The 144,179-nt window shown below is 39.2% G+C and overlaps 1 protein-coding gene across 2 annotated transcripts; it reads right to left on the bottom strand.

Moving 5' to 3' along the window:
- Nucleotides 1–51,208: 51,208 nt before the first annotated feature.
- LOC108931007 (protocadherin-19-like) lies at nucleotides 51,209–106,246 on the bottom strand. Of its 2 annotated transcripts, none has more exons than XM_029257760.1 (5): nucleotides 102,916–106,246; nucleotides 98,390–98,735; nucleotides 73,394–73,452; nucleotides 71,722–71,894; nucleotides 51,209–52,235 (listed from the first exon to the last, which is right to left on the bottom strand). In XM_029257760.1, exons 1-5 carry the CDS (start codon nucleotides 105,066–105,068, stop codon nucleotides 51,685–51,687), a joined length of 3,282 nt encoding a protein of 1,093 aa, XP_029113593.1. In that variant the 5' UTR covers nucleotides 105,069–106,246; the 3' UTR covers nucleotides 51,209–51,684. The 2 variants fall into 2 exon arrangements, with proteins under 2 accessions (XP_029113593.1, XP_029113594.1); XM_029257761.1 differs by having other exon boundaries at nucleotides 98,390–98,717.
- Nucleotides 106,247–144,179: the final 37,933 nt, after the last annotated feature.

The raw sequence follows: 144,179 nt of genomic DNA, 5'->3' as shown, positions 1-144,179 counted from the left end.
AAGAAACAGACAATATAGTAACATTTTCCTAACACAAAAATAATCTCTTATTGGCACCTCTGAAGTCTTAAACATTGAGTGCACATGCAGAAGAAATACAGGATTGTTTCTTAGTGTGCATTACATGAGTAGTAGAGAGTGAGAATAAACAGGAGGATGTCTGAGCCTTGTCGGGGGGGTGGCGCTGTGAGGACTCGGCTGGTCAGTACCATTGTCCTGCATGCCGAGCGCTCTTCCTGCAACTGTCATCTCTACCTTCCATCTGTGAGAACCTTGGCTGGAGGATCCAAGAGCTGGTCCACGTCTCAGATTCTTGTTTTCAGCAGAAGCATTCAGCACGGTGTGATATGTGCCACATTGCTGCATCTTTATTCTAATTTTTTTTTAATACCTGTACACCACAAAATAACTTAGATAATCTCCAGCTGAGAACAATCTCCTGCAAGCACTATTTTCAGTGTTTATTTATTTTTTTAATCATTTTAAATTTACCTTGCTAAGCAGCCATGGAAGGTCTACCAAATTAAATCATTATTTAGCCTTTTCTGCTTATGTATAAACCACTTAAATGGGTCAGATCACGGTTGAAATTACCCCAAACTCAGTTAACAAAGAGGTCGGGTATGTGCTATGAAAAAAACACAGGTTGTTAATTGGACAAAGGATGACTGCAGGATGCCAAACGGATGGTGCAATGGATGGAGGCTGTCAGCTCTCCAAACCCCTTTGCTTTCTCATTCAGACTGAGGAGTGATGAGGTGTGTAGGCAAACAGGATCTGCGCACGTCACGCTGATTAATTGTGCATATAATAAATCTGACACAATGTGCCCGATAAGCAGCCAGGACTAATTAAACAAAGATGTAGCATGAAAAGAATCCGATGTCCTACAGAAAGGCTTTTCTCTGCGAAGTCCACGAGATTCTTGGAGGTACGTGCCCGCTGAACTAACAATAAATAAATGATGCTTTATTCAGGGTGTAAAACAGTTTTTGACCCAATAATGACGGATGTGGGATTGTTTACCTCTAAATGATCATTGCCTTGGAAACATGTGTGCATGCACAGTACATATATGACCTATTTTATCTGTGGGAAAGGCTTTGTACAGGATTTTGTTTTGATTCATTTTTTGCTTAACATCTGCAAATATTTAATTTTTCATGCTGGCCGATTTTAGATTGTTGCTTGTTACTGTTTTGCTGAAAGCATTTTTGCAGTTCTACACTTCAGAGAAGGGCAAGTTTCGTTTCAAGGAAACACTGTGAAAAATGAAGACTGATGAGAGTGGTGGATGACAGCTGAAAATGCACAACAAATGCGCTAATAAATATTTTACCTTTTTCTGTGGAGGAAAACAAGAAAAACTTCCCCTTGGTTAAACACTGACAGAACTGTTTCACTCTGTTTTACTTTGACTGTTTATGAGTAATTGAGGCTCAAATAACTTTTTTAATTAATTTCCCATAGGGGAAGGCCAACAGCTCATTTGGTTTTCAGAAGAAACTGAGATGCAACCCAACCCAACCTCCAGTACAGAAAACACATTAGAAACTGAGGCCTTTTCTTCACCCGTCATAGTTTTCGAATGCTATTTCATATGGTGCAGACTTTTTGCTGTGTTTCCAGGATGCAATTTCAGTAGGAAGCCGTGAGCAGCAAAAACTTCACAGCTGCATCACCGAAATACCCAGGAGAGCTCTTAGCATCCAGAAGATAAAGGCCTTTAGCCGAGGACCCAGTATTGACCCTACCTTTCATTGTTTCTACTACTCATACCACTCCAGTGTCAAAAGTTTGGAATAAGTACCAGAGAGATAAAATTTTGCTATTCCACGTCACTTTTTGTTTCATGTAACTTTGGGTCAACATTTTAGACTGAGCAAAAACACAGATATGTACATACTTACATACATACATTCATGCACACGTTCAGGATGCTTTTAGCTGAGAAAGAGCTAAATTATGCTCTGGATATTTAATACTAAACATTAGAAAAAACACTAAAAACGAAGGTCTATGTAACAATATAAGAGAGTTGTGGCATGATATACATAAGTTATGTTGTTTCTGAAAATGCTGTTTTTGAGATTTTGGGGAGGCACAGTAGGTTGGCCAGGGTCCTGCTCTCCGCTGGGTCTGGGGTTCAAGTCCCGCTTGGGGTGCCTTGCAATGGACTGGCGTCCCGTCCTGGGTGCATCTCCTCCCCCTCCAGCCTTACGCCCTGTGCTACCAGGTTAGGCTCTGGCTCCCCGTGACCCCGTATGGAACAAGCAATTCAGATGATGTGTGTGTTTGAGATTTTTTTTTTTGTGTTTGTGAGTTGTGATTACTTCTGGAATTATACACCTTGAAAGGCTCAGTATACCTCTGCAATATACACAGGAAATATGTTTGTGCCTGCATGGCTTAAGGTGAGAAGATCCATGTGAGGAAATAAGTGTATGATTGTATGACAAGCTGGTACCATGTCCAGGGTGTACTCTGTTTCACACCCTATGCTTCTGGGTTAGGCTCTGGACAAGCATGACCAAACACTGTGCAAGCAGCTGATGGAAACTGAAAAAAGACTGAGTGCTGCACTTGGATAGGGCTTATTAAAAGATACCACATGTGGACATTTGAAACTTGTGGATAACTCTTTTGAAAGAGATGCCAAGAGTGAGATATGAGAAGGTTTGTTGACTGCCATCCTTCTTAAAGCAGGGTTGCATTTTTGTGGAATGGCTGACTGTACTGAACTTTTCAGTCCTTTCTGTTTTTTTGCAGTCAAGATTTAACTCAGATACTTTAAGCATCTAAGCTGACAGGCTGTTTTCTTTTAGTAATCTTAATTTATGATTTAGTTGTTTTGTTGAGCCATAAGTCAGTTAAACAGCATAAGTTAGCCCCTTGGAACTTCAAACCTGTTATACTCTGGTTAGGAGAGACGTTTCTAGGTTAGGCTCTGGACAAGCATGACCAAACACTGTACATTATATTGGTTACTGCCTAGACTGGACAGACCAACAGACCTTTCTCTCCAGCTGCTTCAAGTTTCTCTTTACACATGTGATTGTGCTCCAATTTCCTTTAAACTTCACCAGCATCTGGGGCTAGCAGTTGCTAAGCAACCTAAACAATTACAAATCACATCTCACTATAAGGTTACATCTGTTCTGCTTAATTTTGTGAAATTTTCATTTTGCCTCAAAACCAAGCAAAACAAACATTGGTGTCATGTTTTTACATTATTTATATATGAATTTCACAACTGTTTTAGTTCTGTTTATATTGCTGACCTAGTTTGTTTTTGGTCTGTACAAATACCACATTTTCTTTGACATTTCAGATTTTTTGGCACATTCGATACTGTTCTAGTTAAGACAGATGTCAAGAGATACCTGGGGATCTCGAATGAACTATGATTATGGTACTCTGATGCCTCAAACCCAGATCTCTCCCAAACACTTAGTCAAAAGGGCTCTCGAAATGGTTGTTTAAAGCGGTGTTCAATACCTCATATGTATTTGCAGATGAAACAATGGTAAGTTTTATTTCAGGAAATTACAAACTTCTTTTAAAACATACAAATATCTAATTTTATTGCAGCCCTAAAAAAGGACAACAGACCACAGACAGAATTAACTAAAGCTGGAAAACAGCCCATTGCTCTGCACAATTCCAGGGGTCTGATCTCCACATTATTTGCCATTTTATCAAGCATTGAAACTGGTTCTTCCGATGCACTGTGGGAGACATGGGAACAAGACCCTGACCTGTGTTTTGATGATGATGAATGGTCATCTATATGTATCTACAAGTCTTTTCTGCCTGCACCTTCCTTAGCATCCAGGAACAAAACTTCAAGCTCACCCAGAGGATCTACCTTGCTCCAGTGCATCTTCATAAGACCTTCCCAGGGACATCTCAGCCGTGCTTTAAGTGGAAAGCCTTTACACACACTTTAATACAGTTATTCTGGAAATGTGATGGGATACAAGTTTACTGGAATGGGGTTCATGCAACTTCTAAAAAAACAAAAACCTTGAAACGTTTCATTGCTCCTCTCAATTTCTATGTTAACCACCCAACCCAAATAATTTTTTCATAACATTATGGAACATAGCCCAGTCACTCTTACATACTTTGAAAAGAACGGTATTTTCACGTTATGGTCTATACCTGACATTCACTCCAAATAGGTGGATGATAAAAGTGTTTCATAACAATTCAAAGGGATTTTGAGATATCTGGAAATTGTTCTTAAACTTATTGCATAGTACTATGTAACCACATCTGTGAAATATCAAAAACGTTTGACGTTCTACCCTTATTTTATATACACAAATTTGCATTTTCTTGGTGTACAATCTCTATATTTGTGTTGCTTTTACACAGTGGTTCATAAAAGTAATTTTAAAAATACAGATTTATTATATGTCAAATTGGCTTAGCTATCATACCATGTGAATGCATTTCATTGCATATCCTACTGATGGTCTGATGAAAAAAAAATGCAACTACATGCATTTCAGTGAAGTAATTTTTCATCTCCAAGAGACAAGACAATTGGTCCAATAGTATATTTCAGCAGCTAACCTAATATTAATTGCTGTCCAAACTGTAGTCTATCACCATAATGTAAAAGCATTTCACAGCAGAAAAGAACCAGCACTTTTTTTGTTAAGCATTTACCGCTGCTTTATCTAATTTGAAGACAACACATGTTCTGTGAAACAGATCCAGCACTCCAATAATTGGTCTCATCCATCTGAACCATCACTTCAGTGGACACAGCTATGCTTTTTGCTGCTTATCGCAACATCGTCTGAGGGTAATTTAATATATTCAGCAGTACTTTGTGATCTCTGGCATGTTTTTGGTTTGTCATGTACACTTCGTAAAATTGTTGTGAATGCTGTCAAAATGTCTCTGCTGCGGGATAAAACCACATTGCAAAGTCACACCTGGAAATGCAGTGCTTTTGTATACTTGTCTCTGTGAATGGAATACGTTGTACAGTGCCAACAGGTAGAGATTCCCTTTTAACATGTCTCATAGCTCCCTCCAGATCGTTGTCATTCATCAGAATGCACAGCAATGGACTGTTGTGGTATTTTTACATTAGTTTCCTTACTATTAAGAAAAAGATTTGTAAAGAGCTTCATTATTATTGCACAGAACAGACCGAAGACGCAGGTGTGTACCCAAATGCAAGATCGATGTGAAGAAAGATATTCAGGACAAGGCAATACTCTCAGTCAGGGACAAGTGTGGTTCAATCCAAGACTGGCAAGGGACCAAAGAGCATGGAACTCAGCAGAGGCCAGGTAAGGCACTGCAGAAGACCAATGAATTCTGGAGGAACACTTGTCTGAAAAAGATTCTACAATTGTGAAAGAGCTGTGGATGGTTTTTATAACTGACTGCTCCGATTGCCTTCAGGTGCTTAATTGGAGTCAGGTGCTGCTGGTTGTATTGCGGGCGTGGTCGTGATAATTATATTAAATGAAACTGATTCTGCTTATAGGAACAATGTAAATAATTACCAATTTGTCAAATAACTACATGAATACATGCATTTCATTTAATACAATGGTGCATATTGCATAATGGTGGTGATGCGGAGTACCAAAACAGCTATTGTCTGCAGACATTTGTTGTTACCATTATAATTATGTTGACAGCACAACAATCCATAGTAATCTATCTTTCACATCTATCCCTTGACCAATGCTGCACTTATTTGATTCCGCTCTCTATTCTTCTCCTTAGAGGGCCATCTATCAGCACCTGCTCTATTCCTTGTTCTCATTTAATAGGCACTTAGTGCAATTAATTATGCCTACATTTTCAGACCGTCCGCTGAGGTTCACTTGTCCCTGCAACGGAAAACATTTGGTAATCCTTCAATACCATCCCTCCTCATTGAGAGCACATTTCGAGATTCCATAGTGACATACTTTATTCATTATTATAATAACTATTTTGTTTTCCAGGCTTTGAACTTAGCCCCAGAAGCAAATTCTTACAAACCATCCCAACAATAGAGATGGGTAGAGACTGCGAAAAGGAAATTGTATTGAATAAGAAATAAAAGGATCGATCTGCCTCCTCAGTGGAATTAATTTAACCCTGGATAGTGGCCACCTAAAGATTTTTCAACAAATTAACAGCATAACAAAATAAAAACAAAATAAAAAAAAATATTTAAATAAAAAGAAATCTGTAGCTGTGACAATTCAGGGGTAATGCCATATTATTCTGGCTAAACAAGATGTGACAAGTCTCTGGAGTGCTGTCACCAAATCGAAAATAATTAGCTGGAAAACAACAATTTAAATTTATTCTATTGTTAACCAAGCTGTGGCAGTTAATATGATTACGGCTCAAGGGTATATTGTTGAAAATCAAGGGCTTTATATAATCACTTAAATCAGCTTGACTGGATTTGAATACACCTTTGGAGAAATGCTTAGGAAAAAAAAAAAAAACATTTGGCTGTAGTTGACCATGTATTTTTTATCTGTGACTAATGCTTCCTTTTGCTTTTTTTGAGGCATAATCCATGGAGTTGAGAGAGTGTGAGTGTTAGTTAGAAATACACAGGAATAAATACAGTAGAAATTCCAGAGTACATGTTGTTTCTATAACCCTGTCTGCATGTACTTTTCCTAACAACTTGTAGACGAAATTGAATTTGTACTTATTTAATACAATTACATGTTGTACTTATGTATTTTTGAGTTTGTTCACCATCTCATATTGTAATATACAGTGTATGAGTTGTACAATAATGTAGGAGTCAGAAATAATATAACAGTTGCATCTGCCAATATAACGCCCAGATAAGTCACATTTCCTTAAACAGGACGATGTCTTAATTTTTAAAACGTCTAACAGTTACATACATTTTTTTCACGTTTAAAAATAATTAAAAAAGGACTCCAAGTCTAGTTATTTCAGTTAAGATGCATTCTTGTAATATCCTTCACTGTCACTTCATGTGGAAAGACAGTACATCTCTGTGGCCAAACAGAATCTAATATAGCCGGCTTGTCTCCTGCCTTTTGTGACCACTGCCGCAATGGCAGCATGGCACTGGAAAGTTTAATTTCATCCTCCTTTCTAGGTTCCCAGAGTTCCCGGATCAGGCTGTCTCTTCCCCCTATTCCAATTAAAGGGGTTCAAATGTTGCCAGCTCTGGAAATAGAGATTTGAAAGACATGCACTGCCAAGCGGGAGGAAGAGAGGGCGTACAAGGAGAGATGAAGGAGTCTGGAGTCCCTGAAAGGCTGCTCTGAATTACGAATATTCAGTTCTGAGATTGGTTTGCTGGCCTGCATGTCTTTTGAAAGCGGTTTGAAATTCAATTCGGGTGGCCACCATGGCACTTATTAGAAGGCAGAACTGGAGGCTGGTAGCCTTAGGAACTCGTATTTCAATTTTGCAAAAATTATTAGATAAGCAAGTTAGATAAATCTGGAATTTAACTTTGTATCAAGGAACATGATTATATAGTAGGTGTCTGTGTTCTTTGTGTGTGTATATTCACTCTCAGGGCTGCAGACCAGGACATCATTTGAAGGCCAAATGTGAATTTACATGATGTCTAGCTGATTCAGGTGCAAACTCTGCCCAGGTAGCATTTTTGTAAGACACATTTTCTCCATGTAAAATATACATCATAAATGCACCGAAACACCATTTGCATGCGAATTTATAAAGACACAACAAATGATCAGTCACTTTCAGTCATAAATGTAAAGTCACAAAAATGGTGAAATGTAGTGATTGTTTTCAGGTTTTGCACACATAAGCCAAAAGTTTTTCCATTTCAGGCAGGCAATAGATTATCACATGCTTGTGTCCTACACATTCCAAACTTAACAAAAGATTTTTCATTATATTTGGCCCCTTGAAATTACTTTTGCTTTCCAGTATCTGCGGGTGCAGAAATGTTAGGATGAAGTTCTGGCTATGGTCCAGCTGATGAAAGGCGCAAGATGAAATTGCATTTTTCTCCCCCAGTATACTTTTTCCTCCTAGTTTGTCATCTGTGTTGTCTACCTAAATAGGAATTTTGATTAATCCACTGAAGGAAGTGACCCCAAAAGACGTCTCATAGTAGTCACGGTCTGCACACTCCTCATTTTGTCTTCACCAAGTTTACCAGTTTCTTTACACACTGTAGCTGTCATGCACATTATCAAAGAACCCAAACCACTTTCACGTAGTAACTGGTGTCTTATAGGTGTCTGTTATGGCAGCTGGTGATGTGCAGGAAGGTGTGGATGTCCTTCCCAATTCTGAATTATCTATCTATCTATCTATCTATCTATCTATCTATCTATCTATCTATCTTTTTTTTGTTTACTGCCTTGTTCATGAACTCATTTGAAAGACACCCATCCATGTTGTCTATTATGCATTGATGGAAAGACACCTACCTGTCTATCATCTTTATACATAAATTAAATGACTATTTAGCATATATCACACAAAACCAAAGCAGTAAGAATTTCTGTGTGTTTTCTGTTACTTTTGATTCTGCTGGATAATTTGCTGGAACACTGTTTCAAATATACAAATAAATGGCTGCAACTGATTGTGCAAAAAAAAAAAAAAACAACCTTTTATGCCACTGGTTGTTTAAAGTGCTTGGGCTGAGTACACGTCTGTCTCTATGCATGCTTTTGCGTGTTCTCCTCATGCTGGCATTGGCCTTCTCCAAGTGCTCCAATTTTCACACCACTGTACAAAGACATGTGTCTCAGGTGAAACTGAAGCTTTAAACTGCACATAGTGTCTCTATGGTGTGTATTCGTCAGTAAAGGATTGACGCGTCTTGTCTAGGGCTGTCCTACTTTGCATCTTATATTTTCAGGATAGGTACCGAAACATTGTGAGGCTGCATTGTCCAAAAAAATTAATAATGGATAAAAGGGCATTACTTTAACTACTATTACTTTTTTTCCTGTCAAAAAATTAAAATTGATCTCATATACACATTTGTCTGTGTATTTTATTTGTGTACATCTGAACTAAGAACTCCCCAGTATATTCTTTATTTCTTTTCCCCTGTCATATATATAATTTATGAGAATACATGACCTATTAGACTTGCAGATTTTGCTCTTTGACACCAATACATGTCAAATGTATAATTGTTAATGTCTGAACAGCAATCAAATATTAAATATTAATTGAAAAATGGTGCAGTGCTGCAGTACATATTCCACGTGTTGACTAGATTCCATGGGGAAAGAAAACTAATCTTCCAAAAAAGTATACAATCCAGAACTGACCTGAAGAAAACTGCTCTGTTTTAGATGCATGCAATACAAACATAATCCATCTGAGCCTTCCTTATCATCTAACAGCACAGGAGCCAAAATAATTATGCAGAGAACCAGTAAACAGCTCCTTCTTTTATCATGCCACAGTAATATCCTTCAGACAAAAAAAAAACGAAGCCAGGAACACAGTTTGGGTTAGTCAAAAATTTAGCAAATTCTTACATGGGGCTGAAGCTAGAGATAGTTGTGCTGAACCACTAGTGCGTCAGATCTTGAGCTGTTGCCCCAAACTGGTTTTTGTTAATGTTTGTATTTTCCTCTGATTTTCAGTTCATTCCTATGTATTTTTCCATCTGAATTAGCCAGATAAATAATTTATTGTGAAGCATGGGATAGCACAGCTTTGATTTGTGTGTTGGTATTACTCTATTGCATTTTTTGGGTACTTCTTAGTCCTATCTCAGGCTCGCATCGCAATACATTAAACACAGTGCGAGGATGGCTTTATTTGATTTATCTATGAAGGCACAAAAAGTCTCAAATAACTAGTTTTTCTCACTAACATTTACATTTGTATTTCATTCACTTATTATAGCGCAGAATCTTATCCACCATGACCAAAGTAGCAAAAATACAACAAATGCGATTATGATTTCACTTTATACTTATCTTTCCAATGGTTGGCAGGCTGGCTGAATGCTCTGTTGCAGGGCCATTGCTCAAAATGAAGCACATTAAATTATATATAAATGGTAATTTAGCAAGGTACCGTATTCACAGGGTCTAACAATATTCATCAGGCCAGATGCTTTTTTCCTCAACAGGTGTAAAGCATGAGAGCTATTTTTTGTGTAAAAGACTCTGTTGCTGGGCAATTGTTGATGAATCACATTTGTTCAGTTTGAAAACCTAATTAAAGGTTGCATATGGGAGAAAGGGGCTAGAGAAATAAATAAAGAATATCACAACAGAGCGACAATATTGTCAGGCACTGGTAGCATGTGGCTAAGGCCAGGTCTGCATTAGGAAATTGAACAATGGCACAGGAGGAAGAGGGCACAGTGGGATCCTTATAAAGCACTTGGTACATTTATGAAGGACGCTGGGAAGAGAATGCTAATGACAGAGCTGATGGCGCACAGGCCAGAATCAAGTATGAGTCCCAATACACAACCTTTGTATTCCATAAGCTATTAGTTTCTCTATTTGAAAGCGATAATGGAAAAGAGGCCCTTGACCAGGTGATGACAGTGTTCTGCTTCGGCTGCTGAGCTCCATATATGTAAATGAGGTATCATAAGCCTTCTAAATGCACACGTGTTAATCTCAGTCAGTGCCTTTCTAAAGAGATCACATTCTATAGTTACTTTACGGCTCAAGTAACGCTTTCACAGAATACACTATATGTCAGTTGTGTTAAGCCATATATGACTTTTTATCAGATCATAGGCTTAAATATAAGCATGATCTTTAAAAACATAGTAATCTTTTATAATGAAGATTACATGGGGAAATATGTACCTGATCATAACATGTCACATTGCCCTCTGATGGCTGGCACCCTGTGCAGGGAGTACCGTTTTTACACACTGTGCTTCCAGGACAGGCTGTGGACACTGCAATGTGGCATTAAAAAAGCAGGTATCATACACTTCCCAGGGTATTAACATGGGTTAATCAGACTATTGAGTCTTTATTTGGGGGAGAAGAAAGATTTTCAGCTTTTCAGTCTGTTCAGGTTGCAGAGTAAGCAGTAATCTACTATTTTGTTTATTCTTAATAATATGTTATTGTATTTACTGCTTTTAGTGTTCATTTATACACAGATCAAAGTAATATTTGTCATATTTTATATTTCATTAGTTTTATTGTTATTGTTTTTTTTTTTTTTTTTTTTTAATTCTTCCTTCTGTGTAGTGCAGTACAGCATCTGTAAGAGAACTGGAAGGCAAAGATGTTTTTCATGTTAGGTTTTTTTGTTGCACAAGTCCCACATTTGTGCCCAGAGTTAATTTTCTGCTTTCATTGTTATCATTTGAGAGCACATCCCAGGGCTAAGCTTGCTTTGGTAAACTGATCCACTGCTGTGAAAACACAAGCGACTTTCCACATGACTGGAAGACCCACTTGGCCCAGTGTTTGTGTTGGCATTTGAGCAGTGCATTTCTCAGTGACACACAACATCCATTTCTCCTCAGGTTCAGCCATTTCTCCTTTGTCTTTACCTGTGTTGAAACTCTGTTAGCACAAAACGATTCTGGGTGCAAACATGTTTAATCCCAACAGTAGTTACTCAATATAAAATGAGCCATTCTAAAGCAAAAGAAGTTTTCCATTAATTAATTTATTTTAGAAAAAGTATTTAGAAAATTTTAATGCTCAGTGTAAAGAGGGTGCAGTGGTGCAGTGGGTTGGACCACAGTCCTGCTCTCCAGTGAGTCTGGGGTTCGAGTCCTGCTTGGGGTGCCTTGCGAGGGACTGGCATCCTGTCCGGTGTGTGTCCCCTCCCCCTCCGGCCTTACGCCCTGTGTTGCCGGGTAGGCTCTGGTTCTCCGTGACCCCGTATAGGACAAGTGGTTCTGAAAGTGTGTGTGTGTGTAATGCTCAGAGTACTAAATCTGGAACCTTCTTGGAGAAATGGGTTTAACCTGCCTTATATTTTCCTTTCTTGTCCCTCTCCATTGGCTTCCTGATTCTCCCCTCATCAAGGCCAGATGTCTAGTTATGCTCTACAAAACTACCAGTGGATCTACTTCTTGATACCTGCTGGAACAGATCACTTGTTACTTTTCAACCAGACTGCTATGCCTCGCCACTTCTGGACACGTGGTGCCCCTTAAACAGGAGGTTTTAAATGAAGAACCCAGATCTGGGTTCAACATGGTGGAATGAGCTCCCTCTCTCACTCACAGCAGCTGAATCCCTGATAACATTGAAAAAACATCTTAAAACACTTTTCTTTCTTACATATTTCTCTCCTGGTCTTTTATTTTGATTATATTTTGTGTTGTTTGTAAGTAAGTAAAAAAAAAATACTTAGCAGCAGTTGGTAGTGTAATGGTTAGAGCTACTGCCTTTATACCCAAAGGTTACAAGTTTGAGTCACTTCCAGTTGTAGTACCCTTGAGCAAGGTACTTACCCTAAATTGCTCCAGTAAAATTGTCTTGCTGTATAAATGGGTAAATGATTGTAAATAGCTTAACATCAGCTAAAAGAATAAATATAAATACAAACTTCCAATGAATTCTATAAAGAGTCCTTACATTATAGATGCTGCCAACAATGGTGGTATTACATTAATTAACTGTACTTTGACTTGCATGTCTGCATCTGTATTCCTCCATTGGTTGGTGAAATGTAATTGTGTTAACTCTAACTTGTACATCACTTGGGAGAAATAAATCAAAACAAATGTATGGCAAAACTGTGGGTCCTTCTTGAGTAACTGTACTCATGGAAGAAACCAAGACTGAAACATCTTCATGTTATACAATCTCCTTGTCTTTCTATTCCACAAAAACATGTTTATTGTTGTTTTTTTTTTTTTTCCCTGATGCTTCACAGTATGTCTCATGTTAATACATTATGCATTGGCAGACGGTAGATGTACGGAATCTTCCAGTAGATATTTTCTGAAGTAAAGAGTAGGAATTTATTTTTGAAAGAATTATATTTCTGTTTTTAGTTAGGAAGGATACAACAGAGATTTGCTTTAATGGCAGGACAAGGCTCATATAGGCTATTCATAAACAAACAAACAAACAAACAAATGAATGCCATACCAAAGCAATTTACAGCTATCCCAACCTAGTTTATACATGAAAATGAATAAATTATCCCTAGTACACAGTTCTCCTGCGCTACAGTCTGTGAGAATGTTTGAACCTTACTCTTTGATCACTAATGTGATCAAGTCATTACATGACTTTTCATACAACAGATCTGTATGCATTATTCATTGTGCTCTAAAACTCATCCCTTTATGCTGGTTAAAAAAAGCATGTATTGTTGTCAGATAACTAAATGTTTTGTCTTAAAATATCAGTATGTCTGAATGCATCCAGTCTGGATTTGTTTATTACAATACGCAAGTACATACATACATACATACATACATACATACATACATGCTTACATAATACATGCAGTATATGTTGCAGGTATTTCACTAAATGAAAAACACATAAAAGCAAGTCATTCTTTCATTTAATAAATTTGATTAATGTTTATTATCATTATATCAGTTTGCACATTTAATTTTGTCAGATTTGTTCATTCATTGCTTTCTCTTCTCCTCCTGTTGGACTGTGACAAAAGTTCACTGTGTTCAGTTTGTTTATTTATTTCCAGTCCAAAGAGGCACCCTGCTTTTATATCTTTCGAAAAATGGTAAATCAATATTTTTTTCACTAAAAACTTTTATTACACAAAACTGTAAATATTTTAAGAAGTGTTACTGTCATTGGAAAGAAATATAAGTTTTTATCAACAATAATTCAAGCAATTACTACTCAAAAAAATATTATTATTGATGATGATGATGATGATGATGATAGATAGATAGATAGATAGACATGCACCTGTCTCTGCTTATATAAGTCACAGTCACTCCCATAGAATGTTTCAATTTTTTTTTTTTTGGTTAATAAAAAGTGCAGCAGTGTCAAATGTCTCGGAAACAAAAAAAGGGGGGTGAGTCAGGTGACAAAAGTCAGTAGACTAAGGAGCTGGGGATGGCTGACACATTTCTGTTTCTTTTTGTTTCAAGAGATGCACCCCTGCCAGGCAACACATTGGATTCACACCGCTCAGTGTTCGCTGTTTATGTCACCTTATGCAAGCCTCAGTCCCCTTAATGGCCTCACAGGGTTCTTGAGTGAAGATTAGCAGGGCCCTCGTGGCATGTGTCAAAAGCACAAACTGCTGGTAAAAATGATTTCTGAAACAGGCCTGTGGAAACAGCTCTTATTTCTGTGCATTAAGAGATTATGGGTAAAGTTGAAAGCACATTGCCTGCTTCAATGGGGGTTAGGCAGAGAACATTTATTTGTTTAGCTGATGTTTTTTTTTTTTCTTTTCTTCCAAAGTGACTTAAAATGTTATGATACCTATAATTATTTACCTGTTCATAGAGCTTATTTTAACTGGAGCAATTCAGAATACAGTAGGTACTGTACCTTGCTCAATCGAACTACACCAGGAGGTGGGATCTGAGCTGGGAATCTCCAAGTCCAAAGGCAGAAACTCCAATCCCTGTGCTGCCTGCTGCCCCCAACAGTACAACCCAGTTATTTGATAAAGAGACACAAATAAAGACCTGCAATATATCCCCTCCATCTAACCTTCCGTGCATCCATCAAACTGATTGGCCTGTTGTTAATAACCACACGCTCAGTGCAGGGCTATGGTGATCCGAAGGCTATCCAAGAACCATGGCGTGGAAGGCACGGTACTCCATGGACAAGACAAAGACCATTGCAGGGTAATCATACACACATATATTCTAAGGGAAATTTCAAATTTATATTTGCACGTCTTTGGGCTGTGGCAGGCAACCCATGTGAATAGAAGGAGAACATACAATTTCCACACAGTCCTGGACACATTCAAACACAAGACCAAAGCCAACCTGTTATGCACCGGCACAATTCTTTTTGCCACCATGGCCCACATTTCAACATATTGCATTAAAAAAGGGATGCCTTAAATCCTATCAAAAGCTGCAGAGATAAATAAATAAAAAGCCAAAAGGCAAGCAAAAAAATGAAGCACTCATAACTGATTCATTTGGTGGTCTATGCGAAACCACCTGGCCCACTCCTGGTAACTTCATTAGAATATGCTAACTTCAATAGATAAAGGTTTTCTCCAACTGGTCTGCTCTGTTGTATTAAATCTTTCAAACGGACTTTAACCATAGATGTTAGCACCCTGTCCCTACTGTGTGGAAAACTAAGAGTTACAGAGGTGCTTTCTTTCTAGAACTTTCTAAAATATGCATTAATAGACACAACACACACACACACATTTGCAGAACCGCTTGTCCCATACGGGGTCATGGGGAACCAGAGCCTACCCAGCAACACAGGGCGTAAGGCCGGAGGGGACACACCCAGGACGGGACACCAGTCCGTCGCAAGACACCCCAAGCGGGACTCGAACCCCAGACCCACCGGAGAGCAGGACTGTGGTCCAACCCACTGTGCCACCACACCCCCCACAAAAATAGTACATTCCATGACAAACTTTACTCATTTTATGTTAACAATATAATTTCTATGCACAGCCATAAACTGTACTTAGCTTTGTCATTGCATCACAGTTTTGCAGTCTCTAATCCGCATCAGTTGAACCAGCATTTCCTTATTATATCATATCTTCTGTATTGTAGTGTATGTGCTCATGTGTAGACCAAGCTGTTTCGCCACATTGCAGAACATTTTAATTTAAGAGATAAGGTTTACAACAGATTATTGTATCATTGTAACTGCTTGGTAACATGATCCATGACTCCTGTTCAGAATGTAGAACATTACACCAGATGTTATGTTGTCACCATTGCAAAATGGGACACCAACAGTGAAACACTGAGAATGGAAATGGCAGTGTTCCACTGACTGCTAAATGTTAACAGTTGCAAAAGGACAATTTAACACTATTATTTATATATTGTAATTTTTCTCCATTAAAGCATCATTTTCCCTGTTCCTTTGTCATTGCTGATTTTCATTTGTCATTTGTCAATTTTCATCTGTCAGAGTTCCAGTACCAGTATGATTATGTAATTAAATTCCAACAAAGTGACAGTAGCAGCATAATGTAACTGTGGTAGAAAATATAATTTCATCAAAATATGGTAAAGATCATGATTTTACTTTTACTTTAGTCATTGTGACACTCCACCTATACAAGCCTGAAAAATGAATAATTTCTTCTTACCTTCTTTGTTGTTTAAAGCCAAATCAAAACTATGTTTCAGAACCACTAACTGTGAGAAGTATGCGGCTAACCACTGAAAAGTAAAATTGACAGTTAGATAATCACCATTTTACGGATTCGAAGAATAGGTCACTAACAGGGTTAAAAGTCTCTATACTCATTTACAGTAGAGTATTTGTAGTGATAATTCTTACTTTACAGTTTTATGTATGTAAAGTTCAGCAGTACTTTATAGAGACAATCTAAACAAGCCTACTTAATCAGCAAAATACATTTCTAAAACACATTCCAATGTGTTTTGTCATCACCACCTAAAATGTGAGGTTGGTTTTTAGTAAAATGTAGAGATTATGTAAATTGCATGTAATTGTTTTGTTTTATCTTTAAACTAAATTTAAGGCCATTATACAGTATTATAGTCAAGTGAGCACAAAGGTGCCTCTGGGAAACAGAGAAAACGATGGTAGAAATTAAAGGGGTGTTGCTCTGTCACCAGAAATTAGAATAAAATTACTTTTTACTTTTACACTGCTGGGTGACCAGAGGGCAGAATACAAATTGCATTAAAACAATGAAATTCTCTTCTTTCCAATAAAAAAGAAGGCATTCACTGTATTTCTAAAATTTAATTATCAAACACAAATATATTATAGGACAATAGTTGCTTCCATCTGTGCAAGTGAATCTTATGATTTTACATATAACTGTCAGATTAATGTACACCAGCCAACTATCAACATTTAAAAAGTTGGAAAGGGCTGTGCAGTAAGTCCGTGGAAACTCAATGGAAGCCCAAGATATGATCCTCTGAGAGATCTTTCCAAAGGTACCTCTAAACTACGGCCAAATTAACGTTAGTACAAAGTATTTATAACTATTCATAAGCACCTCACACTTGGATTTAGGATCATTTTCAGAAATGGGAATCAAGCTTTGAGAACTACAATATGCCCTTTCAAGGCCTTGTTCACACTTAGGCTTCTTGGAGAGTCTGGTGGAATAAGTGAAGTTGGACTGACTTCTCTTTCATATACACCTCAACGAAACACTAAAAGAATTTAATGAAACTCTGTAAGAATGAGGCTAAATTTGGCTGAAGCAAAGCTCCTGGCTGAAATTAAAGAAATATTGCTTTATCAGTGTTGGGAAATGGCAATGTTCTGCTATCTTTCTCTCCAGCAGTAACTCACAGTCCATCAGTGCTCTTAGCCACCTGTCCTCACAAAACCAGGTTGAGCAAAAATGTGAGATTTTCCTTCTGGCTTGTTGAAGCTTGTTCTTTTCTGTGATTAGAGCACAGCTGATGGTGGTCAGCCTCAGAAATCTATATGCTCTTTGCTCCTCTGCACCTTCAGGCCACGACGAGAACATTTGTGTAGATAAAACACCCTTCCCCCATTCACTAATTATGGCTTTGGGCATCACTTCTGCAATGTAATTACTTTGTCCTGTCTTTTAGCTTCCAGTCATTGTTTGCACCTTGAATCATCCCAGGTCTGTGCTGTCAGTCTTTAACAGTAAAATTACAATCAATTATTTATTATTTAGCTTTTTTCAGACCCTTACATCAGAAGGGGTTCAAAATAAAAAAAGGTGCAATTTTTAGCTTTGTTGGGGAGGAGTGAGTGACTTTTCCCCCTCAGAACTGCTGTATCCCTTCAAGTAAAATCATCTCTTTTGGATCCATATCCATCAATGGAAAATACACCTTCACTTCCTTCTGCCCTTCTTTCGTTTACCATGGGTTGTACATCGTTTTATAGAGATAGATGTAAACGTAAGGTGATTTGCATACTGTGTGAAATGCTTTTTAACAGCTTTGCATTTTACAGATGCAGACCACGGTATGGATATCTCTCAAATTCAAATTTTATTTGTCACATACACAATCATACACAGTACGACGTGCAGTGAAATGCTTTATACATCTGTCTGACATAACAATCTAGAAAGACAAATAACAAGTACTAAAATCTAAAGAAAAAAATGTATACAATCTATTTATGCATATGTAAGACCAAAATATATAAATATCTAATTACAAAAATTTGTGCGGCATAAGATTTCTCTGAATATTGCTATTGATATTTTAAATTGAAGCTATTTCTTGTTAAGAGACCTATCCCTTAATGACTACAGTACCTTTGGCTTACATCAGTGTTTCAAAGTAGGTCATTACAGATATTATTTGACAAGAATGGAACCATAAACTAGTACAAGCTGAAAAAGAACTGACATTGTAGCATAATACTGGCCAAGGATTCCAAAAGTAGACTATGTTTTTTTTTTTTTTTTTTGGGAATAAGCATATGTAAATATAAGATGTGAGAATTGTGTGCATTCTGTTCAGTCATAAAACATATGAAAGGTGTCTGATAAAACTGTTTCTAATTTCAAACCATTTGTGGCCAGTGTATGAAGAGCAGGCGAGGGTTTTTGACAGCAGTTAATATATTTCTGTTTCTGAAACGGATATCTGCAAGAATATTTCAGGCATATATCACAGAGGAAAACCACTGACCCCAGAACATTTCTGTAACATATAAATACCCGCATCACTTTCAGCATATAAAATGCACACTGACATATACTATGAATAATTTTACTTTAACTGTGAATGAAAAATGCATGAGTTTCTCACAAACAAAATGATTTTTACATTGTAAATATATATGTGAGGAAATGTACACAAAGAGGGATCTGTTTGTGATTAATTATGGTTGAAATATATATATATATATAATATAGAACTTTCTGTAATTTATCTGCATATTGCATTTACAGAGCCTGAGATATGTACTGTTTGGCAAACTTCTTGGCATCATATTATATCAGGAATATGTCTGTGGGGTCACACCACTTCATGATGTGTAATCTGGATTTGAGGTTGTCATTGCGGATATTGCTTGAGTTGAAGACATTATTTATATTTCAGGTAAGAGAGGCTCCAAAAGAATAAAACTGTATGAGTAAGTACTGTACGGGTGTTGTGCACTCTGAGCTTCACATTGCAGTTTGTTCAGAAACAGCAGGGGATATATCTCAAATGCCAGTTTTCTTCTACAAGAATTTTTAATGCATTTATAATATAAAAAAAAAAAAAAAAAAAAAGTAATTCATTCTTAATTCACAGATAGGAAGTGATTAAGACACAGTGGAAATTCCACACAATTCAAGAATCTCTTCCTCATAAACTAAAGGTTCATTACTCTGTTGGATGTATCAAAAAAAAAAGGCAAATATAAAAATATTAAGAACTTCAGCTTTTTCCACTGAAAAATCTCCAGCTGCTACACAACAAAAATGCTGATTGTATTGGAAATTTGGCTTATTTCTTAGACAGCTTTTTCTTTTAATTTTCTTTCTAGAGAAAAACACACACATAAACTACAGAGTTCTTGCATCCTACCATTTTGCCACTGATCCAACACATTACCACTGGGTTGGATATAAGGAATACATTTTTATAAATATTACACACAGTATTTCTTCTGTTGATGTAATGCACTCTTTGTACTGTTCTCCGAGATGTACGTTGCGTAGGAGAAAAGTGTCAGCTAAATGAATAAATGTAAATATTATCTATTCTGCATTACTTGATATTTTAACACATAAAAGAATACACACAAGCAACATTAAACAGGTTTCCAAAACTGGCTTAGTCACTTTATGGCAGAAATGCATCTAGGCAATGGCCTTCAATAAATGAAGTTAATGGTGATTTATAAGCATCACTGACCAGTGTGCACATTTGATGATTAAGATTAGTGTACTGTAACTGTAGTTTTTCAAAAACATTTCCAAGCATGGATCATACAACAGACTGTTGAGAAGATTTACTGCTCTCTATGAGAAAGTGTGCCATTTCGACAATTCGTCATGAGTCAAGCAAACTGAGCGTTTTATCAAAGTAATCACAACAGACAGGTGCTTAAAAACTGCAAAATTATGATGTATGTGTGTGCATTTCTGAAGAGCAAAAACAAAATTTACAGCATGCCACTGTAAATATGTGGCAGTGCATTGCATCTGTCTAGCAAACATGTTCCATTTTCAATAAGTTTTTTTTTTTTTTTTTTTGCTCCTTTTTGTTTGTGGCCTATTCTCACTCTGGTGTAGGGAACTCTGCAAAACCTCAGGGGCCCCTCCACCATCACTCAAGGTTATAGTTCTCTATGACCTCATTCATCCAGTACACCCAGGCCCCAATTGGTTGGCTCTGGGACCTCCTCTGAGCCCCAGCTTGCCTGGTCAGGTTATGTTGGGGATAAGTAGATCTGTTGGCCTAAACTTCCCTCTGACGTTACTGAGTAGAAAACAAGGGGAGTGACAAGACATGGAGAGAGGAATTCTCCTACCCTCAAAAAGAAACCTTCTAACATAATTGCCTAGACCTTGATGAGTCATGAGATCTGGGCACTCTGATCAGGCCCTGGCCAGTAAGATGCATGGGACCCACACCCATCATGCCTCACGTTCTGGGGTTCACATTGGGATCCCTCCCTCAGAGTCTGTAGATATCTCTACCATTCAGGCAATCCTTACAAGACCACTGGCAGGATCATTTCCTAACATTGGATTGAGCTGTCTCCAAAACAAACTACCTGATAAGCCTGCTTCTTCAGTAGTTTCTGTCCCAGGAAGGGCACAGCAGAAGGTAGCAACCTGCCTATACTGCTGACAGAACATGCAGGGTAGTAACCCCAGCTGAGCAAACCTCTCTTGTCCTTGCAAAAAGCAGTCAACTAGCCAGGTGGCACCCCAGTCCTCCAGAATCTCATAGGGTGGGAGGGCAGGACCTAAGACAGTTTTGCACAGTCCAGAAGACAACTTCACGCCAGCTTATTTCTTCCAGGGTAGGCAACTGGCATTCCAGACCTTTCCAATCCAACCCAGAGGTAAATGGCCTCTTCTACAGTCTTCTGTAACCTCACCCATACCATCTGTTTTCCATTTATTCTAATTTTTATTCCTCTTCTGAAAAAACAAAATTCCTCAACTTACAACACTCAAAAGGACCCACTGAAACAGAAAAATGCTGACCGTCCTCCAGGGCACCTAGCAGACCCATATTCTTCACCACATGTGTCCAAAACAAAATAGAACAGAACAGGCCAAAATTCAACCCTAAAATAACCCTTTCAAGCCAAAAAAAAAAAAAAAAAAAAACACTTAGTTTATGATGTCTGTGATGGGCCCCTAAGTGGTCACAGCTGGCCATCACTATTCAATTAAGGCAGGGGTGTGTCCCTGAGAGCTGTCCTTCCAACAATTACCACCTTCTGCCCTAGGCCATACTGCCTAGCAGGTCACAGCTGAAGATCAAGAAATGGACTACCACTGGGGACACCACAATCCAAGCAGCCTACACTTTGGGCCCTGTCTGCTATGGTAGTTCCTGGCCTCTATGCTCTATGGATCTTGTAGATATCCATAACACTATGTGTGCCTTGGGAATTGGAGCCCTTGGGTCTGTGACCCCGACACACACACACACACACACACACACACACACACCACCCCATGTAGGGGTGGGAGGGAGATAAATTTTTGCATATATGTGTATATTTATATATATCTCTCTCTCACCCCCATTTTGGATGGCTGTGGGTTCTGTGCAGTATTTTAGCTATTACTAGGACTGGACTCTTCTGGACATAGACTTCAGATGTTGTTCCTGGAATCTGTTGGAGCCACTCTTCCATTTTGGGGGTTACAGCACGAGTGCTTCTATTACCACTGGGACCTCTCCAAACCTCATCTTCCACATCTGTTCCAATTCTTCCTTCAGCCCTTGGTACTTCTTGATCTTCTCATGCTCCATCTTTCTGACATTTGTCACTTGGGATTGCTACATCTCTCACAATTGCCCTTTTCTCCTCCTTGTCGACCACCACTATGTCTGGTTGGTCGGCCAGCAACTTCTTTTCAGTCTGGAACTTGAAGTCCGAAAGGAGCTTAGCTCGCTGTTTTCAGCCACCTTTGGTGGTGTTCCCATTTGGACTTGGGGACTTTAAATCCATATTGTTCTCAGATGTTCCTGTACACTATCCTAACCACTTGTTTATGCCCCTCAGTGTACGTTATCTCAGCTTGCATCTTACACCCTGCTACTATGTGCTGGACTGTTTCAGGGGCATCTTTGCACAGTCTGCACTTTGGGTCCTGTCTGCTATGGTAGACCCAAGCCTCTATGGATCTGGTACATACCCATAAAGCTATGTGTAAAGTTTTCCTTCACAATGTTTTTCATTATTGCATCATTCCATCTCATTTGTAAATCCCCAGTCAATAATGTTTTGTAGCAGCATCAGATGTGCTTGTAGTCCTAGCAGATTAAATTCCAGTGACTGCAACAGAAATCCATCTAATTTAAAACTCTTCTTTTTCTATATACTGCATGCATATAATGTATAAATGAGTGTGCAAAAATACTCACACAATTCAACTCAGGTATGTGATCCATGATCCACACACACGGTTTTGAAAGTTATGTATCTAGAAAACTTGCACTTTTATCAGTATCCACATGTTCTTGACAGCTTCAGTCCACTGATACTGGAAATAACAAATGCAAACATGCACCATGTTTCATCAGCTATTAAGTCATATGGAAAATAGTCCAATGTCATGTGAAAGCTGATCTTGGCTATACCTTAGAAAAAAAGAAAAAAGTCCACAGCAGTTCTCATTCTCAGCATCAATGAGATACGGAGTCGATAACCACTCTAAGATCGTGTTAACTGGCATTGTCCAGTTTCGAACTTCTTCTAAAAACTGATAGATTTTGGAAATTTCACACCGTGCTTCCTTGGATCTTAGTTACATAAAATTGGTTGAGATGCAGCTTGCATATCTCACATGCTTTAATCTGGAATCGAAGAAGAGATAATGCTGTGCTCATAGGTTGTGAACAATAGTTAATTCCAGAACACTGTTAGACACATGTGACACATTTCTTCTGACTTTATTGTCAAGCACCGTAAAAATATTGCAGTTATTTCTACCATCATGCCATACACATAATATCAAAAATAGTAATGACCATAATTTGACAAAATTGATATAACAAATGTAATTTTGAATTTCTCAAACTGCAGCCCATCATGTGTTGTGTGTTACTCATGGCTCCTACAATACTGTATCTATTTTTAAGTGATAAATATGTTTTATGAAAAGAATGCATTAATTATCTGATAAGTATAACTACCAAATAACATACTTAAATTTTTAAGCTGGTGATCAGTACTGAAGGTGGGTGGAAAAATTATATATAATTTATACCAACATGGTGGGTGAAAAAAGGATTAAAAATGAAAGATAAAAATACTTGTATTTGGAAGAAAAAAAGAAACATTTTTAATCTGGTGGCAGGGTAATAAATCTGAAGCTCTGCCAAGTGAATACATAGATCTATTTAACAATGAAGTCTAACTTAACTAATATTTCACATGAAATGTTGACAATATGGTTGCATCTGCTATGCTGAGATTTTTTTATTAAAGATTTTTTTTCCTCTCAAGTACAGTTTCTACCTATAAACAACAACAAATCAAGAAATCTAACTTCAAAATTTCTGTATATAAGAAAGTAGTACCCAGACTGGTAGTAGTGCTAATAGTAGTAGTAACAACAGCAACAACAATAATAATAATGGATTTTATTTAATGAATAAAACAAGTGGTTCTTGTGGCCTACCAAGTCTCTTTACTCTGCTGTACATACAGCCAGTCTCACAAAATTATTGCAGTTGGCTGACAGAGTTCAGTGTTAAAGCATACTTTATTGAGGACTTCAGAGCAGATACCTGCAGGTTAGGGCACCCCAGCAGAGCTTGGAAATAGAGTGGACTGGTTTAACACTGAACTCTGTCAATTGGCAATTGAGAGTCTTGTTGGGATGAAGAGAAAGTGGAGTAGGAGAGTGTGGGAGCTTGCACAAAAAGCTCAAAACTGCAATTCACATCTGTCCCCACTCCACTACACAAACATCAAGCAAGATTTGTATATGTGTTCCCCGAATCCAAGGATAGAGGTGATACAGGAACTCAAACCGTTGCTGTGCCATCAAAATGTTTGTTAGACCAGTGAGGGGCTGTGGGGGATGACAGATGAGCATCAAAACACACTCAATCACATTTTCTTCTATCAGTTTTTAGAAGAGAGATTGGACCCCTTTGCATGATTGGGAAACATTTGATTTGGCACTTGTCTTGGGAAATGTGGCTGTCATAGTAGCTACCGGAAGGTGGCAAAGAAACTAGTGACAATATGGAGATTTCATTTTTTTCAGAACCACTTGTCCCATATGGGGTCGCAGGGAACCAGAGCCTACCCGGTAACACAGGGCGTAAGGCCAGAGGGGGAGGGGACACACCCAGGGCGGGACGACAATGTGGAGATTTTTAATTAAAAGAAAAAAAATATGTAAAATAACTAGCAAATAAAAATACTGTGATATGTACATTTAAATAAACAAGCTTGTTGAATGTGATTTCAGATGTGCAATTTATTCAATTAACAGGTCAGTAAATATGACCTAATTACAGCTCAGCTAGAACCACATTCAGTCTGCACAAGGGACAGTTTAAACCAGAACTAAGGCTATGGAGGTAGACATTGTGATGACAATCCCAGACATCGATGAGTCAGGTGCGTATATGCATACCCATGTATATACCTGTACATGTGTATGATAATGGACTAGGCATTTTTTTGTGTGTATACAGACTATGCCGCACTGTGTCTTTAATCACCATAATAAACAGAAGAAAACTTGATTTTAAAAGCTATTTATGGACAAGTATGCATGTAAATGTAATAATTATGTGTATTAATTTAGGACATAAGATGTTATAAATGCAACTGATGTAAAGACTGCAGTAACTCTAGAGCACACTACTGATCTCTCAAACCAGAGGCGGTACTCCTAACTGCATTGCCAATAGGTGAAGTCCTTTTGGTGAGGACTGCTACAGCACCATAAAGACATTCCATATTTTTGAATATGAAACTGTGGGATTAGTGTGAAAAAAAGGATTAGATTTCTAGACCTACTGTGGCCAACAAAACACAGTTTTGGCAATAAAAAGACCTGGTGGGAAATAATGTGGTTAGTTCTCATTAAAGCATTATTAGGCTGCATTTCAGAACGTACCTTTGCTTGAAAAGAATTAACAAGAGATTATTTACTTTCTGTAAAGCTGAATTAAATAATCTGGGGGAAAGGGCAGAACAATAGTTTTAACCAGAAAAAAAAAAAAAAAAAAAAAAAAGAGCCTGACAACATCATCGATTGGGAGATATCTAATGCAAAGAAAAACTGAAGCAGTATGGGTTACAGAGACAACACAAAGGGATGGAAAAACAGAAATACTGAAAACCAAATCACAGCATGACCAATAATGCTTTACAAATCACAAGTCTGGAATCAATGGGACTTTGCATAAAAAATGCACATCTGCAAACAAGTTACATATTTCACCAATACTGGATGTATTTTTTTTTTTTTTACATCCGCTGGTGTACACTCCAGAAATATATAAAAAACTATATTTTAAAAAAAAATAAAAAATTGAAAGGTAATAATACAGGCTATCAGTAGCTGCAGAAAGAAACTTCAATTTAAAATAGCTTAGGGCCTTGCAGCTTATCTTTTATAATTAGAGAACATAGTGCACACAGTCAATATAAAAGCAAGAAGACAATCATAGTGGGAACCATACATCACATGGAGACAGATACAGTAAATAGCTGTTTTATTTACTCAGTGCCTATGAACGTGGATGCGTCTAATGTTACCCCTGGAGAAAATAACATTGCAGATTGTGCAAGGATAAGAAACTTCCATCAATATTGACTTTACAGCAACAATTTAGCAAGAGCAGTACGACCCAAAGAGACAAAGCTTTTTAATGATCGAAATCAAGAATGCTCAAACTGTGCACTGCGTGGGCCACATCACTCATCTCCGCTCCTACACTGGACCCGGGTGCATCAATCACACAAACTAATCTGTACATTTTTACATGCACTTCACAAAAACGTTCAGCTCCTTGAGGCCTTTTAACAACATGTTGGTGGGCCAGATCTGGCTTTAGTTTGGGGAGTCTTGATTTCAATTTATGAACATCAGGAATGACTTTACTAACAATTCCAATACGAATCATTTTCAAGGTGAATGTATTTCCCTTGAAATCTTTACCAGTGGAAATTTTGTTCATTTCTGCACTAGTTTGTCTTACAGTTTAATTTTTTTTATTTATTTATTTTTTTTCTCTTTTTCATAAAGCACAGTGAGGGTATTGTCTAATTTTTCTGGCTTTGTTGCAAATTGAGACCAATAACATGGTAAACTGACAAATTAAAAATTTAGTTTTCGCCTTTCTTACAGTAACTGCAAGAGCCCTGTTTTCATATTTGTTCCATTTTTTAATAGTCTCATGATAACGGTTACTCTATACAGCGTATATATGTGCAGTATGTATATGTGTGTGTGTTATTTATATTATTTATGTAATTACATATTTTTAAATAATTACTTTTTTAAAGGTAGCTGATAAATTGTAATTGGTCTGTGGTCTATAACTGTTCCAGTTTAAGGAGCTTCCAGAGGTTGCAAGGTTGCAAGTTTAACCACATGCTGCTTTTGTTGTTTCCTTTAATCCTGAAGTTTGTTGCAACATATTACCATAAGATCACTCTGAAAATTACTTTTTGCTGTAGTTTTACCGTAGTTTTGATACAGCTAAATCAAACATGTGGACAGATTTTCACTCATGAGTTAAAGTCTAGCTAACATTCGGTAAAGGAGTTCAAAATTTAAGTTTTAAAAAAATACACACATTGTATATTATTCATTCTTTCATCATCATTACGTACCCAAATGCAAGGTTGTGTTGGTTTTGGGCCTTTTCAGGAAGTATAGGGTGTGAAACAAGATTCACCCTGGATAGAGTGCCACCCAATTACTACGTTGCAGAGTATCCGCACACAGTTACAGCCATTGGACTTAATATACTTGCAATTACACACACACACACACACACACACACACACACACACTGTCTGAACCGCTTGTCCCATTTGGGGTCGAGGGGAGCCGGAGCCTAACCCGGCAACTCAGGGCACAACAAGGCTGGAGGGGCAGGGGACACAGGGGACACACCCAGGACGGGACGCCAGTCCGCCGCAAGGGATCCCAAGAAGGACTCAAACTCCAGACCTGCCACATAGCGAGTCCTGGCCAACCCCCTCCCCCCACTCTTCATTCAGTTACAGTCAATTAATTCAATCAATTAATGCAACCTTTAAACTATTACATAATTTGTCTTAAATTAAAATTGACAGAAGAACAAGTGTCTTGAAAATTAATTTGCACTTAATAATTAACATGGGAGGGTCATGTCAGACTTTTAATGACACTATCTCTGCATTGGCTGCCCTTCTCATCTGTGAGGCTGTATTTAAAACTCTGTTTCATTATTTGTAGCTCTCCCATGTGTAACATTAGCGGGTTGCCACTTTTTTCAGGGCACTATTTTCCAGGACATTATTAGCTGTGGCACATACAACAATACAGTCCCCAGGGGTTTAAGTCTGAAAGCCTGGTACAGCTTTGGACCACAAAGGAAATCTATGTTGCTGTACACTTTTTTGCATATACACAGTTAAATTCACAGTTACAGTGTAGTGCTATAGTTCAATTTATGTGTGCTGGAAGGGTCCTTAAGTTGGGAAATTCAAGATAAAGCATTATATTTAGGCTTAACCACCAGAAAAAAGCAATAGAAAAAATATATAGACATATGTATGTACACACATGATCTGTACAAACTATGATGTGGAGACCTGATGTAGTAGGTATGATTTTAGAACTGGAATTGACTGTACACCACAGTGTCTCAATAATATTATGCTAAATATTTACCTGTTCAGGTGTAAAGTGTTTACAGATTGATTCAGAGTAACAGAGTGAGGTCCAAGAGCACCAGCAGGTTGAAGAATTGCACAATAATAATTTTTGAAGTGTCGGTGTTAAAATACCCTTCTATTACACTTCATATCACATTCTTCACACATTGCAGCGGTCACACATACACATGATGAAACAACCCAAACTAATTTCACCTATTAACTGGTGTCCTATACGTGCCTGTTATGCCAGTTGGTGATGCGCAAGGTGTTGAGATGTCCTTTCTGGATCTACCTATGTATCAATCCATATATGTATCTAGACATTTATTCCCATTTTGTTCAATTAGCTGACTCTTTTCTTTGGAGCAATTTACAATTTTAAGCTGCTTATAATAATTCACCCATTTGTGCAGCTGGGTAATTTTTTATTGAAGTAATTAAGGGTAAGTACCTTGCTCAATGGAACTAGAGCTGGAGGTGGAATTTGAACCTGTGACATTTGGCTTCAAAAACAACACCCACTGTTGACCGCTACACTATCATCCGTCCCAGCTTTCTATTTGATAGCCTTGTAGCATTTCATGCGGCATTGTAGAGTTTCACAATGACATCAAGGCCAAATCATGACACCTGCCTTTTTAATCTGAAGGTGTACACATGGGGGAACACTGTAATAGTAATATTTATTATGCAGACAGCCGCTTTTACAATTGCCCACATGCACGTGACAGAGATCTAAGCATGTGGACATGTGTGGAAATATTAGTGTTGGTGTGATATTAGCCAGAACATGCAGTGTGATGCTTTACATTGCAATTCCCATCATGAAGCCAATACATATTTGAAAATAACAAAATACTCTTCATTTGCAAGCTAGAGCACCCAGACATCCATAAACTGTTTATTGCACTCTTCCATTCCGCAAACCATAAGATATTAATCACCAACAGGCCTTTAAAAGAAAAAGAAAGAACAAGAACATGAAATCATGAGAAGAACATAAGAACAAGTCTAGCAACTGAGACATATGTGTTCCGTATTTAGAGCTATGCACAAATTTAGTGTCAGATGTGTCAGTTCAATATGTTAATAAAATTAGTTCTAATGTTTTAAATTTTACAAATCAAATCCTTTCTGCAGTATCAAAAATTCCACAATGAAATATTTAATTAATTTTTTTTTTATACTGCTAAATGTTCTGCAGCTGCATCCTCATTTATTTGACCTGAGTAAGTCCTTTTTGACCTACCATGTGCAACATACAGCATTTTTACATGACTATAAAAATCTCATAGATTTTTTTTTTCAGAGAAATTACTTTTTCATATATGTATATTTCCATATGTCTGGAAAATGTTAATATTTGCATAAATCAAAAACATGCCTTTGAAGATTTCTGGAAAGAGATAAACACAGAGGCAAATATTTATTTTCCATATTCTTAAGCTTGATATAAAGAATTGCCATAAGCCCTACTTTACATTTATATATGACTGCCATTTAACGTAATGTCTCACCATAGTCTCATCCATGAGTAGGCATCCTATACATGTGCATTAAATATTTAAAAACGGAAGTAAACCTGTATAACTGGAATGATTTTTTTTGTATACATGATCTGTACTATGGTTGATAACATATACTGTATGAAGGAATGTTAAATTAGTAAATGTACATTTTAAAAAAGAATAAACACAAAAATGCTAATAAGGATATTAAAAGTAGTAAAATTCTAATACCAAGGACTGCAAGCACTCTACAGGATGAATAAATGAATAACTAATAGCATGCTGTACGTTTACAAAATAAATACTGTGTATTTATATTTGCATGTATTCATTGAGCAAACACTTTTCTCCAAAGTGACGTACATCACAGAGAAAAATACAAAGAGTGCATTAAATCAACCGAAGGAGAGAACTGGAGACAGGCACGTGATTCTAGAGTACAGACAATTACAATTACAATCACCATATGAACCAGTATGAGTAGTTGCATATGGGTTTACCCATTATTCAACAATTTCTTTAAAACATTACAAAACATACAAACAGTTACACGTTTATGATGCATACATATTTGATAATCTGTTATTTGTGTAGTCTACAGTTCTGTGCTCTTTGTGTACATTTTGTTTCATGTATGAGTCATGGGAACCCAAAAGTCCTTGGAGAGCACTGGTGAACTTGTTCATCTTTGGCTGAGTAGGAGCTAAGAGCAGGTCGTATGCAGAATTCCCTCAAATTGCTGCCATATAACATGAGGTGGTAATGATCACCTCTAACCCAGAAGCAGCAAACCCATCCATTTAACATGCCCCATTATAATTCAGCACCTCTCAGACACATGATGGACAAGCCCAGGATTTCAGTTCAGCCTGACCTTCATGTCCAAAGGGCACGGGCACTAAAAAGGTTGGTGGTCAAAGGCGACTGCACTTCCAGAGCTAATCAGTTTCATAGTCCAGGGGAAAATGAACTGGATATTCAGAAGACTACATGATCTGCAGTGGGGTCTCTAAAATTTTTATCCTTGCACTGACAGTCACAGTAAGATGAAAAAAATGGAACAAGATAAGGAATTATCTTGAGACTTCTTTTCAGGTTCAATTTAAATACAAAAGTAGTAACAAAAATTACTAATTTCAGCATCTCGGGTGACCTTGCTGAATAAAGTCTGTGCTGCATCCCCACATCACACATCAACAGTATTAATGGTTAGTTCTGATTTGCACCAAAGCTTCTGAATATAGTAGAGCAAAGGGAATAAGTGACATTGATATTTGGATTGTTAGATGTACATTAAACCTACTCTTGAAAAAAATGACACTGTCACTTGTCACTTCTATTAAAAATCAAATTCTTATTAATACTTGATATACTGACAGTTACTAAGTAGACCAGCTATTTTTTTGTATTTAAATCCATTAACCCTTTATCAATAGCTACTTGTCCAGTGTAGGGTCACAGTGGTCCAGAGTTTCTACAAGAAGTATAGGGTACACCCTGGACAGGACAGCAGTACATCTAAGCACAATCACACACATTTACTTACACACACATACTAAGGGCAGTGTAGAGTTAACAGTTCACCTGAAACACATGTCTTTCGGCTGTAAGTAACTGCAGACTCCACACAGAATGAGTTGGATTCAAACTCACGTCTGAACACAGAGCTCAGGACCTTTGATTTCACCAGCTCTACCAGCTCTGCTGCTGTGCCACCTTGTTGTAGATTTGCTTTAATAAATGTAAAAAGTATTCATGATTAAAAAATTAATTCACAGTATGTTAAAACTATCACAATAGCCATTCTACATTTGCATTTATTTATTTAGCAGGCGCTTTTTTCCAAAGCGACTTCCAGTGAACACTATATAGCGTTATGAGCCCACACACCTTATTCACCAAGGTGACTTACACTGCTAGATACACTACTTACACTGGGTCACTCATCCATACTCTCTCTCTTTCACTCACACACTATGTGGGAGGAAACCCACACAGACACAGGGAGACACAGGGAGAACATGCAAACTCCACACAGACTGAGCGGGGATAGCACCCACGTCCTCTCGCACCACCCAAGTGTTCTGGAACAGCAGTAGATTTTGTTGAGTTTGCTTTAGATTTTTTTTTTTTTTTTATTAAAGCGAACAAACTGCCACGGTTTCGGTTAGAGCAGACACTCTCAAAAGCAGTCAGATACAAGAGGGGAATGTGTAATCCTGTTGTCACCTCCAAGTCAGAACTGGATTCAAGAAGGAATGAGGCTTGCAGGTGCATTATGAGTGACATAATTTGGCATGTCAAACGATTCTGTGTGCTGCAGTTTCATCCGGGGGTCGTAAAACAATGAAGGAATTTAGTTTTAAGTGAAATCTCTGAGATTCCGGCAAGCCATCCATCAGCTCAATAGCTCGAGACAGAAATTAAACAGCTGCACTGCTCGCACTCGGTGACACTTGAAAGTTTGATTTATAAATGTGACAAAGCAGGTATTGTACAGCACTGCCACGCCAAAGGACCTGCAAACTTACTCTGTTCTAATTAGGCACAGCTGGATACATAATGAGGGTTGATGACTATAAGAGCCAGCTGCTAAAGCCTGCTTGCATGTGTGGAGGTACCAAGGGAAGTGTGTTAAGGGGCTCAGGTTTACAATTACATCTCCCATCTCGCCAGACTTTCTTGGCAATGTGATTGATGTTTCTTGGTGCCAGTAATGGAAAAAGATGGTTGTCTGAATCTTGAGTTTGTTTGTAAACAGTACACAAAAGCACAGTTGCAGATGTTCCCAAATGGGCAGTGGGCTGAGGTTTGGCAGTGAGGCCAGTGTTGACGGGAGAGTACGTGTTTTCCAGATGTTCAGAGGTCTTGAAAAGCAACTTGGACCCTAAGTTAGCCACCCCTCTTCTCTATTTCAGAGTTGGATATGGCACCATGGGAAGAAATATGTACAAGGCTGTAGTGACTAGACAAAGGATGGTATAAGTAAAAAATGGATGCAAAGCAGAGGCCTTTCTCCCAGTTAAAATACTAGTTATTTATTACAATAATGCATAACCATTGCCGATGACTGAGATGGTCAATGGGGACATTGTCCTAGGCCTCCCTCTGCACTCATGAACTCTAGATCCTACAGGCTACTCTGTCAGGGTGAGAAGAGCTGTGTTAGAATGAGACTCCAAAAGTCAACCAGTGGAGGCAGCCAGCTAAATGCCACACTGTGCAGAGTTGGATCTGCTTGGTGCCATGTGGCATCTACATAAATGCGTGCAGTTTTTATTCCAATGTAGATCCCCAATATAACAAACAGCATGTGGGAGATTTGGGACCATGGGCCATGAAGGGACTTCCCACGATTCCAGAATGTCTCTCTAGTTTTTAAACTTTTGTTCATCTGGCAAGTGCTGTAGGAGAATAAATAGGGTATGGGGTACAAAGTGTCATGTTGCCATATATATATATATATATATATATATATATATATATATATATTATCCTGTAAAACTTTTGGACCTTTCAGTTTTTTTTACTTTGTAAAATTTTAGACTCATCAGAAAGTATTTTCAACTGAAGGTGAGAAGAGAAGGTGACGATGGAGTGTTTTGGGAAAGTTAGCACTTCAGATCTTATTTTCAAAAAGCAGAGGAAAAAGGGAAAAAGGAAAAGAAACCCTTTTGCAGACTTCTCTGCAAGGTGGTCATAGTGGGTCACCTGAAATACAGCTTCTTCATCTCTCAGAGTTTCCTGCCATCTAACCAATTTCCTTGTTTCAGTGTGTTTTATTCCACTTTTTTTATTTATTTATTTTTTTTAACGGGGGGCGTGGTGGCGCAGTGGGTTGGACCAGGGTCCTACTCTCCAGTGGGTCTGGGGTTCGAGTCCCACTTGGGGTGCCTTGCAATGGACTGGCGTCCTGTCCTGGGTGTGTCCCCTCCCCCTCTGGCCTTACGCCCTGTGTTGCCGGGTAGGCTCCGGTTCCCCATGACCCCGTATGGGACAAGCGGTTCAGAAAGTGTGTGTGTGTGTGTGTGTGTATTTTTTTAACATTGAGCATATATATATATATGTATATACATATATATAGTTTCAAAGGGTGACACGTCTCACGAAACCTATGTAAAAACCTAACACTATTAGTTTATATCTTCTGTGTTTTTGTAGGTACACAAGCAATTCAAAGCAAATAGTAATTAAATCAAAATAGAACACAAGACAAATTGTGAAACACATCTGACAAAATAATAAAAAAAAAATGCTGCAATCATGATAAATTATCTAGACAGAGACTGATAGAGTTGATAACATACATAGTGAACTTCACAGTGAACTTTGAGAAATTAATTCCCCTGATGCTGTTATGTTTTTCAAAGTGAGGCATAAATGCAATATGTTTTGCTCAGCTGTAAGTATTTTAATTAAAACACCAAAAATAAGTAAAAAAATAAATAACCAGCAGCACAAAGATCTATGAGTAAGCACCCCAGCTGCTGTGGATTGAAATGTAATTGGCTTAGGTTACTGAGGCAAGTTTTGAGGACTCCTCACTAACTGGTCAAGTTCACACAAAATGATCAGCTGTAGAAGACGTATAGTGTCCTCGCATCTTTTTCTGGATTAGACAGTGGTGACAGAGTGGCTCCCTCCACACAAGTTCCCATAACACTTTTTTTTTTTCTTGGACTATAGATCTGACTCAGGGGGGATGCAGTGGTGCAGCGAGTTTGGCCAGGTACTGCTCTCCGGTGGGTCTGGGGTTTAAGTCCTGCTTGAGGTGCCTTGCGACAGACTGGCGTCCTGTCCTAGGTGTTTCCCCTCCCCCTCCAGCCTTGCACCCCGTATTGCCGGATTAGGCTCCGGTTCACCGTGACCCCGCTTCGGACAAGTGGTTCAGACAATGTGCGTGTGAGATCTGACTCATCTACTGCAATGTTATTATGCCGCTGCACCCATGTCATCAGTGTTTTTTTTTTTTTTTTAACTGTCCTCTTAGCCCACAGTTAAAGCATAGCTGTATATTTTGCAAAACAATACTTCACATGATGACGTGAATTGCTTACTGGCAATACAATGCAATTTACAAGAAACTGTTATTTTCAACCCTGCACCTGAAGTACACGTAGATAAGTATCAGAAGTTAATATGTTGGAAGCACGGAAAAATGTTAAAAAGTAATTGCTTTGCTTCAAGTGAATGCATCTGATTTGATAGTTTATGATCTCATCACGATCCATTTAATTGGAATAATATTAATTATGAATAAATTATATCCTTCAAATACAGTATACCATTCACAAATTGGGAAAAAATTAGTTTATTGCTGATCGATTTGTTAGACAAAAAAGTACACGTGACGCACACTGAATGCAGACATTACTATGGGAAAATAGTTCAATTGCAGTAGAAACCCTTATAGTTATGTCTCTTTCTAATATCATGGTCCGGAGATAAATGTCCATAATTCATGCATGCTTTTTACCGTATTCATCTTCCACCTAAGTGCATTGCCTGTATTCCCTTTAAAGAGATGAAAGCCTTCTACACATAAAAGGTAACATTAAAAAGCGAGTTAATTAGCTACTGTACTCTAATACGAACGTGTTGGTTTGAGACATGCCATTAAATGAGAAAGCAGCACACTGAGGTTCATTTCTAAGGAGATTTATTTGCAGTTGAATGACCCTTTCCAGCATTAGTGGGTTTCATTATCAAAACACTGGCTGGCTTATCTGTACAACTATTGCTCATCATAACAGACATTAATTTTTGCTTGTTAAATACTAACCTAAGCTTAGAATTTCTGCTTTCAAAGTGCATCACAGTTCAATGTAGTAGCAAAATTTTAACTAATTAAGCTTGAATTCCTTGAAAACCATACATTTCACAGACCAAGCCAAATGTCATGAAAAAGTTTAAGAAATTTTTTTGTGTTAATAATAAAAATTTTTGATGTAAACTGAAGTGGTATTTGGTATACACCACTGTCCAAGTTGTCCATCATCCTCAAGTCACTCCTTACTTCAATTCCTCTCAAATAATTTTCTTTCTTAGAAGAGTTCCTTGTCTCCTGCTAACACACTCAGGCCTGAGCAGACTCAAACCAATATCAATTCCCTTCCTTAATTATTTTAGTTTGCACAGTAAAGATTGATTCCAGATTGTTGATCTTGCAAGGGGAAAAAGTGGTTGAATTGTTCCAAGCGATCTGGGATTAACAGCGTCTTCCCCTTAAAGGCTTTTTTCAAGTAATGGGAATTTGGTGTGAATTTGGTGCAGAGAAGCTCTGAGCAACATATTTTATTTAACACATGAAGCCCTTTTTAACCATATAAGCACCTCATCTCTGTATTTATGCCTCTAGTATCAGGAGGAATGTCATGAATAAGGATTTTTAATGTGCAATTGATGTCAATTTTAAAGTTTAATATCTTGACCCCTCAATCCATTTCCGGTATTCTTACCCAATTAGAGTTGCTTTTATCTCAGATAAATCCTTTAAAACACTCGTAAGATGGACTCACTAGGCCAGTACCACCCACACACATTCATACAATAGCAGCTGAAAAGTGAAGCTCTCATTCAGACAAAGCTGCTGCCAAATCGAACCTGAACTGACACCACTAACCACAAAGCATTTATATTGCAAGCCATTTACCTTTCAAGTAATTAATAAAACACCCATTTTGGTAATTAATTTAAAGATGTGGGAAGATATGTCAAGATGAGGAAAAGGCTGTTTTATAATTGAGCAATTGCAAAATTATACATTTTAGCAAGAGCCCAGGAGCATCCATCAAGATGGTTTCATTAGAGCTGATATATTTCTAAAAATATGCAGTGAAGGACAACACTATTAAAGCCATCCATTGCTGCTGACATCGTTGCCTGATTTCACCAGTAAATGAGTAATACTTAAGCCCATGCTATTCTAAGTATGCATTTGATAAGTAAAAGGCAGCATTCATTGACAAGACAAATTCATAATATTTTAAGGGGCCTGTAACTCACTGGTGTCAAAGCCTGGGAAAAGTGACCTGAGAAGATGTTTTGTAGTCCAGTCATCTCCGGTGGTGCTCAAATATTTGGTTTTCTTCTGTTATCTTGGCAATCATTTTGATCATACAACTTAATTCCAGTCACAGCCTACCTATAATATCTTACTTCTTCCCATTAAACATAGAGGAAGCAAGCCACGGCACAAGTCATTTTCGAGACTTATGGCAAAGACTGGACTCTTTCGTTCAGCTCAATGTGGCATTTTCTGTCTGTCACATTTTAAAACAAATGACTTCAAAACTTTTTTTTCTTTCCCTTGCCCCCTTAGTATTTTTTTTCAAGTATTTTTACCTACAATTTTAAAATTAATTTGATCTATTTATTCACTTTCTTATCATTTATTTATTTAATCTCCCTCATCTGTAATCATTAAGTAGTATTTCCACTGGAATACAAATGTGTCGATTTTCAGAGCTTCCAGTGCCATGACCCAGTTGCCCTGGCATTTCTATGTGAGATTTTCCCCAAGTTGCAACACAATAAAGGGCTGCCTCAAGAAAGACAAAGGTCCATTGCTTTCTTGTTAACACCCTTGTTTCCAATACCCTCAGTGGACCACCAGCTTTGATTTATGTGAGGGGGGGAGGTGTCAATCTGATGAAGCATTTTTATTTATGACATGCAGCGTTTAGGGGCCGGACATAAAAATCTGGCTGAAACTGAAAAGGGATCATTGAGAAGGGTGTTCTGAGGGAGAAAAAAACATCGCAAAGTTTTAATTTATTTTTTAGGATCTAAATTACACTGTGGATCAAATCCAAGCAGTCTATGCTCAGGATATCACAGTGAATTTACTCTCCCTTAAAAGTTCTCTTCAAAGTCAACGGTATACCGAAAATTACAAGTCCAAAAAAAAAAGAAAAACAGAGTAGTTTTGAATTGATGAAAACTTTGTAGTGTACAGTATACCTGTTTTCATTATTTTAAAATATTAGAACTGTGCCTGGGTTATTACAGCAGTTTTTTTTTTTTTGTGAGGAATTGGTGGGTTGCATTTGCTTCCAGCTTCTTGGCATTAAATGTCGGGCATCTTGATTGCCAGTGTATAAATACCTTTTAAATGGCAGCTGTCCAGCCAGTACACCATACGTCTGCACCCACTCCTGCTTGAGTGTTTGTGTCTCTTAGTGCATGAAGCGTACAAAAATGTAATAACATGATTTGCCTAGAGGATTTTTATAGATGTTCCTGGGTTAAAGATAATATTAGGGTTATTTAACAGCAAAATGTAAAATCGAATCAAGGCCTTTTTTTGGTTGTAGTGAGTAGATGCTGGGAGGTTTATACATGTGTATAAGTGCTCTGCAAACACACTGAAAATATTTAAGTAAAATTTGGAAAACATCCAAATTAACTGCATTATGTGTCTGCCTATGTAAGTTGAAAGAAATCGGTAATAATTTTAAAAAGTCTTCCTGCTCAAACATTAATATCAGTTAATAATAAAAAATACATACATACAGTACATTTGTATATAAGTATGAATGTGTGTGTGTATAAAGGCAAACTAAGTCGACCTGACCAAGACACTCAGAAATACAAGAGAAATATGGAGGTTAAATTTTATTTCATAGAGTTGCAGTTAAATAATTAAGTATTAAAAGGGGCCTCAACTAAACCCAACCATCTAAATGTTAGGCCTTGTAATCACATTAGTATTTTTCTCCTTTTAATTTGTCTTTTAAATTTAAGAAAACGTGTGTAGTAATTAGAGGGGGCGTGGTGGCGCAGTGGGTAGGACTGGGTTGGACTAGGTCCTGCTCTCAGGTGGGTCTAGGGTTCAAGTCCCGCTTGGGGTGCCTTGCGGTGGACTGGCGTCCTGTCCTGGGTGTGTCCCCTCCCCCTTATGCCCTGTGTTACCGGGTAGGCTCTGGTTCCCCGTATGGGACATGCAGTTCAGAAAGTGTGTGTTTAGTAATTAATCCTAAGATTTTTGAAATTATCCAATCTTTTTCTGTAACACGTGCTATCTGAATGAAATGTTTTCTAATGTACTTTTTTATACACATATTCAGTGAATAGGCATAATGTGTTTTAACATCATTGCCATCTTGTTGTTTTGCAGCAGCAAGGTCTAAACAGCACTAAGCAAACCTGAATATCTGGTGAATTATTCTAGTGAAGGGTGTGTGCCTGAGTTCCTCTGTGTGTGTGTGTGTGTGTGTGTGTGTGTGTGTGTGTGTGTGTGAGAGAGAGAGAGAGAAAGATTCAGGATTTAATTAGTTTGCATTGTTATACCTTTTAATTTTTATTTTTATGTACTTATTTGTTTATTTATTATTATTTTTTAAATTTTCTAATGGAATAAAATCCACTATAATATGGTATTTTGTGATATATTTTGTATTTCACTTTGCCATGCAGGTTAGAATGAAGTGCAGGGAAAATCACTTATAGAAGCAAGGGTCCATGTTTCGGAATATGAAAACAATCTAATGCCATATTATCTTGTTGTCCTGGTACATATACATTTGTCTGAAGGTCTAGAAACTCACAATAGATCATAAGATTGTTGACCAGACATCCTCAAAGGAAAGCACTGTACCTACACTTCAGAGAAAGTCTTCAACCAAGCTGTCAGCTCACACATTGCATGAATGCTTTATTTATAGATTTACTTCACAGGTCCTAGAAGTATTGGAGGTTTAGTTGCTGATTTACAGTTCTCAAATAAGGCAGACCAAGAGCATAGCATTTCTTATATGTCTGGAGGTCTGTAATTTTTTTGAAAATCATGCAGGTATTTCTCATTGCCTAGCAATATTTTTGATTATTCTAATTTAACATTTGTGTTTTATTCCTCAGTACTTTTCTCCTTTATTGTATGTTTCACATTTCTGCTGTTTTCTGCTCGTGTATTCACCTAAATTGTTTTTTTTCTTTTTTTTTTAACTGCGGTTTGCTTTTTGTTGAAGATCCAGTCTGAGGATGGCGGCCCAGTTCTTAGTAATGAAATCTGATTCACCGTCTACAATCAAGGACAAGTAGATATTCACCATTTTATACAGTAATAAAGGAACTCTGTCCTCTATTACAGTGGCACTCTGACTGAAATAATGTAATACCAAGGGCTGGAAATGACACCACAACCCACTTTTGACCCGTATATCCCAAGGAACTCATAATCAAACTAATAAAAAGTAAATTAAATTTTTGTTCAATGTACAAGCTTCACTCATTTCACTGAGTCCTAAAAGTTAAACTATCTTCTATTTCTTTTATATAGTAGCTTCTTGAATGACTGTTCAAAGTCTTTAGCCAGCATCTCTGAAGTCCCCATTTTCTGCAGAATAACAGAAATTCTGTTTTCTTAGGACAGAGTGATATTTTACTTTTCCCTTTGCGCTCTAGAGGAAATTTTTATCTCCTTATGATAAGGATTTACTTTTTTTTTTTTAAGCTTTTTAAGAACAACGGTAATCGCAAAAGAAATCCATGTTATTGCTCCTTATTTATGATCTGATAATGACGGACAGTATGAACTCTTACGTCTCGGTGTACAAATCTATGTACTGCTTTTTGAGGTGACTGACAACAAACTAACATGAAGTGATAAAATGTTGTCTGGGGAAAATGTTATTGAAACATTTAAGAAGGAAAGCATATTAAAGCTATTTTTATGACCGGTGACACTTCACCATGAAAGAAAAGACATAAGCATGCTTTTTGAATACTTGTAAACAAAGTGATAACTAGCAGCTGATTCTATTATCAGAGTAGTACATTTACCTCTGAAAATCAGGCTGATCAGTGCCCCTGAAATTTGAAGTATCTAATGTCCAGAATTACTGAGATAATAACGGTGTCATTACCTGTGTGAGCCATGCTGGAGATGATCATTATAGTGATGATGATGGTGGTGATGATGACAGATTATGACAATTAGCAGACAATGAGATGTTCAGGGTTGAATGCCCGGAATGAAATGATAATATCCTTTTCAAAAAAATGGCAATTTTTACAGCAAGTAGGTCTTACATTGTCTTCTACTTCCTTTATACAATAAATGCTTTGCTTTATACACAAGAAAGTGAATGTAAATATCATGTCAGAGGCTGCACTGGTGATAACCGGGTAAAAACACATTGATATTAGGGTGAAAATATATAATAATGTCCAAACATCCACAGTAAGGTTTCTGTTTTCGCTGATCTCATTGTATTCTATCTTCCACCCTATAATCCCACTGTTGTCACATAACCTATTGGTTCTCCGTTTGATATTTATATTGCTTGCAGACCCTGTGGCAAGTCATACACCCTGCAGCAACATGTCAAGAAGCTGAAACACCTTTCTGCTGAAGAACGAAAGGCCACAACAAAGATAAGACAGAAGAGAAGGAGAAAACAACCGAAATTGAAACATCAGTCAGATTTCTGCTGTCAGTGGTTATGACAGAAGAAATGTAGTAAAGAGCAAGTGCCTGGCTCTCATAAAGTTTGGGAAGAAGAAATGGAGGCAATCCAGTTAGAGGTTCTGCTCAGTTCTGGGTACTCGAAGGTACAACCAAAAATAAGGATATTCAGCCTTTGGTCTGATGTCTAGGTATCTTCTGTGTTCTTGTGTTTGTGTATATAATGTTCATACAAACACAAGGATACTGGCTTTAAACAGTGAAAATTGATTATCTTTCTTTATTTCAAATAAACTAAATTCTGCTGTTGATGCCATAAAAGAAATGTTGCCCTTGGACTCTAACCACCTTGTGAGATCTGCCCTTTTTGTTTTCCAATTTAATCAACATCAGAATAAGGACAGACGAGTAAATCGAGCAAGTGGCTGGAGAATGTCTGAGTTGTCACAAAGTGCCTGCAGCAGGGGTAATAGACAACTGACCCGAAAAAAGTGGGCCCATTTGCAAAAGCCATCCATATCATTTCAGAGTGACACATACAAAAAAGGAATGAATGTTACACTACCAAGGGAAAAAGAAGGTAATGATTTTTTTTTTTTTTTTAAGTTTCTTGACATGTCTTATAAAAAGAGATAAGAATATATGGAAATAGTACGTGTACCAAAAAAAAAAAAAACCACGTAATTTTATTATATCATGACATTGTGTGAATCTGATTTTCACCTTCAGTTTTTTTCTTAAGTGCTGCAGATCTGCTGCATGTTGCTTCATGTCATTATTCTGAAGAACTATGTAAGATATCACATAAAATCATTGATTTTGCAGTTGATACCGAGAGCAACAATGCTCGTAAATTGCACTTAAACACCTTCCTCAAAATTACAATAGCAGGGTACCTCTTGGGGTTTGAACCACCAGCCTTTGGTTACCAAGCTGCTTTCATAGGCACTGTACTGTATTCTGTTCTGAAGAATAACTTGCTTTCACTTGGCTGTCAGCTGATTCTCTTACCTTTTTATTTAACTGCCTCTTGTCTTTATCTGAAAGAGCCAGCTGGTATCTAAGACAAGGATAGGATGAAATATTCCCATGAACCCAGCTGGAATATTTCTCACAAATTCTTTTTATTATTGATTTATGCGAACATAAGATGCCAAGCAATATAAGGAATGATCAAATTTTATCCAGAATAATGATCTCTTACATTAGCTATCAATATTGTGACCTTCTTCAAAGTGGTCAAGGTGGTTTCTATTTGGAGGGTGTTTGGCATTCCAGCTAACATAAAAATAAACAAAGAATCTTGTACAGGTTTTCACATCTTTCTTCATGACTATTAATGAGAGCATGAGTTCATGATGACTTTGATTTTATGAATGCAACAGGGTATGTCTGGGTACAATTTCTATTTGACATATAAAAATGCAGTGTTTTCAAAAATATTTCTTCAGAACTCATGTTGACCTGTTGGAGTAATAAGTACAATACTGGGTTAACCTGCAAAGACTTTCATTGGAAATCAGCACATGAAAATACGTTTCTGGGCATTTATGCATTTATTTATTAATCGGAAAATTTAAGAACTTTCTGTTCAAATGCTGCACTGGCATCCTTGCTAAAGTTCTGTTCCATCAAAGAAAATGGGAAACCTTCATCTAGCTAATTTTAATCCTTGTTTTAATAAAATTTATTTATTTTTTAGAGAAACAGAAAGTGGTGGACACAGTTGAGTAACGGATGGTTCCACTGTAACAGAGGTTGTGAAAACAAAATCAACTAGGTAAAACCAAAAAAATCTTGATCATATAAATTTCTTTAAGTATATCAATGATATACCTCATACATGTTTCATATATAATGTATAACAGGTATAAAAATATGTAATATGTGAAGCATTAAATTTTATACATATACATTACATATTAGATATATTATTATATAATAATACATAGAACATTTCATATATAAACTCTCATTCAGATTTTTTATTTTTTATCAGCTGTTTCTCATCTGTTTAATTAATCACCACTCAAGTTCTAATTGGTTTCACTGGCATATTTAAGGTATCTATTATTTAATTCTAATAAAATGTGTGTGTTTTTTAGTTATTTCTTTCTTTCTATCTTTCTTTATTTATTTATTTCTTTATTGTGAATTTGGCACCCCCTGGGACAGCCTATAGTGAAAATCAAATCCTAATCTTCCACACTCTGTTGTATAAGCAAACAGATTTCCAATAGGACAAGGCCCCTTAAACTTCCAGGATTGATACCCTTTCTTCAATACCTACAGTAGACCATTGTATTGGTTACGTGCTGAGCAGTGCACACCAAACAGGTGTATGTCTGATGCCAATGTAACGTCCCAGGGTAACTGTCATGGTTTTCGTCCCAGAAGGAAGGGGCAGACTCAAGTGCAGAGTGCACAGGGGTTTATTCAGACACTAGACAGGAATTGTAGTCAGGTACAAGCAAGGGTCTTCGGACTGCAAACGAGGTACACCAGGAAATCCAGTATCGGAGTCGGGAAAACAGGCAGTGGGTCAGAACACTAGTGAGCAGATCATGTTTCAGGATGGGAGTGGTCTTAGGAAACGGGCAAAGGGAAGAGGAGCTAGGAGCGAGGAGCAGGGAGCAGGGTACAAAGGCGGCAGGTAGGCTGACTCAGAGCGAGTGAGTAATCGGCGAACAAGGTTCCGCGACACTCATCGTTCGCTTCTGCCTTTTAACCTGTCGAGCCCCAGGTGTATCCGATTATGCCGATGTCGTGGGCGCGGCAGTAACTATCTAAAGCAAAATCAAACCTTTCACTGTTGTGCCACAAGGAACATCAGCCATAAAGGCAACAGTTCGATAGCTGGTCATGACACTTCTAGGGCCTGTAATACAGTGTTTTTACCATGTGATAGAGCAATTGATCTACATGTAAACTAACAGCAAAAATGCCAGTTGTAAATATGTAATATGTTTATTGAAATTGTTTTTGATGTTGAATTACAGGAGGAAGAAAAGGACTTCATGGTCTTCATGATGGCAAAAACGGTAATATCTGGGGTAGTCCTTGATATTCAGGAAGAATTTATTTGGAAAATAGACTCATTCATTTCATAGTTCTTGTGTGAATTAAAGGAGTGGAAAATAGAAAATTCAACACCTCTTTACAATATTAACATTATTAACTTTGTTATTCTGTTTTGCTTAATAAAAGATGAACACTTTTAGTTATTAATTTTCTTTCCAACTATTTAGGAATAGTTGAGGGCAAACTCTTATACATACAGACTACTCAACATTTTCAGGAGGCTCAAATGGAGAAGTACAGGCAAGAGGGAAAATACTCTTATTTCAACTGCTGTTGATTACATGTGAATGTTTATTATGTCAAAACTATATAATGTGTGTGTGTGTGCGTGTGTAGCGTGCACTGGAAGTTTGTCATTTATTAATAATTCCTTATGTTTTAACCTCTTTTTCATCAACGGCAGGTGAATAAAGAGAGGGTTGCTCTTGGATGAGGCTCAGGGGAAATGAGAGAAATCTTTTCGTTGTGCAAATGTAGTAGAAGTTTAAAGAAAGAAGTGTAATTTATATAGTCTCTCCTAATACTGTTCACTAACCCATCCATCATCAGCAACCGTTTGCCCCAAGTGGGGTCGCAGTAAGCCAGAGCTCCACCCGGAAACACAGGGCACAAGGAGGAAGGGGGAGGGAAACACACCCTGGATGGGACACCAGTCCATTGCTGGGCACCCCAAGCAGGGCTCAAACCCCAGACCTGCTACATACCAGACACCATCCAAACCTTCCATGCTACCATATCACCATACCCCACTTCACTGATCTAGTGTCTAATAATATAGACTACTTCATGCTCACAGCAGGCATGATAGCGTGGTAGTGCAGTGGGTTTGGTTGGGGCTTGCTCTCTAGTGGGTCAGGGGTGTGAGTTCTACCTGGGCTGCCTTGTGGCGGACTGGTGTCCTAGCCTGGGTGTGTTCCCCTCCCCCTTTGGCCTTGCATCCTGTGTTGCTAGGTTAGGCTCCAGCTTGTCGCAACCCTCCTTGGGACAAGCTGTTCCAGACAGTGTATGTGTTGATTTAAGTATTGCTTACCTTTACTGTTTTCCCCAACTTTTGTGCAAATTGCAGTGACTTGATATATATTCAGTGTTTAAAAAGGCACACTTTTTTTATTAGCAGTTAATTATTAAAAAGAGACGTTTCCTAAAATTGCAATTGTGTTTCATATTTTACAGCAGCCATATGTGTAACTTTAATAAGGCAGTGGCCTTGCTTAAATTACACATCAAGGTGATGATTTAAAAAAAAAAAAAATGCACTCCCCAGTGGAGATGCATTCCTGTGAAATTAATACTATGGAATGTTTCATGATTAAGGTTGTTTCCTTGTAATCTGAAGCTCTTGGGTTCAAGTCTCTTCTCCCACTGTAATAACTTTGAGAAGGACTCTTACTTTGAATTGTACCGGTATGAACACTCTGTTGTTTAAATAAACAATTGCTGTTGCATATAAATAATGTGCTGTTAGTTTCCATGTCCAAACCAACTTGTAACTTCACATTGCTGAAATGTCCGCATGAAAAAATATTAATGCTATTTTACATGCAAGGTATCCCTTTTGGACAGGGGGGTGTGGTGGCGCAGTGGGTTGGACCAGGTCCTGCTCTCCGGTGGGTCTGGGGTTCGAGTCCCGCTTGGGGTGCCTTGCGATGGACTGGCATCCCGTCCTGGGTGTGTCCCTTCCCCCTCCGGCCTTACGCCCTGTGTTGCCGGGTAGGCTCCGGTTCCCCGTGACCCCGTAAGGGACAAGCGGTTCTGAAAATGTGTGTGTGTGTGTGTGTGTGTGTGTGTTGCATATAAATAATGTGCTGTTAGTTTCCATGTCCAAACCAACTTGTAACTTCACATTGCTGAAATGTCCGCATGAAAAAATATTAATGCTATTTTACATGCAAGGTATCCCTTTTGGACAGGGGGGTGTGGTTGCGCAGTGGGTTGGACCAGGTCCTGCTCTACGGTGGGTCTGGGGTTCGAGTCCCGTTTGGGGTGCCTTGCGACGGACTGGCGTCCCGTCCTGGGTGTGTCCCCTCCCCCTCTGTCCTTACGCCTTGTGTTGCTGGGTAGGCTCCGGTTCCCCATGACCCCGTATGGGGCAAGCGGTTCTAAAAGTGTGTGTGTGTGTGTTAAAATACTTGTTCAATCACATTCTTTCAGGTTTCCTGAGCTAAAGAGAGTCATGGCATAAGTATATACAAGGGTGTTAATTGATTTTTATCAAATAAAACAAAACTTTCTACGTCTGAGGTTCATTCCCATTTGTGACTTCGCACACCACAACCTTAGACTGTCCCAGCTGCTTCAGATAAAACAAAATAAGTAGAAAATATGAAGTCATTAGTCATACTCGACACACAAAGAATCAAAATTAAATTTTGCAAAATGCCATATTTTTCCTGTTCAGTAACAATGTGCATATTACATTTGATCTATATGTCGCTATATCTACATATGAAGTTTGTACATTTTTCATAGCATAACAGGCTAGCGGCTGTCCGTTTGAATTATCAGTATGTCATGACAAGAGCTAAGGGTAATTTTACAAGATTTTGCTCGTACATTTTGGTAAGAGGAGTTGGGGGGGACTCTCACTGCAGGTACAAAAGAATAAAGTGTGTCTTTCTTCCATAGTCAGATCACAAAGGTCAGAGATCTCACTTCAGCTTGGGATTGTTCGGCAGGGAGTTTAGGTCAGCTAATCAGCCTTTCAATAATTCATGTCCACCGGCTGAATGAAGAGAGGTGCATTGCCTGATGTTGGCAGATAATAATGGAGACACAGCGAAAGGTCACAGTCTGTAATTGTGTGCCATCCCATCAGATCCTTTATTCTGCAGAGAGGAGGTCAACAACGGTTGCTTTTGAGAGTGGGAAAAAAAAATCCAAAATTTGGTGCAATTAGGGGCTTGGAATGTAGAAGTCAGGCCACTATCGTTACGTATGACAGCACATTGTAGACTTACCGAAGACTGAATCTCCTCAAATAAAAGAGCCTCTGGGCAGTACTTTCAAGTTTTCAATACAAATACATTTACATTTTAAAAGAATTCTACTGTCAAAGATCTCCACCGATTACCTTTCTAGACACTAATGCCATAATTCAGGCTAATAGCCATGTGTTTTGCCACTCAATTTTCTTTGATGGAACCACTTTGCTCTCTGTATTTATTGCCTGGTTGTTAATAGTCACTGCAGCGTAGCTTTTATCCACACTTACTAACAGCACTTTTGCTTTCTCCAATTGTAGTGTCCACTTTAATTCGACAGTTAATGGGACTAAAATTTTAGTGCAATCCATCTGTGTCTCTTCATACATGTCTGGAATGTGTGAATGACCTGGAAGTGGAAAAGAGGGGACAGAAAAACACAGCTTGTGGACTTCAGGGTCATGGAGTTACGTGGTCATGTCATCGCTTACGGGTTCACTGCAGCAATAAGGTTGGCTGATGCAACACATAGTGAGAAACAGTATACCTTTTATGTGAAAGGAGCATGCTGCATGTGAAATAGTGTGGCTTTTTATTTATTTGTTTGTTTTCTTTCCTTCTTTTACAGTCTTATCTTTTTGAATCGAGACATCATTTATAAGCATTATCAGCATACAGCAATGAGTGCAATCAAATCAAAACGTACGACTGGGCAGAAGTTAAAGGATTTACTATATTAACTCCATTAGGTAGTCAGTGACACCCACTGCATATTCATAAAATATTTGCTTCTAAATTTAAATGTGATTGTATTTTCCTACCGATGTATTTTCCCCCAACACACAGTCCACATAAGCAGTCTCTTTGAAGTGTGCTTTCCCCGCTTGTGCACAGTCACTTCACTTAATTTCTAATTCTGTTGTGGCTTGACACAAATATTAGTATCCCAATAATATAAATTTAATGAATACTATTCAATTAAATTTTACTGACAAAAATATTTTGCTGTCTGGCCTTCTTTCTTCTGAGTCAGTGGAGTTACGGCAATTAAGAAAGAGAAGTCCATGCAATGGCACTCTAAGGGTGTCAAAAGGAGGACAATTTAGCAAAAAGTAATCCTTCCAAGAATAAAAAGTTTTTCAAGAATGCAGTTTTTAAAATATAAAAACAAACTTGAGTATACTATGTTTAAGGTATGCAGTACTTTTTTCAAAAGGGTTGGATAGTTAAGAAAGGACATTTGGAGCTATGATGACCTCCAAAAAATCAATATTCCCCAATTCATATTGCACTTTCACATGCTCCATACCATTTTCAGTTCTACCAAAGACTAATGCAAGCTTGTTTTGCACCCTATAATTAGAGGTCAGCAAAACACAAAATATTCAGAGACGTGGAGGATTCATCACGCCAAGCAAAGAAAGTACAGCCAGCGAATTATCAATGAAAACCGAAGAAAAAGCAGAGTTTGTTTTATGCTTGTGTGTTTTTGGTAATTATGATGGGAGTGAAAATCTAGTTAAAGTTCATCTTTTGACCGTAAAGGAGCTGGACTCCAGGGTTGAGAGTGCCTTATATAACAAGTTTTATAGGGTACAAACATCATTATAACAAAACAGCAGCCTCCTCCCTGGAGTTAGAATATTATGCATGGCTACTATACTGTAAATGTTTTATGATCCTGACTGGAGGAAACAAGAGTCTTTCAGCAGATTGGTGACTAGGAGCAAATATTCGGACAAACTTTAATGGTTCATTTTCAACCAGAGGGTACATGCAAAGTAAAATTAATTTAAAGAAAAAGGGAAGAAAAAGATAACTTTTTTATCACACAAGGCAGCTGGGTGGCAGCTGCTTATCTGCTCTGCTCCTTCTGTCAAGCAAGGTTTCCAGAAGGAATAAGGTAGACTGAGGGTAGAGTCATCTTCTAATGTATCAGAGCACTTGGGCTTCCATGCTTTATACCACACATTGTCTAATTTACATCACTCCTACAATGTGCTCAACATGTTTCAATGTTAAATAATAATAATAATAATAATAATAATAAGAAGAAGAAGAAGAAGAAGAAGAAGAAGAAGAAGAAGAAGAAGAAGAAGAAGAAGAAGAACATACTGCTTGTTAAATACAATCCTAATTTTTCTTATTACCTTGCACTAAGGTCTTGTGCCAGAACATTAAGATATTTTCTGGACGGTTGAAATGCACTTCTTTTTTGATATCTAAAACAAATGAAGGAAAAAGAATAATTCTGTGTGTATGACTATTATTTAGAGTTTGGTTTTGGTTCTATTTTAATGGGTGCTAATGCAGAATTTAATTTTAAGCATTTTTCATACTGATTACTGAATTTTGAAATTTTATAATTTCAGTAATAAAGTATGTCAATAAGGTGTGTCCTGAATTATGTCAAAACTTTCACTTTGCAACAATTCACTCATGAACTACAGTGAATATTGCCAAAATGCCATAGAACTACAGGATTTTTTTAAATATATGTTTCAACATGTAGTCATTTTATAGTAGTTTTGTTAAACATTCTTTGTATGATTGGTCTTCTCAAAGCCACAGCATGCAACTGGAAAATTGTTGACTTCTTTTTAAGAAAACACAGAAAAAGACAAGTAAGCAAAATGGAGAACATTTATAGTTTAATAATAAGCTGCTGTATACATTCAGTGATTACTCTGTTTTTCATGTTACCAGAAGCCATTGGTGAGACCTGCAAACATTCAGCTGAGTTTTGTTGCATCATCTTTTTTTCCCCGTCAACATTATGAACTGCAAAGGAACCAAAATCTCACGGAAAAATACTGAGAAATGTAACTCCTTAGACCATCTTAGTGATTCAAGCTAATCAGTTTCGATGTGAAACAGAATGTGTCTCAGTGCGATGATCTCCCAGTGAGGACTGGACAGCAAAACTTTCACAGGGATGTTGGATGTCCAAGCCATCGCTGTCATTTCCCCTTAAGTGCTGCTTTGCCGCGCTGCTGTGGCTCTTGCTATTGTAAAGTTAGGCTCTTCCATAATGGCTCTGTTGAGCAAGGGTTAAACATGCCAGCTGAAGAAATAGAGTCATCGCACCATCTTACCAAGACAGCTTTCACCCCTCCTTGAACAGTAAATGTTATGTCAAGAACCACTTCTATTCAATTTACTTTCTGTTTTATCATTGATTTCTTCTCACTCAAAGCTCATTTAACTGACACTACTATAGGTGCAGATTTTTTTTTTCTTTTTTTTGTGTATATATTTTTTTTTTCTATTTGCCCACATAGCTCACAGAAACTTGATGGCACGAGAACTGACCAATAAACAACAAGATAGACTGCAAGTCAACAGTTGCCAAGGGTAACATAGTAAACAAAAGTCCAAGTCTGATTTCAAAACAAAAATAAGGATCATTTAAAAAATATATTAAACAAACAAATACTGTTAATTTCATGTATAACTTACTGACAAGTTAACTAAACAGCATTACAGTCCTCAACTATACATTTTCAAATTATGTATAAAATAGATTTTGGCTTATATGTTTTTTTTTTTTCCTTTTCTTCTGTGTTTGTGTAACAAACGCTACTTAACTTGAGTTGAACACAAATATGATCTAGGTTTAATTTTCTCTTGAAAGGAAACATTAAAGGGATTGTCACAATAATTCATGAAAAATGGTCATTATGAACCCTATAGAGAGTTTCACACTGATGTATTGTATGCATGACCATTCCTTCTAATTTCTAGCCCTGCAATCAGAAACATAAAAGCGTACAAGACCAGAGAACAAAGCTAATAGTGAACTGTGCCTCATTGCCTACATTCAAGGATGGGCACATGAGGTTTGAAAGAAATAAGCCTTGTTTAAAATTGTAATTTATTTTTAAGAATCTGGCTTTCCCCACATACCGTTTCATGTGGATTAAAGCTTGATGTTTGTGTAGCTTCTGTGGTGGAGAATAAATCCTCTAAACACCTCACAATTACATGACGATTGAATGTTTTCAGGAAAGAAAAATGCAAAAATCTGTTATGAAACAAATGAATACAGGAAATCATGACACAAATGACATTTTAAATACTTGTTTTTCAGTTTTTTCCCCTTTTTGTCCTTGTACAGTGAGTCATAATTAAGAAAGTTCAGTATGTATAGTGCTGTCCGTTATGTATTTGTGGTCAAATCAGTTCACTTTAAAGAAACTGAAACAACAAACCACAAACCAAAAAGGCTGTATTAACTGAAGTACAAAAATAAAATGGAATGACTGAACTGAGGTCCATTCTTACAGGTGTTCAAAGTTCTAACCAGCTTCTTGGAAGAAAAACTAAAATAAAAAGAAAAAAAATGCTGAGGGGATTTGGCGTGTTACACAGTAACCAGTAATCCCCTTGTCTTGTCGCATCCGGAGGAGGAAAACACTGTGTGTAAAAGCCTCTGGGTCTATTTTTCTTTCGCAAACAGCCAGATCAGACTCCATCTATGTAAAACTCCATCCACGTGTAGGTGTGTAAGTAAAGTAGCTGTCTCTCTGTCTCTTTCATAATGTCACATACACAAGCACAAATCAGGTGGTTGGCGTGTGTTGAAGCACTGGGGTCCGTGATCTTCGTAGCTCATCGCCCAACGGATTGCCCTAGAGCACAATGTCTTTGAGACGCCTGGTCCCAGGGGAGTCCTTCTCCCGGTGGTCATGCATGCCTTGGCCGATCTCCTGGATGGCAGGCTCACAGTCCTTCCCCTCCGGCTGCCGCAGCAGGCCATGGTGGGCGATGCGCTCGGCATCGCGTCGCTTCAGGGTGCCATAGACAGAGGGTGCCTTGGCCAGGGGGCTCTTCAGGTGCACAGGAGAGGAGAGAGGGCTGGATACTTCACGCCCGTTACCTGCTTCCCGCACTGCCCCATTAGCCTTGGGGCTGCATGCCGGTGCCTCCACTGTCCGCCGTGCCCTTGCCTCGGCCCTCTCCAGCTCTTCTGGGCCATCCTTGCCAAAGGTGGCGAAAGTCCTTTTGGTACCGCAGTCCTCGTAGTGGGGCGCCTCTGGGGCCGGTGGTTCGATGGGTAGGGCAATGACGTTGCTGCTATGCTCTGGTGATTTGACGTGGGCAGGCAGGCGAGGCATCCAGCACCGGTCTGAATGGCCTAGGATACGGCACTCATCCTGGCAGTGAAAGCTCTCTGTTGGCTCTGTAGAGAAACAAAGGAAGAACATCAGGGGAGATTTAAATCTGATTTAAAAGTCCAGCTCTTCAGATTCACAAGCCATCTCTAGTATGTCTCAACAAGGTTTTGTTCTGGCTCATTGTTGTAACATCCCCAGACAACAGACATTTTACAAAGTACTTTTTAAGGAAATCGGAAGAGGTCTTTTTTATTATTTTGCTGAAATTTGCATTATTTTTTCTGTGTGTAGCTTTTTATGTCAGCATAAATTCTTATGATGCCTGCTGTGCCTACATACTCATGATGGAGGGTGTGTAGGGAAGAAAGAAAATCTTGGGCTTGAACCACTGCTAATAAACCAATTAAAGTGAGTACAGTAAAATCACAAAGCAATTTTGAGCTTGAAGAAACAAAAAAAAAAAAAGATAAGAAAAAAATGAAAGACAGTTTTTAAGCAGCACAATTAAATATTTCAGAGTGAAGTTTGTTTCCTGGTATATCATGTACAGTTATTAATAAGTAATGATATTTTAGTGCTGTTGTGTAAACAAGTGTTGTATCTCCGTGGCTGCGGCTGCTATCTTGTTTTGTTGTCTCTCAGAAAAGGACTTGAAAAGCCTGTTCAGTTTGATTACGGAAAAAAAGCCTTCTCAATATTTTGAACGGTCGCCGTCCTCCTTCTCTTCCCCCGCAAATTTATAGAGAAGCCACACTTGATACTTCAGACAGTTTCCAGAGCAACTTTTTTTCAAAGACCATTCTGATTCTATAAATATTTCATTACTGACCATCTGGACAGATAACCTCCACAGAACAAGGACATCTGATCCGTTTGTGTGCTCCTATGCCTGTGTTTGTTTAGTGCCTCTCTGGCAAAGTCATAGACAATTAGGAAGTAAGCAAGCAGAGTTTCAGATTTGAACAGTGACACATGGCCAAGACCATGCAAACACATGGTTGAGTCCTGTCACCAAAATTAAAATGCCATTGTTCAAAGTAGATTAATTAACAAACTTTCAAATCAGACGGTAGCCATGGCATTCTGGATGTGCCTTGAATAACAGCGGAGGGAAGTGTGAAGTTGGGTTTCTGTTCCCTTCCCCACCCCGTACAATAAGATGATGACATTCAGCTGTTTGCAGTGGCATTCTGCACCCTGTTGGATGTATAAAAGTGAGATTACAGATCCAAGGAGCTCAAGGTGACAGGAATCGGTTGTAGGAAGAGTTTAATTGGATGATCCGTCAAGCCTGCACCACCAGACTCAAATATGCTGGGATCTATGAAAAGTCGCCAATTTCCCATTTCCTACCCTCGCTTGACTCTAAGGGGCATGTCGGCACTTGGTTACAAATCGATATTTAAAGATCGAGGGCAGGCGTGCCAACAACCCCCCTTCCCACTTTTAGACTAGGATTCAACATGACTGACTGATAAGGCAGCAGAATTTTTCAGCTCTCCTAAAACTATCATTTTGGATCACTATCACTGAAAGTTCAAAGCAGCTGGCCAGGAAGATCTGAAGCGGAGGATGTTCTGTTTTTGGTATTTTGACTAAGACATGCTGAAGTCCCATCATCATTTTGTGAAAGTTTGCAAAATTAATTTTTCATTCACCTTCAGACAGGCAAGGGTGACAGCAGGAGAACATTTACTGTAATGGCAGAGATTTAACATCTAGGAGGCAAGATCAAAATGTGCAAGCGTGCATACTCCCTCAGTCACACAAACTCAAATGTATGATTGCAGAAATTTTGCAGTGTTTTATATTCCCTCCTTTTAAAAGAAGACACACTAAATAATGTGAGCAAGCAAGTAGATAGATAGATAGATAGATAGATAGATAGATAGATAGATAGATAGATAGATAGATATTTTGCAAATGAAATCTTCCATGTCTTCCAAGACTACTGGACCAAGTTCCCTGTCTTTTCACCTCCCAAGTCTGTCCACTTCTCTGTGTCGTTATTATTTCATGCCCCTAAGACCCTAGAGAACTTTGGCCCCACTGCTCCCAGCTTCCACAGCTTAGCAATCACTGTGTGCACTGATCACAAAATAACTCTGCACTTGAGATCATCTTAATACCATTCTTTCTGTGATCCTGAGAGCCACCTGTGCCAACAGTTGTAGTCATCCTACAATTATTTCCAAAACTAAAACAAAATTATTCTTTTCAGCTCACTGAAGTACATCCAGAAGTAACATATTACACACACACTTTCAGAACCGCTTGTCCCATACGGGGTCACGGGGAACCAGAGCCTACCCGGCAACACAGGGCGTAAGGCTGGAGAGAGAGAGGGGACACACCCAGGACAGGACGCCAGTCCGTCACAAGGCACCCCAAACGGGACTTGAACCCCAGACCCACCGGAGAGCAGGACTGTGGGCCAACCCACTGCGCCACCGCACCCCTCAATCAAGTAACATATTAACTTTAGTTAAATAACTACTACACATATACATTGAAACAGGAACTTGCTGCCACCAGTTCAACTAAAGTTACAGTGGAATTCAAGAAGATGGTTTGTCAGCATCAAGTCCCTTCCTGACTTAAGTCTTTTCTATCAAAATTAAATCTCACTTGGTCTAAAGAAAAAAAAAAAAAAACAGATATACAGAAGTCTGAACATTCAAATACTTCTCTGAACTAGAAATAACATGCACACAGCAGGACACACGAAGGCTGAATTAAGAACTGCTGGAGTTCCCCTGCAGAGTCACCGAGTTGCAAATGGCATCACTTTGAAAGTAAATCATAATTAATGTAACACTCCCTGCATTTTCCCTCCGCTTGCAGGTCACGTTGCACAGCTGTTCCAAATCAATGACCCCCTGCTATCAGATAAGGATAACCAAGAAAAGTTAAATTAAATAAAGCACACACATACGCACACACACACACACAGGCACATAGCTACCATCAACACATATTACGTATGCATCAGCACATGAGCGGATACCCGATTAGTGCATCTTCGCAATTTAAAAGCAAATAAACATTTTGTTTATGTCTGTTCTTCAACTAAACATAAACAACTACAGTTACTCAACAGATAAAAATACTGGAACTGAACCATTAATTTCCTTAAACTTTGACTATTACGCCTTTATTGTCTTGTTTGTAATAGCTTGAACTCACTGACATCAAAAAGAGTAATTAAAAACAAAGCATTGGTGATGCGTCAATGGCCTCTGTGAGTACAGGGTGAGGAAGAGGTGGCACCCGCTGTGATTGCCTATTTAAACTCATCAGGAAATAGACAGCCAATCAGATCCAGCAACGTGCCTGCAATACAACAGAGGTCTGAGTTAGGGACATTCAGTTAGACATTTTATCTCTGGGACTTCATGTGCAGTTAACATTAATATTCCTTGAACGGAGGATAAAAATCCAGTGTTATTTCTTAATTTGTATTATTATTATTATTAGTAGTAGTAGTAGTAGTAGTAGAAGTAGTAGTAGTAATAGTAGCAGTAGTAGCAGCATTCTGCAACTCTAATATTTCACATTTTTAAACAGTACTTCTCTCTAGAAAAATATCAAAGCATTAATAACCCTAGTCTTAAGCAGAGATTTTCAGAACAAAGGCTACAACATAAAGGTGTCGTATTTAATGCTCTAGTGAATGTTTTCAGGAATACAGGGAAGCTGATAGTGTTGTTGCTTTTATACACATATATATATATATATATATTTTTTTTTTCCATGGTTTTGAAAGAGAAGAACAATGTCTAGGGGTGGATAAGCAGGCAGCTCTGACATTTTGTTTAGCCTCTAGTTTGAGAAGTGGCAGGCCCTGGGTAGGAACCGGTTTGTAATAAACACTTCTTTAATCTCTAAACCTCTTCACAGGAGGCAGCAGTAAAGTTCTGCCATGCCACAGTAAAGACGATTATATTCTTTTTTTTATTTTGTTTTTTTTATTATTTTAATACGGTCGCGTACATTGCTTTGTTGTTTCCCGGGAATGTCACTGCAGCATGTCTCCTGTTATTGTGCGTGACTGCTGGATTGTTTAACAGTTGTTTGTTTATGTGATTTTCCGAGTTAAAACATTAGGGGACTATTAAAGTTACCTTAAAGACACCCCCGTCATGAGGCGTCGGCTTCAAAAAAGCTGTTTTCCACACTTGCAGCTAGAAAAGCTTCCCTGAATGTAAATGGCAGAATTTAAGCTCTGGGGACCATGGAAGACGTGAGAGGACATTCAGTCCCTAGACAAAACTCAGAGTTTGTGCTCTGCCTCTCCAGCTGGGCACAGTCTCTCCAGCTTCACCCCACTCCCCTCCCCCAACTCCCACCAGTCCACCTGGGAGAGAACCCTATGCAGATGCTGTCAGAACACCTCCAGCAACCCCCACCCACTCAACCACTGACCCATATATCAGAGCCTTGAGTCCTGCAGGACTGCAAGGGGAAGGTGATGCTCTTTTATTTACAAACAGAGGAAGTGCTCCGTTGAAAAGCCTGAGAGATCAATACTATCGAAAATGTCAGACTACTTCCTGTCAGCACCCCCCAGCCACCTCCTAATTCACTGTGTTCCATTTATGTATGATTATGTACACAAAGAAACATACAGATCATAATTGCTGCCTGAATTGGTCTTTTAAGAGCAATTCTACTTTTTTTTTTTTTTTAAAAAAAAAAACAAACGTTCACTTGCAATTTAATTTGGAGATTATGCCATCATAAATGGCAATGACTGGTTGAATTAACAAAACTGAAGAACAACCTAAGAAGGAAACAATTGCTAAGGATGAAGCGTAAATTCTGTGAGCATCACAATACATACAATTTTGCATTAACAAAAAAGAAAAAACTTACAATATGAATATAATACAAATATCATATACTGTACTATATGAAACTATGACATGATATGATACTATAGCATAGAATACTGTGAATACACTGAAATCTTACTGGGTTTATCAGATGACTAGATGTGAACCTGCCAGAGATCACACATACCATATTAAGCATTGCTGTAAGTTCTGAACTGTTTGCATGCCCTGTTATATAGCAAATTATAATTTGGTTGAGATTTTAAATCTTTAATAATTTACCAATTCTACTCATTTAGTTGATCCTTCCCTCAATACTACATACAATTAGTGGTAAGTTTATATAAATTGATTTATAATTATTTCACCCATTTAAACAAGATATACAAGTGAGGATGCAAACCTTCAAGAGCAAGGTGGCAGTTGTAACTACTATGCCTCTGCTAGAGCAATCCTCATGTGCTAACCAGCACTCAGAAAACTGCATTTTGGGAAATGGATAAACAAACTGGTGCAAAAGACAGTTGTTCATAACTGGATCACAAAAAAAAAAAAAAAAATATGCAACACACTTTATATGCTGAAGTCATGCTGCTTTCCTGGAGCACTGCTTGGTTCTACGGAAGTTTCAAGCCAAGCAGATCATATGATACAATAATCACAGCATGCAGGCTTGGCTGTGAAGGTGAGTTGCTGAATTAATTAGAAATCATTACAGTTACAATCACATATTTGTTTATGGATTTAATGTCACATAGATTTCACTTCATTCAGGATTGTACATTTACACATTTCTCCAAAGCAACTTACAATACACTACCCATTTAGACAGCTGGATTTTGTTTTTTTTTTTTTTTTTTACAGGAACAATTTTTAGCAAGTACCTTGCTCAAGGGTACTACAGCTGAAGGTGGGATTCAAACCTGTGACCTGCATGTCCTATGGCAGCAGTTCCAACCACTACACAACCAGCCACCCTCCTTGTTTTGCTCACTAGTAATTTTTTTTGGCAGCAGAACATAAACAAACAAAAAGATAGATAGATAGATAGATAGATAGATAGATAGATAGAATGTGCACAAGGGACTGGGAAGGTTCATGTTATGGTAAAATGAGTTGCTGTTTACAAAAGACAGAATAACAAGCTTGTAAGAAAAGAAACCTTGTCATGACTCAACACTAGTGCTCTGTTTAATGCTGTTCCAGCAGGTGTCATGATCAAATAAGCAGGTAATTAGTATTCTGTAACAAGAGGGCACATCCAGTTGCAGTTTCTCACTGGGGCATGAGGACTTTGATGCCTCCCTGTCACGCCAGGGAAGCCAAGCTGAGCAGAGAGGAAAGATTTCCTAGAAAGGTCATTGACAGAGGCAGCAGACGGCCACCATACTGAATGTGATGCTTTGATTACGACGTGCCTTGCTTGGCACTGTTTCCAGCCTGGGTCAAGCCAAGCTTGCTTATGCCCCAAGACTCACGATTTATTCCTCTCTTTCTGGGTCTCCAAAATCCCAGATGCTCTCATTAAACATGGAAGAATATGGAGGAGGATAAGAGAGAGGTACTGGCCTTCCTGCCCCCACCCTTGGCCCACCCCCTGCACGCAAAGAACATCCCCAAAAAAAAAAAAAAAATCTGGCTATATTCCCATTTCCTTTCACTTTTGTGTTTCAGTATATCTGAAACAGCTGGAGGAGTCTCTCTCACACACACAGACTCACAGAAAGCATGCTTCATCAGGTGCAACTCAGTCTTGGGTAAATCTTTAAACATACAAACTCCTCTGTCAAGCAGTGATGTGAACAAATGGATCTTTTTCAGTGCCAGCTCCCATATATACTAAGCAACCTCTGAGAAAGCATCATTCTCTTGGGCCAGTAGTGACCCAGGCTACAAATAATATTTACAATCATGAAGTCTATAAAACTGGTGTTATCACTGTAATGAATAAAATATATTTCCTTTTGATTTTTAAATTTATTTTAGGTGACACTTTTTTTTTTTTTTAAGGATCAGATTATTTTTTGTTTTTATATATTAATTTTGTATATGTCAGATGTCAAACCTAGGACAGACAGACTGTAAAATAACGATTTCACAGAAAGAATTAAGCTCAATAATGACATTATAGTGACATATTGTTAAATAAAATAAAATAAATTGCCCTGGTGTGACTTGTGAACAAAGAGGTGCAGTGTGTGCTGAAAACTCTGAACGAGTCAGAAATAGTTCTATAGAAGTTTAACTGAATGGCTCAGTGTTGAAAAAGCTGATATACAAACAAATTGCTCGGCTGAAACTCTGAAAGAATCAGTAAAGGAGCTAAAGATCTGAACAAACCCCTCTTTACACCAACTCCAAGTGACTTCATGCAAATTGGAGCCTCAAAAAGGATAACTGCTTTCAGCCTATTGTATAATTACTTCCAAGCATGGCTTTTATCTCATTTTGTTGCAAATTGTAATGCAGGAATAACCAAGGACAAGGTTATATTTTCTCAATGTACAAACAACACATCTTATTACACACACACTAGCTGAAGCTGCTTGTCCCGACGGGTCGTGGCGAGGCGGAGCCCAGCCCGGCAGCACAGGGCACAAGGGACGCATCCAGGACAGGACACCAGTCTGCCGCAAGGCACCCCAAGCAGGATTTGAACCCCAGACCCGCCACAGAGGGGTACCCAGCCAAGCTCGCAGCACCACCATGCCCCTCTCATATCTTATTAGTATAATAATATTTAAAATGTTATAGTACGCTAGCATTTAGTTGTTCTTTATTTCCTGTGGATTATGGGGGGCATGAGGGAGGTCAAATGAACAAATCATTGAGTCAAAGATCTAAATCTAGATGCTGAACCGAAGCAAACAATTCAAATCAGTTCTATGAACTGGAATGCCCATCAAAACTGTCAAGGTCACTTATGTACGGAATGAGGAAAAAGGCACAAGCAGACAGTAAACGATGTATTTGAGGGTTGGTCTGGCAAATGTTTAAGGGAAACTTTTAAGCTACAGAGATAGATTCTGGGTGGCTTACAATGGAGATAATTGTTAACACCATCAACTGCAAAGTACATTCTAGGAAGACTCTTTAATAAGTAATGTTGTTATTCTTCACGTAACTAACACCTTTTTCCAAGTCACCTTACAATGTAAGGTATTGTATATACATACCCATAATTTATACAGTTGTATAATTTGTACTGTATTATTTCAAGGTTAGAATTTTGATGAAGGTTACCACAGCAGGAGTTGGGAGCCAAAGCCAAAACCTTTCAATTCTAGGGTCACAGATATAACCAGTATACTACCTGTTCGTATTTGCCAATTATTATATATACCAGGATCAAACTTAACACATCACTATTTTATCGTTATCCTCCACGTTTGTAAGTCATATTTTTTTTTTACAGCACAGCCAGGATAAATTTTAGTGGGTTGAGTACTGAAAAGGCTCTTTGTTTGTAGTGAATAACCAACAGAATATTATCTAATCAAATGCTGACCACATGAAGATAGGAAAGATGACCACCTGACCGCTCCCAAAACTGCTTACATTTCTTTGTTTGCATAGCAGTTGTGTAATGACAGTTAACCTGGGAGGTGTGGACAGTCAGTTGGGTAAAGATATCTATCTATCTATCTATCTATCTATCTATCTATCTATCTATCTATCTATCCATCTATCTATCTATCTCTGGTTGTTTCTTTTTTGTCTCCTGTACCATGACTTATGTCTCTTTTTCTCACTTTTTAAATTTTGCACTATAAGTGCTCAGGGGGAACTTATTGGGAACTATAGAAAACACATTTAACTAAACTGAACTTTTATTGCCTACTAAATGAGAGACACACAAAGTTTGTAGGACCTGAAGTGTTAATTTAGACCAAATTAAAGCAAGGAATGTGTTTTCCCCCCTCATTAAGCTGCTAAATGATGTCTCTTCATTATTTATAAACTCAGCACTTATATACATCTGTCAGTATGGGCAAGTTTTGAAGCTTGTTAATATATTATTCTTTCTATTGCAATTTTTAGAGTGTATTATTATTATTCCATATTTGTGACTTACCCTTGCAATAGCTGTAGAAAAGAGAGAGACCCCTCTAGAGATGTTGAGCAAGAGCTCAAAAACTCAGTGAGTCGTCCTTTGACAGCTCCTCTCCACGAACAAAAATGGATAGCTCCTCAAAACCACCAAGACCTCCTCTGTGATAAAGGCTGGCATTAGTCAGCACAATAAAGCAAGACATTCGCTATATTTTCATAGAAGGATGCAGGTAACCAAATGATAAACATTTGCAACACAATATGTGTTTTAAATTACAGACAGAGCTGAATACAATTTTTATGGATGTGTGAATATATGTTAATTTTATCAAAAGACACATACTATTATTTTTGCTTTGAATGTACAGTTTCCAATGAAACACTGGTGCTAGAAACACGAAAAGCTAGTTTAGGTAATGTATAAATTCTCTCTGGGAATTACGTAAAATTAAAAACTACAACATTCTACAGAATTAAATGTTTACATTTTATTATTTTGTAAGTCTTATTTAGTTTACATTTCAAAAGCTAAGTTCTTATGTACGAATTTACTGTTTTGTTGGATTCCCTTTTGAAAATTGTTCAACATTGGGTAGATTACCCAAAAATAATTCTAAAAATGCAATAATGTATTTTGACACGAATTAAAAATTAATTAAAACAATTGGCAACAGATCGATTTATTACTCTAATATTTACCATTTTGAGTCTCGCATTAAAAATTAAATTACCATGGAAAGAATATAAAAATCCACCACACTATATCATGAAGCTTATTAATTTGTGTTTTTCGGTAAATAAAAACAAAAATGTTTTTGTGAATCTGTAAGTGCTTGACATATTACAGAAGTCAGTGATGTAATTCAGACAATGGAAAAGAGCATCTTTCACAAAATCTCATTAAACAGATAATCTTATGATAGTGCAGGTTTTTAGGAGACTTCTTCTGCAGGGGGCCTTGTATCTCCAGGAGACAGCTCCCAATCTGTACCGTCACACCTCGTCTTTCAGACACACATATTCTGCTCCAGCTTGAATTCCTGTGTTTTATATTTCATTAGCCTTACATCGCTGCTACTGCTGGCATATTCTCTGGCCCCGTTTCTTCCTGTTCTTTCCTCCTTTTCTCCACCCAACCCCCCCGCTTCCTCCTGGGTCTTTTACCATCTATCTGCGTAACTGGGACAGAGTGTGCAATGAATGGCGGGAAGTGTGCCAGCGTGCAAGCCGAGGTGCCTCAACAGTTTTGCCCTCAGGAAGCGTGGCCCAGCATCGCACGGCTCGCCCCAGTACTGGCATTGGGCTGCACTGGGCTGCCTTGCTGGGCACTGACACCACGGGACAGCTGACTTTTTCTACCAAAATACAGAGGAAATAAATTTAATTTAATCACTGACATTATGCCTCTGAACACACATGCGTGCACAAGCATACCTTCACACGTGCCAAAGTGCAACGTCTGGACGTGACACGAACATGGACATATTTTACTGTAACGTCTGGACACGGATATAAAGAGTGAGAATTCAAACACAGAGTGTAAATAAAAGTGCACATGTGAGAGGACGAACATGGAACAAAGAGACCCAGGGAATGGTCTTATGAGGACAGTAAGCGTAACAGACGTACAAGACCAGAGCGGGTGCACAGAGGCGTGACGGAGACAGGGCTGAAACATGGGCTGAAGACAGGGGTATGGAGGACTGTTACAGACGGGACAGCGACAGAAATGCACGGAGAATGACACTTTGAGAAAACAGATTATAAAACAAGGACTGTTTGCTGAACACAGGCAAGGCAATGAAATGCTGATTAACAGTTGACAACCTGATAATAACCCTTCACCACTTTCATAGGGATGCTCAGTAATTTGGGATGAGGTGCACCAATGGGGCTGGGTGGAACCGGAGTGGCATCCCTCATGATCATTCGAATCATTCTTCTGGGCCGTTGCACTAAAGTTTTCCTCTTCTTACGCTATTTAAATTTGGCTTTTCACAAGAAATAGAAGAAATTACAAACAACTTAATTTAACTGAAGATGAAATACACCTGACTAATTAATTCAGTCAGACTTCCAGCTACTGTTGCCACACATTTTAGAGCCATTTTGCCTCAAAGTAAGCACAGAGTGTTAAAAGATGGACCTCGAAAACTGTTACAAAAAGAAAAGAAGACCTGATTAGGGAAGACTGGGCTCTGGTACAGACTTCTCCTTTGGTAATGTGGAGGAGGAAGACATTAAAATATGTTATTTACCAATGCAGTGCAACCCTCCCACAGCCACTGTCTGTGTCAGCTAGCTAAGACCCCCTACGTAGGCCACAGCACGGGGCCACCGCAGGCTTTGGGGGCCATGTGTCAGGAACATGCATCTGAACAATACATCAGCTCCAAGCAGGAAGCAGGAAACAGGCATTCCGACTTCAGTTTGGTATCAAAGAAAGGTCTTACCTTTGAGAATAATAAGAATAAAAAAAAATGCATTACAGCAGGCTAGTGAAATTAGCTGAGAACGTTGGATACATGTTGTTTCTGCCTTGGAGATAAAGAAGTGGAGCAATGCTTTATGCAGTCACCATAAGTTGTTGTAGGGACAAGAACATCACCATAATATATTATCTCGGTCATGATTATGGGAGCAATAATGGTTATTATAGTTATGCCCTATTTTTTTCCCTTTTTTTTCTTTTGTACAGGAAGAGGGGTAGAGGAGATTAATAACCCTCATATGGAAGCTCCCAAAAAATAGCTACTCCTGTCCATTTTCTTCAGCTTCTATCATGACTGGAAGAGTCATCGCAAACACAACAGATACCTGGCTTACGAGTGTGAGACAGTGCATTCTAGTTATTTTCGCCATGTGAAAAGCAGAATAAATAAATAGACGTCTGATGAAACAAGAAGCTCCAAGAGAAAGAACAACACCTTTGCGGTTGCCGTGGTACCACTTTGACAAAATTTGCGTGGGAGCAAAGCAAAATGCCGGCATTGACCGACGGAGGAAAGAAAAACTTTGATTAAAGATCACTTATCGATGGGAGAAACGTGCAACTTCATTAATCCCATATGGCAACATCATTTGATCTTTCTAGGTTGACAAAAGGTTTGTCAAGACGAAGCCCATCCAAATCAGGTCAGTGGAATTGAGTGGAGGGCCAAGCAGAGCAAGGTATAATTCAAGAAGAGCACTGAGGAACAGATGCGGCCTGTGTAACCTGTCCCTGTTTTATCTTCCTGGAAATCTTTTCAGAGAAATGAATAGCAACATGTGACTGTGTTCCTTTCCCTTTTTTCCATTGTAACAAAAGGTTTTTGCTTAGTATGAATCAGTGATATAGAAGACATCGAGACAGAATATGTATGAATTTAACAGGATATGGAAATGCCAATTGCCCAAGGTTGTAACCTTTTTATTAGCATGTTAATCACTGCACAAAGACAGCAGTTAATATTAAAGGACAGATTTTAATATGCCCCATGTTAATTGGTAGCAATGTCCTTATTATAAAACATAAAACTAAGAAAAAAAAAACTGCAAGAGAACATGCAAGACTCTGTCATGCTGAAGACAAAACCCTTGTGTTCGGAGAAGTGGGCGATGTGTGCGACTTCAAATCCTGTTTGTAGATTAAGTGAAAAAGTCGAGCGTGCACTTCGCAGCAACAGAAGAGTGGCTCTCGCTACACGTCTATGACTACAATGCAATTGTTGGAAGACCGATGATTTTTTTTTCCTTAAAATGTTCAGAAATACATGCACAAGTCCCCCCAACCCCTTTTCGGAGGAAGCGTAATTGAATATTGTCAAGAAGCATCACATTTAGGGGCACTAAGCTCTTGCCAAAGTAATGTATGCCTTCGACATTTTCAGGAATGTGTGCATCTCATCTCTACCAAAAAAAAAATAGAGTCCTAAATCAGGAGATTATAAAATAAATCTTGATTATTAAAAAGGATTAGGCTGGCCTAAGTGGTGTCATTTTTTTGCTAGTAAGTGCAGATCCAGCACTGGGAGGCTGAGATTGAGGGAGTTGATGCACTCTACGTGGGGAGACTTAATGGCGTTTCGCTGTAGCCTGCTTCAGGAAAACTGCCACGTTTGCCGTGGTCCAGAGGGATCTCCATCGTGTCAGTCATCCAGGGAGCAAATTGAGGAGGGCCAAGGCCTGGCATGAATAGGCTAATCTCAGCCGTCCTACTCCAAGGAGCGAGGGGGAGGGCATACTGGCTCTTCATAAAATAGGTTCAGATAGCTAGTGGTCAAGCTCCCAGTGCCACAAAAACAGCAAAACGAGAACCACTGATAAGTCTACAGCTGAAACCTTGTGTTCAAATTAAAGTGGGCAACAGTGTGTTGTCAGAAGGGGAAGGAGTCACAAAGCTCTGAGATCATGTCACAAATCAGATTGTTCTGGATGAGAACCAAGGTGTTTTCAGCAGGTGGAGGGGGGCAAAAATCACCAACATAATTAAAGTACAGACATGGTTTTTGGTGTCGTTATGAAGTTCAGGTGGCCTGCATCAGCGGAGGTTGTTTTCTGCCTGCGGGGCTGGTGATCAGTGCTCAGATCAGTGCGGACGGTGCCCGGGGGTCCTTTAGATATCACCGACAGATGGGGCTCGGACAGTGGGCTGGCATGATGAGGCAGCACGCGTGTATGGAAGCCGGCACCGCTGGCACACCATCTCCAGCTCTGGTCAATCCACAGAGCAAATTGAGCCCCTCTGTGGCCTGACGAGCTGGAGACAACACAAAGCATCAGAGATTATAGCCTAAATCTCAAGTCCTTCATCTCTCCCCAAATCCTCCGAGAAACACATGCAACCACACCTTATTATAGACCAATCCAAACAGCTGAAGGTGATTTCTTGTGTTCTGGCTTCTCTCTGGCATCACCAGCATTTCTTGATGTCTACTTCCTTATGAAGATCCGGTGTTGTCATATCTACTTGTTTTGACATCCATTCATCAGACCATAACTTCTCCAAAATTAATTTTCTGTAACTATTGTTCATCTGTACAGGGGTGAGGTGGCGCAGTGGGTTGGCCCACAGTCCTGCTCTCCAGTGGGTCTGGGGTTCGAGTCCCGCTTGGGGTGCCTTGCGACGGACTGGTGCCCCGTCCCGGGTGTGTCCCCTCCCCCTCCGGCCTTACGCCCTGTGTTACCGGGAAGGCTCTGGGACAAAGGGTTCTGAAAGTGTGTGTGTGTGTGTGTGTGTGTGTGTGTGTGTGTGTGTGTGTGTGTGTGTGTGTGTATATATTGTTCATATGTAAGAAGAGGGCATCATTCTGAATAAGTGCTGCATTTCTGTACTATATTTTGGTCCCTGAAAATGGTCTTGAAACTTTGCTTTTCCGAAAGATGGAAGTAAATGCAATAAAACAGTGAAACAAAAAGGGTGACTACACTGGAAGATTAACACACTCTTCCCTTCTCATCTAGTGAACAACCACTGCAATGAGCTCTCAATAAGTTTGCAAAATTCTTGTGTGCTAGTCAAAATGGTAGGGGTTACTGGCAGGTAGAGGGCAAGAAAGCTCTTCTGTAATGAGCAGAATAATATTTGGTAAAAGTCTATTTTATGTACAGTCTATTTCCAATAAACTGTTTCCAAGTACAGATATAAACAATAATGGCAGAAAGGCATACATCTACATGTTTTAAATGCTAAAATGAAGGCACAAAATAATAAAAGCTTAGGTCAAGAAATAACATCAAACTGCCATTGCCTGTACAAAACTGAAAGAACACAACTGAAACCCCTGATGACGGCTGAAGTCAGTTCAATTTTCTTTAATAAATTTCTTGTGACTGTGATTCTTACTTTCTTACAGATCATGGGAAATAAACTCAATGTTTGAGTAAGACAGGAAACACAGAATCAGCATTAATGGGATTAAATCATAAGCAACATGCCCCAGTTCTAGTCTCCAATAATTTTGTTAAAGTATGAACACTAGGCTTTAAGTTATTAAATGTTAAAAATAATGTAAAATGTAATATAGTACTTTTAGAGCAGTACTGTAATTAATTTCCTCTTGGTAGTCATGTGTTTAATCCCCCCATGCAGCACTGCGTATGTACGGCAAAGTCCTATGTAGTTATTTCTTATTGTGAAGACACACACACACAAAAAAAATCTTTTTACACCTGGCAAACCAAATATGCAGACAATATTTAAAAATAAAATAAAATAAAATAAAATAAAATAAAATAAAATAAAAGAAAACTGGAAAGGAGGTTTATTAAGTCATGGACATAACTATTGAGACTGATGTTGAAGAAGTTTTCTTATTTACTGCAGCATCCGCTACCTTCTGTCAAAAAGTCTTTGGATAGCTTGTAAAGCAGAAGAGACGACTCCTGTCTGACAGAAAGATAATCATTTCCTTTTCGGTTTATTTAATTTTTTTCCTTTGTGTTTTTTTTTTTTTTTTTTTTCCTTCTACCCCTTCAGACTGTTTAGAAGACTTCATCCCTGTTGTCTCACAGATTGTCAGGACAACCACCCTCCCTTCAACGATCCTGCTTTTGACACCTGTCAGCATTTTCATAAGCAGATCAAAAGGTAGCAAACGGAAAACGAATATCGCGCAAGTTTTTACAGCACAAACAGGCAATTTGAACGCTTCCTTGATTCAACAACAGAAGAGGGGGAATGTGGACAGTGTGTGAGTAGGCGTTTATAGTTTAGATGTTCCAATAAGCAGGGGGGAAAAAAAAAATGTTCTTGAAATCAATTAGGGAAAGTGTGGCCCTGGTGATTTCTAACAGTAATGAGGTGTGGTGAGCAAGCTCAGGGCAGTAGAGAGGAGGCAGGCCACTGGGAGCCCTTCGCAAAAAGGAGTTTGGGGCTGATAATTAAAAAGCTTGGGTGGGGTGGGGGGGCTTATGAGGAGAGAGAAAGCAGATGCTGCTAATTGGGCCGCTCTGAGATCGCAGGGTCTGCTGACGTTAAAAGGCATTTGCATTCTCAGAGCTCTGAACCTCAACCTAAACTTACAAACTGTTGCCATTAAAGTTGTAATAGTGGCATTCAGGTACATGCTCAACAAAACTGATGATACCAACTTACCCATTCACACTGGTAATGGTCAAGAGGTCTTACATCTTTTTAACCGCTCTTACAAGGTAATGACTTCACTGTTCTTCACAGAATTTATTGTAAATCAAGCAGTGGTGGCTTGATTCACAAAGCACTAATTTGCTAAAACACACAGTTCAACATTCTTGACCCTATAGTCTCTTGTAGTACTAATGGACTTCAAAATGCCGTAATTATTACCTTGTACACGTAAATCTCATTGACACTTAGCTGACCAGCTTTCAGCGGTGAGTGTCCCTTATAATAATGATAGGGACACCGTGAGAAGGTAATTATTAATTGGGACAAAACAAACATCAAGATCATACAGAGAGGTGCTGCTCACTGCATAAATAAAAAATGCAACTGCATATCAGCATAGTTTTCAGAGAACCGCAGGGCCGTAATTTATTAGTCTGGCCAAGACAGAAGAACTAATAAAGAGGTAAGGAAGGAGAAGGCCCTACATTATGAGAAACACAAACACAAGGGAAAAATTGAAATGATGACCAGGGTGACATTTTGAAACTTCAGTCAATGTAGGTAGCTATCAAGGAGAAACACCAAGGTTCTCAAAGCTACATCTATCCAAAAGGCATTGTGCGACTGATCGTTGACCGACATTGTTCTCATCTGTTTTTTTTTTTTCTTTTTTCTATTTGAACAGGCTGAAAACACTGAAACCCACACAACAGTGCCAAACCTGCATCCTCCCTTTGGTGAGGCTTTCTGATTTGTATTTTTTCCACTGAGATTTATTAATATTCTTGTTATAACACTCTCTCGCTAATAGCAGATGAAAATGCTTAATTAATTAGTTTTAATTAGTTTAATTAACTTGATTTCTGTGGCATTTTTCTTTTCCTGCAGATGATTTGAATGGCAATATATATGGAGTATAGATCTCTATGGTTTCCTGATACAAGCCCAAGTTTTCAGTATCATGGAGTTGTTTTGTCAAATGGCTCCTGACAAACCTCCAAACTACAGTCTCCTGTCCAAATGGGCACCTGATCTCTTACAAGAAAATAAAGATTCAATGCCAGTCAAAAGTTTGAGCAGAGCTGTGTATACCCAGACTTTCTTATTAAAAAAAAAAAAAAAAACACTGAAACTGGACATCTGAGGAGCAGAAGATAGTTTTACAGACCATCAAAAGAATACTTGAATTTGGTTCAGCTGCTGGCAATACGTAAGACACGGGGAGGCTGAGTGCAAGAGTTATGCCAGTGTGTATTCCACGGTCCAACAAGGTGGTTGCTGGTCACACAGTTTGTGATCTTTACCTGGTGATTTCAACCAGCATGACTGTCAGATTTCACTGGTATGCCACTCGATCAGGGTAATGGCTAGTACAGTACTTCATTCTTCAGCAAGATAACCTCAAACATACCTCGAATGACCTGGATGTACTTGTACTCAGCTTCTGACTGGTACTGTGCGTGAACAAAACATGGTTTCAAAAGTATATCTTAAATGAGCACGACTGCAGAAATGAAAGCACATTAGATAACCAGGCAAGTAAAGCAGGTAATGTAAATAGATTACATTGCCTCTAGTTCCTGCCCTCTACCCTGAGATGGCTTTTTTTTTTAAATCTACCAGCTGATTGTCAGCAGGCGACTGGAATGCTTAACAAATCAGATTCACATGAAAGGTTTGTGTTTAGCATTATGCAACCCCTACCAGTGTGGACACAGGATTAAAGACATATTTTTGCATCGAGCGTGTGATATGTGCTTTGATGTTTTGCATTTGGTGCTGAAGTAAAATGCAAATATTAGCAATGTCTTGTTTGATTTCCAGAAGCATGGTAAAAATAGGCTGTTACACATGTAAAATGTCCATCTGGGGAGGTGAAGATGAGAACCCACAGCTGGAGAAAGAGTTTCCACTGTGTCAAAACCATCTAGGTTTAAAAGTCTATCACATGCTTGACTTTATAATTACACCATTCAGTCTATAATGGAAAGACAATTACATCTGCAATGACATTACATTTCTGCATGCATAAGTACCTTTGATGAATACCTGTAATAATGATAAATAGCTCTTAGCAGACTCAGTTTAAACAGATTTCCTTCAGATAGAATATTAGGAATGACAGCATGTACCATTTTTTACTTATGAAACATGACAAGAAATTAATTGGAAAAATTCCACTTGCTGTACATTTAAGTATAAATGAATACATAATAAATGCATGAATGTTACGCATAACTCTGTTTTTCAAGGTTAAGAAACAAGCATTTTCAAAAGCATTTTATAGATTGTCTTGAGTACAATTAAACACTGTAGCTGCATATCCAGGCCAGATATAGTAATAGCATGCAAATAGCATACTTTTGCAAAACCTGCCACCCCCTGCTTTCACAATGTACATTGCAGTGATTTGCAACAGGGGTCATGATATGCAAATGTAATTATATTAAATGAGATATTGAACCAAAGGATATTAACAATGAATTTAACCTCGTCCTCTTCTAAAGGCACAGTTGGGAAATAGGAACTAGTTAATTAGAATACTAGAGCTACTGTTTGTTTCCTTGGTGTTCATACATACATAAAATCAATACAGCTAATATTACGCTTTCCAAAGCTATATTAAAAAAAGGAAACAGTAAAAAAAATAGTTGTGATCTGTACAGAAAATCATCCTTTTTTGACACAACTATAAGAACCTGTGGAATGCAAATGTGGCTAACAGCTTTGTTTATGTAGTACTCATGCTCCACAAAATGAGCTTTGAAGCTTAGGATTAGCGATATAGACGGATGGATAGCAGGAAATGGCAACAAATTGCTGCTAACAAAACTCAAAGTTCCTCTGGGCACATTTTATTGAGAACAACACAATATATATGTTTCTTCTTTTCTTCTGTAATATGTATTTTGTTACTCCTTATTATTGAGGCATATACCCTATGTGCCTTTCAAGAAAATACATCTACAACAGCAATCTGTAACTGGAAGAATGCTTTTTATTCATGGTTTTTTGATCAACTACAAATCTAATCTCTGTCTAGATCTTAGGTGAGGTTCAGGGATCTGGGATCCTCTGTTATCAACTGGTGCCTCTGTTCTTTTTCTTGCCCCCCTGAGCAATAGCACATTGTACCACTGTGAAACTGGCTGGCAGTGAAGAATACCAACATGACCCCTGATGGGCTGCTGCCAATATATCAGGTGTGTTTTAAAAGGAAAGTCACAAAAAACATTAATTTCCTGCTAAATGATCCCACTGAATAATGCATGAGGGCCCATACCAGATGCAGATTTCCACCTTCAACCTTCATCAGCCTAATTGCTGCCATTCATGTGCACCCAACTTAAACAACTGCCGAAACGCCTGCTGAACTCAATAATCTTAACTGAGCTGCATAATAGAATCTCCAGATTACATGGCAACCACGACATTTTGCAGCAGTCTGGGGGCTGTGATCTCCCACCTCCACAGTTTAGAGGTATTATTGGAATTTGGAATGAAAAGTAATGATAACCCAAAAGGCATGGCCTGCACTGGAGCAAGATGCAAGCTTTCACATTCCACATGTTTGAACGCTGAGGGTCACCTTACCTTGCTCTAGCCGCTGGCAGCCCCCAGGCGGCGCGCCCACGTTCAGGGCATCGTTGACCGCAGTGTCAGGGTACAGGGCCCTCTGGACATCATGCTCACTGTCGGTCTGGTCGCTCTCTTCATGCCCACTGTCCTTGAGACTGTTCCCTTCCATGTCCTTGAATGTTGAGGTGCTACAGTAAGAAGAAGGATGAGGAGGAGTCGAAAGGGATGCTGATTTACCATCACATTATGCATTATCAGATAGAGCCCCTCCAATCCTGCCTCCTCTTGCAAGTTCCAACCTCCCTAGAGTCATGTTATGTCTCTCGTCTTGCACCAGCAGTCTGCAACTTCTAGCGCTTACAACGTCTAGCTGGCCTCTCCTGTGCCGTGTCATTATAGACACTGTTCAGCACTGTTGCAGGAGACAAGTGATGGTATTCATTCATCAAACTAAGAATAATGGCTCTTCACTTTGAAACTGAGTATGAGTCAAAAGTTTGAGTAAAAGCTTTAGTGCTGGAAACTAGGTTAATGATCAGAAAAGTGGCTGACATATCTTTCTAGGTCTTCTGCAGCAGTTCCCAGAGATTCAGGACACTTGTGGGTTCCATTGCTTTCACTCTTATGTCCAGTCTCTGTATAGTAGTAGTAATAGTAGTAGTAGTAGTAGTTTGAATGGGACAACTGGATCTGAAGCACGTGTTCCCGTTCAATACCTCTACAAAGGAGAGTGGGAAACAGTGATGTGCCTGATAAGAGCTGAACCCATTTCATGAGTTCTGGATTAGACCCATGGTTGGGCTTCAGAATTAACTGCAGATGTCTCACAGCAAAGACACCAGGCTTTCTCAAGTGAATTTCTGCTCAACAAGCTATTCTGTGCTTCTTTCAAAGTTTTCTAATCATGTAATATATTACATATAGATTATTTCACATACTGGGGTGGCTGGTTGCATAGTGGTCAGTGGTATTGCCTTTGGACCCAAAGGTCACTGGTTTGAATCTCTCCTCTGGCTGTAGTACCCTTGAGCATGGTATTTAAAGTAGACTTGCTCCAGTAAAATTACCCTGCTGTACAAACGGGTAAGTAGTTCTATGTTGCTTTGGGAAAAAAGGGGTGAGGTAAGTGAACAAATATTATTAGACACAGGCAAGTTTTGAAGGGAAAATATGGACATCCACCCTCTCCACTACTGACAAATCAAAGCTGTAATGTGTGTTTCAGGTAATGCAAAATTGTCATCCTGAAACTGATTTAGTGAAGCAACACAATGATTACCTCAACTGGTGTTTCTGCATTATAGAAAATTATTCCATTATATGATATTCATCTCTTAGAATCCTTCTGATAATAATTTCACCGCCTATTCAGAATAAATGGATGTTTGCAAGTATCAAGAATAAAGAAAACAATAGTTATTCAGCAACAGACTGATATTTTGTCATGCATTCTGCAAAGTGAATATTTTAAGGGAAATATTCAGAAATAGTGTATTTGGTTTTCAGTCTTCTATTGTGTTCAAAATATTTCTGAAATTAACATTTTTTTTAATTCATTTTAGGATGAATAAAAGTCATTTCATTAAAAAGTATTTACTCAACTATTTGCAGACAGCTACACTTAAAGGGAACTATAGTGTCACAGTTTTCAAAAAGAAATTATCCAGTTTCTTTATTCAATACATACCTTTTAATGAGGTGCGCTCTGCTGTTTACATAGCTGGAGTCGATGGAATAATTTTCTGTCTGAAAAAAGAAAGAACAAAAATTGTGTTAATTGTCTTTGCAATAGAAGTCTTTTTTTTTTTTTTCTAGGCCTCTCAGAGAAGTTACATTTTAGTTCTTACCCTAAGTTAAAAATAATAAATAAATAACAATTATAGCTAGACATTCTGCTTTATGAATGTTTTGTAAAAAGGCTAAAATGTATTTCATTTAGTCTGTAACGGACCTCTTAGCCTACATTTAATCTCCACACCCATCGGAGGAGGACAGTACATAAGAGCAATACTGCACATCATACAAAGAAAACAAAAATTTACATACAGTTGTGCGACTAATGCCGTGTATACAATGTCACTATAACAAAGCACTAAGACACAGCTCACACACATCAAATGTGAGTAGAAAAACAGGTTCACAAACAGTCTTTGGAAAAGAGCAGCATGAGTATTGTATGAGCTGTGCAAAACAGCTTCAGATTTATTGGAAACCCACAAGAAGAGGGAAAAAGGTACATTGGTCATATGTCACATCTTGGAAAATTTACCATGTTCATTTCCAGATTTTTTATTTTTTTTTCTCTGACCTACTAAATCCCTTAAAAAATGCCTTTAAAACAATCAGTATTGCTTCATTCGCATATAGCACTACAGCAATTTCCTCCAGGTTTTAAAGATGTTAATTCTAAAGTATTTGACATTTTTCCTGACCTATTTTTCAAAGCCTTTAAGTCTACGTTCAAACAATGAAGCAGTAATGATTTTTTTTTTTCATTCTTTCCACATATTCTGCTCAGACTATCTAACTGGATAAAACCTTTTCAATTAGCAGCAAATGGGGCCTTGTTAATTATTTCAGCCCCACAATTATGGAATATTGCCACAGCAATATCAAATTTTGATTACCGATGACAGCAGGATAGGCCACAGACACTGATTTGAAAGATGACAACAGAGTCCGCATGTGCTCAGATAGTTCTACACTATCAACAAAATAAACAGCCTTTTGCCTGCAACAATATCAAGTAACATTATTTCATATGTTGGGCAGATGCTTGACCCAGATTGACATCACAGAATAAACTACAAAATATAATGTTGCTCCATATGAAAAGCTAATAAAGTTAATAAAGATATACTTCTGTTCCTGAATACTCTAATGTCTTCTAGTTTATAGTGGAAATATTGATCTGATATTGATGCTTTCAAAAATATCCCATTGATATTAAGACTCCCAGAAATACTACATGGATGATGACTAGGTTGCAGAAGATGTATTATTATTATTATTGTTACTGTTGTTGTTATTTTTATTATTATTACACACTTTTTTAAAAGAAATGCAATATGAATATACTTACCTGTGCTTATAGTTATTCATGCATTTATATAGCTGAGTAATTTGTCCTTATCAAGGTAGGTGCCTTAAACTAAGGTACTACAACAAAAGTGGGGAGTTGAACCTGGTTCGTCTGAATGTAAGGCATTAACTGTAACCACTGCTGCCTCCCCATGATTTTTTTTTTTTTTTTACATACACTTCTAACTGCACTTGGCCTGGTGACTTGAGAGTCATTCAATGTCATGTTGGGTCAAAATGAAATTATACCAGATTGAGTGGGTCTCAACAGGATTATCCACTTTACATAATCAAAATCTTTAAAACTTCCAGGAGCTTCTTTTTTCCTGAGTATAGCTAATGAAGACAGGTCACTTTATGCCTGCCACTTCTCAGCACTGTCTATTTCCGATTCTTTCATACTAAGCTTGCACTTTTATCCAGCCACATTTTTCCCCATTTACATCGATTCAAGTTAAGTACTTTCCTCAGCGTAGGGGCCACGTTTGAGAAGAACTTATAGCTATCAATGTCCTAGAACTTGTCTTAAACCAGTACCATTTGCTCTCTTTTCACAATTTTACGTAGGACATCCAATTCACATTTAAATTAATTAAACTGTACTGCACTTCATTTTCTGTCCTGCTGTAAATGGAAAAAGTTTCTTTTTCTGTGGATTAATTAAAATGATCTTTCTGTTTCATATTGACCTTTGGCAATTTCTTTAAAAATATTTTTTCTGTTATTTATTTAGTTTTTATTTTACATGTAGCCGAGAGACTCTCATTACATTTACATTCTGTCCCCTCCTGCCAATCCTTAATAAAGTATGAGACAGCGCTCCTCCATACACACACCGATGCTGCCAGAAAACCATTTTTGCTTCAGTTCTGGAACACTGTTCACACAATTGTTTATGACTCAATTCCATATTTGTCCCTGGCTTGAATTAATAAATATCAAAGTAATTAGCACAAGCAATCATTTCTGCAATCTTGACATGCAAGAATAAACATACAGTTTTTTGGCACACAATAAGGTTCTTTACCACATTCTTGTGAATAATGGTACATTTAATTAAAGAAACATGTAATTTGCTGATCATGGTTTTGATTTGGTTACATTTTTTGTATTATGTAATTTGTTTGGCACAGACAGAACAGTACTTGACTGAATCCCATTTATTCATACACCAAGTATTTTTTCTGTATTTGCTCTATATACTGATATTGCTAGTGGAAGAAATGGGATTATAACTGATACATCCGTAACCACAGAGAACTACAAACTGTAAATAGGTATTATTCTGTGGTATGACAAATAGCATATAGTTTGTGCTTAAAAACACATTATGCATCTATCTATCTATCTATCTATCTATCTATCTATCTATCTATCTATCTATCTATCTATCTATCTATCTATTCTAAACATTTAATGGAGGGTGCAGCTTGTTTCACTATTTGGTGTTTGACCACACCAGAGGTCTATTTTCAAGAAGGTAGAAGGCAATCCGAAAAGCCAAAAAGCCAACAAAGCTGCTTGTTCATCACGGCCTGGCTAGCCTGTCACTGCGATCTGAGAGGCCCCCAGCTTGGCTGCCGATGTCCGTCAATCTTGGTGATTACCATCCTGTTGCATCTTGGGTTGGAAAAAGGAGCTGAAGGAGTTGAACGACTACATTCTATCTCCAAATTGGAAAGGGGAGGGGTGGGTAATCTGGCAGGCTGATGGTGATGGGGGGGTGGATTGAAGGGGGATGTGCCGCAATCATGTGCCACCCCTCACTCCTCCATGGCACACAGCCACTCAGAGCAAGCGGAAAGCAATCACCTCAGACAGCCGCCATGTGATTCAATTTGCCCACCCCCCCACCCCCGCAGCATGATGGCTTCCTTCACAGCCCTTGTGTGAGTGTATTCTTCATGTAAGTAGCACAACAATCACAGGCACAGTAAATGTGGCTTGAACGACAGCATCCTAGAAAGGCCCAGCATACCCCAAGCACACATCTGCTAAAAAAGAACATCTCAATTTTGCTGACACCAGCTCGTCAGCCAGTACTTTTAAAAGAGTGTTTCTCCAAGTCAGAGTTTTAAGCAGCAGACTACCACAGCAAGTGATTTCTTTTCTTATCTTATTTTCTGTACATTAGACCAAGGGCATTCCAATCTGTAAAGCTTTTTTCCCTCCAAATAGTCTTAAACTTAAATGGGGGAAAATTTAAAAAAAAAAAAAAAAGAAAAAAGAAAAACTCGATGACTATAAAGTGGTCAAGAAAAATGCTTGTGTTAATGCCTTAGTACCATTTTGCTCTTCTGAGCATTTATGCAGTCCATTGCTGAAGCCACTGACTTGTTGCTATGGTTTAATGGTTTTGAATAGGTTAAAATGCTAAAAACTAATTCAGTAACTATTCACATTAATTTCTATAACAGTAGATAGTACATGTGAAATGAAGATTTTGTAGTTACTCATCCATCCATCCATCCATTTCTACTAGCCACTTATATAATCCACTTGTAGTATTAATTTAAAAGCAAGTAAGAGGCAAGCACTTCTTTCAACACAAAAAAAGAACAAGGACTTCTGCATAGTAAGTAGGAGAAACCATAATAACTAATCAACAATTTTCTATATTTTTTTATGTGTGACATGCTCACAAATCCAGTTGGTTTGGTCATGAAAGGATCCGTTTGCTGATTAATGTAATACTCTTTTCTAATTTCCTCTGGCCATTATGGTTTAACCAGGTAAACATAGAAAGTGCCAAAACTGCTGTTTTGATAGGTCAAATCTGGTAAAGTTTGATAGAAGTGGTCATCGCTGTGTTCTCCATCTTCTTTCTCTGTTCTTTTCAAAAGCCAACATATCTGACTGAACAAATATTGACAACATTAGGTTGTATTTATCTACTGTTAGGGTTTGGTGACGACTAGATGACACTAGTCATGTCCTTCTATGTAAACCACAGTACTGCACCGAAAGAAGGTGACCTTCTTTTTCACATTACTGAATGTTGTACCGGGAGGCACGGGGGCACGGTAGCACAGCAGGCTTGGTCAGGTCCTGCTCTCAGTTGGGTCTGGGGTTCCAGTCCCGCTTGGGGTCCCCTGTGTCGGACTGGCATCCTGTCCTGGGTGTGTCCCCTCCAGCCCTACACCCTGTGTTGTTGGGTTAGGTTCCGGTTTGCCACGACCCTACTTGGGACAAGCGGCTTCAGCAATTGTGTGTGTGAATGTTATACATCCCCTTCGTATTATTGTCAGTCTAAACAGTTTGATATAAATTGAATTAAAGAAATGTTTCATTTCAATTGTATTATTTATTTATTTTGCGCAGGCAAATCATCCAATACAAGAAAGCAAAATAGGTTTTTCTTATTGCTTTGAGCAATAAAAGGGAAGGGAAAAACACATTTTTTTCTCCAAACTGCACAAAACACTACTGTGGTCATGCCCTTCTGTGTATTAATATTCATCTTTATGACTATTCACAAACCATAGGCTAGCAGGTTCTTGACTCTGTGATCACAGCACACACAAAAACACAGCTGCCAGGCCTTTTTTGGTTCACAGCAGTGATCCAGTTGAAACTGAGAAAATATCAAACGTATATCTGCCTTGCTTTGTATCATATAATGTATGTTCGCAGAGGACACAGTTCAACACTTAGCCCTTCAAAATCAAATTACAGGTTCGAAGTTTTAAACTCAACACAGGTGTCCAAACTGAGTAATGTGCATGTTGCTTTTTTCTATATTATTCAGTAACAATATAGTAAGACTGCAAGTAGCCATGAGCATGTTCAGATCTACCTCCTCTGCCAGAAAAATAATTAAAAAGCACCTGTGCTGCCTGCAGTTGGGTTTTGTGGCACATGGAAATCACAGAGAGACAATGTATTCATCCGGTGTCGGTAGAACGTCATCTGCATACATCCTGCTTTACATCTTCCCAGCTCAGCCATCAGGCAAATGGAAGAGAGATTCTGTGGCCATATTTGACGCTCTGGTCACAAATAATATGCACCTTGTGGGTTCTGAAAGCTTACTGTATGTGTTCCCTTGTTTCAGTAAAATCCTGAATAATGCAATGAGATTTGGATTTTGCATATTAAAACAGGGAGGTGGAAAGTGGCGGTTAAAAAAAAAAGAAAAACTGTTTCTGCTAAGGATAAATCAGCTTGCTTTTCTATAAGCCCCCTGGATATCTGAACCAAAGAGAAGTTACTTCCCCAGAGGCAAGGCTCAGGACTCTGCTTAATTTGGATGTTGGGGAAGTAACTTTGACTACCTCATCCCAAATCCCACGACATCCGCTTAGCATCACCTGGAGCAGATAGTGAACAATTCCCCCCAAACAGACCGTGACGTCCCGAGCGAACACGTTAAATTTCATCTATGCCAGCAGATTACCCAGCTGCTGATTCCTCCAGAAATGATTAGGAGGTGCCAGTGCTTTAGCCTTTGGAGTGAATTAAAGAAAGAGAAGATAATAGTTGTTTTCAAACACTTTTCTGGAAAAAAAAAAAGTGAAAATAAAACTTTTATCGATTTTTGCTGCGAGGAGATTCAGGTTTTATTTGTTTTTGTTTTTTTTTTCTTATTCAACCGAAACATACAGTAACCAGGTGCAGATTTTCGATGAATTCTCATAGAAAACAGTTTTCTACATTCAAAACATGTAATCGCCTGCCGCACTGTAAATCATTCTACCTAAAAAGAGGAAACATGGTCTCACATTTTAAATGCACAAAGTTATATTACCAAGGCACTACACAATAAGACTTATTTTTGTGCAGAAGTTCCACCTTTAAAATTGGTAAGCACATACAGTAGGTGTAAATCAGATCAGACACCACATCCCTTGTGAGAGTGAATCAGAAAATGAATCTTTACTTGGGATTCCATAAAGTGATGCATATATTGTACATCAGCATTCGTTTGCCATACCAAATGGCAGAGCCAGCACAATCACACTGAAAGCAATTCCTATTGTCAAGACACGTTAGTGTTTTCAAGAAATTGTCCTGACCTCCCAGGAAGACGTAATATCTTTTTTGGGGTCTTTTTCTATGGAGATTTCCAACACCTCATTACCCCCTTTAAGAAGGAGGTACCACCTCAGTGAAGGTGGACGGATCGTCTCACTCGGAGATGGATTGAGCTGGTCTCGTTATTGACACCTCTGACTCTGTCTTAGGGAAGTACATGAGTCAGCGCCACCGACTGTCTCCCTGGCGTTCAAAGGAAGCAGGGTGGCAAGTAGACGATGCAGGCCGAACTTCATTGTCTCTCATTAATCCTGACATGGCATCGATTCCCTCGAACAAATTATGTTTGTACTGTGCTTTGGTGGGCGAAGACAGTGAGCAAAATCACGGATGCTTGCAGCCCCCACCTCCCAAATACCCCATCCCCCTCATGTAACTGAGAATCAAGAGGAAGCTGCAGTCCATCACTTCTTTGCCAATCTGATGCAGCTCTACCAAAAGTTCCGGGAGCAAAGATGGGCATTCAATCTTCGGGAGTCATGTGAGTTCATAGATCAATAAAGAGATAAGTGCAGCAAGTTGGACTAATTAGCGTAACTCATGGTAAAAGTGAAAGAAACCATGGGACTGCACCTGTTTCCAAATCCAGAATGAGCACAGCCCTTAAAAATAACCAACTAACGGTTCATGACTTACCAAGTCTTTCTATGTACAAATCCAGGCTACATTTTCCATGTGTTTGATTTATATTAATTTATATCTATATATATCCTTATATATATATATATATATAAAATGTAAGTTGCTGAAAAATAATATACAAATACACACACACACACACATTTTCAGAACCGCTTGCCCCATACGGGGTCGCGGGGAACCGGAGCCTACCCGGTAACACAGGGCGTAAGGCCAGAGGGGAAGGGGACACACCCAGGACGGGACGCCAGTCCGTCGCAAGGCACCCCAAGCGGGACTCGAACCCCAGACCCACCGGAGAGCAGGACTGTGGTCCAACCCACTGCGCCACCGCACCCCCTACCTAATATACAAATATATATATATATTATTTTTCAGCAACTTACAGTGATATTCAAATTTATATATATTTCTCAAGGGTATTACAGCAACAATAAGGATTTGAACCTGTAATTTACAGTGCTAAAGGCAGCATCCACCACAGTATCAGGCACCCCAGTCTAATTGAAAATGATGGTTATCGTGAAAGAGGAACATTCCCATAAACAGACACAATGTTGGGTATATTTGAAAAATAAAAAAGTGTAGGGACAAATAATATTAGTACAAAGAGATTTTCATAGCGAGCGAATATTCCTATAAACTGGCAAACTGATAATTGAGAACTAATAAATACTAGGAAAAATAATGTTCGCCTGTGTGTGTTTATGTACACAAATAGGTTAGGAATGTCCAATAGCTATCCCCTATAGTTCTTGCCCCAATTCTAAGCCAGCAAATTCCCTCAATACTTTGACCCACAAAGAAGGTGCAGAGCTACCGACAGGAACTCCTGCATCTCCGCTTCCAGACAGATGTCGCCGTGCGTTCCAGACACAGGGATTAGCAGACCAGCCTCTGTTTAATTACATTTGCACTGCCATATTTGGGGCCAAACATATCTTCGCAAATGGGAAGCTGGTGGTCAGTTTAACAACAGATAATCTTATGTAAAGTGAAGTGGAAACCCCAGGGAGGTCAATCCTCTGCAGAACTGCATCATCCCATATATTATCACTTGTTTACTTCTTAATTTATTTTTCCCATAAGAGACGTATTCCTGAAACATTTTCCAAAAAAAATTCTTTCAAAATAATTTATATTGCGGCAATAAATAAATAAATAAAAACCTGGCAAGTGTCGGGTATCAAATGTCTCAAATATATTTATATTTCAAAGCACTTTTTCACAAAACTATATTAAGCAAGAAGAAGATAGTAAAATACTGTAAGCAAAAGTATGAAGTCCGCATAGCTGTAATCATAGTGTATAAACTATATGAAGGAGAAAAAAAAAACAAAACTGAATTTACAGCAGCATTTTTAGTGGCCCCACTAAGGGGATGTGTCACGCGAAACATAGGGAGCCAGGACGGCTGGTCCCAAGTGCAGCGTCGTTCGTCTGGAGTCAAGGGATGAGGCAAGTTCGCGGTGTTGGGGACACACGAAGGGTCGGTCGATTAACGGTTGGTCAGGGCGAAGTTCCATGAGCGAGGTCGGGGGAACTTAGGGAAGGATCAGTTGAGCAGCGAACAGGACAGGAACGAGGATCCGTGGACGTGGTCGGGAAACAAAGGGAAGAGTCAAAAACCGGAGGACTTAAACGTGAACTGAGAGTTAGCGATGCTTGTGAACGAAGCGCCACGAGGAAGGGCGGTTGTCCCTGACGAGATTCCGCAAAGGGATGGGAGCTGCGGGGTGTCTTTTAAAAGGTGGGGAGTTAGTCAGATGCTGGACCGGAGTCAGGTGCTGTCGACTGAGTTGTGGGCGTGGACGTGACAGTGTGCGGGGTGTGCGAACCGCACTGAGTGACATCATCAGAGGGAGTGGCACCAAAATGACTGTCTATAAATTTTTTGTGTAGTGTTTCAGCAGAGGAGGGGTGCAGTGGCGCAGTGGATTGGACCACGGTCCTGCTCTCCGGTGGGTCTGGGGTTCGAGTCCCGCTTGGGGTGCCTTGCGACGGACTGGCGTCCTGTCCTGGGTGTGTCCCCTCCCCCGCCGGCCTTATGCCCTGTGTTACCGGGTAGGCTCCGGTTTCCCGCGACCCCGTATGGGACAAGCGGTTCTGAAAGTGTGTGTGTGTGTATATATATATATATATACTTATTTACAGATACAGATTTTCTGGTGTTTTAGTTACACTATTGTGGCAATTAGTATTTATAAACCTTTATCAATAATGTTAAACATAATTTTGATGTAGTTCTTAAATGTTTTTACTTCAAATTCTATTGTTTTCTTAACAAATTTTCACTTTAATTATGTAAATGCAAAAACATTTGGATTGTGTGGATAGTATTGTGTCATTTTGATTTTGCTCGTTGTTTATTAAGTACTATTGCCTTTACAGTCAGTGATATATGGGAATTACCATGTACGAGTAACATTAGTACAAAAAATACTGCTAAGGATTCCGTATGGTCTGGTACGGCAGTAGGTTCATGGGAGGGTGACATCATGAGTTAACGTGACACTAACCCTAGTGACGCCACTGCCTAAGGAACACCAGTTCAGGACCATTTATCAAAAACCTCCATCAGACAAAACCCTTGAGGAAAGTGTCAAACAAAAAGGACTGCCCATCAACATTTCATTGATATGACAGTTGGGTCTCTTTCTATACTTTTCACAAGAAGCCTGCCATTCAAAAGAGTTCTGAGTCTCAGTTTCTTTACGACTTTGTAAAACATGTTCTCATTTTGCGATAAATGTAAGAAAATGGATAGCTATTGAGAAAAGCTTTAATAATAAATCTGTGTGAAGACAGTAGGTTTCCCAACTGCTATTTCTTGCTACTGTACGAGCCATGAAACAAAACAAGGCTGCTCTTGAGAGGTGTACTGAGGAGGTGTACATTGCCCACATTGCAGAAGTGAATAAAAAAATAGAAATTCATCCTCTTGTATTAAACATACAATTTTTATTAGGCAAAACAGCCTAGAGATATTAGAAATTGCCTGTAGGAGCGCAAAAGCACTGATCAAAGAGGCACAAGGAAAATGCTTGCAGTTTAAGTTGGTGTGAATGGTGGATGGATATTCTGGTCAGAGGGCATTTTTAATGCGGATTTGAGCATTACGAGGGCTTGTAGGAGGCTGTGCCTTTGACCACCACCCATTGCTCTTTTGTGGAAGAGGGGCAAGATGCAAATGCATTAATTACCATAATTAACCTGGCCCTCAAGTTAACCTTGCTCTGCAAGTTCAGGTTGCCCGCACTGACGGCAGCTTACATGAACCTGCCAAGAATAGCAAAACTGTCCCTTCAAATAAATCCAAGATAATTACCAATCTGGTTTACAGGGCCTCTGTGATGACAATAATTAGAGCTACTGTATCAAAGGTCAGGCTAAACAATTTAGCAAGGATCCATGCTGTGTAGTGAAAGAGAGGGAAAAGCAGGGTGGAGGTTATTCCCTGCTCAACGCTAAAAATGAGCATTTCACAGAAAATATGGCCTTATGACTTCTCTTTTTCTTTCATTTTTAATGTGTTGCTAGAAAATAGCAGATACATTATATGTGAGGGTAATACTGAAAAGAAGTAAGTGGTGTGGCTGTTGTCTCATAGCATCTGGTCTGTCAAGGAGGATGTGGGTTTAGACCCCAGTAAGTCTATGTGGAGTCCTGTGTTTGTGTGAGTTCCCTCACACTGATGTGGTTCAGGTGAACAGGTGATTAAATTGCTCATAGGATGTGAGGGTGTTATGTGGCTCTGGTGTAGAGTACAGCCTGGCTCTAGATAGTGTACTGTAGTGTATCTAAGATTGTAATCCACTCTGGATGAAAAGGTATCAGTGAAAAACATGTTATTCATTGCTTTATACAAAAGTGTCTGTTAAATGGATAACTATATCTGCAATAATGTTTTAGCCTCATATATAGTGGATACTTTTCTACTTATCCTGATGCTTATAAAAACAAAGTAAATTCTTCAATATCAGAATGCCATCTGATATAATAATTTTTCTTCACACTGACAGCTCATCAGAATTAATTGATGGGTTTGATGCATCATCAAAATGAATTGATAGGTTGTCAAATTTAGATTCATATTTGTATTTGATAACAGCTGGCTCTGGTTTATGGTTTGATTGCATCATAGTATATATTCAACGAAAACCATTCATTAACAACAAGAGAAAAAAATTACATTTGGTTCTAAGTTTATCAAAATACACTCACGTTTTGCCACAGAAATTATTCATGAAGTGTTTATGAAAAAGAGACGTAAACGAGACAGTAAATCCCTCAGGCTTTCTTATTGTTATGAGGAAGTATCGCTCATACAATTTCATTTCTTTATTATTATATTTTGTTCAACTTATACCAAGTTTTACACATAAATCACTGGCTGCACAGAAGCAGAGGGAAAAAAGATAGTTTCAGTCAGATTTCAAGGTGATGAAGAAGTTGGCAGATACAGACTAGAGTATATATTGTACATTCTAAAGAACATCCAGGCAACTTGAACTCATTCGGGTTCAACTGATGTCTGTTTAGAGATTAACAAAGCCATAGTATTGATGCTGATATAAACAGACTGCTAAATAATACACTGATTTCTCTTAAAACACCCGCTGGACAGGAAAATGACAAAGTTTTTTAAAAATATTTTCTTCATGTTTCACAAACATTTAATGGATCATTTAATGAATCTGTTATCGTTAACTAAAGAGGCATTATATTATGGCTGACCAAGGGTTCGATAAGGCGGACCTGCTGGTCTACCACAACACACCAATATTAAGGAGCGTCATTAAGCGCCACAGGTGTCCTGTATACCAGCCTCGGTCCCTCAACGCTGGTACACTGACTGCTGCTGAAGCGTCTCCTACCTCTGTCCCCCACCCACAAACACGGTATCCACTCCTCTTCCACAGCTCCCCAAGGAGGGTTCTTCAGCACACAGGAGGCGGACGCCTACAACTGCACAACTTCAAACCCAGAGACACACAGAGACGGTGAGGTTGCTAACTATTCCCTGTGCAGCTGACGAGCCAGTCAGCAGAAAAAAGGCACTTAATAAGCAGTGACTGGGACAAACTGAGGCCTAAAACTAACGCGCTCCCTCAGCCCCGCTGCAACATGGAAGCCGACTTTGTTCGCTGCCAATTCCATGTTATCCTCAGAAACACAAAGCCTCAGAGGGCAAACACTCTTTTTTTTTTTTTTTTTGTAAGGCACATATATCTCATATATGCATTTATTACATAAAAAGATCAAAGAAAAAACAAATGAATTCAATTCATCTGGGAGACATAAATAAAGAAAAATGAATGCAATTATGGCACTGGCAGCAAAATAAGTATTACTTTCCACAGTAAATGCAAGTGTGAATGTTTCCACCAAGATTTCAGCAAGATTGTGCATGTGAGCATTTGTGTGTGTGTGTGTGTGTGTGTGTGTGTGTGTGTGTGTGTGTGTGTGTGTGTGTGTGTGTGTGCGCGTACAAAAATCTTATGGAGTAAAACTTCTGAACATGTAGGTCTTAGAAGGACTCTTAGAAAGACTTTCAGTTCTAAAGGCTTAATTTGGCTCAATGAAAAGCAATTTTCATGGGCACATTCAAAAAAAAATAAAGTTTACAAATTATTTTCATATAACAATCGTTATTTATCTTTACTCTTTAACATTTAATCTCCATAACTCCAATATACAAATAACCTGTCACGTTTAAAGACCGTAACCCATTTTCCCCTTTTTGAAGCTGGAAAGGATAATTGACAGAGGCAGTGATAAGCAGCTCTGATCCATTTAAAGGCGCACTCTTAATCTGGGCGAAAGGGAGGCTGCAGCTTTAAGAGACTTATTCGGGATTATTGCTAGTCCTCCAAATTAAACCGAAAGTCAGCTTCCTCTGGTTGCTCATGCAAGCTGGAGCTCGGCACAACCCACACGGCCAAGGCGAGCAACCGGGAGGCTATAACAAAAAAGGCTTCCTTTGTTTATGAGCCCAGTTGCTATGTGCGGTGCCTGTAAGCCAACCCACCCCATCTGCTTTGTCCCCCAAGCTTGCCATTTGCCTATATTGTGTTCTGGCTTCAATATACAAAGGGGGCACAAACCCGACACCAATGCTGCTTTTCCTGCTTGACAAGGCCAAATTTCGGAATAGCATCAATCATAGCATCGTAATTGTTATTAACGAGAGACCAGGAGTGCGTATTCAAGTGGACGTTAAAATGAGCAGCTTCTTTTGTACAAGGTTTGCATATCAACAGGGGTGGGCCTCCAGTTACCCCTGGATCTGCAGAGGGTTTTTTTTTTTTAATACCACTTTTAAGTTTTCTCATTCCACTGCTCTGTTGTCCTCTAGGTTTTCACACTGTCATTGCGTATCATCATTCTGACTGACACTGCTGGTGCTATGCCACAACTTTCAACACTTTTTTCACAATTTCATATTATCCCTTGGGCCATATTCAAAACAGCTTTCCATTTTTGGTATTCCTGCCCTAAATAGTGCATTAAAATTGTATAAAACAATTACAAAACATAAATTATCACCTAATGTTGCCTTACACCTTTTAACCAACTTCCTAGTCATTGTCATTATCACCAGTTCTACACTTCTTTTTTTTTTAACCTTGTTTACCTGAAATGATACCATGTATGTGTGTGTGTCAATCTGGCATTCAATGGCATTTCGCTCTTTATTATAGTCTTAGCTGTTAATTTGTGTTGGTGTCCGGATGTAACAGGACACACCAGAGATGTACAAAATGTGAATAAAATATGTAAAATTAATTGAAACTGGCAAAAATTATCATTATGTGTTGTGATCATGAAGGCTTTTTTTTTAACCATAAACTGAATTAAATTGATTAAAATTTGGACACACAAACAACGCACAGATGCAAAAGATTGAAACAGGATGGTAGAGTGTCCCTTTTACCCAAATCTAATGCTTCCTACAGTCTGTTATTCGGCCTGTCTGAAGCAAGAAAAATCAAAATAACATAGAAAAAATGTTGTCCTAGTAATACAGGACAATGCCCACTGTATGGGACTGCATAGCACAAAAATAAATAGAATAAAATAGAAAAAAAATCAAGAGGACTGCTGTAATACATTCAGACCATGAATGCATTGTAGTAAAGAATAAAAGGCCCCAGACAACATGTCGTGTTACACACAAGACATAAAACAGAAGTGCGTAGTGACTCAGAGAAGTAAGGTGTTTACAAGCAAGAAAATCAGGGTAAAATTGATTTTTTTCTTTTCTTTTCTCTGTAGTGTATGAGCGCGTGAGGATGGGGGCTGTGATAGAGATGGGGTGAGGGGTTCCGTGTGTGTTTGCTATTGACGGTACTGTCAACACGGTTTAAGTTAATGACCTTGCTGGACATGTTTAGTCAGAGCAGTGGAGTGGCCTCCAAGGTGCTGAGTACCCCCCACTCCCTCCCTGTAGATGCATTAGATCTCCGTTATTACAGTGGAGGAACAAGTTGACATTTACACGCAAGATGGGTGGGGGGATGTAATACAGGGCGTGGTTTTCACTATGGATCACCCTGGATTGAAAGATGCTGAGATTCCCAAGAGAAGGAGGCATAGATAAACCCTCTCACCATTCCCCAATCCACACACAAACAAACGCACACAAAGACCAAAGACACACATAGACACCATCCTTCCTGCCGGAATCATCACATGAGGAACCTCACAGCACAGTGGAGCGATATGTTCTTTATGCACTCTACATATTTACAGCCTGAGACACAAGAAAAACTAAAGATAGAAATCCTGCTAGAAGTCACCTTCCAAAAAATAATGATAAATTTAAAAAAAAAAAAAAAATGGGACAAGCTCTAAGAACTTTTTTTTTTCAGCATGACAATTCCCTCTTGTGGCATAAAGAAATGTGTCAAGTTACAGCTAGTACATTTTGACAGTGATAGCTAGTGTTATCATTACTTTTTCCCACTGTCCGTATCTGACCAGGTACATGCATCCGATCTGGTCTCATTTGGGAACATTTCTTTAACTCTAACAAAATGATACAGTACATCAGGACTGCACCCTATGCTAACAGCCATCGACGCAGTTACCAAGTTATTGCTGGTATTTTCATACATCTGGGTACAGTGGATAGTGCAGTGTTTAGAACTGCTGCCTTGGATCTGCGGGTTCAGTGCTCACCTTCTGCTGCAGTGCCCTTGAGCAAGGTACTTACCCTAAATTCTTCCAGTAAAATTTACCAAGATGTATTAATAGGTAAATAGTTGTAGGTAGCTTAACATTGTAAATTGCTTTAGAGGAACACATCAGCTAAATGAATAATTGGAAAAATGTAAAACAACATTGGAAAAAGATCTTAACACATACAGGTGCCCATCCATGCACAATATCAGGTAAACACACTGGCTGAAACCCCTTGTCCCGAGCAGGGTCGCCGCGAACCAGAGCCTAACCCGGCAGCACAGGGCACAAGGCCGGAGGGGGAGGGGACACACCCAGGACAGAACATCAGTCCATCGCAAGACACCCCAAGCAGGACTCAAACCCCAGACCCACCAGAGGGCAGGACCTGGTCAAGCCCGCTGCGCCATTGTGCCCCACAATATCAGGTAGTGTTTCAATAATTATGTCTCTTTTTGCATTGTTATATTGACTTAGTTCTAACTGTACTTAAAAATACTCTTCCAGTTTTCAGCAGACTTCATGAGCCTATCCTTGACCTTTTAGGTAGAGCATTTTATTTAAAACAAATTTCAAACATTTCACTATTACAGGAGTTTAAGAGACAGGTAAGAAGAACTAGAGTCCTTTGAGAGAGAATATAATTGGGGATGAAAGAAAGTGTAGGAGGGTCTTCCTGAAACGGTGCCAGCAAAAGGACTGAGTCATACCTAATCAGAGCGGATGCAATGGTAATGAACATCTTCCAGCCCTGTCTTTCTCTGAGGGGACCTAGAAAGGTCAGTCTCCTTGCTGCACATATGCACAGCCTGCTTTTTTTTCTAAACCAACAGCAACTGGGACACAGCTGGACCCATCAGGCTGTCGATTTCATGTTACGTCATGTCTGCTAAACATTGATATACATCACCAGTTGAATGTCAGAGTACACATGGATAACCTGTGCCAAACTGAAAGATAAACTGCATGACGAGTGAAAGCAAAGCAACCAACAAGTGCCATCTCAGCGAACTGCTGCAAAAAGCTGCGATGACATGTTGGCTCATCTCCTGATCAAACTTGTTAGCCAAATACCTAGCAGTCAAAAAGCTTGTTTCTTGCAAACCTACTCAAAGTTTTGATTGTGACACATCGTGTTCTAACAGGGTCTGAAGACACAATCACGTGAGAAATGCATGTGCCCATTATTGGACATGAAGTGGGAGGGTTTGGATAAGATGTTTCCCTCACATTGTACCCACAGTCTCCTTGGCGTTCTTATTCATCAGTTATAATTAATACCCCTTCCACCCTTGTATCTGGGCAAACTGAATCCTGCTGCTTTATCTCCAAAAGCGTTCAAATAATGACGCCGATTCAACACAGTAATTAGATTTTCTCAGTGTTTTAGGGAAATGGTGGGTTTTCTTCTGAAAGAAAACCCCCACCCTCAGTGCCACTCTTATCACCAACACAAGGCCAAAATGTTGAAGAAGCTAGTCTAGACGGAAAATCCACTTTAGTAAGAAAACTTTTTTTAAAGTTTTAGTTAAATGCTTTTCTTGCAACCCTAAAATAGGCACAGATTACAAATCCAATAAAAGGCCACCACTGGTCCATAATGTCCACAGAGTACATTCTTCCACACACAGGGATGACTAAATCTGTACAAGTCCTATTGAAGTTTCAGTTTTGAGCACCCACCCTGCTGTGCCTGTATCCTCTGGCTCCTTTCCTTGGATTCCTTAAGCACGGATAGTTAGGCAAGGGTAAGGGAAAAACGTATCTTCTCAAGCCTTGTGGAAAGACCATCTGGTTCCTCCCTACCTTCTACTCAGAAATTGAGGATGACCTTTTGGAAACCTATTATTTATTTTTTTTATTTTTTCTTTGGGCATTTTGCAAAGCTGAGAGTAAAATCTGTGCTAATGAAAGCTGAAGTAAAGGAAAGGGAGTAAGGGTGAGTACATTTACCTCTCTCCTATGACTCTCTCATCTCATTTTCCCCCAGGTCCAGCAAAGTTTCACCTTGTACATCACATTGTTCTTTATAACTTGGAGCAGTAGGTAATCCTGTGAGTTTCAATTTACTGTAGTGGATTATAATGGGTTAAAAAAAATGCTCTGTGGCTTTTGTTGGAACAACCATCCAACTGAAAAATAAAGAAAAAAAAATTTTACTGCCACACTTTATGTTTTACTGCTATAGAAGAAAATAAACTGGAGTGTAAATAAATATGTCTAGATGAAAAACTGGACTTAGTAAAGATAAAAGTCTTCAGGCTCCCAGAACTGTAGCCCAACAAGGTTTGCCAGTGCTTTTCTTTTCACATAAGAAAATTTGTCTACACCAATCTCGCATTTAATCAATCCTCTGCAACACAGCGGAGACTAAGTCACCTCTATTCCTTCCTGCCACGCCGGGAGTTCTGCTCAGTTTGTCATTTCTGGAACAAAAGCGTTACTTCAGCAAAACCTTATACCTATTACAAAACACAGCAATCCCGAAGAATAATTTAGACATATTTTGTGTTATGCAATATGTGATTGCATGGCGGGAATGCATCAACTGAGAAAGAAAATGGCAGCCTGTTGAAAGCTGCACTTCTCTGGATGAAGATCAGCTTCACTTATTCCTTCAATTCACTGTATATACAGCCTCCTTTCATTTTTCCATTAATAACAGCTGTCGTTGATGTCATCAGACTTATCTGTGCAGTCACAGCTGTTATCATTCTTTCACACCGACTCCAGCAAGAGCAAAGATAGGCATCTAGTTGGAATTTATTACATAATCATTAATGCTCACATTGTTCCATTTCTTTCGAGATATGAGTCAAAACCTTACAGAAGCTTATGCTTTGGGTGTTCTGTCTATTGTTGAGAAACTAAGCATTTTCTGTTGAACAAAGCAGAAGATTACTATTCTTACAACTATTATTTATCTCTCACTTTTGTCCAAGGTGATTTACAGTGTTAGCTTTGAATGTTATGCTACTTAGAAACATTTACCCACTTATACAGTGAGGTCATTTTTACTGGAGCAACTCGGGATAAGTGCCTGTACCATGGATACTCAAGTAGATACTGGGATTCAAACCTGGGTTTTCTGATTGCAGGGGAATGGCTCTAACCTCCAACCCCCTGCCCTGTATTACTGTGCATTAACATATTATATGTATGTCAAATGGCCCATAAACATAACAGCTCACACGTTGCCATGGTGAAGAAAACACGTTTGAATCCTGCCCGACCCCGACTACTCAGCGTAAGCTATATAAATGTTTTTTTTTTCTTTTTTCCTACAACAGAAGAAATAAGTCTCTAAAATGCTGAGGTTCTAGAATTCAGAAACCCTTTAAACAGACCTTTAAAAACACAAAAAGCCCTTGCACCAGTGCCACAAAGGTTCATATCAATTGCTCTGCGAGTGCGGTAAATAATTGCATGCTTTTACTGCTGCTTCCTGCCCTGAATTTCTAGAACCTTATTCAGAGACCATTGCTTCAAAGGTGAAATGTGCAAAAAGAGCAAAAAGTAAAACGAGAACTCTGCGGGAAAACAGTATTTTTAAACGCCCAGGCGTGCATTTTAGAAAGCCTTGGAACCACAGTAAAAATGACTTTAAGATTTGAAAATAAGTTTTGCTGAGGAATTGCCACGTGATCCTAGAATTCCCCAAGTTGTCCTTAACAAAGAGGCAACTATTTTTACATTAAACTGCACTTACGGTTTTGAACACACAAACACGCAAACGCACACAAGCACACTGTTTGTCACTGCTGGCCTTGAGTGTAGACAAATGTGTAACACAACACATGCCTTGATCCTGATTCCAGATAGCAAGGGGGTCCGGCGTTTCTGAAAACACCTTACAGCGGGTTGTGATAATTCTGATTGTTTCTGACATATGAGAGGCACCAGCTCCCCTTCCAGGACCTATGCCCACCTTCCTCTGTCTCTCTCCCTCACTACTGCTCTGCCCTCCCGTCTCGGTACACTGCACAGCGCGAGCAGACATCGCATCTTGTTACGGCCGGGATGCAGTGACACGTTTGCGTCAGTCAGGGTCGGCAATCCCTACTGTGACACTTGGTCCCGGGCTTGTGCTCCCTGATCCAGGGGGATTTGCAGGTTGCTGGCCTTTGACTTGAGGGCCAACAGACACTCATGAGCTTCACACTGCTCACCTACCTTTGCCTACCCTCCACCACGTGCGATGTGTTTTGTGCGTGTGTAAATTAAATAGCCAAAAAGATTTCTTGTGTCTTTTACATGGGGGAAAAAAGAAAAAAAAAAATGTATAATGGATAAAATTGTTCTAGTAATATTTACACAAATTTCATTCATATAGCAAACACTTTTCTCAAAACTGACTTCCAGTTTTAACTTACATCTAGTAACAATTTACACATTTTCTAAAGCTGGGCAATTTTTACTGGAACAGGACAGGGAAAGTGCTTTGCTTAAGGGCACCACAACAGTCAGTGCAACTCAAACCTGTGACCTTTAGATCCAGAGGCAGGAGGTCTGAATGGTATGCTAACTGCTGCCCTGCGTGTTTCTAATATAAAATTAAGAAGTGATATGTGAGGCAAAACAATAAATGTGGCAGCAGGTGGAATTGTGGTTACAGCTTCTGCCTTTGGACTTGGAGGTTACAGGTCTAAATCTCAACTCTTGCTGAAGTACCTTTGAGTGAGGTATTAAATTGCTGTAGTAAAAATGACCCCATTGTAAAAATTGGTAAGTACCTATAGGTACCTTAACACTGTAAATTGCTTTGGAGTAAAGTGTCACCTAAATTAAATAAATAAATTAATAGATATATGTGTGTGCCTTTTTTTTCCTAATGGCATGTTTATGGCATAAATATATGGCACAAAACCATGAAGCATTATGCAGCATAAGCCAGTTTAATGGAGTGCGGATGTTCATGGCAGTCAAAGCATCAAAGGGCAATTAATACTTGGCACAAATAAAGCTTGTGGACCAGACATGCTTATGGCACACAGGGCACTACAGTGGAATCCACTGCAGCTTTCCTCTGAGTTTGTCACATGGCAGCATAATATCTGCAATGACAGCATCCTCCCAAATCCCCAGAGTACTCCAGGCTTCACGCTCTGCATCCTAGCATTCTGTGGGACTCGGTTCAAAACTCCTTTTCAGAGCACGGACAAAAAAAAAAAAAAAAAAAAAATGACCAGAGCTGAGCCATTTATATGGAGAGAGGAGGATGCGGGAGCAGCAGGATACCTCACGGTAGAACAGCGCTGTGGCCGCTGTTGCTGGGGACATTTAGTTAAGCACATCTGAGTGTTCGCTTGCCTATGCCCTTTGTCTTAAGCGGTGCAAGAAATTATTTTAAGAGTAAATACCAATGAATCTCATAACATTTAAGTGAGGAACTTTTGTCTCTTTTTTTTTTTCATTTACTCTAAGCCAGGAAATATGGTGAATCAAGATTGGAACTGCCCAAATTTATGCCCTTTCTGTGTGCTGGGGTTTCTGGGAAGTTCTGCCGAGAAAGACGCTTATCCCAAGGGTAAGACCAGTCCTGTAGCTTATTCCACAGTTCTCCATGTGAGCTATATCATCCTCCTGTAGAGACAGTGGAACATATCTAGCCTGTCGTCCTTGATGCTTCCTGGCATCCAAGCAAAAGTGGCGGACATCCGAGCACAAGTGGCAATCTGAGTAGAAAATGTGTTTTCCTTTTCATGTGATCAGGTCTGAATGGTGGCTGCATAAAGAGTGCTTAAGGTACACTTTTAGCCAATTGAGCATGTATGGCATCTGGAAGAAGATCACATCAGAATTAAAAAACTTCAGAAATTATGCAGATGAATGGGGATGTAAACAAACAACCACGGTAGTGACTAAATAGGAAGTGGGGGTTTTCCACAATGTAATCCATCATAGTACATACTGCAAATGGGAAAAAAAATGCAAGTCCCCAAGAACTGTTTCTTTTCAGGAAACTACTGTATACAGAAACCATCCATCCATCCATCTATCCATTTTTAATAACCACTTGCCCAATGCAGGATCTCAATGATCTGGAACCCCTACAGTAAAATCTTGAACACCCAATTACTACTATATTAAGAAATATTGAAACTACGTACCAGCTGTATATTATACAATAAACAGAAAATCAAGACAATGTGGTACATTACAGCTATCCTATAAATAATGTATCCATGGCAACAGTCTGGATGAATGACAGGAACATAAGAAAGAAATGTGTCTACCAAGGCAAATGAAACTAAAAGGGTGCTCATCAAAAGGCTAGGATGAATACTTGTTTCCTTGGCTACTTGATGAAGATCATGGGTTTCATAGCCCACGAGGAAGAAATTTCCTTACAGTGCACAGGAGTACAGCAATGCTCCTTGGAGGGGACCCAACAGCTGCCCCATCAACAGTTGAGATCAAGTGATCACATGGTTGTTTCATCAGACTAGCATGAAACCAACCCACCCCAACACAACCTCATCTCCACCCCCACAACAATTCTGGAATTTAATTTCACTTCAAAATCTCCGGTGGCCCATGCTTCTAGGAATTAGATCAAAAATGCTCCAAGTGTTCCAAAAATTAACTATGGTCCTTGACTCGTTCTCCCTTGTGTATTTTCTATTTTTTTCCCCTCTTTCTTTGTGATCCAAGTTCATTCTGGGCAAGTACATTAACTTTCTTCTGTTTTAATTGAATATGATAGCTCTGACTTATCCTCTAGTGGAAATTTGCAAATTGTTCTTCATTTGCTGTTAAACTGTGATTTTTATTTATTTAATTTTTTTTTTTCTTAAGATTTTAAGAAAATCTTATGTTAAGTCCTTCTTATGGAAGATGGAGATGTGTTTGCTTTGCAATGTATGTGGTTTAAAATGCTTAACATTTAAAAGCAGATTCATTAACTTTTAGCCTGTTGGAATTCTTGCTACTGGGCATCTGAAGTCACAACGTGTCTCATGGAATGGAGGAGGATGGGAATCGAAGAGCCCAATACAGCACAGCAGGATTTGAAGCTAATTCCTTTAAGCAGTTAGAACAGTTTATTTGGGCATTTGCAATTTCTATGCTCTCTCTAGAAAATATAATCTCTTTACTGAGAGTGAAGTACATTACATATCTTCACACGGGCAGTCATCATCATTGCTGGAAATTTGCTTGGTACCTAAAATACATCTTTGATTTTCACACAATTGCCACTGAACGCATGATGTTACTCATTTCATATGCTACATTTAATTAACAAATCTGTGGGTGTAATAACATATTAAACACAGTGACACTGCACAGATTCATAGCGTAAGAATGAACATGAGCAAGTTGTTAAAAAACAATGCAAATATAAATGCAAATCAAATTTTAAGGTACGGGTTAGTTTACAGGGTGAAAACACAGTTAAGTACAACTCAGCCTGACTAGTTTTTCATTCACTTTACCTTTAACATGTGCCTCCTGCTTAAGTCCTTTTCTATCTAGAAGTAATAGCAAGAAAAGCTTTAGGATAAGTGGAATTTTCCATTTGTTTGTTTATTTATTTATATATCCAAGGGTGGGGGAGGGAGACCTCAATGGAAAGCATTCCTTTCCATTAGCAAGCAAAGAGATTAGAGAGACACTCATACCTGGCACCAAGAAAAGGTACTACACTAACATCAGCCATTCAGACATGACAGTGTTGCATTTGTGATAATCAAAAACAGTCTGCTACCTTTTTTTCTTTCTCATCTTCTTTTTCATTAAGGGAGACAAATAAAGGCTCTCTAATCCTTCCTCAAAGGTCTCTTTATTGGTGGCTTAGGGCACCGTGCCTGACTGACGCCATCAGTTTTACAACACACTGTAATTGCTTTGTGCTCCTGTCCGCAGCTCACCTCGCCTTGCTCACCTGGAAGGCCGAAGCACAGTCCACATGTCACAGGAAGATAAATAAAGCAACTGCAGCAACACACTCTCAACAACACCCACCACAGCACAACAGACAGACATCCTTCCCCTGCCCAGCCCACCCACCTAGAGGCAAACCTCTCAACTGGCCATTGCTCTAAGCGCATTGTGCAAATCCCCATCTGAACAGAACCGAATGGAAAAAGAAAGAGCACACATGAATCAATAAGAAGTTTGCGTTTCTCTCTGTTTTCCCTGCACTCAGCCATCGGAACAGTTTTATCACTTGCGTGTGGCCTCGCCGGTAAATGCCATTGCCAGAAAAAAAGCAGCAAGCTGATATGTCTGAGAACTCCGCTGAGCAGAGCCAGAAATCCATAGGTTCAAATGAGATGGCTCCTGTGTGCTGTCAGCATCGATAGCCATTGCAAGGAGGTCCTTACTCCACTGGCGATGCAGCATCCAGAAAACCAAAAAAATAACCTCCACCTCCCCCATGAAACATTTACATACTGGTTTGTTTGTACTCAGGGTGTTTAAGTACAGTATATATCTCAATATACTGTATGTACCTGAACTTATGTTGGAAGCAGCTGTTGGACAAGATTAACGACACCTGGAAGGGCTTCAGCCTGTAATGTTCTACCAACTACTTCACAATGAAAAAAATATGCAGAGTAGGTAAAACAAAACAATCCATTTTGTCAGCCTTCCAAAATCCACTTTGGCACAACAACTGGAAATTATATCCACTTCATCAGCCTTCACTAATTAAGAGGAAAATGGTAAAAAGATTTTCAGTTTGTGGAAGAAAGAATGTGAAATCCAGAAGAATGCTTCCCAGGAGGGGCACGGGAAAGTCGTTTCCCATTTGAAAGGCAAACTGATGACCTGACGTTTGCCACAAATGCTGATAGCTCCTTCGTGGAGACATAACATACCACAGACGAACGCAGGGGTGTCCAAAACTGAAAAGTGGCCATACATGTGTGACGCTGACAAGCTTTTATAACATCAGCTCTTCATTTTTGTCCACTCTACTTGACATTGGCTTCTTGTAGCTGCCTGTATCAAGTTCTAGACTCTGGGTAGAGTCTAAAAGATGACCAGCGAATCTGCTTCCTGATACCTACGGCACCCGATCACTTGATACGCCCCAACCAGACAACCATACTCCTCCAGTTCTGGCCACTTGGTAGTCTGATGCACAACAGGTTCAAAATTAAAAACCCAAAGGTTCTCAATTCTGGCTCCAGTGTGGTGGAATGAGCTCCCTCTCTTACTCAGAACTGCTGAATCCTTCTGAACATTTAAGAACAGCCTCAAACCACATCTTTTTCAAATCCACTTCTTTCCTGATCTATCTGCTGCAAAACCCTTCACTACTATCTGTTAAAAAATTATTCCCTATCAATTGTATATGAAACTGCTCTTGTAAAGTTTTCTGGCAAAAATTATAGTATTGGACTAATTGACTGTACTTTGTAAATTGCATATCTGCATCCTTATTTGTATCTTTCCATCTGTTACTGAAATGCACAATTGTTTACTCTGAGTTGTGTCACTTTGGAATAAAAAAGCAACTCCCAAATGAATAAATATAAATTCATTTTCCAACCTACATGTGCTGCAATTCTGTGTCATAAAAAGAGCATTCTGTGTTTAATGACACTGCATATTTTGGGATCAGGGCATGGAAAACTTCCTGGAAGGAAATCCTAGAGATATGTCCAAAAATACAGTGACACATAGACAAATTGGGAACTCAGCCTCACCACCACCTCTGTCTCCCTCCCCAGTGTTAGGCCCTGGCCCCCACAGGCTGTAGCAACACAGGCTGTGACATAGAGCATGGACTCACCTCTGGCAGTGGTACGCCGTTGATGATGAGGTCGGGCTGCTGCGGGCCCTGCCCACTGAAGGAGTGGTGGTAGCCGTGGCCGGGGGCAGCGTTGCGTGCATTCTGGTTCTCCACGTTGAGGAAGGTGCCCTCTGGGCGCCGGCAGCCCAGAGGCAGGGTCTGCTGGTGGTAGTCGAAGTAGTTGAGCGAGGAGGTGAGAGACGAGCAACTCACCACGTTCATCTTGTCTGTCTCCTCCACATCGCGCGGCACCAAACGGATGTCGTTCTTGCTGAGCTTCTTCTTCTTGCTCGACTTCTTCTGGTTGCCATAGGAATATTCAGCCACTCTGCGCAGGTAGAAGAAACTGAACAGACTCAATGAAGCAGTGTCCAGCCATGCCCGGAACCCATGCGTCCAACACCGATACTGACAACTGAGGCCCTAGATCATGAAAGCTTGGATAAGGGTGCTGGAGAAGAATTGTCAAATGATGTTCACATGCCACTGTGGGTGCTGGTTTGTTGGCTTTGCTCATGCTCTATGATGACCATGTCACAAGCAAGTATTCGTAATGCAAAAACAGAGCCCCACAAAAGCAATTCAGATTCGAAAAACACAAAAATACATGCACATTATTAAAGTACATTCAAAGCAAAAGCCACACAATTTGTTTCCCTCTCTGTGTCCTCCAGTAACACCCGGAACCATTAGCAGTGAATAAGTAAAGGGAAAGCAAAAATTGAAATTCAGTTAGCCAGTCTCCATTGCTATTTCCGACTCGCACATTCCAATTTGATACTCTATGCCGCAAATTAAAAACATTTACATTCTTTATGCTAGGATGCCTCTGCTAAGGACTTCTCAAGGCAAAGCCATATTCAAAGCAGATTCCACATGCTGCACTCAGCAGTAAAGTCTGCTCCCATCTGACCTGAGCTTAGTTATACCACTTCTTACAGCTTATTTATATAGACCTACACAGCGCAGTATTATGGTTTGCTTTTTAACGAGAACTTTTGCTCCTTGTCTTAATAAATGCAACAAAAAAAAAATTACACTCAACCCCAGTAGGATATATGATTCCCGCTGCAGGAGCAATTTTTCAATATGACGCCATATAGAGTTTCCATTCCCTTTATGCATCTTCACAGAGAAAATGACTGATAATCATATTGCCAGTGAATGCTAGCATTCAGATGGCACCCCAAAACAGTGATTACACTCAGATTTGCTTTTTAGTTATAAAAAAAAACAAAACAAAAAACAAACAAAAAAAAAAACAACAACCGAGAGTATCTTAGGCCCTGTCTTAATAAAAGGAATGAAAGTATCTTGTTCTATCAAATTTCCCTCTCCTGTGGTAACTAAGTTGAAAGCAAAAGGGAAAACTCCCTAATAGAACAGATATCGAACTGTGAATTGCAAAGCAGGTCTCTAAAATGCAACTATCTGATAGCGCTGAACATCAGCATCAATACATATTAAAGCACTCAGTAGGGAAAGTGTTTCATAAGCAACAAAGCTGTCTGCTGAAAAAAAAAAAAAAGATTTCTGTTCAGAAGAACTGCATTTTGCATTTGTTTGGTCTTTTTTTCTTCCACTGCAACTCACAAGCCGTCTAATATTTACATGTGGGCTTCCATATAACAAAAAATCTGCTATATTGGCTACAATTAGAGGGGATATAGCACTTGGTGGTCTACATTGTGAATGGCGAGTAAAAGAACTTGAAAACTGAAAAAAGTCGATGTTTTCAGAATTAATGGGCTTCCCGCACAGAGCTGCAACACCCTGCCCCCCACCCAGCACAGGGACAAGGGCCGGATCTGACAAAACACAATGCGAGGCTCATTATGCCAGTGGCATACGGGCATAGTTCCACAGTGGTAGAGCCAAGCTTAGGATCTGGCAAGCAAATAATGGATAGCCAGTGAGATCTTTTATACTGTGCCCCCAGAGGCTGCTTACAGGAACAAGGCCTCGCAGTGAGTTAGCCCATAGGGTGCGCTGCACACCCACTGCAGAGATGCACCTCTGGGAAGCCGTCTCAGACCACACGGGGCGGGCCACGGGCTTCCGCTGACGTTGGATTTCTGGTTAATATCTTCCGCTTGCGTATGCAAGTTTCCATCATTGAGATTCCCAGCATCAGCCAGGTTTCAGTGGTTTCAATACATTATTCTGTAGTATAAATCAAGTTGTTTGAAATTTTACAGGAATGCCTTATAGAGGCTTCACTCGATGTCATGTAAATTGCATGGGTTTTGAAGTCTTGAGACTCAACAGGTGAGACTGAGTTTTACAGCATTACAAAACAGTCTCGGTATGAGAGGCTAATGACGACAGCAGAGTTCTACTGTGAATTTAGCACCTGTCCTGGGGATAGCCAACAAGAATTTATCCATCGAAGGAAGACCTAAAGTACAATATGTATTCAATACATTTCAATATTAAGTGCAAATACGCTTTGATACCACTTCCTCAGACATTAGCAAAGCTATACCATAGCTTAAACATAGAAATAGGAGTTAAATTTATAAATGCAGTTTCTATGGAAATAAGTGGAAAGCAAAACTCAAAGGATTCTTTGTTATAATAAATTTAGATATGGGTTTTACTTTGATGAATGAAAAAAAGTATTCTGTCATGATCATTTGCATTCTTCCCTTGATCTAGCAGTAAGGGGAAAAAAGAGGAGAATGGGAATTGTTGTTCAAGGAATGTTCGCATGTCAGAAGCAGTCAGTCAACTAGTGGTTTATGCATTTTATCCAGCTGACTTGGTTTTCACACAGGAGGATTTTTTTTTTTTTTGGAGGAGAACAAACCCAAATATAGTACCATGACTCAGTTAAATCTTCCTAAACAAAAAGATTTTTTCAAGCAGTGATTACTCTGTGCATGTGCAGTTGGTACGCTGAGCTTGGAAAAGGAATTACATATTTGTGTAGGCACTAGCTCTTATTGTTCTGTGGGTCCAAAATGAGCTGGAAACAGCAAGTCCCATAAGCTGAGGACAGATGTAAAGAATAATTAAAAAGAGTAATATACTGTATATCACTGAAAGTGCAACATTTAAAGAAATTTCACTGTATGTATGATGAATTCATCCTTTTCCCTTATGCTCCATTTGGAAGACAGCTGATGAAAGCAGGGATACTTTCATAGAGTGCAGGTAGTTGATTTTTTTTTTTTTTTAAGTTCAATTTAACAGCCTCTTGAGGCAGTTCAACCGGGAATTCAAGCGTTGACTGCAAGCTTTAATTAAGAGTCAAGGAAACCAAATATAACTATGTATCTCGAGGGAAAAAATATTCAGCTCTCATCCAATGCGGTAATGGTATTTTGGTCACTTTAAGCAATTAATAAAACATGCCAAGTGTTGTTGCACAACAAATATAAAGTGAATGCAGGAAAATGCAAATAATTAGTATAGGCTACAAATTTCACTTTTTGGAAAATAACAGCAACATTTCTCAGAATATGTTCCAGCTCGCTCACTCTCGCTGTTTAATATCCCTGAATGTCTTGCTATAAGTTTCAGCCTTTTTTTCTCATATATCAAATGTGTGATGTGCCAATTATAAATGAGTCAATCATTAAAATAAGACAATGCAAGCAATGGTGCAGGCTTTGTGAGGGGAGGTGTGGATGTGAAGGAAGGTGGCCTGCTGCTGGACATGAATTGCACTGCAAAAGTCATCTGCCACTTTTAACCCACAAGAGCACAAGCAGCACCCGAATAAAGTCTCCATGCCTGAGAAAGGTACATTTAAAGCATAACTCAAGCACATGGCAAACAGCAACACACAACAGCCAAGAACACAGCCACAAAAAGACATCTTCATCAAGGCCTGCTGTCAAAAGTGAAATTAAATGTAAGGAACAGTCAGATACTTTGCAGTACAATTCCAAACATGCATGGGATTTGTTCACTTATCCAAAACTTGCAAAAAAAAAAAAAAAAAAAAAAAGAGGAGAGACATTTATTTGACGTGTGTGTTTAACCTTTCTAATGTATAATCTTCTGTGTCTATTTTTTCAGTATACAAGGCTGCAATAATAATAATAAGAATATTTTTTTTTATATAAAGAGAGAAATCAAAACTGTCTGTAATATATGTATAATAAGAAGTCATTAAGATTAATGCAAGAGAAAAACCTAAAAAAAATAACAAGCTAGGAAACTTATTAATGTTAATAAAACCGGTGAATCACACTTTAAACTCTCAGACATTTTAGAAAAATTGCAGTTTAACAGATATGACTAGAAGTGTGTGCATATTATGAAAAATTAAGGCAATGACACACAAAAAGCCTACAGATAAAGTCCAGAGAAGGAAAGACAGCACCTTGTGCACAAGTGCCCTGCGAGGGGGGGGGGTCTTTCAAACTTTATTCCAAGATTACAATCTGAACTTTATAAAGTTCTCTTTCCAAGTTTATAAGCGTTAATAAAGGTTTCTCCTCTAATAAGCATTGCCACAGAACAACAACAGCATAATAATAATAATAATAATAATAATAATAGACTTGTCATTTTACCTGCAGTTGTAGGTTCGAATCTCCTTGTTATCCCTCTTGCACTTAACCGCCACAAATATCATAGTGACGAAGAGGATGGCGGCGATGGAGCCCAGGGCGATGATGAAGATGAGGGACAGGTTCACGGGTCCTATGGACTCCTGCTCGTCGATGTCTGGGGACAGGTAGATCACGATGAAGGCGGACGCGGTCAGGGAGGTCTTGCCGTGGTCATGGGCCACCACGGTGATCTCGTAGCTCGTCTTCGCGTTCTCCCCGAACGTCCTGGTCGTGCGTATTTCTCCGTTCACCTGGTCTATTTCGAAAAACGCGCGGTCCCCCTCGGAGATGGAGTACGTGAGCCTGCCGTTCTCCCCTTCGTCGTAGTCGTCGGCTTTTACTTGGGTCACCAGGTAGCCAACTCCCGCGTTTCTGGGGATGGACACCTCCGCGGTGCCGTTGATGAGAGGCGGCGTGGTCATCACCGGGGTGTTGTCGTTCACGTCGAGAATGACAATGCGCACCGTCGCGTTGCTCGTTAAAGACGGGTTGCCCCCGTCTTTGGCCAGAACTTTGAACTCAAAAGTCCTGGTGTGCTCATGGTTGAAGGACCGCAGCGCGTAGATGTCGCCTGATGTGGGGTTGATGGACACGTAGGTGAACACCGGCATGTCTCGAACCTGGGACGGGATGATCTGATAGGACACGGTACCGTTCAACCCCAAATCTGGATCCTTTGCCGAAACCGAGAGAAGGTAGGCGCCTGGGGTGTTGTTCTCCAGGATCATTTCCTGGTAGTGGGGTTTGGAGAAGTGCGGATGGTTGTCATTCTCATCCATCACCCTCACCGTGAGCGATTTCGTGGTCTTCAGTGGAGGTGTCCCCCCATCCACCGCTTGGATCGTCAGGTTGTACGTGTCCCTCTGCTCCCTGTCCAGCCTCCCGTCCACCAGGATGGTGGAGAAGCTCTCGTACTCCTGGAGCCTGAAAGGCACATTTCCCTGCAGCCTGAGCTGCACCCTCCCGTTCGCACCCGAGTCCCGATCCGAAACGCGCACCAGTGCTATGACATAGCCCAGCTGCGCGTTCTCGCTCACTTCCACCACCTCGCTGTTTGCGGACAGCATCTTGATCACAGGCACGTTGTCGTTCGCGTCCATCACGTTGACCACCACCTTGCAGTGCGCGGGGATCGAATTGGGACCCAGATCTTTGGCTTGCACGTCAATCTCGTACGTGTTGACGCTCTCGTAGTCCAAAAGCCCTGTGACTGTGATGACACCCGTCAGGGGGTCTATTTTAAATAGCTCCCTGGTCTTCTCCGACACGTAGCTGTTAAAGGAGTAGACCACCTCGCCGTTGGTGCCTTCATCCGGATCCGTGGCGTTCAGGTCAATGACCACGGTGTTATTGGGGGAGTTCTCCATCACCTTCACCGTGTAAACAGCCTGGTCAAAAACAGGGTTGTTGTCATTTGAGTCTATAACTTTAATGTTAAGTGTGACCGTGTCGAATTTTGGAGGATCGCCTCCATCCAGAGCTGTTATCACATAACTATAGTGAGACTGCGTTTCTCTGTCCAGGTTCTTCTCCAGAACCAGCTCAGCGAACCTAGATCCGTCCCCCCTGGTTTTAATGTCCAAGCCGAACATGTCTTTGGGGGTGATCTCGTAGGTCTGAACGCCAAAGCTCCCCGCGTCCGGGTCGCTCGCCCCCTCCAGGGGAATCCTGGTCCCGGGGGCGGCCGTTTCTGAGATGTTCAGGTCTATGTGGTCTCTGGAGAAGAGCGGTGCGTTGTCGTTAAGGTCTTTGATCTCCAGCGTGATCACACATATCTCCATGGAGCTGGACATCACCTCCAGCGAGATGAAGCACTTGGGCACGAGTCTGCAGAACACGTCTCTGTCGATCTTCTGTTTGTTGATGAGGAAACCGGCGGCGGTGATGTCCACCAGCTGCGGCGCGGTGTTGGAGATGACCCGCAACGAGGGCTGCCGCGTGTCCAACGCGAAGCCCGCATCTTTGGCGTCCTTCGCGACGTTCGCAATCACGCTCCCGGCTTTCTGGTCTTCGTCCACGGAGTACCTCAAATTGATAACAGAATCCACCCCAGCCCAGCACAAGAAAAGTACCAGAATAACTTGTATAAAAAAATCCATTTCCTTAGAGAGCATACTTGTTGATTATTTATTTATTTCCTTCTTTATCTTCTGTCTTTTTCTAATAGTTTATATCAACAATCTTTGTACACCGGCGCCTTTCATAATCATAGGGCAAATTAGCCAGCCGTGCTCATTACATTAAAAGTTATACAGCAGATGCAAAAGGCGCGTCTTGCCTCCAGAAGCATCACTTCACGGACAGCAATGATTAATATAGCTGCCTAATCGGATTCACTTATTGTGCAAAAAAGATTTGCTTTTCATCGACATCATTCCATCTGCCGTTATTTTTGCGGCGTGTGGCATTAAAGCACAGAAAATGCACATCATAAGAGGCTGTCACGATTCAATTTAGAGCAATTCATAATTGCCTGCTAATTGTGGCAGATAAGACTTATTGGAGGATACAAACTGAAAAGCAGCCAGCGCGATGCAGTAATTCTAAAGACATTCTAAAGGTGAAAAAATAATAAGAAGAAAAATAAAATCAGTTATATATTCCGGTATAACTGGATGCTAGACGTGGCTCAGAAAATCCATTAAATTAAGATCCAAAAAAGAACACAGTCCGTTGCATACGCATAGCACCCCGATTCTTCCCAGCATTTCAAGGATCTCGGAAGCAACCAGAGGTATTTCAGATCAATTAGCTTTTTTCAAGGGTCCAGTCGATGCGATGAATGAATATCTGCTGCCGGTTTTTTTTCTTTATAAAACTGTGAACATGTACATTTTTTTTTTTTTTCCCCCGCAGAAGCCCGAGTGGTTTATAAAAATAATCCACACTGAAAAAGAAGAAGAACAGAAGAAGAAGAAGAACTGATGTATGAAAACCAGGCAGTACGAGGCAGGAATGTGACAAGCGAGGCAGAGACACTGACGTTAGAGGAGCGTGTCTTAGAGCTCGCAGAGCGGTCCGCGATCATCCAGCAGCCCAGTTCCCTGACAGCACGGGAGGGGGGGGGGGGGTCTTCTCCGAACCCCCAAAGCTCTGCAGATTTTTTGCTGCTAATTCATTGCTTCAGCTGAACTGTATCGCAACGCACCGTAACCAGCCTTCTTCCCCATCTTAACGCGCCGCGAGGCAGTTTGTACAAAATCCAATACAGATGGACACTGGTGACCAATTGCAGCGCAGCATTAGTAAATCTTCAAAAATAAAAAAAAAAAGAAAGTCTTCTAGAAGAAGAAGTGCGTGGACGGAAGAATAAAACGCTTGTGATGAAATAAGATGTGCGATAAATATCCAGAGATGCGGGATGCGCCCGTCTCTTCCAGTGCGGATAACTCCAGCGCGCTCCTTCTGCCGCGCACCTCCAGAAGGAGAACTGCGTCGCGCGGCCGGCCCTCGCTCGCGCGGCTGCCGCTCCGTCTCGAGACCCCGCAGCCCCCCTCTCAGCCAATCGGAGGCCACACCCGAGGGACACAGAGGCTAGTGGGCGGGGCCACCTGCTGCTGCTGCTGCTACTGCCGCTGCCGCCGCCGCTGCGGTCGCGGCTCGGCGGTGAAACTTATTCTCAGTTTAAACTCACCAGACAGACAAAACGCGGTATCCTCCTGAAAATATGTTGCCTTTATGGTGTAAAGCGAGGGAAATGGAAATAGTAAAATTTACTCTACAAGTAACAGCAATACAGGCAATACTTTTAAGTCGAATCAACGTTCAGCTGTCAGGTGATAATTAAGTTTGACATTTAATAACAATTTCTCATACAAGTCTTTATGTTTTTATTTACTATCATCAGCTGTTTTTAAATATTATTTTTTTTTTATCAAAATCATGGTTAGCAGGAATACTTACTGAAGTTTTCAAGCTAATGGCGGGGTCTACAAGAGCTACTTATGCAGTCGCGTGTTTGTGGGTTCATATCCTGGTCTTACTTAAGTATGTCTCACCAAGGTAATCGCCATCACTGATGAAGTTCAAACCCTCCATCATGTAAATGGGTAAATCGGTGTAATGTTTATTATCTAACATTGTGAGCTGATTCACACAAAGGCATCAACCAAAGAATCATGACCTATGATCCATGACACACTGAGTTTCTTTAGCATTTTATCATATCTGATCAGTTTTTAGTGAGTCTCGACAAAATGAACATGCTTCATGACAAATGACTTACCGAGCGACCCGTTCATGTTCGTGCAGATTGTCCTAATATGATGAGGGCAGTGCTGAAGCATAATGGTGATGCTAGTACATGATTTGCGACAATATTTCCAATCATCATCTGTCTACCACTGGTTTTCAGTGGCAATAGGTCTGCCTCTACATGTAAATTGTCTCATATTTCCTTTTTGTTACGCTGTGTTCTGTTCCATTTGCTCCTCTCCTATATGTTTAAGTTATACAGATGAGGCCAGAACTGACAGCAACATTAACCTTTTCTCAGCTGCACAGGCTCATTATCCTGTCATTATAATGGGAGTGGTCCTCAGATTTCTAAAGAATGTGGCATCTTTCCAAACACTTTGTTTTACCTCCATGATCAACAGAAACAATGAGTCCCTGGGAAAAAAAAAAAAAAAACAAGGTGTGAGACTTGATGCTGCGATTGCGTAGGGTCATGGGTCATTTGGTGACAAGGATAAACTAGCACAAAGTGAATAGCAAACAACTGCAATTATCCCTTTGTGGGGATTAGCAGTACTTGCTTGATTATACTCGATAACAGTCAGGATGGGGGAAAAAAATCTTTAAAAGTGTTGATTGTAGTCATCTTCCGCATTCCTGTTTCCATCACCTGCTGGTGATAAGCTGAAAGATAGACATAGCCTCGTTTTATACATTTCAATCAAAGGAAAGATGTTGTTCAGTCAAACTGCCTTGGCATCTCAGTGACATTGACAAATAAAATCCTGAAAGTTTGATGGATTTCTTATTGCATCTTTATTTATTTTCTGTCTGTTTGAACTTGTACTGCATTGTTAAAATTATTTTTATTATTATTATTTTTTTTTTCAGGAAACAGAAACATTGGCAATCGTCTTAATTAATTTGTCTAGGTTAAGAACAAAAGTTATTGCAGCTCAGTTAAATGGGAGCCCCAGGCTCTTGTCTGTTGTGGTAATATGACTGTATGGATTAAATTAGTAAAAAAATTACAGATCATTTTTCATCTCTCATGGATGAATTATGTATGGTCTTTCTGCAAATTCTGTGCCAAGTTCGACTTCAGTCAGAGCAATTTATAATGTGATCAAAACAAACCTGTTTTGTAATTAAGGAACAACATGATTTGATATTTATGGGGTATGTATGACTCTATCGGTCTTGCTATCTGTCCACCTAACCAGGGGTGCCAATGAAAATCTGTAGTGAAAGAGAATTATGTTTTAACAAGTGCACCTTTTCAAAATCATTGTTGGAAACGGGGTATGGTCAGGTCCTAGCTGTCCAGGGCAGGGGATAATAAAGTTAATTTATTGCTTTTTTTTTTTCAAGATCTTATAATGTAATAGAAGTGCAGACAGGTCAGTGGCCAAAGAAACTGAGATGGGTGGTGTAATTTTGGCATCCTCTCTTGGGAATAACAATCCACAGATAATTTTAAAGCACACACACAGAAACAGCTTTCCCTGAGCAGGGATCATGGCAAACTGGAGCCTAACTCAGCAACACAGGGCACAGGGCTGGAGGGGAGGGGGCACACCCAGGATGGAATGCCAGTCCATAACAAGGCACCCCAACCAGAACTTGAACCCCAGACCCACCCAAGAGCAGGATCTGGCCAAATCCACTGTGCTACTGTGCCACCATGTCCCCCTTTCCCTACCACTCTAAGTATATAAACAAAGCCAAAAATTTTCTGTTTCTTCTTATTCCTTTAGGTCAAGGTCTCTCATAGAATGCACATAAACCATCCAAAAGTTCAAAATAGTTGGTTGTAACTTCAAAATGTTGTTTAATGACACTTTTTACACTCCCTCCAAGCTATAGTGTAGTGTAAATTAATTTTGATTTTATTTTAAATTGCTTCAGATATGAATTGAATTTTTTGCATTCCTTTAAATGAAAAGAGTTACATCTTGAGACTTGCAATCAATGCAGAAGATTGCAATGGAATGCATTATGATCTTAGTATTTTTCCCTCCCTATTTCCTATTTTTCATTACAGATAATGATGTTTTCGAGTCTGTGGGCTTTACAAAATCTCATTTCTGGCATCTGGAGGCATCTCTGAATCTAAGGCCTTTTTTGACACGTAAGCCTTAATGTAATGACATGGAAAGTCAAGCATTGCCCTTTCAGACTCTGGCTCTACCTTCAAAGCGCTGAGACGGCGTCAGGCTGTCACCTTTTACCCCATCTCTGGTGCTCAGCCAGCATTTTACCGCAGGTAACTTGGCACCAGCCAGATTATCCTTCAGATTGCCTGGTGTCCCAAAATAAAGAATCCCTTATATATGACAGTAGTTGCTGGGTGGCACCTTTCCAGCTACTCCCATTCTCCCTTGTTCTCTTTTTTATTCATCATTCCTTGTTGCTTCCTCAGTAATAACACCGAGATCCAGTCCTTAACACTCTTTTCGCATCACTTCCATGTGTCTTTCTAACTTTTAAGGTAAGTAATACAAGTTCATCACTGCTTCCTCAGGTTGTTGGTCATATTCTTGTCATCAAGCAATGAACTGCATAGTTTTGATGGACTTTAAGAAAGATTCTAAAGAATCTTTAGCAGTTTTCGGTTGTATTTATATTTCATTACCTTAACGGTGGTGGGTGCTGTGGCAAAGCAGGTTTGGCCCATGCCTGCTCTCTGGTGGGTCTGGGGTTCAAGTACTACTGGGGGTGTCCTGCAACAGACTGGCATCCCATCCTGGGTGTGTCCCTTCTCCCTTCAGCCTTGCACCCTCTGTTGACAGGCTAGGCTCTGGCTCGCTGCAACCCCAGTTGGGACAAGCAGCTTCAGTCAACGTGTGTGCGCATATACATTAGCTGTCTTGGCTCTAAATTCCTTTATTTTTTTATTGCATGTGTAGCTATGTGGATTTTATTTCTGAAATTCAAAAGTATGGGGGCCTTTTTTTGGTTCATTCAACATGTTGAGAACACAGTTTATTTTATTCTCGAAGATGGCTGGACCACAACCTTACATTCTGGATTGCATAAGACAAAATGTTCCAGTTTGTATTGCATAAGTCACTTACAGTTTAATAAATACACATTTCTTCTCAAGACCTCATCTTAATCACTCTGTTTCTTCACAACTTGTTGCTGGTCAAATCTCTCTACATACCAAAGCACTGGGGAGGAAAATGTACCCTTTACATCGAGCCATGTGTGTTCTTAAAGCTTTGCTGCAGCCATGGGTGAATGCCACACAGCATTGTCCTCTAACTGCTCTAGTGCTTCACTGAAATACAAATAAATGAAAATAATAATAAAAAAAATGTTGCAGGAAATATTTTAATTTTTTTAATTAAATCTGAGCAAAGTGGGTCTGTCTCAACAGAAGGTATCATCAGCCTCACTTTTGAGCACAAGGCTATGGTGCCCATGGAGGCTGGCACCATCTGAAAGACTTCAGCAATGATGAACGAAACACTGTTGCTGCTTGATTTGTATAACTATGTTCAAATGTAAACCTAATGATGTAATATGTTCAGATAAACTCAAATACTACCCTTCCTGCTTTGTGAAATTTTAAATTAATAATCAAAAATCTAAGTAAATTTGTTTTTAAAGGAAATTAAGTGACAATTAAGAAGAAGATATGTTTGCAGCACAGCAGTGGTATTTGGAAAATCTAAACTTTTTTCTTTTTTTTGTAAAAAAGAATAAAAATATTACACAGGACACCTGACGGGAAGGCTGCAGTACCTCAGCTGAAGGCCGCTGGCAGTTCAAGTGCCCTTTTCACATTACAGTCTACAAGAGTTTATAGCTGTCCACCTGTATGTTTTGCACAAAGGGAAAGAAAAAAAGAACAGAAAATAAAACATGTCACAGGAAATTTTCAGAAAAGTGAAACATCAATATAATAGACCCCAGGAAAGCTGAAATTGTACAGCAAACTGTTTTGTTCCTTGTAGTTAACTGCCTTTATAACTATTAGAAAACAATACAATGAAAAGATATTGTTTGCATTTCTGTTAAATTGGCCCTCATTGTGCACAATTTATTTCATCATCAGTAAAATTCTTCAGCCAATATAAAAAAAAAGACTTTTTCTTATTTTTACTGTGCAGCATGCTGCAGAAGAGTGAAAGATTTAGGCCATATTGATTTTTTTTTTCTTTGCACCTCCCATAAATGTTGTGAATTTGTTTGGTGCTGAATCCCAAGATTCATTCACTTTGATTTAGATTTAAGTGGTAAAGAATAGGGAACACGACAGATGAATTATATAAATGTGCTCTAATAATAGAATGAACAGTCTATCTCTAAAATTTAGTTGAGGAATTTCAAAAGGCTCCTTACATAGACTGGCTTTGAAAGTCGCAAGGGTGACACCTTGTGTTTGCGACTGGTACTGCGTCCTGCAATTAGCGCGAGATTCCAGAGAGATATTTTCTCTTAAGGAATATTTTATTGCTCCTTCTCAGTGCATCAAAGATTAATTTTCATTAACTGATGTATTATCAATATTTTTTCCCCTTTTTATGTTAAACAGATACATTATCTAGATTTCAAATATTTTAATGGACAGTAAATTCAAGCATTATAACTGGTGGGAATATTGATTGCTACATAACCTTTCAGCCTGAAGTATTAAAAAATCTACAAAATTTGATTTGTTTGACCATCATTTTTTAGTTCTCATCACAAGACTTTGTTTCTAGTTAGTTAATTTTATTTTTTTAAAGGATAGATGTTCAATCGTCTTTAATGAACTGCTGCAGGTGAGTCTGGGGTTCGAGTCCTGCTTGGGGGTGCCTTGTGGTGGACTGGCGCCCCGCCCGGGGTGTGTCCCCTTTTCCTCCAGCCTTGCGCCCTGTGTTGCCAGGTTGGGCTTTGGTTTGCCGTGACCCCGCTCGGAACAAGTGGTTGTCGACATTTTGTGTGTGTGTGTGTATGTGTGTGAACTGCTGAAATGCCACAATGCTGAGGGCCTTTAAAAAGTGAGCAGCAGTCGCCTCTCAGTGTTTTACAAACAAATCTGGGCCTTTCACGGTGGAAATGTGCAGTTCTGTACCTGAAATGAACAATTAGCGAGGGAGGCTAAAATTAAGCATCCAGGGTGAGTTCCTTCATCTTTCTTCCCTTTCACCGGGTGCGTATCGATTTACCACGGTACTGCCAATAGCTAACAGCCTCAAAGAGTCCAGGGGAGCCAGTGCACAGAAATGAGGTGTCTGTGTACATTCTTTCTTGTTTTCAAGAGCGTTAAACACATTAGCATTTGTGCCATACATGGAGGTCACAGGCATGCAGTGTGTAGAATACTAAAGGTGAAAACACTATAATGGCACTTAGGATATTAACACGCTTCACTCATTAGAGGGCTGCAGTACATTGTTTGTTGCTGATAGCATCACTTATTCATTATTGTAAATATCCTGTTTTGCAAAGGATCTCACCGCAGTAACTTCCCAACCCCAGTTCTTTTGATGTCCTGGCACACAGTTAGTTTGATATATTTAAATTGCTTAAGTAGTAGGTGCAAGTGAGTGTTGACAGCATCCCATGCCTCAAAATGACAGCCTTCCAAACGCAAGTGTGCCAATACCGTTAAAGCCGCAACACAGCAGCCCTGTAGTGATTAAGCAGTTCAAACTGGCTCCGTTTACATTTTACCGCTGAACATATTTTTATGTGAATACAAATTTTTATGACTAGTGTCAGCTTGTGTGTTCCAGAGTGCCACCCACATACATACAGTACATGCGGGGAAGAAAAAAAGGAGGTACTTGCGACTGAGTAACACGGTCAGGGACTGGAGTAGAAATATAAGCCACTTCAGCTTGGAAGGATAAGTGCAGCATACATATTGTAAATGTGCTTTAAAGATGTGTGTGTGTGGGGGGGGGAGGTGTTCCATATCTGCTGGATCACTTTGTATTGGATTACCCAGCATGAGCAGGTCATGTAAATATTGAGCACATACTGAGATTACAGTGGTGTCTCGCCTCTTTTAACATGTCGAAGGGCTGTACGGATCGGGGTTTCTGTTCATGGATCTGCTGCTTCAGCTGTGTTTCTGCAACATTGTTTGGTTTTGCGCTGAAACTCTATTTTGAGGCACTGGGGATATAGGCTTTATATTATTTACATGTGTGAGACGCAGACATAAGCAATGGGACCTGTGCAATGCAAGCCTCTGCCATCATAATTACCCATCAGATGTTGTCTTATAGATTTTTTTTTTTTTTTGATCTTGGGACAGTAAGTGATGCATATGGAGGGGGTTTTTAATCTATTCCGGATCCATTAACTTTAATGGCACCAAAATGACCGAAGAAATGGAGAGAGAGAGGACTCTCACCATGGTGCAGAAAGACCGCATGAAATGGGAAATGCATTAGACAGAAGGGGAAATACGGCTCAGCGAGGAAAACGGTAAACTCCAAACACTGTGCTGATGCGCTTTGAAGTTGTCTGAACTGGGCAATTCTGCACAGACCGATAAAAGGGAGCCCTGTTCACCTGAGCTGAGCGACAGGCAAATAATACGCACGTTCCACTCTGACAACCTTTCACCCCATTTTATTTTTCTCTTTCATTTTTCAGAGAAAAAAAAATGCCCCATACATATTTAAGTGAGGAAAAACAAAGGTGATAAGCAAATAAAAGAGAGAAGAAAATAAAAGAAATTAAGAATTTGGTTTCACCTCACTGCTCTGAGGCTAACATGGATTCTGAGAGTTTTTATTTTATTTTATTTTATTTTATTTTATTTTTAAGTAAGATGCATGACTTGACTATGGTTAAGGTTCTTTCAAGCACCTTGGTTGTATGTCCCATAACTGGGTTTGGCCCAATGCTGATAAGACTCAAGGCTAGGGTTAGGGCCAGTGGTTAGGGTTAGGGTTGGGGTTGGAGTTATGGTTAGGGTTAGGGGTTAGAGTTAGGGTTGGGGTTAGGGTCAGAGTTGGGGTTAGGGTTAAGAGGAAGAGTGCAGCATGAATAGGGCCCCCTTTAACAAATGTACAACATCCAACTTATTTTATTTTATTTTATGTAAGATGCATGACTTGACTATGGTTAAGGTTCTTTCAAGCACCTTGGTTGTATGTCCCATAACTGGGTTTGGCCCAACACTGATAAGACGCAAGGCTAGGGTTAGGGTCAGTGGTTAGGGTTAGGGTTGGGGTTATGGTTGGGGTTAGAGTTAGAGTTATAGTTAGAGTTACGGTTAAGGTTAGGGGTTACGGTTAGGGTTGGGGTTAGGGTTAGGGTCAGAGTTGTGATTAGGGTTAGGAGTTAGGTGTTAGGAGGAAGAGTGCAGCATGAATAGGGCCCCTTTAACAAATGTACAGCATCCACTAATTCCTCTTTTACCCTCTTTTTACCAGGCTTCTTTGTCGGGATGTTCAGCATGATTTCTGTGAGACCGATCAGCAGAAACTAATACGAGAACAACAAAATTCATTTTGTTAATCTTTCTCATAGCATACAGGCTACAACAAAAGCCATTTTCAAATTTCTGTTTTATTTTCAGCAGTATCTGAAGTGAAATCAGTCAACGTGGTGTAATTCAAACTGGCCTGAAGCTACTGCTCTTTCCATTTGTTGTGTGTGCTACAAAGGGCCTTACAAATCAAGATATTTATTTGTATTCTGGCTCTAGCTGATTTTCATTAGGATGTGCATCTAATCAGATTATTTTGCAAATATATCTGCAGTTGCTAAAATTTGTTTGTAGATATGTTTGTGCCCCAATGTCTCCGTTTACACTGTCTTCTTCATGCATGCACAGCTCTCAAGCTGCTCGGTGGCAGTAGGGTTTGAGTCTAGCTCAAGACAAGTGAAATTTTCATGTTTCTCTCCACGTTTACACCCCTCAAACATGCATGAATGATAGCTCTGGAACACCACTTCCGTTACTCCCTTGCCTTGGGAACCATGCGAGCGGTTGCTCTGAGTAGTCCTCAAATTGGCAACCTCATCCATCCTCTTGCTTGGTATCGCAGCTTATAGCTTAGCACCATATAGGTAGGTTTTATGTGAATGCTCTGGTTTCATTCCACAGTCCAAAGACATATATTTCACGTGAACTGGTGATTCTACATTACCCATGTGTAAGTGAGAGAGTGAGTGTGTGGGATTGCCCTTTAATGGACTGGTGTCACAATGCATCTGGTATAAATGAAAGGGCTGGAGTGTAGCCTTCTGGGACAGTCTCAAGACTTGCACAACAGAGCATTTGTCATGGAGTTACACATAAAATATTGATGAATTAATTTCTCTCACTTCATTCTTCTCAGTTAATGACCATTTTTAAGTAACCATAGTGCTGCATTTTATGGGTTAGGGTTAGGGTAAGAGTTAGAGTTAGAGTTAGGGTTAGGGTTAGGGTTGGGGTTGGGGTTGGGGTTGAGGTTGGGTTTAGGATTAGGGTTAGGGTTAGAGTTAGAGTTAGAGTTCCAAGTTGGACAGTCAGTTTGTCTGTATTATAAAACAAACACGGGACATTGATGGCCCTGCACTACGGAGGTGTGGGCAGTAATCCTTGAATCACCTCTAAGAAACCTGGGCTTCTTGCTGAATCCATTAGGAATATTGGCATTAATGGGGGGTGAAACGGAGGGCAGAAATCTCCCCATCCCATAGAAGCTTAGGAGAGGGCAAGATTTCAATATGAAATAATGTGATAATGTACACTTTTTTATATTGTTTATTACTTGGCAATAGAGATTTGTTTTAATGTTCAGTAATATGGGACACCCAGAAGTACAACAATGATTTGTAGTATTTTCTAGTCTAGTGTTGCCAACGGTTACTTTGTAAATCCTGGTTATGTCATAAAGCATTTCCTCAGTAAATGTTAACAAACTTTTTTCCAGTACAAACCTTTTGTTCGAGAAGTTTTCAGCACTGATGTTTTCATAAAAAGAAAGGTAGCAAACGGTACACCGAAGCAACGCCCGATGCGCCAACAGATAGCGGTTGCGAATAGTAAGTCATGCCTGAAGTTTTTTAAAAAGTGGAGAAAGTGAAAAAGAACCAAAGAGAAGCTGAACAAGCTGTAGATGATCCTATGGATTCTATATCTACAGTTTTGAGTTGCTCCATCTAATGCCTCTTGTTCTGAGTTGATGTGCAGTTTTTACATGTGTTATACTGTATCTAACACATATTTCCGAACCGCTTATCCCATGCAGGGTCGCGGGGAACTGGAGCCTAACCCAGCAACTCAGGGCAGAAGGCTGGAGGGGACACACCTAGGACGGGACGCCAGTCTGTCGCAAGCCACCCCAAGTGGGACTCGCACCCCAGATACACCGGAGAGCAGGACCCGGTCCAACCCACAGCGCCACCACGCCCCCCTACTGTATGTAAATAACATATAAATAATACAACAATTTATTTTATATAACATTTTTTTATTGTTATATAAAATAAAAAAAATATTTGTAATGTAAATATGAAACGTAATGTATTATTGGGGGGGTTTGGCCGGTGCCCACCATGTGGTGAGTTTGGGGTTCGAGCACTGCCTGGGGTGCCCCGTGGTGGACTGGATGCGTCCCCTGCGCAGCCAAATAAGGCTCTGGCTCACCACAACCCCCTCTTAAGACAAGCGGTTGTTAACGTTGGTTGGGTTTATTTTTTATTATTAGACTTGTATTAGGTATTCTTGCAATGTGTTGGGTAAACAAAACAGATTGCGAACTTGGATTTATTTGCACTGCATCCAAAATATTCCTGTCATTAGATTCAGAAGACACAGGCCTGTGTATGAGCCATCCCAGCTCACCAGAAGGAGGGTCTGACTTGCTCCTCACCATCTCCAATTCACTGAGTGTTAGACAGCGAAAGTCTGACTAACCCCACCTTTGCATCCCACCGCTGTCTGGGCTTTTGACATTTACATTTATCTTTATTCATTCAGCGTACATTTTTCTCCAAAGTGGCATACAACTCAGTGAACAAAAAATGTTATTGGAGATACAGATTCAGACGTAAGAGTTACTTAGTTCAACACCAGTGCTTTTGCCGCAGTACATCACATGGAGAACTGCATATTGAACTGACAACGAGCACCTGGCCGACTTCGTGTCACATTTTACTTGCAAACGTTTCAATGAACGAATGAATGAGTGAATGAATGAATGAATGAAGTGGTCCCAATTGAGTCTGTAAGTTGGAGACCAGCCTCAATTTTAAAAAGTGCAAATCAGGAGGGCTACTTTCCACTAAGGCGTAAGGAACTGGGGGAGCTGGTAGTGTAGTGGTTAGAGCTGTTGCCTTTGGCTCTAAAGGTCAAGGGTTAAAACCCCATTTTGAGCTGTAGCACCTCTTAACTGAACTCCTCCACTAAAATTACGCACCTGTATAAGTAAGCAAATAATTGTAAGCTGCTTTGGAGAAAAGCATTTTTAAAGTGTAATGGAAAGAAAATACAGCAAAAAAAGTGTGACAAATTGCATACTTCCGTGGGCAACAAGTAGTGCTGCTGTCTCACAGCGCCTGGGTGGTACAAGACAACAAGGGCATGGGCTCACTCCCTGCTCAGTCTGTGTGGAGTTTCCATCTTCTCCCTGTGTTCACATGGGTTTCCTCCCACAGTCCAAAGACATTCTGTTCAGGTTCACTCATAGTGTGTGAGTAACGCAGAGAGTGTGTACCACTGATGTATGGATGAGTGACCCAGTGTAAGTAGTGTATCTAGCAGTGTAAGTCACCATGGTGAATAAGGTGTGTGGGCTGATTGATAACACTACATAGTACCCATTAGAAGTTGCTCTGGAGAAGAGCATCTGCTAAATAAATACATGTGAATGTAGAAAGTTTAAAAAGAGTGCTGTTGATGGAGAATGCTGTAAAGCAGCATTGGTTAACTATGCCCCCCAAAAGATTCTGTAACCCGGTGCTGACAGACTGTGTCTAGGGGGGTTTTCTTCTTCATTCATAATGATTTTATCACCTGTTGACTAGATACACAAAGCCATTGTTATCTGGCTCATCTGTAATAGTAAAAGATTAGAAAAACATCTTTTTTTTTAAATGTCTTATTCTATAATGCATAAGCACATAGTCATTACCTGAATAGCTATTGAAACATTATGTACTTAACTGATGAAAGATTAAAACAATAAAATAACTAAAGGCTTAATTATTCCAGATGAGCTTCAATGCCAAAGAGTGAAACAAACAAATCTGTTTACCTGGAGAAATATGTATCAATATTTTTTCATCAACTAATTTGAATGAACTGATTCAGAGCTTCTCGGTGTAGTATGATGTGATTTTTTTCACTATGCCCTTTTAGTTTATGCACCTGTAATTGGTACTTTAGGTTTTTATGGTTTATGCAAAGATATGGTGGTTTTTTGATAGGTAGTCTTATCTGTCTTGTTCAGTGAAAGTGTATTAATTTAAGTTATACTCCTACGCACAGATGGCTAACAGGTGAAACAGAGCAGATTTAATTTTGTAAATTATTATTTAAGACTTTAATGTTAGTTTGTAGTCGGCATGGTGGTACAGGTGGTACAGTGACACAGTGAGTAGTGCTCTTGTCTTACAGTGCTGGGGTGCTGTGAGAAAACATGGGTTTGATCCTTGCTCAGTATCCATAGAGTCTGCATGATTGCCCTGTGTAGGTTTGCTCTGGTTTCCTCCCAAAGTCCAAAAACATTCTGTTCTGGTTTACTCATAGTCCGTGAGTGACAGACACAGCGTGTTCCACTGATGTATGGATGAGTGACCCAGTGTAAGTAGTGTATCTAGCAGTGTAAATCATCTTGGTGAATAGATTAAAAATTGCCCAGCTATGTAAATTGGTAAATAATTGTAAATACCTCCACATTCTAAGTTGCTTTGGAGAAAGTGACAGCTAAATTATGTATGGATGAGTGACCCATTGTAAGTAGTGTTGCTAACTGGGCTTAAAACACTACATAGTGTTCATTGGACGTTGCTTTGGAGAAAAGTATCTGTTAAGTGAAGTAATGTATGTTGTCCAACAGCTCACTGACTCTACCCTGCTGTACAGGTGAGTATATTTACTGGAGGAATTCAGAGTCTGCATCAGGTACATTATAACTATATAGCAGGATTGCAGTTTGCACGTTGTATCTACGATGCTGCAGAAGTCCTTCTCGTTTGTTCTATCCATATCTATATTCATATTTATGGCTTTAATGCTTTTCTACCCATGCCTTGCGTATTTGTTCGGCTGAAATGCTACAGTGCATTTAAATATTAATGCTTGCATTCAGCAATTTGCACTTACTTGAAGACCATCTTTCCCTCCCAGAGTTAAAGCCTTGATCTGCCACTGGTGGCTGCTTTCAGTGTTGGAGATTGAGATTTGATTGTCTCCTTGAGCTGTCTATGCCGGAGCTGCTGCACTTCATCATACAAGAATTTAAAAGTTAGTCTTAATTGTACTATATAGATATGTGGAGGTGCAGGACTTGTTCTGTATCTATACAGATTGGAAATAGAATATGCAGCCAGTGAAAATACCACAACTTGATATTAATTACATTTGCATATTTCAAAGAACAAGGTGACTGGCAGTAAGAAAAACAGATCAAGGATAACTATGTGTTTTCTATTCTGATCCTTGTCTGATGTTTGTGTATGTATGTATATTCCTCCTACTTTACAAAATTTCACAAAACCCTTTGTTGAAACTGATCTTTTTTTTCAGATGGTTTCTTGTTGTTTGGATGTTCAATGATGACAATGATAAAGCTTAAAAATGTTTTTCTTTTTACTGTTCCTGCAGAATTTCACCAAGTGTTATCCATCACTGACGTATGCACCTACATGCTTCTGTTCATTTTTTTTTTTTAACACCCTGAGCCTACCTTATCTACTGGTACCCAAAACAAGATCTTTTAGCCTCCAATCCAATGTGTGGAAAATAACCAGATACAGCGGTTCTTTCTGAGAATCTTCTAAGACAGTGTGCAATCACATGAATCTGTGCAACAAGTAAATAATAAAATATACTGTATTTGGCTATAATAAAATGTATAGAGAGTAACATATTGAAGAATACCCAATGAATGAATGAATGAATGAATGAATGACATTCACTTTGGTAGCAGTAGCATACAATGTACAATATACATACATACATAGACATCTGAAACATATACACATATATACACGCATACATACATACTCAAGTTAGCAAGTGAAATAAGTAGAAAAATAAGTGAACAAGTGAATGAACAGACAAACATATCTGACGAAGATGATGAAGGATGTGAGATGATAGAGGGTGTGGTGGTACACAGAGCAGATCAATGCCACTTGGTCATTAAAGTGGTCACCTCTGGCAGTGTGAAAACTCATTGTGGAGCCTGAGGGGGTAATGAACTTCAAGAACTCCTCAGAACACCACTACTCGACCAGCCTATTTCTGAAAATGCACCTTAATTTAATCGAAGTGCAGAGGGTGTGAGTAAACAATAGTAAATAAGAGTAAACAATAAGGATTAATTTTCAATAATACTAATAATAATAATAATACATTTAAATAATTTTTTAAACTGAGTGCTGTCCATGACCTTGTGGGAGAGCTAAACTTGAGGTCTTCATATGGGCAAGCTGAACAAATTAGAGGGACAATGAGGGTCTCTATATCCAATATAGCTATTAGCGTTAACCAGTGCTGTCTTTTTTCTTAGTACCATTTCAATTTATAAAGGGTAATCAGCCATCTATCATGTTTGTTTATATTAATGAAAATCTTTCTTTCTGAACTCTGTATAAACTTTATGCCCGAAGACGCCCAGTATCCTTAGAGCGTTCTGATATGCCAAAAATCAATTTTAATAATCGTTACGTTGGGCCAGGTAATATCAGACAGATTTTTATGGCTGCTAAATGTCAAGACTGATAAGATTAAACCGACAAATCTCTTCAAGTGGGAATATAGAAATAAGCTTCTGTTAAAACCACAGAGGATGGACACAGATGTAACCAGGTAGCTAGTCGCGTGTTCTTGGAAGCAGGCAGGCGTTGATGCTCGCTCAGACCGTTGTGCTTGTTTGCCAGCCAGGGCCGCGCGATTCAGACTAGATGTCATATTTCCAGACAGGAGGAGAGGTTGTCTCCAGCATGGGTGGAACATGTCTAGGCTGCCTCCGAAAGGTATTCCGGTTGTCTACGAAGCCCACATGGCTTTGATGCGCACCAACCAGCCAGAGATTCGGTGACAGGACTTTTTCTGTACATCTCATCACGGCTGAATGCTGGAGCGGGGCCAGGGAAAATTGCTGTCTGACTCAACTGCTTGGCAGCCTTGCACACGGGGATGATATAACTCTTAAGGATATCCATCCGTTGCTGTCGGATGTTATTAACGCCAGCGTAAGTGACAACTTTTGAGCAGATATGTTTACCTTTAGCATGAGTATTTTTTAAGTTAATGCCAGACAGCTTTGGCAGCAGGAGGGCAATTAATGTTTGCAAGTGACACTTATTTCACTTACGAAGTCATCTGTAGCAGGCACCTCCTCAGGAGGTGTGTTCATTTTTGGGTGGGGGGTCTCTTTGATGGGCTAATAGATTATCAGTGCGACATCGTGGTTGTTTCTATGCAGCTTTGCTCTTTTTCAAACCAAAGCTCTGCTGCTTGACTGCTCAACTCCTGCCGAGGCCATTGGGGATCTGATGCACCCAGAGCAACTTTCGGAAAATGCATGTAATCTTCATTATATCAAATATGGAATAACCTGTGGTTTGGGATTTCGAGATTGGTAACCTTTGTCAACAGCTGGTCTTAGCAGGGGCTGTGTGGTACACCGAAGCACAGCAACACCCACCTTCCCATTGTTGGCCACACCATGCTGATGAGGGTCAGGTGCAGTGATGTTATTTACTGTAGGTGGACAATCGGAGAACTGGAGGATTTCCACTCTTGAGCTTGTACTGGTGTAGAAGCTGTTGTTGCTGGACACCCCTGGTTCATGTTTCAGTTTTTGTGTCTCTTCCACTGTTTCCTTTATGATTCTAAATAAAACCTGTAATTTCACCCTGTACCAGCTAATGCCCGGTCACTCCCTGAACCAGACATGCACAGCATGCCACGGTATAATAGCTTGTCAGGTGTTGGAGGAAAAAGGTGTAAGCAATATTACCCAGAGATGTTACATGTAAATACTGAGGGGGGAAAAAATTTGGCTTTCTTGAATTTTGGATGGACATGTCTATGGATCTGACTGTTGAGTTGTTCCTTCCACTCATGAAAAACCTAAAAAGCTAACACGAACATGGCAACATGTCATGACTCGGGACTGAATTTTGCTGGCAAGTTTTAGGAGTGACATTCCATTTCCACCCTGCAGCAAGAAGATCAGCTTGAATTTCTTGTGCAACAATGTGAGAAAAATAAAAGTGAAATAGAATCAGCGGTGATATGTTAGAGTACACGTAATCATGGTTTACTGACGCAACCTGGTTGGACACAGCCCACGTTTCTCATGTGAATTTTGGTCATTAAGTGCACATCAGTTTGCTGTACCATTAAGTGACTTTCCACCTTCATTTCCTCTCCCAGTGGTGTACCTGAATTCTTATTTTTTAAGAAGCATTTAACAAATGGAAATGCAGGGATACTCTAGGGTAACACAGGATAAGGACACATGAAAAGGGAAGGAGGTGATGTAGTGTTAGAGCTGTTGCCTTGGTATCAAATACCCTACTTTCTGCTACCCTTGAGAAAGGTATGTACCATGAACCAACACAGATTTACCCAGCTGTACGAACGTATAGATAATTGTACATAGGTTAGTGTGCAAACCTCACGATGTGAGTTTCTTTGGAGAAAAGTGCGAGTTAAATGAATGGATCACTTCGATTTGAAGTAATGTTATTTGTTTTATGCCTTTTGGTTTGAATTATGCCTATTCTGAAGTTGCCTGTTCATTTGTTTTGTTTGTTTGAATGGAATGCTGTTTTCCAGCTTTGCTCACATGAAGGCCCACATGGCAAGGTCTAAAACCAAAGCAACTTAAAGGCTTAATAAAGAAATATCAGCAGATCCAGATCTGGTGGCATGATTAAATTTACAAGTTAATATGTATTAAAGATAAATGCAGAGAAACATATGGCTTTAATTTAATATAATCTGTCTCTCATTCAGTCTAGGATAGTATATTGAGTGAGGATGCTTTTATCCTCTGAAATTTTTGCATTCCTGTTCATCTTTTTTCCACTACGGTAAGCAGATGCAACGGCAACTAAGATGAGAGATTTGCTGAGAGTAATTATCATGTATTGGACACATATTCAGTTTTCTGGTTCTGTTTCTCTTGGTACTTTGCTTTGTTTTTAGGGTAGTTTGTCATATATACACACACACACACACACACACACACACACACAAACAAACAAATCTGTGTAAACCATAAAGCTGATCTAAAATTGCGCAGAATTTTTTAAACATCTCACACTTGTTATTTTTATCCATTAACACTCAAGTGCAGTCAACATGCAGGGCAATAATTTTTAGACCTGCCAAAAAGGGAACTGGTTGATACACATTCAAGGAAACAGGTTTGCAAGGCTGGAACTTCACTTAGCTGTTGTATGTGAAATGTTGTGACCCACTTCTCTCCACATTCATTCTCCCTTTGGCTTTAGATGCTTTTTCTCAAAGCTTGTGTCTTTAAAGTGCACAACAGGTGTTCTTCATTTATCTCATTCCCCTGTCACATTAGGCCTCAGGTGTATGACGTGCGCCTTCATTTACACTTTTGCAGCATATTCTTTTTTTATTAAATTATATTTTTATAGGCGTAATCTTCGTTCCATAGGGCTTAAGTTCCGGATACACTAACAGCGCTTAAAGCAAAATAACAGTCATGATAAGGGAAGGGAGAAGTGACCATGGTGTGAGAGTGTGTACCGCTGATAAACAACACCTCATTTTCACCACCGCAAAAATGTCAATGTTGCCATGATAACACGTCTGCCTATATGTACACTTCAAGGATTTTCACAGAGGGCTAAAAAGATTATAGCTCTTATCATACAGAGGGTGGCAATATGTATTAGCCGAAGACACAGTTATATTCTAAACAGCTTTGTGAAGAATCAGCTGAATATATGGATGAATTAAATAAATATTTTAAAGCTCAGCAGTGTGCATGGTACATCCTAGTGCCATGTCTGTGAATGATAGAACACTATCTAGCTAATTTTTTTTTCCTTTTTTTTTTCCTGGCAGGAGAACGCCTATTACTTATGCCAATTATTCAATGAGGAAGTACATTTAGATTTATGCATTGCCTGGAGATATGTTTCAGAGGAATGCATCCCGATGAGGATGCAGTGTATTACAATCGTATGCATAATCCTCAACACTGAAAATATATATATATATATATATATATCTATACACATTTATGGGGTTGGAGTAGAATGCATTGCAAGGAATTTTTTTTAAAGGGATTATTGGCTGAGGTTGGTTGGCTGAGCCAAAAGTCTTCAGCATTGGTATTGTCATAATAAATGCAGGTGCCACCAGCATAGAATGTTGGACCAGAAAAAGGCAACCAAAAAAGAGAATTGGGTAGTCTTATTTTCGGTCTTTTTTTTAATAGCGGTTTGATTTTATTTCTTCTCAGTTGGGGGGGGGGGGGCTTCCCATTTGCCCAACCTTGTTGGACATTACAAATATCCATCCGTTCTTTCCTCTGAAAGCCAACCCAAAAAATATGAAAATACGAGCCCAGCGGGAACTCAGCTAAGCGGGAAAGGGGAAAGAAATTGAGTATGGAAATGAGTGCCCTATTACACTGCCAGTGATTAAAGGTGCTTTAAAAGACGGAGAAAGTGGCAGTTCCCACTGCAGATATGTAGGGGTGTGTGAAACAGAGGGACACACAGAGATTGCTCTCTTTCAGAGGCTCATTTCCTCCCCTGCTAGAAACCTGTGAGGATTAAGGAAACAGCATATGAAAGGCATGGCGTGCTGTTCAGCACTCGCTAATTGAAGAGCGGGTAAAAAAACTGTGCAGGCACATTGCGCTTTGCATTGCCTTTCTTGTGAGTATGCGTGTCAGAGGAGGCGGGGGGTTAATTTGTCATATTCAAGTATGTTTCATCTTGACTTGTCTTTGATCAATGTGAAGCAATCAAGCTGAACTCTAAATTACGTACGGTGTTTTCGAGCCCCTTTTCCAACCTGAGCGCTGCTGTGACCAAATAGACACAGAAGTAATTAGCAAAAAAATGCACTCTGCAGTTCTTATGTATTTTATATCTATAAAAAAAATTTAATTTACACATGTATATTATGTTTGTGGGGGGGTGCGGTGGCGCAGTGGGTTGGACTGCAGTCCTGCTCTCCGGTGGGTCTGGGGTTCAAGTCCCGCTTGGGGTGCCTTGCGACGGACTGGCGTCCCGTCCTGGGTGTGTCCCCTGCCCCTCTGGCCTTACGCCCTGTGTTACCGGGTAGGCTCCGGTTCCCCCGTGACCCCGTATGGGATGAGCGGTTCTGAAAATGTGTGTGTGTGTGTGTGTATTATGTTTGTAACATATGTATCATAATTTTTCATACTGCATCAGTAGACGCTGCCCCGTGGTTGACTGGATTCCTATCTTGGGTGAACCCTGCCTCACATCTTAGGCTTCCAGTATAGGCTTTTGGTCACCGTGACCTTGAACTGGACAAACAGTTACAGATGATGGATGGATGGATGGATGGATGACCAGATCCACTTTTTCATTTGAGAACTTCTTTTATTTGGCTTTAGTTCTGAAGGTACAAGTTACATCCAAAAAATGGGCTTTTATGGAAATGAACTTAAGCCTACAGACTATAAAATACTAGAAAAAAACATGTATCTTTAAAGGATACTTAACTTTTGGCTTGTGAATTTTGAAGTGAGTTTTATATCACCTTGCTGTTCCTAATTAACACTTTTGTAGAGCAACTAGCCTAGTTAACATAAGATCAGAAACGTTGAGGCATCAGGTAGTGTATGATGTGTCTCTGAATGTCTCTACTTCCAGTGTTATTGTCAAGAGTTTCATTTGCGATAACAAGAAATGTGTTTACACTTTCCCCATGCCCTTAATTTATTTAAAACAGGGATGGGAACTTGTAACCATAGACATAATGCACTACAGAGATGTCTCTGGGACTTTTTGAAAAGACCAATTTTATCCTTGGTACTTTTTTAAACACACTGGGGACTTTCACATATGGCTTAATAAAAAGTCAATAATGTCAATCCTGTAAGACTGCCATTAAGACAGATTATTGGTATAGTGGTTCTAGAAGGGGGGGGCGCGGTGGCGCAGTGGGTTGGGCCACAGTCCTGCTCTCCGGTAGGTCTGGGGTTCAAGTCCCGCTTGGGGTGCCCTGCGACGGACTGGCGTCCCGTCCTGGGTGTGTCCCCTCCGGCCTTACGCCCTGTGTTGCCGGGTAGGCTCCGGTTCCCCGCGACCCCGTATGGGACAAGCGGTTTGGAAAATGTGTGTGTGTGTGTGTGTGTGTGTGTGGTTCTAGAAGGTTCAGCTTCATATCCCGATGTGGTCTTTAGTGTGTGTGGCGTTTGGGAAGTCATACATTCCCAATTCACTGATCCGACTCACCAGCTGCATTTAAAATCTCAGCTAATTAATAATTTATCATTGTCAGAGCATTTCTCTCAATAAAACAAAATGGATGGAAAAAAAATCTATTTTGCATGATGGTACAGTTGACATTGTATCTGCCAGAAGTTCTTCCTGTTCCTCTATTAATCATTCTTAGACCAAACCCACGATCAAAGAAACTACTTACCTCTCCCAGGGGAAAAAGTTGAACAGCCTTAAGTGTACTTCTACTGATATTAGATATTAGAGCCTAATAAGATTTTATAGCTTTTCAGAGTACTACTGGCAACCATTGTAGTATCAGCAGTCAAGTACAAGAGTGCACGGATGTTTAAAATAGATATCTTAAATCAACAAAAAAGATTTTGTCAGATATCTCGGTGTTTATGTGGATTGCAGCTATATCACTGCAGATGCTTTTATGTAAGCAGTACTAAAAGACATAATGATAGTCAGGGAGCATAAATATGCAATAATGACATGCGATTCAGATCATCACTTGGTAAGATTTTTCAAAGAAACCCATAATAGGGAAGGAAGAAACAGTGGTTTGCGATGTCACCTTGCCCGCCGCAAGGCCCCAGTTTGGAAACCTCCCCCCAATGTACCTTTGATCAAATTGAAGGGATCCAGGAAAATGCCCTGTGATATAAATGAGAATAAAACTGCAAGTTGCTTTTGTTGTACAAACCTACCATTCATTTGTCAGTCACCTTTGCTAAAGATGTCAGCTAAATAAAGGTTAATAATACCACTAGCATTCTGTGCACTGAAAGACTAAATCAGTAGATAAAAAAATCCTTTCCACATCTGTAATTTTTTGTAACCCAGAAACTGCTGCTACAAACAGTGTAAATAATATTTAAAAAAAAAAAAAAATCTTTTCTCCCTTTCTTATTATAATAGACTAATGAAATAGTGCAATTGCTTAAAGGGATGGCCACTTTATTGGATTTCGCCACTGCCAGTGAAGGTTAATCTCTTTGATATTCTCTGGTAAACAAGACCCACTGTAATTTCCCACAAAAATGCAAGCAAATATAACTATTGTGTGTTAAAATATTACATGTGTTTTTATTAAATTACGAGCCTTTTTGGATAAAGAAGCATTGAAGTTTGACTATTATATGAAAACTTCAGGATCTTAAAACATCAATACCTTTTATTTTATAACTCATCTGGCACTTCCAGAAAGCATACAAAAAACAAAAATCAAAAATAAAGACAAAACCATTTCATTCAAAGCTGATTGCAAATGTACAGTACATAATTGTCCACAAAAAGGGGGGAAATAAAAGATTACTTTCATAATGATTATTTGACTTACTAATCAAGTGTATGATTGATGACAGGGAGTTGTTTTATTCCACTGATTTCTTGTCATTGCTGTTTTCCAGTTTCCGATCGTGTTGTTTGTTTTTATCCAACATGTGTCATAAACCTTGTTGTGGGAAACTCAAAAGGAGGAAATTGAGTCAGTCGTAGACAACATAAGTAAAGAGGTCTACCCTTTGCTTCTTGAGGAACGCAACAGATATCAGCCTCCTTTTTCCCATGATAGGCCATGAAGACTACTTTTAAATGTGCTAGTTGGTGTAGAAGGGGGTGTGGTGGTGCAGTGGGTTTGACTGGGTGCTGCTCTCTGGTGGGTCTGGGGTTTGAGTCCTGCTTGGGGTGCCTTGTGATGGGCTGGCATCCCATCCTAGGTGTATCCCCTCCCCCTTCAGCCTTATGCCCTGTGTTGCTGGGTTCAGCTCTCCGCAACCCCGTATGGGACAAGTAGTTTTAGATGGTGTGTGTGTGGGGGGTGTTGTGTTGAGCTATGATGCCAGAGCACAGTGGCTTTCTCAAGACATGGTCAGAAGTAACCAGATGGTGGGCAAGTCTTCTTCAGATATACAGCATGAAGCATTTCTTCAGCCACCTTTGGAGGAAGAGATCGGCTTTCACCGTTATTTTGACTGATCAGCTCAGTTACTGAAAAGACCAGACTGTCAGTGACTTTCAGCACAAATTAGCAATGTTTAACCCAGAATGAGCAGTGGAGGTTTTTCAGGGACACTATCCAGCAAAGGAAACCCCTAAAACCATGCACTTTGTTGGGTCTAACGTGATCAGATTGCTCGCATTCCGCCTCACATGGCTACATCCAGGGCAGAATGAGAAGATGTAATGTGATCGACGTGAAGTTTGCAACAAGTTCAGATCTTCTGTGGGTTTCCAGTGTCCTTCCAGTCAGGCTACACTAACTGTGGTGCTCCATGTGAATGTGGTTGTTTGTGAAGTGTGATTGTGCATTCTGGGTAACACCATGTGGTCTCAGATCAGCACAGGAGGATTATGTAGATCAGCCTTTGCAGTGCTGTGATTAAGCTAAGTTTAACTCTTTTGACTTTTTCACTCTTTAGCTATTTCACACTCATGCTCATAATCTTACAGATGTTAAAAGGTCCTTTACAAACCATTTAGAAAATTCAAAAGAAAATGTTAAATTATTATCTTTTTAAATCACTCTGACAGTTTTTCACATTTTATAGTATGTTGCAGCCTAATGCTAAAATCATCAAAATTCATTTATCAGTAATCAATCTACACTCACAAAAATGAACATTTTTGGGTGATTTCTAACTTTTGAATGGTGTGTGTGTGTGTGTGTGTGTGTGTGTGTGTACAAATCTGTGTATGTATATATGTGCAGAAATCTCCCTTCCAGAACATTCTGAAAAAGTATTTAACCTCAAAATTCACAAGGTTTGCCTTCAGTGAGTCCACAATCAGCTGAGCCTGCAAGAGATTCTTTTTCAGATTGTGGTGAGAAAGCAGATTATTTATTTATTTATTTATTTATTTATTTATATTGCTACGACATGTAAACATCACTGTTCCAGTTTGCAAATTTGTAGTGTCCTAGTTTCAATAAATTACACAGAAGCAATCAATACAATACAATTCTTGCTTAAATCATCCCTTTGCATAGGTAACTTGTGTATCCAAAGAAACTTGCATGTATTTACTCATAATATTTTTTTTTTCCCAAACATACTCATTTATTCTGCTGATTATTCTTCAAGTTACAAGAGTGCAATCATAGAACCTCTTCTGGTAATATCTTGATCATTTATGAAAACTTTAAGATCTTTTGCAACATTTTAAATTCTGACTTAATATTAAGCTAAATGTTAGTATTTTCAAAACTACTATGGCACAACATATAAATGAATTTCCATTTGTCAAACTTACTGTTACACAGTGGGATGGGTTCTATGGGTGAGATCTAGCCCTTGTGTTCCAGCCCAGATCAAAGTTCAGACCTGGGCTCTTTGCCTATGCCAGAAAGTGCCAGATTGTTCTGCAGTGTGAAAAAGGGCACAGCTGGCAGGGATGTGATACTCAGGGGGAAACACATGAGCTGCCTTCCGCCCCTTGACAAATACAAGGCTCTTGTGTACAGCCAAATGCACAGAACATGAGATGAACAGGATTAAACTGGCAAGAAACAGACATAGGATGGAAAGGGGACAAATGTTTGACTATGATCAAACAGTTCTAACCATAAAATGTGATTATAAAGATATTGTTGGCCAGAACTTAAAGGGTTACATCTGCACACCACTCAGACATGTCTCATTCCGAACAGATGTCCTCCGAGCATAAAGAACTGAACTTCTCTATTTTTTCTTTAAAGCGAATATTGGAAACTATTGCCAATAATGAATCGTGAAGTGCACAATAATTATTTTTCCTGGTAACACTTAAAGAATTACAAATAAATGAATTAAAGTCAGGCGTTGTTTGAAACATACACTTGTTTTTGACCAGCCATCAAAACCCTTTCTCTCTGCATTAGATTAGAATGTAATGTGATATTCCCAAAGATAGGAGACTAATCTGATATTTCCCTTTGCTGAGTGATAGAAAAGATATAAAAGCATATTAGGGACATGCACTGAGAGGATTACATTATGCACGGATCTGTGCCAGGGTTTAATTCAGTTACACTTAACCCTTTCAAGCCAATAGATCTGCTTATATGCAAATTTAAAAAAAAAAAAAAATTAAAAAAAAACCTTTGTTCCTCCTGTAACACATATTAGCACCACGTTCAGACCAATCGCTGTCTGAAACAAAAGCAGCTAATGGAGTAAGCTGACTATCATTTGATTAAAAACACGGCACTCGGTGACAGCAGAGTTCGGCTCCCTCGCAGAGGCCTTTAATCTGGAGACTGACATTCCGACTTTAATGGGTCTGCATGTACTAAGTGGCTTAATGGCCCATGGTTGGAGCAAATCATAAATCTCCCATAAATGTTGCAGCTCTAATTCCAGCAGACAGTGATCAAAAACGAGATCGGCGAGGAAACGGCCATCCAGGGGGGGATATGAGAGTGAATGTGACGGTAGCTCATATTTTACCATGTCTACAACTTTCTATGCATCAGTGAATATCCCGGATATTTGGCGATAAATCATGGTATATATTGCAATGTCGACAAAGGGCTATTTTCACATAAATGGAGGTGTGGAATACGTATTTTACTGCTACAGGGACTGCAATGTCGTTACATAATAAGTTACAAGTCAAATTAGTTTTGACTTGACTAACAGGTAGCATACTAGGTAAAGCTATCTGTTTACAGCAAGTATGACCCAAATTTGAGTCCCTGCACCCATGTTAGCAGCCTTAAATAAGCTAGTACTTTAAGGAGCTCCAGAAAGCAACCCCTAATACATGCAATGACTATATAGCTTTTTAAGCAGCTTGCAGGCGATTTAGCAGTTAGTGGTGTCACCTTGCACTTGAAGGACCCGAGTTCAACTCTCACTTCAGAAGCCTTGGTCATGATACTCCAATTAACCCTGAAGTGAAATAATAAAAATCACCCAGCTGCAAAAATGGATCAATCATTGTAAGCAGCTTGTCATTGTAAGTTTACTTGTTGAAAACTTTGGACTAAATGAGCAAATAACAATAGTACAGTATGTAAGCCTGACATTGTAAGCTGCCTTGAGTAAAGGGTTCAGCTAAATAAAATAAAAAATAATGGCCAGTACAGGTAAAGTAGGAGGATGTTGTGACAAGTTTTCTTTGTTTAAATATTCTGAATTTTACATACAAACACATGTATACAGATTAGTTTGCATGTTATGAAGGTGCTGCTTCTGAGATTTCGTAAAAAAAGACGTCTCTTCTAGATGTTGTTTAAACCATTTGTATATTTTACTGAATAAAATACTATTAGGTAATGCAATATTGACCAAATGTGCACTGAACATTCTCTTTAACGCAACTCACTATGCTGTAGCTACACTCATGGTACTTGTCTCATCGATCATGTAGAACAGGGTTCCATCAGTTTTAGATCATCAATGCATTAGCTATAGGTCAACGTCATTAACCATTACTTACTTACTTACTTGTATCCCCTCTCTGTCATGGGGTCCAGAGGAACCTTGCCCGGTAATATGTAAGCGACTCGATATACCAATGTTACGTAGACAAAGCTATATGGAATAGCCTAAAAGGAAAACCACAAGTGTCAATCTACATTATCGCTGATCTGCCACTTCTCTGATCTTAATTAATCACCAATTAAGGAGATAAATAAGGATGAAGCTGTATTAGCCTGACAATGTAATTAATTTCCTCTGTCAAATGAAGACTTTACTCCCTCATTATCTTGGATCAGCTTTCGCTCTTTGATTTGTTTTCTGTTAAACAAACAGATCTGGTGGTTTTAATTTGAATAGGGCGTATTCGTGTGTTTCATGAATTGTTTCAGCGTAAATGAGATTTTAACTGTTGCAAGATAAAGGCCAAGAAACATAATACACTTTATAAGCAATTTAATCATAATTGGATATTTGCATTTTGAAGATACAATTTGTATGCATTTCATAAATTAGCTCAGATTAATGATTAGTATTAAACTGATTTACTTCTTTATCTTGACAACTGCTGTAGAAGAAAGAGTAACGTGGCACTGTTTTCCTTTTAGTTTCATTAGCATATCAGTGGTAAAGAATCATATTAGTGATTTTATCACTTTGGCCATTGATTGCACATGTGGAACATCACATCCAGCTTCTATTTTTATGCAACCTTGCCAGAGGATAATTTCCTTTAATGCTTGATTAGAACAAAATTATGGACAGTTTCTGCAAATGATATCATTTGTGTAATTTGTCACGGTGTGTATTATTAAATCTCATGGCTTTGTTAAAATATTCAATTTTAATTGGCTGAAAAGGATCTGTTTGATTGTCTTTATACAAATGGGTAAAATAATGTACAGAAGAGTAATTAGAGTAATTCCAGCAACATTTGCCTTATCCCTGTTCTAATTAAATCCATAAACCAATGAAAGTCTATCAATAATAACTTAAACATTATGGTAACAAACCATTGAACAAACCACTGGCAGAAGTCCTAATTTAAAGGGATAATTTTTCGAAAAATGACAATGTATTTAAATAAAATATCTGAAGCTCTCAGCAAGAAGCAGGGATATTGGACCTGTGCGGTTTCTTCCAGAGAAGAGAAATCATTAACTAGTTACTGTAATATAGCTCACAAATTTCAACAGTTCAAGACAATAACCTTGTTTCCCCAATTTGAGGTATTCATTTGCCAACTCAGTGCCTCTCAAGATTTAATTTGTATGAACTCTCAGCATTCATAGCTGTTGCTTTATGCTTTATGTTTCACGTATTAATTACAGTCACTTATTTTAAGTTTATTATTTCCAAAAGTCAGATGGATAGATGTTTTGTCTTTTCTCCAGAACATCTCCAGATCCCTGAGTGAAGTAGATGGATTCTCCTGAGCTAACCTGAACGGGAAGGGATTGGGAAAATATATATGTGGGGGCATCTTTAAAGGCATCAGCAGATCATATGAGATAGATAGATAGATAGATAGATAGAAGGTTTGGAGATCTTATCTGTATACAAAATGTTTAATATTTTCACAGTCCATCACAGAAACATCATTCTCTGTGTTTGCAAAAAAAAAAAAAAACATAATGATAAGCCAAGCATTAAAGTAAGCCATCGCATGTATAAACAGGGGGAAAGCAGCACTCATAAACAAAGACAGAATGCAAGTTAAAGTTGCACAAGCTGAATTTAATTAAAAGCTCAAAGAAGCAAAACAAACAATCACAAAGAGATTAAGGGGAGGAATTACTGTGCACGTCGTGCTCTGAAGTTGTGGGGTTGCTTGATCCATTTCAGTTTGCTTATGCATCTGTGGCCGCAGCTGAATCAATTAATACAGCTTTACTTTTTCATTTTAAAACGTGGAACAGCCCAATGCATATGGCAGACTGCTGCTTGTGGACGGGAATTTGCCATTAGATGCCCTCGCCTGATGTAGGACTTGGCTGGCATCTGTTGGTATCATTCATTTCTCATCAAGCCCTCTCAGAAGGCAAGGATGAACCACACCTTCTCAATATCCACAGTTATTAGCAAAAGGATGTGTGTTGTCACATCCTACACCAGGAGTGTGATCAGTAGTTACTCCATTGGATTGAGCTCAGACTGCCTGCAATTCCATAGCACAGATGTTAAAACAAATAAGTCTTAAATTAATTTGCAGCGTTCAGAATTTGGAAACAACCAGACACACATACTGTATTTCTGATTAATTGGTACTGCAGAGATTAAGTTAAATCAGGGTTCTTAACCTTTTTATGCCTTGGACCCCTTGGGCAGTCTGGTGAAGCCCATGGAACCTTTCCCAGAATGTCTTTAAATACATAAAATAAAGCAAAATACACAGGATTGCAATGGAAATCAATCAAATAGCAATACAATTATCAAAATATATATTTTTTAAAAATTATTATTGAATGATATGGTAAATTTCATTTCATTTGTGAGAATAAGGATGTAATTTTACTTTCTATCAAAGTTTTCACAGATCCTTTCAAATCTAACCATGGACCGCCAAGGGGTCTGTGGACCCCAGGTTGAGAACCCCTCAGTTAAATACTTTAGGTTTGTGCTATTTCTGGTCTGATCAAGCATGAAGACAGTAGCTCTATTTCTCAAACAAAGTTCATCTGTTTTGCAACTTTATAAAAATTCTATTTATGTTTAGAAGAGTTTTGAAAGAAAAATATGTACGTTTACATTTACATTTATTTATTTAGCAGACGCTTTATACATATGAAAACATTGCGGATTTAACTGGCTGGAGGAATCTAGAAACATCAGTCTTCATTGGCGAGAAGAGATGAAATTATCCAGTGCTTATCATCACACCGAGGACTTACTAATTCATAGAATATGTTCATATGTCTTTTATTTCTTCTGAAGGGGTCAGCAGTGGAGGTATTAAGCATAGCTAGGCTCCTAATAACTTAGCCTTGATTCAGACTTTGATTGAATGGGTCACATGAATCAGGTTACATTGACTACAGTTCTTACCTTATTTTATCTAATCGTAGAAAGGTGTATGAATGCATGCATGATGCACCCTGTCCTGAGTCAATGAAGGCACATCTTTTGTCTCACAAGTGTGACTACAGTAGTCCATACATAAAAGCAATAAAGTGACCAAAGTTTTCTACAAGTCTGTGTGGCCTCCATAGCTGGCATTCAAACTGTATGTTGTGGTACATTAATTTTAGTAACATAACATCTAGGACATTAATGCTGGATGCACTTGTTGGGCAATACTGATAGTCAGTCTTCCCTCCAAACAACAGAATACAGTAAAGTCAGCTGCTGAACAGGTTGTGCACGATTTCTGATGATGTGAGTTATGAAACCAGAAAGATCTTACAGAAGTTGCATGCAACGCAATGCAGTTAAGACCTACAAGGAATCGGTCTTAAAAAGAGATGATTCTCCTGGTTTATTAATAGTGGAAAGGATAATTATTGCAAAACACAGACTGCACAAAATTTTGGAGGAAAAGTATATCTTATTTTATTTTTACTTTTTCATAAAGTCTATTATATTTTTACTTTCCAGTAATTAAGATAAATGTTGTTTGAGGTATTTTATTGGAGATTAAGCTTATTATTATTATGGAGTTTGGCTGTCCAGTAATTTGGCTTATAAACTTTTTTAAGTGGCATTTAATAAACTGTAGCACTCCCATTAAAACTTAAATTCTTGCTTTTTTATCTTCAAAATATGGATGTCAAAATTGCATGTGTTTAAAAAAAGGAAAAAACAAATCTACTACCAACTGAAGAAATATTTTGCAATTTTTAGTTGTTTCTTTCATGCTTTTATTGTTAGTGAAGTAAGGTTTTTTATACTGGGGAAATCTAATTGGTTGAAACAAACGTTGAATAAAAGCAGCACAATCAATAAATAAAATCAATATCGGGTACCTATTCTTCTTCTTCTTCTTCTTCTTCTTCTTCTTCTTCTTCTTCTTCTTCTTCTTCTTATTATTATTATTATTATTATTATTATATAATAATATTATTATTATTATTATTATTTGTTGTTGTAGTAGTAGTTGTGATAGTAGCAGTACTTTCATACTGTATTGTAGAACTGTATCTTGTTACTTTGCACATTGTACTAGAAATATTTCTGAAGGGAAAAGTATGTTGGGAACATGAAAATATTTCTAAGGGCAATTAAAATTATGCTTTTTACTTTTCAGCACAGCTGTCTTTGTTGGATTCTTATTTGGACCTCGAGGGGAAGAACAGGCTTCTATCTGTTTGTAACACAAGAATTATTTGTTTTCAAAAGCACATTTGCCTTTCCGTTATGGTGTAATTGGAGCTGTGCCCAGTGGCACAAATAAAGGATGTCAGAATGTAAATGCTTCCTTAGACAGCCTCAGCTATGTTTTCTTATTATTAAAAAAAAAACCTTGCAGATACGTTGTTTAACACCAAGGATTACATCATTATTTTTCCCCTTGTTTATTTTGTGTGTATAACTTTTTTCTTATCTTCACCGGGTTTAGCAGAATGCCAATTACTTCAGCTTAGTTTCGGTTGCTAACACAGCTCATTGTTGGGGCACAATTATAGTTTACTGTTGAACTCTTATATCACTTTTCTCTTTATGATCTTTGCATTTTAAATCAGAATACATGGCTTCATGGTTTTGCTTTATAACATTTACTTCTGGCTTTTGACCTGAGGGCAAGCTGGAAGATGCTCAGTGAAAGTGCATAGTTTCCCTTTCGCCGCACGCACCACATCTGCAACATTTTGTCACTCGTGCGTCCGTTTTTGCCGCGACATCTATGGCGAGTGATGGCTGCGACGGCTCATCCTCATCACTGTCAGAGCTCCTCTGATCTGCCAGCAAGCTCATGGAATCTCCTGGGGTTTGATCAGCTTTTCGTGTCGGTTTAATCTCGGGCGGCCCTGAAAATGGAGGCTGATCCTTCGCATTCTTTTTCTGGCCTCCAAAAATGGACTACTCGCAGAGGGCTGTTCGCGCCGCCTGGCTTCTGCATGAATACACGATAATTCTTGTTAAAAAGTCGAATGTGTGAACCCTTCTGGAAACAAGGCACTGATCTGTACTCATCCCTAGAAGAATCCCTGTGAATGTGAATCCACCCCATCTCATTGTGAAATCCCCCTTTACGCGTAATTTCCCTTTTCACAGAAAGACCAGAGTGAAAAAATATCCTTGGGGACACTGTAAGTGCAGTTAGACAAAGCTCTCCAATCTATTTTTTTCCCCCAACTGAAGACACCTTATAAATTCTCCTCAGAGGACACTTAAAGGAGCTTTGTGAAATGAATAACACCTCTCAACTCGCTTACCAAGTGGCCAGGCCGTGCGTGCGTGTGTGTGTGTGTGTGTGTGTGTGTGTGTGTGTGTGTGTGTGTGTGTGTGTGTGTGTGTGTGTGTGTGTTTGTCCTGTGCAAGGACAAACCATCCAAGCAGAAGCGTTGGGCCTCCTTGCTTTTGAAGTGTCTCCCAGCAGATTTTAAATCACTGCGTTTACTACAGGTGAACTGATGTAACACCCAGTGTGCATTCGGAGGGCACTCGCTTGGAGGTAACACAACTGTAATTTGGCAGAAAGGCACGCAGGGTGGATGTTGAAATGAGGTGGTCTGGTATGCATTTTGCGTGGATGAAGTGTTGAGATTACGGAGAAGATCGAATAATTTGACGGAAGTAATAATCAACATGGTACATCAAAAACGTTGCCTCTAGGGATTCAGATGTAATTAATAGAATCAAGGCCCTGGACATCGACTTGCAATATATCTGGCTGTCAAACTCCAGGGTGTCTTCAGCTCTTTTGGAAGCTATTAGAGAAAATACTGATAGCAGTAGGAATTTGTCTCTTGCTGGAGCTGGACAGGGCATTCCAACATGTTGTATATATAACATATAAGCTCTAATGAGGATCATGTGGCTCATTGGGAGACATCACCACTAGTTTATGGCACAAATTCAGTTGTTGGAGGGAATGCTATGCAAACAAAATAATGGTGGTGACAATTTGCTTCTGCTGTACTCCATATTTAGCCCCCATTATCTCCATAGCTTCAGTTGTCTTGCTTTTTTTAGAACACGGTTTTCTGTTTTTCACGGTTACATTCAAACTGGCACACTTTGCCGGGGTTATTCTGTGGTATAAGAGATGCCTTGTGTACCCATTAACATAATTCCTGTAATGCAGAAGCCGTCTGCTGACAGTGTGACTCAAAAGCCGGGCAATCACAATCAGAAAACACCAGGGATAGAACTGACAATAGGCAAAGGTCTAACAGCAGGGTTACTGATCATTGCCAGACATTACATGAAGATGTAAGTGACATCACTAAGCCGACCTGCCATGACAAAACGGAGCGGTACTTCATACTTAGTGCCATTTAAACAGAGAGGCATGCCAGCAGCTGGACAGAAGAAGGTCTCTGCTGCCCTAGTGGTAAGTTCTTCATTTTTCAACAACTTGCTTGTTGCTTAAGACCCTGGTCATTGTCTACAAATGCATCAATAAAACTGCTCCGAGCAATTTACAAGATTTGATCAACCGCTACACCCCAACCAGACCACTTTGCTCTTCTACTTCTGCCCGCTTGGTGGTCCTGCGCACAAAAGGTAAAACACGGAGGTTCTTGGTTTTGGCTCTGTTGTGGTGGAACCCTCTCACTTCGAACTGCTGAAACTCTGTTCACATTTAAAAAGGGTCTGAAAACTCACCTTTTCCAGACTCAATTCGCACATGATCTCTTAAGCGCATGTAAGGTGTAAATGTTCATGCACCATAACTTTATGATTATACCCGGATAAGCCTTTACACAGAAGCTGCTCCTGTATTTTCCGTAAATGTATGTGTATCTTAAAAAATAAAATGTAGGAAGGTGATCAGGATTCGTCCATTCCGAGTTTTATGCAGCTACTCGTGTAATAAACATTGATATAGTGGAAAGTAACAAACTAACTTTACTTAAAAACCACACGTCTGCAACTGTTTCTCTTTCTCCTAATGAAATGCACAAATTGTATCCTCTGAAATGTACGCCCCTTTGGAGAAAGTGCCTGCTAAATGAATACATGTAAATGTAAATGTAAGCATTTATTAATACATGCGGTTGTGTAGCCCATATGCCACTTGTGAGAGCACCTGTCTGACATCGCTAAGGCATGTGTTGGCAAGAGCCTTAGCAGCTAGAATGAAAGTGATTTTGATTTTCTGTATCATTGTTCAGTTTCAAAGTGAGAGTGAGTAGAAAACAAACGTAAACTAACATAAATTATTATTATGTTATAAATTTAGTTTCCAACTTTTCCTAAGTCAACTTATACAGTCAGCTTTGTATAGTAAGTTACTTAAGATAATTGATCCATTTATACAGCTCAGACATGACATGGTATCTCAATTACTATTCTACAAATACCTAAAATGAGAAATTTCACAACAATATGTCTGAATTACATTGTATGATGAGGATGATACTGATTATTAAAAATATTGCTGTTGTTGTTGTTTAGATGTTCATATTATTGTTTCGCTTTTTCGTTATGAGCCATTTGGTGGCTCAAGAATCAAGACAAGAATCACCAATACCAGCTTGAAATTAAACCCTCTATCTTGACAGAGACAGATGTTCTGCAGAAATATTACGTCCATATGTCCAAGGGGAGGCGAAAAAATAAAGTCAACATTTATAAAAAGAAAAAAAAAATCTATAAAAATTCTAGAACTGATGATCATTGCTTAGCAACAGAACTGGAAGCTTGATATTATGGGCTCAAGCATAAGGCAATAATAAAATTGGTCAATTATTCGCAAGTCAATAACTCTTATTAATTCCAGTGGTTAGGAACCCTCTGCAGTACCTGAGATACATCATACAAACAGGAAGGACATTTTCTATCAAAAAGGATGAAATGTTCCTAAAATACAGACATGATTATTACAAACAGTCAATACTGTACTTACAGGTTAAATCTCCTCATGTATCCTAATCAATAGTTATCTGTGCTGGAAATCAAAGCGAGTAAACTGAAGACTTCTATATTTGAGCTTTAAATTGTAATTGTCAAATAAAATGAACCAAAACAGTAAGATTTCTTTATCTAAACAGAGCCAAAGGGACTACGAAGGTATGGAAATTATGCAGGAAAATCAGGATTTTGAATGCAAAGGCACCAGGGAAACAATTCACATTTGGGAGTAACAAAAATTATTAGCAAAATAAACTAATATTAGCTGGAAAATATATTGGAGCACAAATTAATATAGGCTCCAAAGCAAAAATGGGTTGTGAAAGCTTTGCATATGAACAAAGGTTAAAATGCAGAAAAAATGTGAAAATTCTATTCAGAATGAAAGGCTTCATCACAGAAATTAATTTAAAACATGGCCCAATATTTAGGTGTCGTTAATAAGTAGAATGCAGCTTAACTTTGCTCTTCTGAGATTTTGAACTGAGGATTGTTCCAATTAGGAAGATCTTTAACCTTATCTTCGAAAATTCATTTCAAGGTTGTCACTAGAAGAGCTGTTTTTCCAGTGCTGTTGCCAACACAGATGAAACTCCCAGCAGCAAGAATGGCCCACCTGCCTACAGGAGCAATTGAACTGAACAGATAATGGCATTCAACTTGCCAAAGTTCGAACACTGGAGACGGGGTTTCAGTAGGAAGAACATCTCTGCATCCATGAGGCAGAGGTGTTCTTCCTACTGAAACCCATAGACCTCATAAGCTGACCAGAGCTTTGGCAATTAAACTGAGGCCCAGGGGTAGAAAATCTGAAGAACCATATGTCACTGTCACACAAGGTACTAGTTGCTCTCACCAGGAATATAGACAAGAATAACTGATACTCCAATACCTTGACCTTATGGTATCCTCCCATCTTCTGTCAACTGGTATTTGAGTATATGCATTACATTTACCAGACACTTTTCTCTCAAGCACCTTCCAACAAACTCTATGTAGTGTTGTCAGCCCATGCCTTATTCACCAAGGTGACTTCCATTGTTAGTACTGTACAGTACATTTATTTATTAGGTAGATGGTTTTCTCCAAAGTGAATTCCAATTAATATTATATAGTGTTATGAGCCCACACACCTTATTCACCAGGGTGACTTACACTGCTAGATACACTACTTACAATGGGTCACTCATCCATATATCAGTGGAACACACTCTTTCCCTGCCACTCACACAGTATGGGGGTGCCTGAACAGCATGTCTTTGGATTGTAGGAGGAAACCCACACACACATAGAGAGAACACACAAGCTCCACACTGACTGAGCACAGAATCAAACCCCCATCCTTTTGCACCACGCAGGTGCTATGAGACAGCAGTGCTACTTGCTGTACCACTGTACCCCACTCTACTCACAATAGGTCACTCATCCATACTAAACTGCAACACATTCTCCCTAAGGGGGCCTAAAAAGCCTTACCTTCATGGCATGGTGGCACAGTAAGTAGTGTTACTGTCTCACAGCACCTGGGTGGTGCAAGAGGCTGTGGGTTCAATTCCCTGCTCAGCTTGTGTGGAGTTTGTATGTTCTCCTGTTGTCTGTGTGGGTTTTCTCCAGATACTCAGGTTTCCTCCCACAGTCCCAAGACATATTGTTCAGGTTTACCCACAGTGTGTGAGTACCTGAGAGAATGTATCCCACTGAAGTATAAATGAGTGACTTAGGGTAAGTACTGTGACATGCTGTAATAGACAAGAAAAAAGTATGTTTAAATAAACAAATATCCTTTCAGGTGACCCTGGAACAAAAGACTTTAAACAAATGAAACCTAGATTAAAAACTTACATTTACTGACAGGCAAAATGCCGGTCATCTTTTACCATATTACAATTACAAATTACCTTACTAAATCATAATAACTGGGTACAGCTGGTAGCGTAGTGGTTAGTGCTACTACCTCTGAATCCAAAGGTCACAGGTTTGATCCTACCTCTTGCTGTAGTGCCCTTGAGTGAGGTACTTTCCCTTAAGTGCTCCAGTAAAATTACCCAGCTATATGAATGGGTAAATAATTACAAGCTTGTAATAACTGTAACCTTAACAGTGTAAGTTGATTTGGAGAAACTTGTCAGTTAATGAGTACATGTAAACTGGTGTCAATGATGCAGGGTGTTACTCATGCATAATAATGATATAAGGAAAGACTGAACAGTTGTAGGGCATAAATGAAAAAGAAAAACAGTCTTAATTCAACATATCAAAAACATGATCATTCTCCTCTGTTTCCTGGAATATTATATTTTTAAAATGTTTGAATAATTTAAAAATGATTATATTTAAAAAAATAAAAAAGAAAATTTCCCACACAACATTTTCCATCAACATAACACTGACACTTTACCACATTTGGTAACGCAGTAACCCCATGAACCCTGTTAGTGTTTCCAGATTGTGGGGCCAGACCAGATGGCTGTGTAGCTTAGCAGACAACTCTAAAGGAGGTGGGATGTCCAAAATCCCAGCAACACCAGAGGGGCAAGGAACACAAAAAAGTCCTTTCATGATGTGATTTTGTTACTGACGCCGAAAGTTAAATAACCTTTTATTTGGAGTGTGCAAAGAGATTATGCTATATCCTGCTCAAATCATGGGCTGCACCTGCACAAATTCTTAAAACTACTTTAAAATGACCAAACTGGAGCATGTCTTAATCTCTTCATTAATAAGAGCATAGAATATACAGTTGTGTGCAATAAAGAGAGAACACAAAGTACAAAAGCAAGCTCAGTATGTTCCCGTTTATGCCTCCGGTAAATATCGATTTTCCATTTCAGGAGCAATATTGACTTATTTGGCAGTTATATCTGGTCAGTGCTGAGGAAACAGAGGCTAAGCATCAACCAAATTCTTTTGAAGTGAGAGTCAAAATAAGCAATCTTTAAGTACAGAACTATTGTCTATTTCCTAAGGATCATGGGTATTTCCACAGACAGTACTGTACAAAGGGGGGGGGGGGGAAAGTGTGCGAGAGAATGGCACTAAGTGACAATCATATTAATAGGGAGAATATGAGTGGATTGTTATTAGCTGAATTTCTGGGAGCTTTCTAACTTGGAAAACAGAACGGGGCTCAGATCCTAAAAATGAGTTGAAGCGCTGGTGGCAAGTTAAGTTGGGAATTACCTGTGCTTGCTTCCGAGCCACATGTTTGATTTCTGCATCCCTCAAGATTTTTAACAGATAAATAAATTAATTAATTTATTAAATTAATTATTTATTAATCAAAGAGAAAGTTTCTACAGGGAACAAAGCATGTCTACCTCTTGCAGATTTAATAGAGAGAAATCTGACAGAATGAATTCATGGAATTTTTTCAGAAGAGGCTGATTTCAGTCTATATATATTTAATGGACCCAGTGCTTATGGATTACAAAAGGCAGGATTTTTCAAAAAAAGTAGGTTCAGACTGCCCTCATACTGTGACACAGAAGAACAATGCAGGGTTATTAAGTCTTTGTTCTTACTTTTTGTCTTCCTTTATGTATTTAATTATATAACCTTTCCTCCTAATATAATTATGAATTGGTTTTTGTTCTCTGCTTCAATGTAATGTTATAATTATTACTGCTAATTTCTGCTATGCTTTAATTATTACCGCTAATGTTATAATTATTACTGCAGTCCAAAGACATGCTGTTCAGGTTCACCCATAGTGTGTGATTGACAGAGAAAGTGTGTTCCACTGATCTATGGATGAGTGACCCATTGTAAGTAGTGTATCTAGCAGTGTAAGTCACCTTGGTGAATAAGGTGTGTGGGCTCATAACACTATGTAGTATTAATTGGAATTCACTTTGGAGAAAACCATCTACCTAATAAATAAATGTACTGTACAGTACAAACAATGGAAGTCACCTTGGTGAATAAGGTGTGTGGGCTGATAACACTACATAGAGTTTGTTGGAAATCGCTTTGGAGAAAAGTGTCTGCTAAATAAATAAATAAATGTGAATGTAAATGAAAATGTTTCATTATTGGTGA

Source organism: Scleropages formosus, chromosome 14 (assembly GCF_900964775.1).
Source record: "Scleropages formosus chromosome 14, fSclFor1.1, whole genome shotgun sequence".
NCBI lineage: Eukaryota > Metazoa > Chordata > Actinopteri > Osteoglossiformes > Osteoglossidae > Scleropages > Scleropages formosus.
The sequence above is the reverse complement of the archived record's forward strand: the minus strand, read 5'-3'. Positions and strand labels throughout refer to the sequence as shown.

Bases quoted from the DNA above. Each gene is read 5' to 3' on its own strand.
- LOC108931007 (XM_029257760.1), bottom strand. From the start codon at position 105,068: ATGCTCTCTAAGGAAATGGATTTTTTTATACAAGTTATTCTGGTACTT. The intron at 73,453-98,389 runs GTGAGTCCATGC...TTCTTTTTTCAG, and splicing joins ACGGCGTACCACTGCCAGAG to ACAGAAAATTATTCCATCGA. The intron at 52,236-71,721 runs GTAAGGTGACCC...GTTTCTCTACAG, and splicing joins CTGCCAGCGGCTAGAGCAAG to AGCCAACAGAGAGCTTTCAC.